Below are 118930 nucleotides of genomic sequence, written 5' to 3'. Positions count from 1 at the left end.
TGACGTGGTATGTTTATTTATTTACTTTTTTTTCTTATGGAAACAATAAATAAAGTATGGTACTAAGTAAATAAACATCACTATTTAGTAACTCTGAAACTTCTTTCATCCAACACCCTTCTTTATCGGTGTCGATTCTCAATTATTGATATACCATGAATATGAAAATAAAAAAAAAACCACGGCATGTTTTGTCCTTTTTCATATTTATAATTATAAATTTCATAATATTCTATCAAATTTGACTAGATTTGTAGTTAACCTTGGAACTTATACGTAGGAATGTGCTTAGCTCAACTTATCATAACTTACTTTATTATGATAAGGACTGGACCTAGAATCATACAAAGAAATGTGTATAGATCATGATCACATGATTCAGATATTGTAGCTCCGTTACTGCATGTGCGGCTAGGTCACCCAAATATAGAAGTTATGTATGAATCTGCTATGTACGGATCATCAACTAAGGCTTACTTCGATGAATTTGATTTAGACTACTTAATCGATGACTAAAGCTACATGATCTACCTAATCCGCTTAAGCTAAGTCCTTTTTCCACATGAGTATGAGTTTTTCACCTTTTCTAAAATTGAAGACGTTGAATAAAATTTGTGCAGTGAATAAGATCGGAGATTCAAATCTCTCGAAATTAAAAAAAAAAAAAAACCTTTGAACCTATAAATGGAAGAACAAATGTAAGCAAGTACCCATCAATGCCCAACGATATGATTTATGAGGGCTTCATGCAAATGTAATGTAAGTTGGGCCTACCACGTGACAAGCACTCAATTCAAAAAGTAGCCCTCAAAAGTATTCAAAATTATCACAAAATCTAATATTATTACCTTATAATTAAGTTCAATCCTTTGATTTATGGAGCTGGAAGTGACCTTAATGAATAAATTATTAATATCATAATATCATTACTAATTTAGTCCCACGAAATATAGTTGAATTGATTTAGACACCTATCTCTAACTATATAATCGTGAGTTTGAATTTCCACTCTTTTATATTGTATTAAAATTTCATGATAAGAATTACATTGTTACAAATTTCAAATATACTAACTAAATTATTACCCACTAAAATTTAAGAATTAATAAATTATTACACACTAATTAATTTATTTTCAATTTAAAAATATAAAGACGGAATGGATATTATTGGAGCGAATGTTTTCTTTTTAAACCTATAGTCGGTTCAAGTCCAAGCTCCATAAATTCCCAAGTATTCTATGATTAGTATAAAACGACATCGTTTGAAGATAAAGTTGCAGCAGGGGGCAGAAGAAAAAAAAAAGTGATTAGTTGCCTTAAAATAAGAGAAAATTAAAGTTAAGGAAGAAAAGCCCGCGTCTGATACCCAAAATTTGTCATCTTTTTTTTCTTTCTTCACTTCATTGAAAAACTTCCTTTTGCTCTCTCTCTCTCTCTCTCTCTGAGCTCTGCAATGTTATCGAGCAGTTTATGCGCACTTCCCTCTGTTTCTGCCATTTTGTACCTCCATCTGACGCTCTTCTCATTCCTCATCCCCTTTTCCGTCGCTTGCTTTAATGGAAATTGCCAGGTTCTCCCCCTATTCCTGCTCTCTGTTCCCAACATTTTGTTCCTCTCAATCTCGATGGTGGGGTTGTTTTTTTCCCCCTTTGAGTCTAATTTCGAGAGTCTGCAGGTTCTGGAAGCTTGTACGGCTGCCACGGATTGTGGGTCGGGTCTCTATTGTGGGAATTGCCCTGCTTCTGGCAGGAATCAACCCGTCTGTACCAGAGGCCAGGCCACCATTCCCACTTCTGTGGTGTGTGATTTTGAAGATTTCTTGAGTAGTTCTTTTGTTGTTTGCTGTGATTTTGAAGTGAATTTTGATTTGGGTTTCGTCTTTGTCTGGGATTTAGATTAATGGGTTGCCCTTCAACAAGTACACTTGGCTGGTGACTCATAACTCGTTCAGTATTGTTGATGCGCCTCCTGTGGCTGGTGTTCAGAGATTGACGTTTTATAATCAAGAGGATACTGTTACTAACCAGTTAAGAGTATGTGCAAGAAGATAAAGAGAATGAGTGTTTCATGTGCCCCTTGTGATTGGATTTTAGATATGCCTTGTCTAATTTCCATCGTAAATTTGTTCTACTGTTCTAGAGATGTCTCATCTTGTACTCTGTTTGTTGCATTTCAATTATTTTATTAGGATTGAGAAACATTGTTGATCTTGTGTTTTCTTTCTTTTAAATTTTGCCTTTTTTCAGAATGGAGTGAGGGGACTGATGCTGGATATGTATGATTTCGAAAACGATATCTGGCTCTGCCATTCATTCCGGGGGCAATGTTTCAACTTCACTGCCTTTGTAATCAATCCTTTTCCTTCTTCCATTTTTCCAGTTTATGATGTTGAAAATGTTCGTTGGCATTTTGGTTTTGTATGCATGATTCTGACTGTTGTTGACCTTTGGATTGTTCTCAGCAACCAGCTATTAACACTTTAAGAGAAGTGGAAGCATTCTTAAGTGCGAACCCAACTGAAATTGTGACCATTATAATTGAGGACTATGTGCATACCTCAAAGGGGCTGACAAATCTATTCACCAGTGCTGGGCTGGACAAATACTGGTTTCCTGTGTCCAAAATGCCAAAGAAAGGAGAAGATTGGCCAACAGTGACCGACATGGTGCAACAGAATCACAGGCTTCTTGTTTTCACATCTGTTGCATCGAAGGAAGCGGAGGAAGGAATCGCTTACCAGTGGAAGTACATGTTGGAAAATGAGCGTAAGCATTACATGAAGTGAATGCAATGTTTATTATTCATGACTTTGAATTATGTCTCAGATGAATGACCTCTTTAACATTTGGATTTCAGCTGGTGATCCTGGAGTCGTACCTGGTTCATGCCCAAACCGAAGAGAATCGAGAGCACTGAAATCAAGAAGTTCGTCTCTTTTCTTGCAGAATTACTTCCCAACATATCCAGTGGAAGCTGAGACTTGCAAGGAGCATTCAGCTCCACTTTTTAATATGATCTCCACATGTTATAAGGCATCCGGGAATATGATGCCAAACTTTTTGGCTGTTAACTTTTACATGGTACTGAGTTTAATACACATAACAACGAACATTCACTGAAATTTATAATGAGTAACATATCATGATGAAAAACCATGCAGAGAAGTGAAGGAGGAGGTATCTTTGATGCTTTGGATAAGATAAATGGCCAGACGCTATGCGGGTGTAGCACACTTGCTGCTTGCCAGGTTCGTGTAGACTATTTTCTAATCAGTGACCACTGACCATGATGAGCTTTATTTACATGAACTTGTTGGAGTTTGGGCATCACCCTTGTATTTTTTATTTCTCAAAATTCTTGATTTTGTCTGGACATTTGAGTTTCTTCTTTCAAGTTGGCATTTTATTTATCTAACAGAAAGTTTCTTGTTTGAGTTTGTAAGATAATGGGTTTCTGGCTATTTTTCTTGTAAGCTTCTCAATGACCTAAAATTTTAGAGAAACTGATGACAAACTGATGACTAGTGGTCACCAAATTCAGAAACATTCATTGCCCCTCATAGTCTGCTAGGAAAAGCTTCTATTGGGTCAAATAAAATAATTAGATTTTTGTACATTGGATTCTTGGACAAAAAATTGCAAATGAATGGTTAAGATATTGTCTCAATGCAAGATTGGTATCTCTCAACTTAATTGAAATTTAAGTAACTGTTTAGGTATGTTTGCTGACAGTGTTTTTCATTGCTTACTTCTAAACATTATTTGAAAATATATTTGTGATCCTGTTTTCCTTTTCTTTTATATGAATATTATAAATTCAAGACATTATTATTTGAACGACTGTGAAAGTTATGTTTTGAGAACATCTAAAACATAAAAAATCGGTTCTTTTGCTTCTGGTATAAAAACCATTTTCAGAAAAGATTTTGCCAAGTGATTCTTGAAAGACAAAATTATGTTTTATTTTCAACAACGCAAGGCAGTTCTCCTGTAATAATGTTTAGTTTCAAATATGTTTTAAGCAGTTTTAAGTCGGCAGTTATTTTGTGCTTGCCGCAGCATCTTGTCCACACGTAATTGAACTAATTTAGATTTGTCTACCCTTCCATTTGAGGAATTATTTCAGATGTTTAGTCTTGTTGATGGCTTGGCACAGTGAATTTTAAAATCGACGTCCTTTTACTTTTTTATTTCATCTTGAATACTCATTGCCCAGAATATATTGTTGATGGCATTTTGCAGGCTGGAGCTCCTTCTGGTACTTGCAAGAGTGTGCCAGCACCTAACACTGGCCCACTGAGCAGTAACTCAGGTAGCTTTACCGGGTCCGTTCAGTTCACCAAATCATCTGCTTCGACAGTCCTTTCGCCGAGTCTTTTGGTTCTCTGGTTATTCCACTTACCACTGTTGGCATTCTTAAAAACTACAAGCAACACTGATCTAATTGGATTTTGAGCACCTATTCATGGAGGTTAATCTAGTATATTGTATGTAAAGATTGAGTCATACCCGGTGTACTGCATCCCAGCCATCTTATAGCGATTTCCAGAATTGGTCATTAGAGTAATAGACTCTAACATTAAAGGAAAGACATTTTGAGATTTTAATGCAGAGAAATAGTTGCAGAGGTACATGAGGATTGGAAACCGAGATAGACCTGGCATACGACATAAGCTAGTTCAGGTACGCAAAATGCTTTACCGTTTGCATTTGCTTTGTCATTGTTATAGAAATATATATATATATATATATATATATATATATTTGATACCTTAGAATATCTCTCTCTAATTTTCTTTCAAAATGATAAGCTTTGTTCCCTCAGCTGAAATTTGTTACTGTAATTTCTGTTGGCTTTTCTAATGGTTTCACAAAATATTTGAGCTTTCTCAAGTATTGTTTGTCATGATCTGACAATGTTTGTAGAACAGGAGAAACTTTACTGAAATTCAAATTATACGTTTTGCATTAACATCCTATAGTTTTCTGGCTATTAGATATTTGAATCAAATATCAGAGAGAGTGGCTTTGTCCTCTTTAATGTTGAATTTCAGAGTAAGGATTGGGTTCTGTTTTTAGTTTGAAGTTTGATAATTGCTGTGAGCCCTCAGTGTTGTGGGCACTGAAATGCTATAGAAATTGCTATAGGCTGGACAGAAAGGAACTGAATTCATTCACATATTTCGTTTTCGAATTCAGTGATTTTGTGGCTAACTGGAAGGTTTTTTTTCTTTTTTCTTTTTCTTGCTAAATTACTGGATTTTGCCCCTTGTACTCTCGAAAATTTCAATACTACTCTTGACCTTTCATAAACGTTTCAAAAATACGTTTTGAGCACATTAAAATTTTGAACAAAAAGTTGACATGACAAAATCTGAAACAATGTGATACTTGACGTGGAAGTTTTCCAGGATTGTCTACCCAATTTTGTCCTGAAAGTCTTCTTCTTCCATTGTCAAAGAGTTTGCTTCTCCATTGTGTACCCAATTTTGTCCTGATCTCCCGATTGCTTCTTCTACATTTCCTTTCTTTCAAACTTAATCTATACAAGCTTCCACGTTAATTGTCACGTTAGTCCAAATTTTGTTACGTCAACTTTACGTTTGAAATATTAACGAAAGGTCAAAAATAATATTGAAACTTTTAAAAGGATAGGGGTATGCTTTAAAAAAAGGGCAAAGTTCAAGGCTGCTCTTTTTTTTTTTTTTTTTTTTTTGTAATTTAGCCTTTTTCTTTTTCATCCCTTTGAAGCTTTTTGGCTTCGCCATTGTCATTTGTATATTTCATCTCATCAATGAAATATCATTTCCAATAAAAGAAAATAACTGTAATCATAATTAATTGTCTCCTCAGCCATAGTTTCTTTTTCCATGTAAAATGTGCATGTTCTTTGTATTCTGTTCGTTTTACGATCTACGATTATCAAGTTTCATCTCTCTCTATTCCAGGTTTGATTGGAGGAAAGTGAAAGGGTGTTGGCATGAGTGGCTGTAAATGCAAGGATTATGTTGATGAATACTTAATATCCTTCTGTTTGTCCTAGTTTGCTTCCCAATCTTATTTGTTATATTGTGTCAGTCAGTTCATTTTAGCATCAAAATGCAGCTTGCTAGTAAAGCCATCTCATTAAAGAAGCTCCTTTGAGAGATTCAAAATACCAACATATTCACAAACTTTATATACCTGTTAATGCCAACGATTCCTCGTCGATATCGATTTCGGGGTTCAGGCACTAGAAAAAGGTGGTTCTGTTTAAATTGATGGAAAAAGTTTCATTTACTTTTTATATATGTGCATATATATGAAAGTAAAATATTATTTGATCGAAGAAACTCATCAGAGTTTAAATACATAAATGCTACAATAAGATGCACTAAAAGAACAAAATATGAAATTTTGTTATGTAAACTCTATTTGTTAATGTTTAGTTTCTTATTTCTCATTTTTAGATTTTTAGAAATATAAGCTTCATTTTTTATTTTTTAGAAATGTTTTTAAAATTGTGTTGAAATTTCAAAAACAACAAAATCAAAATTTTTCCTGTTTCCAGTTTTTCTCAAACATAAATAAAAGTATTATTTAATTATTTTTTACTTATAAAATGCTTATAAGATAAAGAATTTGAATATTTAATTTTAAAAATTACTTTTTTAATATTTAAGACTTTAGAAAATAAGAAATAAGAAAAGATTACAAATACATGTTTTTTTCAATAAAAAAAAGTACAAAAAATAGCTATCAAACTCCTCAATTAAAAAAAGATGAAAAAAAATTAAATATGAATGAAAACATTATTGAACTAGTCTTCGTCCTAATTAAATAATACATTTAATAAGTACGTGTACACTTTGGATGATATATTTACTGACAATAATAATTAGTGGCCAAATCTTTTGAAGTTAAGGAACCAAGAAAATTTATTTATGAGAATGAGACCATGGCAATAAAATGATATCTATTCCAAAAATAAACAAGCTTGTTCTTACATACCTTTATATTTACACCAGGAGAATGCAGTTTTATAAATGAACTGTAACTGCTATAATACAGCTTATTGGAGGAACAATGACAAATCCATATTTTAGTGGAATGAGATGTAATTACAAAGATAGAAACTTACATACAAAAGAAGCTTTACAGGATGCGTAGATTTGAGCATTGTCTCACACAACAGGCCACCTAGAATTCAGAAGCAGGCCTCTTGATTTTATTTGGAGTGCTGGACTTATAGCAACCAAACCAATGAAGCAGTCTACAGGAACCCTCATTCCCCAAACGTTTATTGACTGGAGTTTGCGACATTTGCTTACGAGAACAAGAAGCCCGCTCTCTGTTACATGGCGACAGCTCCAGAGGACAATGGTCTGCAGAAGAAAGAAAGAAATGCACGGGTTGAAGATTGTGCAGGATGTATGTGTATAATTCTATTCGTAATTTTCACCAGATTTGGTAATGGAAGTGAAGGAGGTTCTTGGAAAAATCACCTTTAAATTTGGACAGTTATCTGCTATTGCAAATAGGGAGATATCCGTAACAAAGGTACCGCCGATGTTCAGGTTTAGCAAGGAATTCGCTCGGGAAATCTGGGAATACAGCACAACCAAATGAAATGTTGAAAAAATGGAGTGAAATATGAGAGGCAGAGCTAAGGAGGTGTTTCAAAAACAGCTTTCCAGTTTTCTGATTTTTAGAACAAAAATGAAGTAAGAACATTTATGAAAGAACTACTTTTGAGAACAAGTGGAGCAGTATTTCCAAAATCATGTACAAACCTTGACCTTGAGGAAAATTTTGAAACAGAAAATCGATGTTCAAAAAGAGCTCCTAAATTCCTTGAAGAACATGAACTTCAGGACCAGAAGATGTCTTAACCTAGTATACATTGGTGCAAACCAACAATGAAGATACAAACAGGATTGCCAAATTTCAACTATTTATCATCATCATCGACATTAACGGTATGAATACTAACGCCGCACACCAGAATCCTAGCCCAAGTAAAATTTACAGAAACTCACTCGTCCAATTTCAACCTAAACTCAAACTTTAAATTCAGACATTAAGACCGGTTTCAACAGCTCTTTTCTTTAGGCATATTCAGTCTGAGAAAAGATTAGCATACCAGCTGCACAACGCCCTTGTCAGTGATCCCCGCCATACCCCATAGCGAAACGGACGTGAGGTTGGGAATGCACTTTGCAAGAGAAATTTTGCACAATCCAGCGTCAGTTATTTGGCAACCCCAGCGGCTTCTTGAGCTGAAAAACACACATTACAAATTACAAGAGAATGATGAATTAGCCAATTCAAGCCAGAGCTAGGAATTTTGCTCGAGTGAACATAGTAATAACAAAGGCATTCATGGCCGTGCAGTTTGGAAATGGTGCTCAAATATTGGTCACGATTTCAGAAACTAAAATTTATTTTTAACACAATTTTGTTCTCGATTGAGTTACTCTGATAATGGTAATGGCCCTTAATTTAAGAATAAGATTAAGCGTCGTTAAGATCAACCAAAAACACGAACCAATACCATTAAGAATATAACAGAACTTCATCGTACAAGTTTAAAGAACTTTCACCAGAGAATATGCCCAAACAACATCCTATCAATCTTAAAAGAAACCTCTAACCGAATTGCCTGAATAATGATAGACAGGAAATGAGAATTGAAATCCAATTCAATCGTTAATCCTTGTGATTTCGCAAAACTCACTTCATGAGACCGCTCGCAACACCAGTATCAAATTTAACCCTCTGTAATCAGAAGCTACTAAAAGAAAAGTAACCTGAAGAAAATTTCTTAAGCAAACAGAAATTCTAGAGATTACATGTCGAGCTCTCGAAGACTGTAGGCATGGCGAATGAGGCGAGCAGTGGAGTCATCATCCATCTTCCAACCAGCAAAGCTCAAACTCTCCCTGCTACCTAGAGACAGTTTGACTCCCTCCTTCCATTTCCTGCACACGCCGCTGGCCCTGCGCTTCCTCAATCAGGAACAGGAACAAACAACAACCAAAGAAATCGAACTAAAAAGCGGAAAAAATTGACATCAATTACTGGGCCAAATCAGTGAAGGACTTGATCATCGCAAAAATATGAGCCAGAAGGTCAATCGGCAAGCGATCAATCTCTGCCTCGAACTCCATCCAGTCGAATTCGTTCCTCTGCTCCTCTTGAATAAGACTATGAATTTGGATGAAGCTATGCGTTGAAAAACCAGAGCGCGCGGAGGAAAATCGGGAGTTCAATTCGTTACTTTTGGTACAAGAGAACCATCAAAAAGCAGCCAGAAGATTCCATGGAATACAGAGAGAGAGAGAGAGAGAGGATGTGGACATAGTATCGTCACCATTTCTAAGAATCTTAAACTCCGAAAATCGAAAATCTCCAATTTTCATGAATAATATTTTTATTTTTGGATTTTTTTTAATGGCCATAAAGTGAGAATCCTCGAGCTCCCTGGTAGGAATTGTAATAGGAAAAAATAAAAAATAAATAAAATAAATGAACTAAAATAAATTGTTCGAAATATCTAGATAAAAATGAATATTTTAAACTACATCAAGTAAAATAAACTCAATAACTAAAATAACATTTCAGCATAAATTTCTTTTAGTTTAATAATTATGAAGGTTGAGGATTCAACTATCCTAATGATCTTACAACTACGCTCATATTAACATGTGCAATTAAATTATTTCTGGAAAATTTATCCTTTTAGTTACAGAATTTTCACTAATATATCATTTTGATTTGCAAACTTAAGCATAACTCAACTGGTTAATACATATATCATCGACCACAACGTTGTGGATTGGATTTCCACCCCACATGTTGTTATACTGAAAAAGTACATAGGTAACTTTTATTTTTTAGTTTTTTAAAGTTTCACTTCAACCTCGTGAGAAATAGATTTAAAAGGTGGATGAAATCATTTTTTGTAATGATAAAAAGGTGTCTGGGTACCGATGGAAAATTTAATTTTTAGACCTTTTAAATCTATTTCTCAAAAACTTATGAGTTAAAGTGAACTTTTAGAGGTAACTTTTCCATTATTCTTTTATTAACCTATTTAGATGTGTAGACATATTATTTAGATCCATAACTTATCATTAGGCAAAATTTAATTTTCTCATAAGTAAAATCAATTTCTTTCTAGTGGCATGTTCATGGTGTGTTCAAATATGTTAACCATTCAATAATTTAAAAATTCAATCATTTTATATTCTTATGAAATGATTTAATTGAATTTTTTTTGTTAGAATATTATTTTGATCCTTGTAGTTTTATTTTTTATTTTTTATTTTATTTTTTTGTTCGTTTTAATCTTTATACTTCCAGAATATTCATTTTGGTACTTGTACTCCCAAGTTTAGTTTATTTTAGTTCTGTAGTTTTAAAATGTTCGTTTTGGTTCCTGTAATTTTGAAAAATAATCATTTTTTGTCCCCACATTTACAAAATTTTAACACAAATTCTACACATATAAGAAACTCTTTAATACAAAATTATTGTTACATTTCAAAAAAATATATGAGTTTAGTGTCGTGTTGAAGTTGTGATAGAAAAAAATATATTATAACCATAATTGAAAAACCAAAATGGTACCTACTTCAAAGTACACAACCAAAACAAATATTTTAAAAGTACGGAGAGTAAAATCATCCAAATAAACATTTTAACGAAAATTTTAAATAAATGAAAAGTTGAAAGTATCAATCAACTTAAATACCAAATTGAGAATTAAAACACTAAATATCATTTAATATACTTAGCCTAAATAAACTTATTTTAATAAAATGATGTTTTTAAAATTATTATAGGACAAAATCAAATAATATAGTCCCTTTGAATATCTGACGTGTCTAATAAGTCTCTTTAAAGAAACAATTTCTCAGACTACAATATTTTTCAATTAAATTTATTTGTATTTTGATAAATTTGACACTAAAATATTATTGTTTATTTTTATATTCCCATCAAGTTTCTTGTATGGGTCATCCTCATCCATTGAATTTGGCCGACCAGTTCAATTACCAATTTGATTATCCATTAATCAAACTACAATCCAATTCAACTAAAACAATAATAAAATGGGGTGACTCAAAATTTCAAAAATTATCAAAAAGAAATAATAATTTATTAAGAATTTATTATCGATTTTCACTTGGCTAAAGATATATATCTTATATCTTGATTAGTCAAGTTAAAGTTTAAGTTGGTATTCAAAATTACATTTTAGAGACTTAATCAATTAACTTTACAAAATTATTTGAAGAGAAAAATGTAAAAGAATAATCAAATGATATAAAATTGAAACATATATTTATAAATAATTTTAGGTCAAAATGCTATTCCAGTTCTTTTCTAACCTAATATTATTCAGGGTAGATAAAAAGTTATATGTCAGATAACTCAAATTGAATTAAATATAATTTTAATGGTATTAATGTAAAATATACCTTTAAGTGCATTCTATTTCTAGTTGGTAATTTTGATTCAGTTGCTTTCAATTAAAAAAAAAAGTTTATATATACACTTAGGAAAAATGAAATAAATTTTTTTAAATAATATTGAGTACAACCAGCTTCAACACTTTCATCCATCAAAGTTCAATCATTCTAGCTGGTCTTTGTACTTTTTATAGTACAATAAATAGAGATAATGTTTTGGATAAATTATTTTACAAATTTATTTTCACAAATGGTTCAATGTTTACAAATTTTACAGTCTTAGATTTTTAGATCTAAAACTTTTTTCAAATGTCAAATTTACCTTTATTTATGATATTTATATTTATTACAATTTGCCTTTTATTTAAATGTAAATTATTAATATTCCAAATTTTATTTTGTAAACATTAAATGATTGTGGGACCTAAAGCAATCATTCTCATAATTCTCTGATTTACTCCTTAATCTATTCTATTAAAGAATGAAATTTATTACAAAATATTCGATTATTATCATAATCTCCAAATTTACTTCTTAATATATTTTACTAAATAATGAAATTTATTATAAATAATTTTTCATTTTATTACATTTTTTTGCCTATATATATATTTATTTATTTATTTATTTAGAGTATATCCGACTTTTTCAGTTATATAGAAATATAAACTATATCCAAAACTTAAGCAACATATACTTAACAATGGTGATATAAATTATAGCCATTATAATATATATTTATACGAAGATATAACCTATATTTGGCTATAAAGTAAATACAACTATATCTCTCTACAATTAACAAACAAAGCAAATAACCTACAAACCTTCCGGTGACTAGACAATGGCCGGGATAAATGGAGGGCTGGAATGATCGACAGGCGACTGGCGACAAAAAGAAACCTCGGGATAAATGGACGGAAACAATGGACAGGTGGTCGGAGACGAAGGATAAGTTAGACGAATTGTTTCGACGATGAAGAAGAACAGAGACAGTGACCGGAGACGAAAGAATGGACAGAAACATAACGATATAAGAAGAAGAAAAGTCGGAGGAATGAGATTTTCGAATTTTTTCAATAATGGAGGATTTTGGAGATTTGATATTTTCACTTTTGGAAAGTTTAATTAGACAAATTTCAAGGGATTTAAAATCTAACGTCGTAGTCAATTTTGAATTTTTAAAATTAATTAATATTGGGGTGAGATACAAAAGCATGTGTTAGTAAATTGGGTGATGGGTACCATCATAAAATGAGGTTATTTCATGACAAAAGGGTAAATTTTATATAATTTAATTCATTTATGTAATTATAGTCTCTAAATAGGCTATAAATATGAAGTAGAAATTTCAACCTCAAATCTCAAACCAATGAAATTATATGTCTTTACTGTTGAATTACGCTTATCAGTCGGCAGCGGGCTCGGAGATTCTCCATCTCCCGCCAGTCTCCACAATTTGAAAGCAACAAGGGCGGAGATTCCTACAAAGGAGACGAGTTCAATGTAGTGGGAAATCTCCGTAGGAATTTTCCTTTTCTTTTTCTTCTTAAAACAAAAATTAATATGTATTTGGGCTTCGGCTGAACTTACTAAAAAATATGGGCTTCTTTCACAAAAATATATATATGGGCTGAACTTATATGTGTATATTTACTCCATATTTAATATGCTTTTCATTTTCTAACAAGTATATATCAAACTTCTCTTGTCTCAAAAAAAAAAATTATAATATAAATATATTTCAAACTTCTCCATACACCTATCTTGTACTAATGTATTTTGTAGAAAATTATGACTCAAATTTGTATAATGCTTTCTTTCTATCGTTACTTTTTTAATTTTAAATTAATTAACCTCATTATAGGTACAAAAACTAAGGGATAAAATTAAAATCATATTATAAAAGTAGACTTAATTTTTTTTTTAACTTTTTACGATTTATGTGAACCATATTCAACCCATTAAGATATTTATCTCTCGCTTAAAGGTGGTGGGTGCAAACTTCCACACCCATATATTGTATTAAAAAAACTTTTTAAAATTTATTTAACCAATATTAATATTAATTTAATTTAAATTATAGGAAGGTATCCTAACTCAAAGTCTTTTTTTTTCTTTTATCCACTGAACAAACAACAAAGTACACAAACTAAATAATATTTAAAAGTATATATATAAAACATTATTTTCAAAATAAATTTAAATAGATCCACGAATTTTCATCCCACGGAGTAAAACCATTACTTGGACAAATTCAAAGATTCCAAAATCAAATTCAAAAAATAGATTTTTTCTTGGTAATTTCCTCAAATAAAAAGGGCTGTTGATAAAAGAGTATTCCAGTTGAAGAGGTCTGACCAGATTTAACATAAATGGAATATCCGTTGAATAAAAATATTATTTTCATAGTCCACTAATAAAGTTGAAAATTTAAGAGAAAAAAAAATATATCTATTGGAGTTTATGAAATCTCTTTTGTAATAATTTAGATAAATAAATGAAAAAGTTTATCTGGCATAATGTAATTTTTTTTTTCAATATCATAATCAGTTTCTCTAAATTATTTAGTAATTAAAATGGTGAAGTTACTCAAAAGAAAAGAAAAAAAATTATATAGTTATTATGAATTTTTAAATAGATGTCCACCAACCCTTGCTTAGTGTCCAATTTTGAGGTGTCTCAAAATCCATGCTCCATATGTCCTCTATGTGTCTAAATCATAATGCCCTATGTGTCTCAATTTTAGACATTATTAGTGTCATGTAAATCACAGCTTATCCGTGGCCTATAAATAAGGTCAATGTGGTGTTCAATTAGTAGTGAGATTTTGTGAGAAATTAGTGGTGAGAATTTGTGAGAAATTAATGAGAAATTTGGTGGGAAATCAAGTTTGAAAATTGGTGGGAAATGTCATTTTGAATTTTGAATTTTCTTTATTATTTAAATTTTTTTGTTTATTTTGTTTCGCCGACGTTGCCTCATTTCGTTCCTCAATTTTACAACACGTTATCAGCACGAGCCTCTGTCATTTCCCCTGTTGAAGGTAGGTTCCGAAGGTAGGTAATTTAATTTTATTTTTCAAGTAATATGTTGTTTTCATATGTTAAATCCCTAATTTGAGTTTTTTTTGTGATAGTGTCATCATGACAATTTTGACCAAATTAGAATTTGCCGCTCTTGATATCAATGGCAATAATTATTTGTCATGGGTACTAGATGCTAAAATCCATCTTGATGCCATGAACCTGGGAGAAACCATCAAAGAAGGAAATACATCCACATGTCAGGAAAAGGCAAAAGCCATGATTTTCCTCCGTCACCATCTTCACAAGGGGTTGAAAATGGAGTATCTGATAATAAAAGACCCCCTTGCCTTGTGGCAAAATTTGAAAGAAATATATGATCATCAAAAAACAGTTATTCTTCCTAAAGCTCATTATAAATGGATGCATTCGAGGCTCCAAGACTTCAAATCAGTAAGTGATTATAATTCTGCACTATTCAAAATCAGTTCGAAATTGAAGTTATGTGGAGAACAAATTACTGATAGTGATATGCTAGAAAAGACATACTCAACCTTCCATGTCTCGAATATACTCTTGCAACAACAATATCGAGAGAAAGGTTTTAAAAAATATTCTGAGCTCATATCATATCTTATGGTTGCTGAGCAAAATAATGAGCTATTGATGAAAAATCATGAATCTCGACCAACAGGAGCAACACCATTCCCAGAGGCAAATGCTGTAAATTTCAATAATCGTGGTCGAGGTCGAGGTCGTGGTCGAGGGCGTGACCGTGGCAGATGAAGAAATAATTTTTCATTTCGTGGTGGGCACTATAATCGTCCAAATTTTAAAAGAACCACACTAAATATTGATCATAAAGAAAAAGCTCCACAAGATCAGAATTCCAGAAGTGTTGAAAATAAGTGCTTCCGATGCGGTATGACTGGGCATTGGGCACATATTTGTCGTACATCGAAACACTTAGTGAATCTTTATCAAGCTTCCTTGAAAGAAAAAGGAAAAAATGTGGAAGCAAATCTTGCCTACCAGGATGGTGATATCTTTGACACTGCCAATATTACAAGTTTGGATGTGGCTGACTTTCTTGAATCTCCTGGAGAACAAATTGGCACAGTGAGCACAATGGATGGAATAGCAAGTGCTTCTTTTGATTTTGAGAATATTCAGAACTAATATTTTTTTTATCTTTTATGTATGTTTTGTATTTCAAGTTTTTCTTCTTCTTCCTTCTTCTTATTGTAATTATTTTGTTTAATGAAGAAACATGGACAGTTTTCATATATTGGATGACTCGAAAATGAGCAATGGTGATCTATGTCTGGCAGACAGTGCGACTATGCACACAATACTGAAAAGTAGACAATATTTTTCTAAATTGACAATGCTGAAAGCAAAAGTCAATACTACATCAGGTTCTGCAAGCTTGATTGAAGGTTTTGGAAAAGCAGACATAATTTTGCCTAGAGGAACAAAATTTACAATTGACAATGCATTGTTCTCTAGTCAATCAAAGAGAAATCTACTGAGTTTTAAAGATATATGTTGCAATGGTTATCATATTGAGACTGATAACAAGAATAACATAGAATATCTCTATATTATATCTATTGTCTCACATAACAAACGTATACTTGAAAAGTTGTCTGCTTTATCTTCTGGATTATATTATACTCATATACGAGTAATGGAAACATATGCAACTACGAACTTAAAGTTCATAAATCCAGATATATTTACCATTTGGCATGACCGATTAGGTCATCCTGGGTCCATAGTGATGAGAAGAATCATTGAAAATTCACATGGACATCCATTAAAGAACCAAAAGATTCTTCAATCTAATGAATTATCATCTGATGCTTGCTCTCAAGGCAAATTGATCATTAGACCATCACCATTTAAAGTAGAGACTGAATCACCTACATTTTTAGAACGAATTCATGGTGATATATGTGGACCTATTAATCCACCAAGCGGTCCTTTTAGATATTTTATGGTGTTAATAGACGCATCAAGTAGATGGTCACATGTATGCTTATTATCAAGTCGAAACCTTGCATTTGCAAGACTACTTGCTCTAATAATATAGTTACGAGCATAATTTCCTGATTATACAATTAAAAGTATTCGTCTTGATAATGCTGGTGAATTTACATCCCAATCATTTAATAATTACTGTATGGCAATTGGGATAAATGTTGAACATCCTGTAGCTCATGTTCATACACAAAATGGTTTAGCAGAATCATTTATAAAACGATTGCAGTTAATTACTAGACCATTACTTATGAGAGCTAAGCTCCTTACATCTGTATGGGGACATGCTATTTTACATGCAGCGTCGCTCGTACGCATTAGACCAACATCTTATCATAAATATTCCCCGTTACAATTAGCTTATGGCCAAGAGTTAAATATTTCCCATCTGAGAATTTTTGGATGTGCAGTATATGTTCCAATTGCTCCACCACAACGTACTAAGATGGGTCCTCAAAGGAGGCTAGGAATATATGTTGGATTTGATTCCCCATCAATTATTAAATATCTTGAACTCTTGACGGGTGATGTATTTACTGCACGATTTGCTGATTGTCATTTTAATGAGACAAATTTTCCAACATTAGGGGGAGGAATAATGAAGTTGGAAAAAGAAATTACATGGAATACATCGTTATTGTCTCATTTTGATCCCCGTACAGATCAATGTGAACTTGAAGTTCAAAAAATAATTCATTTGCAAAATATAGCAAATCAATTACCAGATGCATTTATTGATGCCAAGAAAGTGACCAAGTCACATATACCAACTGCGAATGTTCCATCAAAAATTGACATCTCAATGCAAAAAGTTGTCATTAACGAATCTGCAACACGCCATAAGCGTGGTAGACCAATGGGTTCCAAAGATAAAAATCCTCGGAAAAGAAAAATAGTCAATAATCAAAATGACACAATTGAGAATGAGGATATTCCAGAAGAAATCCTAAACATGACTACTCATAAAGATATTGAGGAAAGTCAAGTACCTGAAGATAATAATGAGATTTTAATGAATTACGTTATGACTGGAAAAAGATGAAACCGAACTAATGTAGTTATTGATGATATTTTTGCTTATAATGTTGCTATTGACATTTTATTTGAAAGTGACGATTGTGAACCAAAATCTATGAAAGAATGTCAACAGAGAAAAGATTGGCTTAAATGAAAAGAAACAATCCAGGCAGAACTTAACTCACTTTCAAAACGTCAAGTTTTTGGACCAGTAGTCCGAACATCGGAAAATGTTAAGCCTGTGGGATACAAATGGGTATTCGTAAGGAAAAGAAATGAAAACAATGAAATCACAAGATATAAGGCAAGATTGGTTGCACACGATTTTTCACAAAGACCCGGTATTGATTATGAGGAGACATATTCTCCTATGGTGGATGCGATTACACTGAGATATTTAATTGGCATGACTGTGTTTGAAAGTCTTGACATGCATCTTATGGATGTAGTCACTGTATATTTATAGGGATCTCTTGATAATGATATTTATATGAGAATTCCTGAAGGATTTAAAGTACCCAATTCTAATACTCGGGAATTGTATTCCATAAAGTTACAGAGATCATTATATGGATTAAAACAATCAGGACGGATGTGGTACAATCGTCTAAGTGGAAATTTGTTGGAAGAAGGATATAAGAATAATCTAATATGTCCTTGTGTTTTTATAAAGAAATCACAGTCGAGATTTGCCATTATAACTGTATATGTTGATGATTTGAATCTAATTGGAACTCCTGAAGAACTTTCAAAGGCAAAAGAGTATCTTAAGAAAGAATTTGAGATGAAAGATCTCGGGAAAACAAAATTTTGTCTTGGCCTACAAATTGAGCATTTAGCAGATGAGATATTTGTACATCAGTCAACTTATACAGAGAAAATTTTGAAAAGATTTTATATGGATAAAGCACACCCATTAAATATTCCAATGAAAGTTCGCTCACTTGATGTGAAAAAAAGATATATTTAGACCTCGAGAAGATAATGAAGAGCTTCTTGGTCCTGAAGTATCATATCTTAGTGCAATTGGTGCGCTTATGTATCTGGTTAATAACACAATACCAGATATAGCATTTTCAGTTAATTTATTAGCTAGATATAGTGCTTATCCTACAAAAAGACATTGAAATGGGATTAAGCATATATTTCGCTATCTTCGAGGAACGACTGATATGGGTTTGTTTTATTCAAACAAATCAAATTTTGATCTAGTTGGATATGTAGATTCTGGATATTTATCTGATCCACATAAAGCTAGATCTCAAACCGGTTACTTGTTCACATGTGGAGGAACTGCTATATCATGGCGATCAGTAAAACAAACCATAACAGTCACCTCCTCAAATCATGCTGAAATTCTTGCAATTCATGAAGCTAGTAGAGAATGTGTATGGTTAAGATCAATGACTCAACACATTCGTGAAACATGTGGTCTATCATCTAGTAAAAATCTTCCAACGATACTTTACGAAGATAACACATCATGTATAGCTCAAATCAAAGGAGGATATATTAAAGGAGATAGAACAAAACATATTTCACCAAAATTTTTCTATAGTCATGATTTTGAAAAGAATGGTACTATCACTGTTCAACAAATTTGTTCGAAAGATAACTTGGCAGATATATTCACAAAGGAATTACCTACAAAACCCTTTGAAACATTGGTGCGCGACATTGGAATACGACGACTCAAAGATCTCAAGTGATGTTTCCATGGGAGGGAGTTAAATATATTGTATTATTTTGGGTTTATTAGATTATATGAAATATGTACTCTTTTTCCTTCACTAGGATTTTTTTCCCACTGGGTTTTTCCCTAGTAAGGTTTTAACGAGGCATATTTCATATATACAATGGGCATCTAAGGGGGAGTATTATGAATTTTTAAATAGATGTCCACTAACCCTTGCTTAGTGTCCAATTTTGAGGTGTCTCAAAATCCATGCTCCATATGTCCTCTATGTGTCTTTTATTTATAAACCTCATATGTTCCATTATCCTTGCACCATGTGTTGAAATCATAATGCCCTATGTGTCTCAATTTTAGACATTATTAGTGTCATGTAAATCACATGACATGTTTATCCATGGCCTATAAATAAGGTCAATGTGGTGCTCAATTAGTAGTGAGATTTTGTGAGAAATTAGTGGTGAGAATTTGTGAGAAATTAATGAGAAATTTGGTGGAAATCAAGTTTGAAAATTGGTGGGAAATGTCATTTTGAATTTTGAATTTTCTTTATTATTTAAATTGTTTTGTTTATTTTATTGCCCCAACGTTGTCTCGTTTCGTCCTCAATTTTACAACAATAGTGTTATTTTCTAAAATTTATACCTTACATTATACTTTTTCTAGACATGTGATATCTTAACAAAATTAATGTCTTTCATATTTTCATCCTCTATAAGATCCATCACCATAGCACATTCTAAGAATGTTGATATATTTTTCCGACCAACTTCTAGTACCAGATTTCAAAGCCTTCCATCGTAGTCATGTAGTTTTACAGTCAGATTGCAACGCTTTTTGCAGTTAAGACGTATTCAACTCATTTTCTTGATGATAATTACGAACCTAACTTCCTCATCTCCAACATGCATAATGTATCAACAAATATCTTTACAATCTCTTCAATCTTAGATCCCGAAGAATTTGGTTGAAGCGTCAAATAAGTAGGCATTTTACTTGGGTATCACCATCCACCTTTAATTCAAGCACAGTATCGAGATAGATGAGTGATGGTCTCCATTGATCTTTTCTTACCCCGAACAATATTTAAAGTTTTTAATGGGTTAGTGAATATTATGAAAAGACTTTCATGTAAAGAGTTTAATCTCATAAGGAATCTTAAAATTAGCTTAGGATTTTGACAAGCAACTTTATAGCCTCATCTTATGTAACCTTTTGTTGTCAAAATGTCAAATTTCAACATCCTCTTTTTCATAATGGCATTATGGGATGCCCAAATATGGCATTTTGGTAAATGATTTAAGAATAAGGTTCCTTTTCACCCAAGACCAATTTAGCTTCAAATTGTATGAGCTATGTCTCTTTTTAAGTATTTTAATTGTAATTCAAATCTTTAAATCTTTTAAGTTGTTGCTCGTTGAAAATAATTTGGTTCATAATTTCGAAGTCATTGACTAAACATTAATAAATAGTTATAAGAAGAGTTATATTTCGAGAATTGTGAAGTAGTTTCTTTTTTCAAGATATGGCATAGAAGTTATTATTTTCTCCATGTATATCGATCCAACTCGAAGATTGAAGCCCCATAATTATAGAAGAGAATTCATAATATATTTTGCCTCTCTAGGGCACGTGAAACGTATTCAAGATAAAACTCTAATGCAATTGCAAGATATGGTAATTTCATATGCATTTTATGGCCCATGTTTCGTATTATATGCTCGCTAATTTACATTTCCATTTCCATACGTCTCTCACACATGGCCCATGTGCCTGCCTAATTGTGCTTTTAATTACAAAAACATATTCCTGTTATTCCAAAAATAAAATAAAATAACACTTACTTAAGTGATAATTGGTATCTGATAAGGACTTTTTTTAGTACAACATGTAGGATGGAGATCGAACTCACAACCTCATTGTTGGAGGTATATACCACTTACCGTTGAGCTATGCTCGTTTTGGTTTGCGTGAAATTGAAACTATCAAATTTTAGGAATAATATAATAGATATTTTATCCACTAATCTATGCTCGAATGGACCATATTTGATACTTTGCTGCAGTAATGGTTTAATTCACGAATTATTTGTTGTGGTTACTGTAATTTAAAAGTTATAATAACAATTTAGTCCATAAAATTTAATAAGTGTAGTCAATTTAGTATTTATTATAAAAAACAAAAATCTTTTCAAGTGTGATGCTGTGATCTCCCGAGAGCAAGCCTTTTAGTATTAATTAAATGGAACACCATTTGTTAATGATATGGTTGCTTGGTTTTAATTTATTGATTTCATTAAACACATCAATAAAATCGTTTAAAGTAACGTGTTTTGTTACCTCAAAATCGTTCGGTTAAATATGTTACCTTTTCTGACGAGGACCCACTAAATAGTAAATAGCAAAACATCTAATCCCGTTTAAGTGGTCATAGGGAAGTTTTCTCCGTCTCCTTGCCTAAGTTCCTTGTCCCTCACACCATTTATTTATTTATTTATTTATATATATAAAAGACTTCTAAACCTATAAATATTTGTATGTGAAATTTATGAGATATTGTTGGCTTACAAGACATTGTTAATATCTACGACTTGTATTGATAATTTGAATGGTGAAATTTAAATTTTTTGATGTGTTGTTTTATGAATTCTGATACTCATACCCGCCCAAAATAACACTCCTAATTCCCTCCCACTCTAACACCCTATAATATATTTCGATTGTCTCTCTTTCGAGTGCCCTCCCTAATAATGTATCCTCTCTCTTTAATTTGCACACTCTCCACCTCTAAAAAGAAATGTTCTTCACCTTCCAAATATTTACATCACAATCGAAAATTCAAACGTAAGGAGTTAGAGATACCTTAATTGTACCACCATTAAATTATGCTCAAATTGACATATAACATTGTTAAAATGTTATTTATCGACATGAACATAACTCAAGTGGTTAAGATATAAATTCTCGAAAAAAGATCAAAGGTTAGAATCCTCACCTCCACACAGACGGATGTACGTTGCGCCTATGGGGCTCCAGTTCGGCCCTTTGAACTTTTGAATAAATATAATTAGTATATAAAAATCTAGCCTAAATTATCAAATTTAACTTTAGAGATACTAATCTAAGAAGTAGAATTGTTGATCATAATTGTAATATTTGAAACCAGGTTCGGAGAATATATTTACACAAAAGGATATTGCTGCCTCAAAATCATACTTACGAATTCTTCAAATTACTTGTAAGTAAATTAGTATGGAGTTCCCTTGACAAAATTTATGAATCCGCCACGACCCCACACGTATTGTTAAATTAAAAAAAAAACTACTATAATTGAATCATACATACGAGTGTATATGCATATTAACATCACAAATAGGGGCGGGAATTTTCCAACTTAGGACTTTAAAAAAAAAAAAAGTAATGATCACTCAATCACGTCCAAGCTACGCACGTAATTGAACAAGTTTTAATTTTATATCATTTAAAGCTTCCTTGAAAATATTGTTTTTTGTTTGAATTTTTAAAGGCAGAATTCAATTTTACCCCAACTTAGCAATGTTAATTAAGTTTTATTCTAAAATTTTAATTTCATTAAATGGAACATTAAATATTAATATGACTTTTGTTACATCCACCTAAAAGTATAAATAATAAATGTTGCCATTTTTTATTCTACACAATTTACAAAACTTATCCAAGTCTAAAGGACCAACTTTAAATTTTAGGGTAGAAATTGATATATAATTAACAAATTGAACTTTCTCCATTCTTAAATTAGTTTTTTAATTCAATGAACTAATCATTCTATTAATTAAAATACCATTTTGTCACCTATACTTTAGAATTGGTTCAAATTTAATATTTATACTTTCAAATGCTCAAATTTAGTACATTTAACCTTAAAATTAGTTTCCACCGTAAGTTCAAAGTTGACTTTTGCAAAAAAATTAAGTCTCTATTACTGAACACCTTCCTTCTAGAAATTTGAGAAATATATTCACCTTAGGTCTTTTCTTAAATATAATTTTTTTTATCAAATAAGATAAAGAGTAACTACAAAATAATGATGAAGCTTCGTTTTAAAATTTCTTGATAGTACTAAATTAGAAATTTGAAACTACAAGAACTAAAATAGATAAGTCGAAGTATAGAGACTGAAATATTAATCTATCATATTTGTAAATGAATAAGAACTATGTTTAAGTACATGATCTAAATGTTGAGAAAACTTGACAGGGACCTGCATAAGAAAAGGAACGAGCTTCAACATTCAAGTCAATAAAATTCGAGGTGTTTTCAAGACAAGCAATTAAATTTGCGTACCTGCACATAGAGAACATTCATGCAATAGTGAATCTAGACACGAGTTATATAATAGTGAGCGAGCGAGTAGTCAGAGAACGATTTTACTCCTTGACACCTCGACTTGACCTTGTTTGAGACCAAGCTTTGGGTGAGGTTTCGAAGCATGGTTCCCAAGAACAGACATTTTTTACTCCTCAAACACTCAACAAACTCACATGGTAAGAGTCGAATATTTTGTGCACCTTTTCATGCTCAGCCTAAGGCCATGTGTATTACATAGAGTGGTCTATATCTCTACATGTCGTTGTCCATTTTATCCCATAAACAAACAAAGTCGTTATAAATAAGAAACATTATAAGAACCAAAATATAAATATGAATAATTATATATACAATTTTAGAGTATCTATCTTAGATCTATCTTAGTCGGCAACTCACTCACGACACTATATTATATAAATATTTGAATGAATTAAATATTACATGATAATATGATTGAAAAATTTGTGAATCACAATTGAGAAAAAAGACAGAAAAGAAGAGAGGAAAAACAAATATATTTTTTCTTTTTTCCTTTGAAAAAAGTAAGAAAAACAAATATTTTTAAACACAGTAAATTCAAATTCATGACTATGACTTTTTAATTAAAGGTATTGTCTAAATCAATAGAGCTAGATTTAAATTAATAAAAAAAAGAAAAAAACAAATCTTTGCCTGGTCTTCTCGTGCCAACCACTTAAATATATAAATATATTATCTCATCAAAATCCAAATAACCTCTCTATTTAAATATTGCAAAAAAATAATGGCCAACAACTTTTTCGTGACAATGATATCATGAAAAATATATATTTTATTCAGAATGGAATTTTTTTCCTTACGTATAAATTAGTAGCCAAAACGAATATAACGATAATTAATATGATTAAGAGATCATGAGTTCGAAATCCTACCCCATATGTTGTACTAAAAAAAATGTATAAATTAGTACATTGAACACATAAAAGAAAGAGATTATAGACAAATCCGTGGCCCACAAAAGAAAAAAATACTTTTATCTTTATTACGTTTTTGTGTTTCATAGAACGGTTGGTATATATGAACGCTCATAGAAAGTTAATATTCTGAACGAATACTTAAAAAGTTTAATTATTTAAGTAATTAATGATATAGCAAAGTTTGTCCACTAAAATAAAATGTTTGAAAGTTTGAAAATTAAAGTAAAAAGTTCAAAAACTAAAATAGTGTTAAAATATATTATTGATGACGAGTATGATGCCTCGCTTAAAAGATTCCGACGCTCAAGTTAGTAATCGAAGTAAAGATAGTAGGGAGCACCTTAAGAGATGAGTGATATATTTGTCACTTACTTGATAATGGTTATGGTTTTCCCCTTTTACAAGTATTCTTGACCGACCAGGGAGGACATTTCGTACACGGCAAAATGGTACTGCTCACAATACGGGATGTAGACTGTCAGGCGATGACATTATTGGTGTGCAGCAAGTGTTCTACTACCTACCAATATGTCTTTTATGCAGACTGCTATCTGCACCCTGTAACACGTCGCTTTTACCATCTAGTAGACATGATAGTCTTCGTTCCTCTACCCCAATGGTCTCACTTCCAACTGTCACTTCTTGATCGTCTTTTAGTTGGATTTCTTCTCCAACATATTTTTCTCTCTTTTTTTAGAAAAATATTAAAATATATCTTATGTATTTATGATTTTAAAATACTTATGGTTTTCTACAATATCATATTACAAGTAAAGAACCAATCCTGGATCTTAACTAATTAATATTTTTCATTTATAAAAAAATTTTGAAAAATTGCCTCGAGTTTGCCGAGGAGATTCCATGAAAAATTCCAGTCGATAAAATCGTTAAGATCACTGTATGAGGGGCGTGCAGAAAACCGTCAAAACTGAGGAATCGAACCGGATGGTTCGGTCCGGTTTTGGGTGCCTTCGGTCCATCGGTATTTGGTCTGAAAAGAAAAACACATTTGAAATTTTGTTTTGGATTTCGTCAGTATTTTAAATTAAAGTTGACCTCCTCCTAATTTTACCCCTATTTTAAAAGTTAGGATTTAGGTTCTCTTTTTGAAACTGGGATTTAGGTTTATATGTCTATATAATTATAAGAATATAATTGCAAAATAGTTATTTTCTTTTAGGTTTTTTTAGCATCCAAACAAAAAGTATTATTTTTACTGATTTGAAATTGATTAAAAGAAATTTACGAAAATCAAAACAAATTTGTATTTTATAAAAATATCATTATTTTTTTGTTTTTTTTAATATTACAAACATCTATAAATTTGCTATATACATAAAAATACATATCACTTATGTGTTATATTTGTAATTTCCTAAAAACATCTATTAGGTTCCAAATAAGATTAGAAATTTAAAATAATTTTCATTTCTTAAATCCTTAAATTTAAAATAAATTTATGAGCACAAACCTCTCATCTTCTCCACTCGTGTCATCTCTTAATTTTGTCATCGTGGACCACCCTCTTCTTCGCTCCACTCTTTAATATTCACGATATTAAATATCTATCAACATGTCGATATTTGTATGTATACATAGATTCGAGGAATAAATCGACGTTTCTTTAGAATGCGAGAAAAATAGATAAAATATGAAAAACATCAACAAAATACCAGTATTAATATTAATTATTTTAAACTCATTTTTAAAATATTGAAATGTTTATATGTTATTTTAAATATTTTTTATGATTTTTTATTTTTATAATATTTCTAAAAATTGAGATCTCGACATTTTTATTATAACGTGTAAAACTTCATGAATATGAGAGTAAAAAATCGATTTGGAAACAAGATCTCAAGGCTCGAGACAAGACAAGGGCAACTCTTTCCTCTCTTTCACTTAAGACTTGAGTTCCCCCTTTCTTTCTTTCTTAAACATTCTTCTTCTAAATTAACAGAAAAATTTACAAACAAATTCCAAACTCTGATTTGTTGCTCAGCTTCTCTCTTCCTTTTCGTTCTCCATTAACGGTCTCCTCTGCAACTGAATACTGAATACTTCTTGTTCGCTTTTATAAGCTTTGCTGTGTGTAATTTCCATACGAGCTTCAATTGATTCTGTGGAGTTTTTCTTTTTCTTTCTGAGCGATGGAGGCGAAGGCGAAGGCGAACGGGCCTAGATATGGAGATTCTTCGGCTCGGGTGGTGGACGGACCCACCAATCCAATGGTTTCCCCTTTGCTTACGGATCTTTATCAGTTCACTATGGCTTATGCTTATTGGAAAGCCGGCAAGCATAAAGAACGCGCCGTGTAAGTTCTTTCTTGTATCTTTACACAATGCGTCGTTTCTGTTGCTTAGATTTCGTACTTGATACGGAAATGAAAAGAAGTGTGTATAGAGCTGTGGTTTGAAATGAAAATTGTGCATTCCTTGGCTTTTAGTAACCAGTCTTTGCTGGCTTGTTTTATCTTGACTTTCTTTCTTTCTTTCTTTCTTTCTTTTCTTTTTGTTCTCTAATTTAGTTGTCTTTTTTGGTTTGCTGATTACATGCTAAGCTGCAACAGAGTTGGAAACTTGTAATATTGAATTGAGGGGAAATTTTGTTTGGATTTTTATTTATTTCCTGTATTAAGAACACATCAATGAACCCACTGGAGCCCGGGGCATGGTGTTTAATGGAGAAAGTGCGAAATTGTGAAGAATTTAGGATTCTGACCTGGTGGGGTTGAATGAAGTGTGACAAAAAGAACAATTCAGTACAGAATGGTTAATCAATCACTTAGATGCTATTTTTCTAAACAAACAAAAAATGCTTTAATTAGAATGACCACCTTCAATCTTCTTGGGCCGCAGAGTTAAAAAATTTTGGTGGAGCGTTTGCCCAAGCTTTATTTTTTGACTTTATGCTGTAGATGATACACTAGTCTGGGTTGGAAATTGCTATTTTCGACTTTTGAAGTGTCTTTGTAATGTTAATCTGGAAAATCATTTTAAACTTAAAAAACTATTCACAAAATCCATATTTTTGAGTTTGGAAATTCATCTCGGTATTTAACCAGCTATTCGAGTATGTACGGCCTCCTAGAACTGATTTCAGCCTTTACTGGGCTATTAAATTTATTGCAATATCTAGAAGTTGAAAATCCACTTTTTCCAATCTGGTTGACTCATCCAAAGCTATAAGGACCCCCAGTCCCCCCAGTCCCTTCTAAATCAATAAAATATATTGAAGCCATTGTTTGGAGATGTCTTTAAGGGAAAATATGCTTATGTTTATTTAGAACGATAATTGTGTGAATTTTTTGTGGTTCAGGTTTGATTTATATTTTCGGAAGAATCCTTTTGGTGGTGAATATACAATTTTTGCTGGTTTAGAGGAGTGCATAAGACTTATTGCTAATTTCAAATTCACAGAGGAAGAAATCTCTTTTATCAAGAAGTCTCTACCTTCATCCTGTGAGGTAACCGAATTTACTGATTATGTGGTTCGTAGACGTCAACTTCTGCTTTGGTTTATGTGGTAGACCACTTCATGTTTAAATTAATCAGATGTTGCATTCTACAAGTAAAGCTGCTAAATTAATTTAAAACTTAATAAAGATTGGCCACATGTCACCTCCTTTGTCCCACACAACATAGAAAGACATGCTCTATTGCCTCTTAATGATTACAAGAATAATGCATGCCAAATTTCATGTTTTAGTCCACGCAAATAGAAATACTAAAATGAAGATTTGGATGTACCTAAGAAGCATAGGAATCTCAACTGACATAATAAAGAACTCCTATATTTTAGCTCTTTGAACGAACATTTATCTTTTGGCTGGGTGGTTATCAAATGTAGATCCTTTGTTACTATTAACATATTTGGGCTTGTTATTAACTAAAAGTAATTGGTTTATATGATCTTACGGCCTTAAACCTATAGATTGTACCTCTGTGTCCAGGAGTTCTAAAAGAACTGGTTTGTATGGTCTTCCTTATAGTAGGTAAAGTACTCACATTTAGTTACATATCAAAACCATATTAGTTATATCTCCCAATACCTTTGAATTTCAATTTTGATATCTGGTGATGCAAGCTTTATTATAAGAGGTTCTTGTCTGGCAAGCTAACTTTTATTGATTAAATATAGGATGTGTTACTGTTGATTATTAATTTATTATAGAGGAATTGACTGTTCTGATGCTGAAGAACTTTTATTGATTAAATATAGGATGCGTTCTACGATTATCTTAGAGGAATCAACTGTTCTGATGTTGAAGTCTATGCTATTTCAGAGGGATCAGCTGTTTTCCCAAAGGTGCCCCTAGTGAGGGTTGAAGGGCCTGTTGCTGTAAGTATCCAGAAAATTTTCCTCTAATGAAATAGTTGACATCGGATTCAGGAACCAAATTTATATCTCTTTTATTCGTCCAAGCAATGTTTTAAAAGGCTTGATAGGCTCGAGGCTTACACGCCCATGAAAACGCCCTAAGGCTTAAAGTCTAAGCCTTGTGTAATGATTAGAAGAATAATATCAATTTGCCCCATCCTGCAAAAATATAAAGGTTTTTTTGTGCATGGAATGCTACCATTGAGCAGTAACAATTCAATCTATTACTACTTTTACTACTTAGACTTGACAAAAATTTATACAGTAAGTCAATTCTATTAATGATAATAGTTGTGATGTCAGGGATATCCCTTTAGAATTTTTATTTGAGAGTCAATTGAAAGGGGTGATTATTTTTTATATTCTTATATAACTATTACGTCTAGCAATGTTTTAAAAGGTTTGATTACCTCGAAGGCTTAAAGTCTTTATGCCTTAAGTAATTATTTGAAGAATATTATCAAATTGTCACATTCTTAAAAAATATAAAGGTTTTTTTGTGTATGAAATGCTAATACGTGAGTCGTGGCAATTTAATTTATTAATACTTTTACTACTTAAACTTGATAAAAAAAATTATAGAATAAGTCAATCCTATTAATGATAATAGTTGTTGATATAAAAGATATCCTTTTAGAATTTTTATTTGAGTGACAATTGAAAGGGTTGATTATTTTTTATGAATGGAAAGAGAGGAAGCAAGAAGGAGCAGTGTTCAAACTTTACCTATAGAAAGCCTTTGACATGGTCGACTCAGGATTTCTTAGATACAGTACTACACCACAAGGGCTTTGGGGCAAAATGGAGGAAATGGATCCAAGCATGCATCTCCACAACTAGTTTTTTCTATCATCATCAATGGAAAATCGAGAGGCAAGTTTTCTGCCATTAGAGGTTTGAGAGGAGACCCCTTGTCTTCTTTTATCTTCATCATGGTGACGGGATGCTCTTAGCTGGCTGCTGCTTATTCTTCTTTTTGGACAAGAAACTAAATTTTCATGGATGAATGAAAAAAACACTAGTGTTCAAGGACACAAACCTCAAAATGGGGTGAAAGAGGAGCATAATAAAGTAAAGAACATAGAATTAAAGTGAAACAAGAGCTTCCCAAATGATGTTGGAAGAGTAACCCAAAAAGAGATCTGATAAGGCACACTATTGGGAAGCTTTAAATTTAGCAAGCTCAAAACATTTGGATTATTCAAGGAGAAAATTGAGGCCATCTCACGGGTTATTGTCCAAGTGTGGCTCTATTAAGATTAGTCAACTACTTTTTGCTAACAATACTCTGTTATTCTCTAGCAAGGACCCGACTAGCATAAAAAATCTCCACAGAATCATCAAGACCTTTGAGGATGCTTCAGGCCTCAACATCAACTACAGCGATCTGAAATCTTAGGCATCTCGATAGATTCTTTGAAAACGGCAGCTATTGCCAAAGCATGGGGATCTAAAATGGGCTCTTGGCCTACCATCTATTTGGGAATACCTTTGAATGGCAGCCTCAGAAAGGATGATTTCTGGCTGCTCATCATTGAAAAACTAGAGCACCGTCTCAACAAGTGGAGCAATCTTTTCATCTCCAATGGGGGAGACCCACCATTGTCCAATCAGTACTTGCTAATTTACCTACCTATTATTTATCAATTTTCAAAATTTCAGGTCAGCGGCCAAAAGGGTGGAAAAATTTTTCAGGGATTTTCTTGGGAAGGATGGAGCACCAGAGGAAAGCAACATTGTCAATTGGAATAGGGTGTGTGGCGAGGGTAGTCTCATGGCACATTTGGAGAGAAAGGAAGAGTAGGTTTTTTGAAGATAAAAAGTCTTTGTTGGATAGTTTTTGTAGCAATGTACAGCATATTGCATCGTGGTGGTCTATAAACCATAAGAAATTCTTTTGTAACTACAGCCTACAATTTGATAGTTAGAAATTGGAAGGCCGCAATTGTTTAGTTCTTTGGGGGAGGGTTTCTCAACCCTCTGCACTTAGGTTGTCTCTTTTGTTTTGGGTTTTTGAATACATTGTCTCTTATCCAAAAAAAGAATAGGGTTCAACTCCCTCTTCTCGATGGTGGCATGGGCACAGGTAACATACAGAAAAGAACCTCTCCTTTGCTATCTAAATGGATTTGGTGTTTCTTAACAGAGACCAACCAGCTTTGAAGGAAATTCATTTTGGCTAAGTATGATGGGACATCCTTGGCAATTTAGCTTACCAGTCGATACAGCTCCTACAAAGGCCCTTAGTGCGCTATCTTGACACAAACCAACCTCATCAAGAAAAATGCCCTTTATCAGGTGGGAGAAAATAGCCACAACTTTTTCTGGAAAGACAAATGGCTGGAACATGAGACTTTGGCTTTCCTTTTTCCTAGGCTTTATTCCATAACATCGAACAAGAGATGCCAAAATCACAGAGCTCTGGTCCAAAACCAGCAAATCTTGGGATTATAGCTTCCATAGACCACTTAAGGAAGAAGAAGTTGAAGAATGTATGTGCCTATCACACATCTTAAACAAGACTATGCTCACCCCTATTGGCTGACAAGTGGACTTGGTCACTCGACCACTCAAAAAATTCTCCGCAAAATCGCTGCCATCTATGTTATAGGGCATCAGAAACACAAGGCCACCTCATCATCACTTGAGTTTGCTACCAGGTTTTCGGAAAGGAACCTCTCGGCTCTTGGGTGGTAAACAGATCTACAGAACAGCCCCAATTTCTTCCTTAACACTCTACTGGTTGGTCATCCATTTAAGAAAGAGGGAGCAAGAGTTTATGGTTGGAGAAGAATAATAGGATCTTCAATGCCACAACTCTCTCTTTTGAGATTTTTTTTTAATTTTTTATTTATTTTTATAATAGAGTCATCGTATTAGCTCTAAGTTGGTGCAATGCTTCTACTTTTCCTTAATAGTTACAATCTAAATGACCTAGTCTATAATTGGAAGACATTATTGTAACTTTTCCATGTGGCTTTTTGTATATGAACTTGTTTCTTACTAAAATAAAAATTGAACAAAAAAGGGTGATTATTTTTTATATTTTTATATAAATATTATGTTTAGCAATACTTGGTCACACAAATTTAGCATTTGTATAAATTTTTAATTAATTTTGAGGCTTACATCTCATACTACCTTGAGACTTACGCCTCACAAATTCAAGAGGAAAAGTCTCGAGACAGCCTTTAGCTTTCTAAAACATTCATCCTAGAATATCTTCATAACTATTATAACATTTGTACTTAACTTTTTTTTTCCAGGTAGTTCAGTTACTAGAAACTCCATTTGTAAATCTTATCAATTATGCATCGTTAGTTGCTACAAATGCCGCAAGACATCGATTTGTTGCTGGGAAATCTAAAATTCTTCTCGAGTTTGGACTTCGGCGAGCTCAGGTTTCTATTTCTTTCATTGCGTCCTTTCTTTTAAGTGCTGAATTTAGCTTATCCTCATGAAGAAGACATCGTTACTTGGTCCTAGGGACCTGATGGTGGAATTAGTGCATCAAAGTACTGCTATATTGGAGGGTTTGATGCAACAAGGTAAACTTTCATCTCTGCCAATAATCTTGCAGTAATTCCATTTCATATATTTCCTCCAATCTATTTAATAGTACTATTCCTATAGGATACATACTTCAAATTTAGAATCGGCATTCACACGTTATTTTAGTTTATTATTTCAGAAATATTTTTTGTAATAAAATATTCTACAATGGTTGAAGCCAATTCCAGCAGCTAGTATTTGCGGAAACACAAGATATTAATGAGTTTCCAAAACTTGAATTGGAGTCTTGTATTAAACTCCACTGTTTTTTATGGGAAAAGGAGAACTTCTCATGGTATTGATATGAGTTTTTGGGATGTTATTAGAATGTTGACTTTCAACTTGAGTGTTCTATTAGTTTGACAATATATGTACTGTGAGATTAGTTAGCTAGCTCGAACACTCACGATTACTTGAAAAAAAAAATTTTGGAATGGTGAAAGTTCAAAAGGTGGCTGCAATCACCTTGTGAATTGAGGGAAGAATTCTCTCCGATTTCTTTTTTTATAAGAAACTGCACTTTCATTGAGATAAATGAATAAAAACAACAAAAGAGGGCATACAAAAAACAGCCCAGAAACAGGAAACCCCTAAAGAAACGGGCTCCAATCCAAAAGAATGATATCTAACTGATAATTACAAAAAGCCTTAGTGACCGAACCTCATAAAGAAGTGTTAAATCTAATGAGGTCCCACACATAATCCACAAATCTCTCCACTCCCCTAAAAATTCTATTGTTTCTCTCCCGCCAAATACCCCAAAGAGTAGCCAGAAAGCACGCTTGCCAAAGAAAACACCCTTTGTCACGAAATGGGGGGAATAACAGCACTTCTTCCATCATCGCCCTACAATCTCTGGGAATTCTATTGTTTCTCTCCCGCCAAATACCCCAAAGAGTAGCCAGAAAGCACGCTTGCCAAAGAAAACACCCTTTGTCACGAAATGGGGGGAATAACAGCACTTCTTCCATCATCGCCCTACAATCTCTGGAACAGGCCCAAACAATCCCAAAACATCTAAAGAAACGAAGCCATAGAGGAGGTTTGGGCGTAGGCGCTTTCCAACAAAAGAAATGGGTTTGGGGATTCCTTCAAGAGGAGGCCCTATGAAAAAGATTGACAAGGAGTATCTATGATGATAGTCCCAATGAGTGGTCCATTATTATACGTAAAGGTAAAGCGAGGGGGAGACCTTGGTTCGACATTGCAAAAAATAGTGGTTTTTTCTTCCAGTTCTTAGACTTCAAAGCGCAAATTGGGGTAAAAATCAGATTTTGTTTTGATAAATGGATAGGGGATGATACTCTTCAAGCTTCTTTTCCGGACATTTACAACACCTCTTTGAAAAAAGAAGTGTCTATTGCTGATTGTTGGCATGAGAACTCAAGAGATTGGGATTTAGGCCTTTGCAGAGGTCTCTTTGATAGGGAAATGGAAAGTTGGGTGGGTCTCATTCCATTACTGGATGTGGTAAGGCTTGGAGAGGGTGATGACAAGGTCTATTGGTCTTTAGGAAAAGGGGGAGCTTTCGCCACAGAGGATCCCCCCTTAATTGAAGACATCTCTTATTGCTCCCGTTTGAAATTTTAGAATTCCTAAGAAAATCAAGGTTTCCCTTTTGTCTTTGGCCTATAGAAGCTTAAATATCCAAGAGGTTCTTCAAAAGAAGTGCAAAAGCTGAACTATTTCCCCCTATATTTGTAGTTTGTGTAATAGTTACGGTGAATCCTTAGACCACTTATTCATCTATTGCTCTTTTGCGGCCTGGGGTTGGTACTTTCTACTGGATATTTTTGGCATTTCGATCTGTGTTCACAGACATATCGATGGTTAGTTATCTGAAGCCTTGACAGGCTGGTTTTTACCTCGAAAGGCTAATTCCTTTGGAATTATGCGGTGAGAGCTCTTCTTTGGCACATTTGGCTAGAAAGGAATCAGCGCACATTTGAAGATAAAGTTTTACTTTTGACACCTTTTGTAGGAATGTATAGCACACATCTTCTTGGTGGTGTCTTACAAATTGGAAATTCTTTTGTAATTACAGCTTCTCCATGTTTTTGAGCGACTCAAAAGCCATCTTTTAGCGTTTTGTTAGGTGGTGGTTCTCTCAACCCCAGCCCTTAGGCTGTTTTGTCTTTTATGTTTATAAGTTTATAATACATATTTCTCAGGTTTCTTATAAAAAAGAAGAAAAATGAAAAAAGTGTACTGTCAATCTCTAGCAGTTTCAATTATTAATTTAAGCTAACATCCATTCTCCTTTTCTCCTTTACACAGCAATGTTGCAGCTGGGAGGTTATTTGGCATACCACTTCGTGGAACACATTCCCATGCATTTGTTAGCTCATTTATGGTTTGTTATTCTCTAATTATACTCTCTAGCTTCTTTGTCAAGTTTTATAATGAAGTGAAAATTAATACAAAGAATAGTCAGATTTGTTTGCCCAAACACGCATTTATATTTTAGATAAAAAAAATGTTTCATGAAAGGTAGTGGAAACACAAAACACATGCCAATTGGCATATATAGACAAAAGGGAATTATTGCAAAAGAACTTATGACTGAAGACATCAAGAAGAAACTAAAACTAGAATAGATTTTCAAATGCAATAGACAGTCTCTACTCTCTTCCTCATAAAAAAAACTATTACACCATTGCACAGAGCATTAATGCACTGGGTTCCATCATAACTCTCCCGTAAAGCATGCTTGGGTGAGAATAGCACTAAATTGGCTGACCACTTGAGAAGTCCTCGCAATCAAAATATTCGTTGGCATAGTGGTTTCCGTGCATCCAAGCCCCCTTGATGGCTCTGACGTCCTTGTTTTGATCCCAGCTTCGTCCACTTGGGAAGTCCTTGCATTGCACCCTCACCTTTTAAAAACTCTCATATTGCGTTCCAGCTATTGTGATAGGAGAGCACCACAGCCAATCATGAATCCTTCCCTACATTAAATAAAAATGTTTCTGTTGAAAAAAACAGTAATAAACCTAATGGACGATCTAAATAAATTAAGAGGAAGGAAGGCTGAGAAATTTGTAGAAGATCTGGAGTCAAGAGATTTTATCGCCTGTTTGATTGGGTCAATCTTCAATGGGCCTCTAAGCCCAATAAGTCCAGGACTTCAACACGCTCAATTTTGAAATCATATCTCAATTTTTGTTTTCATTTTTATTTGGCTATTAAAAGTGCTTGAGAAATGCCTCTAATTGTCGACTTCTTTGTTGAAATGCTGACTTGTTAGCGTAATGATGTTAATTTCATTGGCATGTGAACTGTGATCATGATGTGATTATTTATGCTAGTAGCACATCAGTTTTTTCCATTTTATTAATCAATGGCCAATGATAATATAGATTCACATTAGGAATGAAATAAAATGAATTATTTTTAAAACGTAAGAATATGAATAAAACCTGGTAATATTTTATATTGAAAACATATTTTAGCCTAAAAGTATCAATATTGTCCATTAAAGTTCAATGCAGTGTTCTAAACAAACTCCTCAAGTAGGTCAGACCAATTATTATATTTCTTTTCAGTTGAAATGTTTTGGCCTTTTCACTTGTCACATAAACACTATTATGTAAGAAGAATTTATCAGTTCGAATTTATTGCTATATAATATAATGTGTGGTTTGCAGAGCCCAGATGAGATCATAGACAAGTCACTTCGTAGCAGTGATGGCTCACGCACGTGTGAAGATTTTCTTAGTGTAGTTCAAATGTGGTTAAGCAAGATTCAGGTATTAGATCACTATGTTCATGAGGTTTTATTATCTCCTATATTCAGATATAAGTAGAGGGAGTTGACGTTGATAGGCAGTTTTTCGGAAACAGTTTGTGGAGAATCCAATCTCCCGAAGTGCCTGGATTATTATAATTGTACTTCTATCAATACTATTTTCCTAGTAATTTTCATCTCAATATCTGTTTCCTATCAAGTAGCTGTTAATTTGTTAATTAACTTTTCAAGGTTGTTTCGTTATTAAGCTTGGTTGATTTCCTCTACAAATAGAGGGGGTAAGCTCTTCTGTTCACAACTTTTTTGTTACGGAGAGTTAAATGCTAGGCTGCATCATGAGGAAATGTTTTCGGCTTTTTAGTTATGTGGTAAAGTTTCGTAGCAGTTAATAATAAGAGAAGAGTGAGCTGGAAAGGGAGGTTTTGCCATGAATCAAATGCATAATGAACTGTCAATTTAAAAGAATTCGGGATCATATAGTTTTGCAGCATTGTGTCAGGCTCACGAATATATTTATGATTTTCCCATGCATACGATCTCTAATTGTTTTATGTTTTCTATCATAATTTCTGCTAAATCAGAGGTCATGATCACACAAAACTCTGCACGTGTTTGCAGTGGTTGCCTTCATTACATGGCACTTTTGGTGATACCAATCAAAGTGAGCTGGCTGCGTTCACATCCTATGCTTTGGCATTTCCTACCGACTTCCTTGCTCTTGTGGATACATATGATGTGAGTTAAATAGACTTACTAAAACGCCTACTATGATTAAATAATTTATTTTACTTGTTATACTTCTTTCACTTTCCGACTAAGATGTCTTATCCAGTTAATTTCCCTTTAACTAGAACTTTTACCATTTTATAGAACTTTTATTTGCTTTTATAGAATAGGGATGCAATTGAATTATAGGAGACATAATCATGGAGGAAAACTTGTCAATATAAAAATTAAGTACTGCTTAAACTTTTATTAAATCTGAATCCAATTTTCAATTTATTCTTGATGTTCTATGAAACACTTTTTTTTTCCTTTTTAATAATGAGAAGTTAAGCTTCATTGAAGGAATACAAATGGGGCTGACAAAACCACAGCCTAGATAAGGGAGCCAAAACAACAACCATTGACCTAACAAGGTAAGAATAATTACAGAAGTCCTTAAAAATAGATGTCGAGAGATGCATTAGACTTACCAAGAGCCCACACCTCTTTCCAAGACCCCTCTCTAAAGTATAACCCTTTAAAAGTTTTCTCATTCCTCGCAAGTCAAATACTCCGTTAAACAACAAACGAAACTAAAAAAAGAACACATTCCTATTATTCAAATTAGTAATTTTACTACTACATCAGGAAGGTAAGTATGCTCTGTTCTCTCTCCTCTTCTCCTCCCCCTTCCTATCTCCTAGTTGATTCTATCCGATTCCCCTGTTGTTAGATTGTTCTTAGTTCCTTTTTTTAGCAAGTTGATACTGATTTCTTTGTGAAGTGCCGTTAAGTTTGAAGATGGAAGTTAGTAGTTGTCATATTAATGGAAACTTCTTCTATATTTGGGTTGAGAACGATCTATTCATGCTGGAAATGTTACGAGGGTGGTGGACCAAATGAGAGCTAGGCTTGGATAGCATTTAAAACTTCTCAGACCAAAGTTAGCCTCCCCACCTTTGATAGCTGGAAATTCCTCCATTTGTTAAGCCTAACTCTCATTTTGTCCACCACCGGTTCCCAAAAGCTTACAGATTTTTGGTTGCCAAGATAAGAGAAAAGAAGGCTTTCCATCCTGCAGCCAAACTACTGAGCCCACGAATCCACTTCATAAGCACTGCAATTTAAGCCTATCAATGAAGATATAGTCACATTAAGGGCATGACCAGAGGCGAGTAAGAAAAAATCGAAAACCCCCCACCAATTAGCAAGCATATCCGAAGATTGGGGACAAAAAAGAAGGACATCATCAGCATAGTGAAGGTGGGACACCTCTGCTTCATTTTCCCCCAAAATGAATCCCCTCAGAATGTTAACAAAATTTGATTACTCAGGAGTATATTGTGAGTAGGGATGGTGACAAAGTGAGGAAGATGGGGAGGAGTTTTTCGATTTATGTCCCATCTCCATTCTCCATATTTTATGAATTTGGTTTCAAGAAATCCCTTAATCGAGATCAAGTTTCTCTAGAAAAATTACCTCATTTATAATTGTTAGAGTATAGATATTAGTATATTTTATATTCTTGTATTAATATTAATTTGTCATTTACCTTCTCCTTATAGGATTAGGTCAACCTTGTATATTTGTCTATATATAGACTTTAATAACGAGAATATATGACATTGGATTCTCTCCAACCTTAGTCTCTACATGGTATCAGAGCCAGGTTTAGGGTTCTGTGCCCATTAGGGTTTTGTCCCTTGAGGTTTAGTTCATTGCTATCCAACACAACTCACTACCGCCGCCGCCGCCGCTGACCGCGGCCGTTTGCTGATTCGCCAGCGCTGCTGTTTTCCGATTGCTGTTCGTAGGTTTCGTCTCGCTGCCAATCGCCTTCGCCCCTCTGGTTGTCGTAGGGTAGCAGTTAGGGTTTCTGGTTTCAGAAAACACCTAATCCGGTTTGGTTCCAGCAGTTTAATTCATCTGTTTTGTTTGGTTCGGGTGGTTTAGTCTGGTTTTGTCGTTTTGTTCAAATAAGTTCATTTGTTTATTATGGCTGAGAAGAAATCAATCGTAACTTCTGAGGTGATCCCAATGACATCAAAAAATCACAGAACACAAGTTGAATAGATTGTTTGTCTAATAAGTTGGGCATGATTAATATATATGCACCAACTTGAGGGGGAGTGTTAGAGTATAGATATTAGTATATTTTATATTCTTGTATTAATATTAATTTGTCCTTTACCTTCTCCTTATAGGATTAGGTCAATCTTGTATATTTGTCTATATATATAGACTTTAATAATGAGAATACATGACATTGGATCCTCTCCAACCTTAGTCTCTACAATAATTACATGGGTACTACACGTTATAGTAATAAACTAGATGTTAATAATTCTATTTGTGATCATTTAACAAATCTGTATATATATTTGTTTGCGTGTAATCAGTTTTCTTCATTTGAGTACAGTTCATGTTTCTGGTTGATGCCTACATTTATAACAAATGCTATATTGACATTTCTCTGCCAGGTTATACGGAGTGGAATTCCTAATTTCTGTGCAGTTGCTCTGGCACTCAATGATTTGGGGTATGACTGAACTGAAGTACAATTGACATTTACAATTATGAGTGCTAATATAATGGCTTTTCTGAATCAAAACTTGATTGGTGAGGAAGGTTTCTAATTTTTTTGGTTATCCTTTAAGTTGGCGCTTAGTTGTCCTCATTTCTTTTACTTCTACGTACATTTATGATTCGACTAGAAATGCAATGTTTGGTTCCTAGCCTATTTTACTTTTGCTATAATTGGCCTATTTTACTGCTTTGTTCGACTGATTGCTCAGTTAGTTGGCTGAGCTGTGGGTACGTGGTTTTGTTAACATTTTGTTTAGCTTCATTTAGTTGTATGTCTTTATCTGCACTTATCTTATAAAATTTTGATTCCATGACTTAATACTCCAATCTTTTGAGTAATGTGAGGAATTATTGAACTATGAGTACTAAGTTGTGATGCTATTTAGTGTAGGTACCAAGCTAAAGGGATTAGGTTGGACTCTGGTGATTTAGCATATTTGTCTTGTGAGGCACGGAAATTTTTCATGGCCATTGAAAAGGAGTTTGGGGTGCCTGGATTTGGAAAAATAAGTATTTCTGCCAGTAATGATCTCAATGAGGAAACTTTAGATGCTCTAAACAAGCAGGTAATCATTTCTATTGAAGGGTCTTGATTTTCTTATGTGGAGTTGTGTTTGTTGAGAGGTATTCCTCTGTTAGGAAAGTTTTGTATTCGTTTTACTGAAATATGAAACCCCTCCCCTCAGTTTGAGCTAAGAGCTTGAGTGATTTTGAATAGGAACTGAATCATTCTGTGAGAGTACTAATAGGGATATACTAGGAGGGGCATTATGGTAATTAGTTAGGGATAGGGATATACTAGGAGTAGCGTTATGGTAATTAGTTAGGGATGAATTGGTTATAAATAGAGGTATAGGGAGAGAAAGGGGACATGTTTTGGAATAGGAGGAACTTGGGAGAGAGATAGCCCTCTTGAAAGGCTATTGATATTGTAATTTCTCTTTGATAGTGCAATATAGTTATATTGTTAGTGTTACTTTCTTATATAATAGGATCCTAACACGTGCTTCTCAGTAAAGTAGTTTGAATCTATCACTTTATTGGAATCTGATAAATTCTCTTGAGAAGAATTAGTACATACTCTACGTTAGAAATTAAAATTTAGTCTGTAATGCATTTTGGACTAATCATTTGGAAACTCAGCCTTACAAGTGACATGTTCCAATACTATTCAGCAAAACATTTCTTGCCCTACGTATTAGTATTACTCACTCGTATGAAACTTTCCATACCTAATTCAGCTTCTTGTCCCTTTGCATAAGTATACCTGATATGGGGTTCAATCACTTTGAGAAAGAACCAAGACTTTGGCGTGCAAGTCAACATTCAATCGATGAAATACTCAGAAGTAGTATTAATTGTCTCTTGATTCTCACTCACAAACCAGCTGCACTTGTGATTCTAAAGCATAACTCAGTCAAGAGTTGATATGTCCACTTTGCTTCACATAGACTATACCATTGCCCCATATCTATTCCCTTGGTGGTGTATAGCAGTAGTTATTTGCTCACGGGAAGGAAGTTTCCCTCAGATGTCACATTTTTCAACCAAGAACCAATGGAAACCTTTCCTTCACAGTCTAAAATTTTTGTTACTTTGAAAATTGATGCTATATATCGAGTAGCTAGGACATTATTTATAGGGGAGGGTGGCAAAATAGTTTTTCGATATTTGCGAATATAGTACGAGGGATAAGATTTTACAAATATGGCAATTTTGTAAGGAGACTAATAGAGACAAATGTCTACCACTGATAGACTTGTGGAATTGAAATATGCTTATGGGCCTTATCAAAAATTGTGCCACATCTACAAAAAATTTTAACTTGTAATAGATTTGCTATTATTTCGGAACAAATTGCAATATTTGAACAAGCTTATCAGCTAACATATGTTTCAAAGGTTGGTGTGCAGTGTAATTAGCTGCTAGCCAATTGACTAACTTGTTAATAACTAACAAGCTTATCAGAACCAGTTACAACGGAAAATATATAAGCTAGACTAGTGATATGTCCCAAATTAGGAAGGTATATTCTAGCAAGAGAGAAATATGGGATGAGCGGCTGATGAAATGGGAGAGGTGAAGTTCTGTTACGAGTGTGAGGCCCTAAGTTAGTTAGAGGGGCATAGATGGTTTTAGTAGTTAGGGGTATATCTCGATTGAGGAGAGGCGGATATTATTTTTTTTTTTTTTTTGCTTGTTTCTTGTTGAGAATCCATATAAATGAATTAAATTTACCCGACCTATTAGCTTAAGCTTTTGGGTTGAGTGATGGTTTATTCATCCTTAACATGGTATCAGAACGGGAGGTCCTGTGTTCAAACCCCTGCATTGTTATTTCCTCTCCATTTATATTGATTTCCACTTGTTGGGTTTTGTCAATTATCCAAATCCACAAGTGAGGGGGAGTGTGAAAATCCATATAAATGAATTAAATTTACACATCCATTAACTTAAGCTTTTGGGTTGAGTTGTGGTTTATTCATTCTTAACATTTCTTAAGGAATAGTATTTGGATAGAGAGCAGGAAACTCTCGAATTCTCCCATGGTTTGTAACTTCTTATGAACATAAATAATAGAATCGAGATTCTATCAACCGGTTACAACAGAACATGCAGATTGAGCAAGTTTTTCTTAATTTGTTTATCCTATGCAGGGTCATGAGGTTGATGCATTCGGAATTGGAACCTATTTGGTTACATGTTATGCTCAGGCTGCTTTAGGATGTGTCTTCAAGCTAGTTGAAATAAATAATCAGCCCCGAATTAAACTTTCTGAAGACGTTTCAAAGGTTGTGATGTTTAAGTAATTTCTTGTTAAAATTGTGAAGTAAATTCTTTTCGGTTTGTGCTTGTATATTATAATGTTTATTTACTTATTTCTTCATTGTTTTAGGTCTCCATTCCATGCAAGAAGCGGATTTTTAGATTATATGGGAAAGAAGGCTATCCACTGGTAGATATAATGTCAGGCGAGAATGAACCGGCTCCTAAGGTATTTATTAACTTATATTAGTGCTGATACCACTCTTTTCTTTCCTCTTTTTATTTTTTCTGTTTGCTACTATTTTATCGCATTTTTCTTTCCCTTTTTAGTAAGAGATTTTTCATGACAAAAAATATTTGATAGGCGATAATCTTTGCTCTCCCATTTAGTCAAGAGGATGATACAAAGCTCCTCAAAGAACTTAGAATTGGAAGGAAAATAGTCACAGAATTCTCTATAGCGCCATATATAATAAAAATATGGTTGCTGGAAAAGAAATTTCACTTTGTATATCTCACCATATACATAAGGTTCCCTATAATTTAGATACGTGTTTTTCAACAAATCATTAAGTTATGTTTAAGTAGGTTGAGCTAGATTTAGCGGCTGACACAACTGAACCTATATTGTCTTTTAAAAGATCTATTGGGCATACAGTTGGTAACTATTGTGACAAAAGTCTAACTATTTCATCGTGAAAATGCAGGTGGGTGAACGGATTCTATGTCGTCACCCGTTTAATGAATCGAAAAGAGCATATGTGGTGCCACAGCAAGTGGAGGAGCTCCTCAAGTGTTACTGGACTGGAAAATCAGGTGACAAAGCTTGCACAGGCAGAACTGATAGGGGGCGGGGGGATTTTACTTTCAATTCTGAAAACTTAGGGGGAAATTACAGAGATAAGATAACTTTAAAATCTTAACTTTGTTTTATATAATATTTTTCAAGCTAAAATAAACCAAGAGGCGCAAATTCGTACTTTGCTCCGCCCCTAACACTTGCATAGATTCCACTAGAAATTCATGCAATTAATGGTTTAACTCAATTCTTTTCCTTTTTTTTTGCTGAAGGTAAAGCAGCAGAACGTTTACCAGCTCTGAAGGACATAAGGAATCGATGCATTAAACAACTCGAGAAAATGCGTCCCGACCACATGAGAAGACTTAATCCGACACCGTACAAAGTACTATCAATACATCGCATTGGTATTTCTTTCACCATATTGATCGGATTCATTGGGTTTGACATTGACAAATTTACAATGTTCAATGCAGGTGAGTGTGAGTGCTAAACTATATGACTTCATTCATTTCTTGTGGCTAAATGAGGCACCAGTTGGGGAGTTGCAGTGAAGCTGTAATTGGACTTGCTACACCCCAAAGTAAGCTTCCTTTTCATCACAGTACAGATAAAAAGACCAAAAAATAAAAATAAAAAATAAAAAAAATACCCACTTTCTAGCTCCAAGGATTTGCTTCTTTGTTTTCTACTTTGAATAAAAATATGACAATTGCTTGCCTTCATTGTATGTAATAAAGTTTTCTTTTTCAATGTCAATAGTTTGAATGTGAACCATAATCCTGACTTTGCTGCAGTTGCAATTCGCTTTTTGGGGCTTAAAACCTTTCATAAAAATGCTTTATCCATAAAATTTTATCGGGTTATATTGAGAATTTAGTCTCTGATTTCTGGCTAGTTGTTAGTTGTTATTTGGTCTCTATGGTTTAAAAGTTTCAATTTTGATTTATATAATTCAGGTTTAGTTTCAATTATATCTCTATAGTTTAAAATTTTTAATTTAGTTCTTATAGTTCAGGTAAACCTCACAAATTGTCCCCATACGGTCTTTTACCTACCCAAAAATCCTTAGTTTTTCATATTTTTTACTTAGCTCGTCGATTAACATAGTCAACTAAATATGACCGGAAACATCAACTAATTGCCATGTAGAAAAAAATGCCATTCAACCATAGAGACTAAAATAAAATTCTAAATTTGGTATCAAATTGAGAAATTTGTAATGGAAAATTTTAAGATTATAAAGACTACATTGTAACTAAATTTGTAATTTAACCAATTTGTAATTCGAATCTCCATCGTACTAAAAAACAAGAATAAAATAAAACTTTAAAATACGAATGGGTTAGAAATAAAAAAATTTAAAATTAATTATAAATATGATAAAGATTAAAAGTAAAGAGTACTTATACTTATCCAAGTTTAAGATTCAATGGGAAGAAATTGAAAATATGGTATAGCTACCCAAGTTTATGGATATTTTCCCCTTTATTAATTTTTACCAAACAATTTTTACAAAATCTCAAAAAACAAAACAATTTGAAAATCTTTAAAACAAGTTTATGTTTGAAATGCATCTCAAATATAGTTTTACAATCTTTTGCAAATTCTACCTTCTTATAAGTTCTCAGTTGAAGAATCATTAAAAAATGTTTAATGTATTCAATGAATGGTAAAACATTCGTGGAACGAAATTGATAAGATTTCAAAGAAAAACGATATTAGAGCTGGTATGTTTTAATTAAAATTTGTGAATTTTTAAAACATCATTTAATAATCAATTTTTTGTATTAATCAAACTTAATCTTTGTGTAAAATTTAATCTTATTGAAATTAGTGAATATTTGAAGATTTTTACATTTTTTTTTTTTTAATTAGTGGGTCAATCAGTAAAAATTGTACCGAGCCTAAAATTTGCAAACACCTATTTCAGTCTATGGTCCAAATTTGATGATATTGCAAATTTATGGTGAAAATTAATATACATCACCAAATTCAGGGACAAAATTAGATTCTTTTTCCCTATATTATATCATAATTATTACCATATATACTTGGCTTGAAAATATCGAAATCAACCACACATTAATTTTGCTTTAATTGGCACTTTTAAGTGATAAATAAATCATTACCATTTTAATTACGTACCTTTATGAACTATCAAATTTGTTTAATTAAGGGAAAAAAACGATATAATTTGAGTGCAAATATTCTTACCCTAATTTAACGGGAAATTGAAGATTTCTTTTTAGTATCAAAATATCTTAAGCCAACCGTAAAATTAAATTTAAATTTTGAGAGGGGAAAAAATGTACATAGATTCTAAAGTTCAGTTGCATTAGAAATTAGAAGCAAAAAAATGGCGACAAATAAAACCCTAGACCATCGAAAAATCAAAACGACGAGATCTCGATTTTGTTTCATCTCATCAGAAACCACACCGTGGGTTCTAATTTTTCTTATTTTCATGTCTCATGAAAACTTACCTATATAATTTGGGTAAATTCAAAGGGGTTAGGGTAAAATAAGAGAGAATGAGTTTAAATCTCATCTACCTTAAGAATTAATTTCTATGTGTTTCCTGACACTAAATATTGTAGTATCAAATGACTGCTCCATGAGATTAGTCAAGATGAATGTAAACTGGTTCGGATACTCACGAATATTAAAAAATAAAATAAATTGATAGTACAGTGTAGTCGTGAAGTGATTGATTTATATCCCTACATATTTTTGTTATGTATCTATAAAATCTGTTCAATCTATTTGTGATGTAAGAAATTTATCAGTTATCACATTGAATTTGTTGATGATTTGGATCTCGATCCTCCATTGGTTAAAATATTATACATTTATATATTTGAATTATCACACCTACCGTTAAAACTTAGAAATATATATTATATACAATAAGTTGGTTTGCATGAACTAAATCACTACTTCAATTAAAATATAATAGAAGAATAGGAATATTTAAGTATCTCTTACCGATCCAACAAGAGAGAAAGGTAGTTGCCAAAGAGAGATTTTTTATCTTTAAGAGGTCGTTTGGTTGGGAGGTTTTGGGTAGGAATGGACATGGGCAAGTAAAGTCTTGTTTGTTACTCATATATCTTTTCATTTAAATAATTTTTTTAATGTAATTATTTATTTTATTTTATTCAAATTAATTCATTAAAATTAGTTAAAATATTTAAATTAAATTTATAATTAATAAAACAACATTAAAATTTTACAAGTAATGTATTAAATTAATAATTTTTTTAATGTAATTATTTATTTTATTTTATTCAAATTAATTCATTAAAATTAGTTAAAATATTTAAATTAAATTTATAATTAATAAAACAACATTAAAATTTTACAAATAATGTATTAAATTAATTATTATATTGTAATAAATTAATTTATTAAAGTGTATACTTAATTTTTTTTTAAATGTAATTAATTGATGCAATTAATAAGATGAAAATGATCAATTTTGTTAAACACATAAAATGATAATTATTAAGATTGATTGCTAAATAAAATCAACTACATGAATTTAGATATATTATTTATAATAGATTTATTAAAAAGGGAAAGCTTTATACAAATATATCATTTTGCTAAACATGTATATATTGAATTTTAGTTAAATAACATTTAATATTAATTATTCAATTGATTATTTAAAATTTAGAAGGCTTAATATAAAATAATTTATTTTTTATTATTTATTTTTTATTTAAATTTGATTTGTTATTAATCAATGTTTACAATGAGATAAAATGTATATTTCTAGAGTAATCACACAAAATAAATTTAAATTTATATATAATTCATTTTCAGACATCTTAATCTCAGACATATATACAACCAAACACGGAAGTTCTGCAACCACAGAGCATACTCAAAAATGGAAAAAATCTAGCTCCGTTTATCGTAGGAATAAGCAGGAAATAAGTGAGAAATTAAAAAAAACAATAAAATAAAGAAACACAAATTAATGTGGAAAAACTCCAAAATCCACTATGTGAAAAATTATTATAATCACAGATTTATTAACTAGAGCTACAGGCTTAAAGTATTTCAATTTAGATGATTAAAACTCAAGCCTATGAGGGACGACTTCTAGCACATGGAGACGACGACTTCTAGCACATGGAGACTATCCTTTATTCTTCCAATGTGAGACAACTTTTATTCCAATATTTTACCAAAACCCAACACTTTATATTACTGATATGGACCTGTCTCGTTCTGTATCTGGGTATTGATCTACATCAATATGTAAATCTGTTGCGTCTTTTTATCTCGGGTGATCTTGGATCATCTACTAACTAATCCGCTATAATAAAGATTGGATCTAGAGCCATACGAAAATGAGTGTATAGGTCTCGATTACATGGTTGGACCATCGATCTACAACTACTGTATATACGACTGTGTCACCAAGATATACAAACTACGTATAGTAAACTGGTTTAGATGAGCTTTCTTGGGAAAATTTACGTACCAATAATATTTTCCTCTACTACAGTTCGTCAGTTGAAATAAGCCAATAGAAAAATATTGGGAAGCACAGAAACGACACAAACAAATTTATACTGGTTCACCCAACTATGGGCTACATCTAGTGTTCCGCGACAACGGATTCTACTATAATTTTGGGATAAATAATGGGCAACACACATCTCTCAAATTAAACCTCAACAAAAGGCACCTAGCTTTTAAGAACTACAACAATATGATCTTAGAAAATACAAGAATAGAAAAAAAATATATCTTTCAATACTCACGAGATTTGGTTACCAACGATGCACTGCAACTTCGGGATCTCGTCTTCTTCTTTTGCTAATTGCCTGCTACCATGCTACCCCTGAAAGTATTCATGCAACAACACCTAAGAAATACTTTCCCACGATTGCCAATTTAAATAACCTTATAATGACACCAGACTAAGGTGAAATTGAGCCTTGTGATTTCTTGGCCCAATAACTTAGCAAAGTTTTTTTTTTTTTTCTTCTCATTTATTTTGGCTCCAAATAATCACAACAACCTTAACTTAGATTGTTAAATATATGGTTTCATAAAATTTTCACCAAACCGAAATTTCCACATTTCAATAGAATTGAAAGTACAGTGAATGTGTTTGAAAAATATTCTTCCTTCGTTTGTAGGTAAGGTAAGGATTGGATTTGTTAGTTATATAATAAAAGCATTGGAAGTAGTGCAAAAGCCGACGCCGGTCTGTCACCGCCAGTGGAGCTTATCAATATCGGGCCAAGAGATTCTTCGTATTCAATTAATATTCTTTTTCTCCTCTTGCGGCCCCCCAAAGTTAAATATTTCACTTTGCGGCCCTAACTTTTTTATTATTATCCTTACTATTTAATTTTCTAGGCTTTCTCAAATTCAACTATACCTTTCATTATATTTCATCCATATTTTCATATATATCTACAGATTACAAAAATATCAACAAAATAGGAAAAATAGTTTTCACTTATTTAGAAATATGAAACAATCCTTATGTTAATTTAAATTTTTTTAAAATTTTTTTTATGTTTTTAACTTTTTTGAAAATATCTATTTGATTATTGATATTTTATCGATATTTTTATCAAATATTTTCATGAAATTGAGACCTTGATATTTTCATCGATGTTTAAAACTTTGGTTACGTTAACATTTCTATTTACCACCATCATATAATAATATTATTATTTAATAGTAGGAGATATTTCATGTATGAAATTATTTTTAAATGATCGACTATTTTGTTTTATTATTATTATTTTTTTTATATTTTTTTAGAGTTGTAAAATGTTGTCTCCACGTATTTATTTAAGTTTAAGTAAATTATAAATATTTGTTTTTTCTAATTCAACTTTAGTATTGTCACGAACATATATTTTTCTATGAAATTTTGATATTAATGCTGGAGGAAAAAAAAGGCAAAAAGAAAAAGGTTGAACGAATGATTTAAGTACTCTACTTATTATTATTATTATTATTATTATTATTATTATTATTATTATTATTATTACTACTACTAAAGATCGGCCTAGAATTAATTGTCATTATTTAATTACTAATTAAGAGGTAGAGATTTATTAATATTTTTAGTTGAACTTATACAATACACCAATGAAATACTAGCCCAAAATTTATTTTATTGTCTCTATACTTTAATTGATTTTATCTTTATATTTTAAAAAATTTATGCTTGATCCTACTTTTCATTCATGGACCTTAGTTTGTTAATCTTAATCGTCCCATAAACGTAGTGGAATATACAACATCAAAATTAGATAGGGTGCTTATTATTTATACAAATTGACATGATTCTAAATATCAACTAATAGAATGTTACACCGATTACTCCTAATATAATGTGTAACAATTACGCTCTTTGCTAATATGAGCATAGCTCAGTGCGCGGTAATCGACATCTACTCCTTTACACGTATCCTAAATTAATTTTTAAATCAACAAATTAAGTTGTGTCACGTGTCTCTCTTATGGCCGTCCGATGAAATCAACTAATTGGATCAAAATTTATGAAGAGACTGGGTCCAAGTCCATGGCTATTAAGCCCATGGCCCATAAAAGACCCACCAAAACTCTATAAATAGAGGGGTCACCCCTCGTTTGAAAAGAAGAAAGAAGAAGAAAAAAGAAAAAAGAAGTCAGAAGAAGCTAGAAGAATTGGATTCAGAGTCAAGCGAAGCATCGAGACTTGAAGAGTACGAGATTTCAAGAACATTGGATCTTCTCTTCCCAAGCAACAATACTTGAAGACTCCATCAAACTGCAAAGTCTTCATCAAATTGATTGAAGAACTTCAATAAGCTGCAAATCTGAAGCACTTCACAAGCTGCAAAGTCGAAGAACTTTCACAAGCTGCAAAGCTGAAGAACTTCAACACGCTGCAAAGCCGAAGAACTTCACGAGCACAAAGTCGAAGACTTCAAAGATTCTTCAATAAGCTCAAAGCCGAAGACCTCACAAAGTCTTCATCAAGCTACAATCCAAAGAACTTCATCAACAAGTCAAAGCCTTCAAAAGCAGAAGACTTCAAAGATCTTTCGACGAGCAAGAAGCTGAAGGCATCAACTATTGATTCAAGAACAAGCTCACAAACTCTTAAATTAAAGTTCACGTCTGAGAGAATTAATCAGAAGATTATACATTAGAGATTGTAACACTCACATACATAAAATACAAATACAAGTTCATTAATTCGAATTCTCTCTTATTGAATTTCTCGTCCAACACACATATCCAAATATCAATGACTCTACATTGGATTGACCCACTTAAAAATAAATAAATAAATATAGATTTAATTGTTTATGAATTTGAGAGATTATATAATTAAATAGAATTTATGAGGGAAAGAGAGGAAGCATGGCCCACAACAATGACGATCCATTGAATTCAATCCATATTGTTGTAAGTGGAGCTTGGCAATGGCAACGGCAATGGCAGCTCCACATTGCCAAGCTCCAAGTTGTGTGCAATTTTTTATTTTTTTTTAAATTTATCTTATTATTTAACGTCACCTGATTCATAACCAAACCGAAGGCTTCGGTACCTTGGAAGTTGGAAATACAACTCTCTCTCTCTACTTTATATCTTCTTTGATAACTTTTTTCATTTGCATTTTTTTAAGAAACAAATAATAAAAAATAAAAAACATTTATCGAGCTGAATTTTATCTCAAAACCAATTAACAATGAGAGCCACTTATATCATAAACTATTTGTTAGATCTCTTATCTTTTTTTAGATCCTTAAAAAAAACATAAATTAAGAAAAAACATATAAGAAAATAATAAATGGAAATATTACGGCTGGATTTTGGATTTATTGTTAATTGATGTTTGTGCTGTGATTTATTGAAACATTGCAATTAACTCTTGTAGTTCTGATGATTTTTGTAATTTTTTTGTTAATGAAATGTAATTTAACGAAAAGATGTAGAAATTGAGTCTTTGGACTTCCTAACACTATATCTAATAGATCCACTAAGCTAAGTCATTGAACATTCAAATTTGTAAAATCTCACAATTTTATTTAGATTTTTATTTTTTTTACAATTTTGTATTTTATAGATTTGCAAATCGAGTACTTGTTCACACTTTTGAGGTTAAACTTAGGTTAAAAACACTTTTGATCCATGTACTTTTATTGAAGTAACGACTTAGTCCATTAATTTTGATCTATATCCCTGTACTTTCAACAAATTGATATAGTTTAATCCTTGTAGCTTAAAGTTTGAAACAATGTTGTCTATATTTTTATTAGACCGATAAATCAACGAGGGGCCAAACGTGATTATAAATTACAAAAACCAAATTGTTATCTGATAAAAATCAACGTGTAAATTTTGATGAGATTGTTCAGTGTATGAACTAAATTATTACAAAATAAAAAATTACTAAATTGTTAAGTATTAAAACTCAATAACTAAATTGTTATCGATTTAAAAAATACAAAGACTAAAGTACTGTCAATTAAATCGGTTGAATTAAAAAATAAAAAGTTGGAAGGCCAAATTGGTGCGAGGTAACAGGTAGAAGGTGACCAATTGGATGACTGACTGTGACTGACAGTCAAGTATTGGCAGTGACGCAGCGTGCGTCTGTCTGTCACCAACTTGCATCTCTCCATTCTTCTTCTTGTATCCATTGTACTGCTTACCTCACCATATATTATTTTTATTCCTTTCCCAATACTTACACTTTTTTTTTTAAGTTCAATTCCTTTTTTAATGTTTCAAAATTTCAGGTTTTTTTTTTCCAATATTTGAAAGTCATTTGTTAAGAAAAATATTTATTTGCATTAACATCAACTTCTAAGTCATCCGTTCAGATATCTTATACATGTGATTTAAAACACAAATTTTTGTAATTAATTTTAGTAGAAGGTATATTAGTAAATTAATTTTATATTTTGATTCTATAAAGATTCTCTCTCTTCCTAATTTTAGTAAATGAGAGAATCCATCATAAAAAAGAAAAAAAAATAGAGTTAATGAGAGAATCTTCTCCAATATTCTTGAATTCCGACAAGAGGCTTTTATTCAAATGTTTTTGGAATAGAATTCCCTTCCCATTGTTTTTTTGTAGGTTAATAGTTTTTTTTTTCCTTTTCTTTTTTTTCATGGAAATTTGGAAAATAAAACTAAGAATAAAAATCATTTTTTCTCTAAAATTTGTATATAATTTTTAAGAAGATAAAAAAAAAAACAAGGAATAAGTTTGTTCCCAAAAAATAAATAATCATAATAATAATAAATTATAAAAAGAGAGCCAAAATTATCAAATGTGGTTGAGGTGGATAGGAGGACGTTGCCATTAGAAGTGAATTGATACTTTGAAGAGAAGATTTAATTTATTTTGATTAAGTCGACCTATTCATCTTTTTGGACATTATATAGGAATCCACAAATCTATAAAATTTGTCACTCTTTTTCAATCAATAACTTAAGTTAGATTCTTATAGAATATGATTCAGTGTTGCATCATTTCAAAGTATCTTTTTTAAAGTCTATCCACAATAGTATTATCAATTCAATTTCATTATAGTTAATGGTGGAGGTAAGAGATTAAGTACAAAAAATAGTAACTCATCTATCAGGGTTTACTCCATTTTTAGGCTCTATTTAATTATCAGAAATCGAAATAATAAGAACTCAAAATAAAATCATTTCACATTTTATGGAATCGGAATCAAAAACAAAACATATTTTGATGTTAGTTTACTAAAATACTCCTTCTTTTATTTCTAGCTAATTATAAATACATTAACTTAAAATTGTATTAATATTTTTTACTCAAAGTAATTTTTTTACTATTTCATTGATAGTAAATATTCTTTCTAATAATAATTTATTTAATATTAACAAATAATAAATAATTAAAATAAAATGACATCAAATATACAGATTAATATAATTTTTATTAGCATCATTGTTATAATATTTAATAATAATAAAATTTATTTTAACAATTTTATTCATATTAATTAATAACAACGGAGTAAAATTAAGATAAATTAAATATAATTTTATAATATTTTATAATAAAACCTCAACTAATCAATGTTGCATAATTTTATATTAAAAGAAAATTTATTAGTATTACAAACAAAAAAGAGAGTAAATTTGTGAAATAATTAATTAAAAAATTATGAAAGTAAAATTGTAAAATAATTAATTAAAAAGTTATGAATGCTATTACGAGAGAAATAATAAAAGTGGAAAGGTTGTGAGACTGAAATTTCAAGAGAGGGATGAGATTATCCGTTTTTAGGAGAATCGAGATGATCCTACTAATTGATTCCATCTATACATTTTAGTAATTTAGACATGATCTAGATAAAAGGAATAAAAATTCTATCCATACAATTAATTTAGACAACTTCTAAAATGAAGAGCTCAAAAAATAAAAAATATATATAGAAAAACTTAATCTCTACCTAATTAATTTAGGTATTTCTTAGCTATGTAATAGACTGATGGCACAAGAATAAACGATGTCAATTCAACACAACCTAGTCACGTTGAGTTATTAAAATACCCTAACTCACAACTTTATAAACCTAATTTTGATGGAACATTTGATCATCTTTTTAAAAATCTAGATAACTTACCCATGTAATTTTAAAATTGAAATGAAAAATATGTGAAAATAGAAAAAAGAAAAGTGTCTTCCATCGCAATTTTATTAGGATTATGGCCGATAGGAGATCCATAATATATAAGTAAAAAATACAACATCTCTATTGACATGAAGTATTTTGAGTGAAATTAAAAAAATAAATTGACGTGATTAATTTAATGTAGGAATTAATTTAATAATTAGTTCGTATGTGAGTAAGAAATTAAAGAGCAGTTATACTTTGGTGGGTATATCGAGTGGTGTTAATTGTGGACTCACGACTTTGATGTGACCTGTTGAGTAAAAACTAGTTTGTTAATCTTACGAGATTATGGAAAATCCTAGGATTAACATATAACTATGCCGCTTTAGTCTCCTATTTTCCATCACATAGAGAGAATTGTTCATATTCGATTCGAATTACATAGTTTAGGAAGACTACCAACCACAAATTTCTTGTAACTTATAATCAATCTACATGTGGTTCCAAATAATTATAATCTCTTGAATTGTCCCTTCAATCTAGAATAAAAATAACGAGGAATTTTTTATTCTCCAACATTTCAATTCCAAAATAGACATTATCATGTCATTATAAAAATTCGAGACTTGTGGTTGAGAAGTTTGCTTAATGCAATGTAAAATGTGTTCTCTTTCTTACAAGAGACATTCATTAGGGAGTGTTGGTGGATTGAGTTAAAAGGTAATTTTTAGACCAAACTCAATTGTTCCAAACAACACCCTTATTAAATAATAAACTAAACCCAACCTAAATATGGTTTTAATTATCCGGGTCATCCATTCAAAGTATTGTACAATAAAAAAAGTAAATAATAATATCTTAAATATTTATTTATATATCAAGAAATACACACCAAAAACTTAAAAAATTGTTTTTTTTAAAAGCCGTGGTAGAATAAATAATCTATAAAAAAAATTATTGAATGGAATAAAATTAAAATAAAATATAACTATATATAATTTTTATAGCGAATAAGATAAATAGTTTTAAAATTAATCATAAGTTCACGTTGATGAAATTCAATCTAAATTTACTTTGAATAAACTTTAAACCGACTTAACCTAAGCCAAACTGAATGAATTGAGTTGGATCGATCGATTTTTTCAGATTATGGTGTTTTTTTTTTTTTACATTCCTAAAATTCACCATCTTTTGATGTTTACAGAGAGAGAATATTATGGAGAGGGTGAAGGGTATGAAAATGAGAAAACAGGTTGGTTTGGTTGATTATTTATAAAGAAAGGAATAAAAAAAAAAAAAAAAGGCTGAAACTGAAATTGAAACTGAAACCAGTGGGCAGTGTAGATGGTGAGTGTCCCTTTTCTTGGGACATGGGCTCTGGATTTCTGACAATTGCTTAAAATTAAATGAATGTTTATCCAAAATAACATTTTCTAGATAAATGGGATTACCTAAATTTTGCCAACATATTTCCACATATTAGGGTGCAATTGCCCAACTAGTTTTCACTTCTTTTTTTCTTTTTCTCAAAAAAGTGACCTCCAATCATTTTTTTAAAAAAATTGTTTTTCATATATAAGATTGAATATGGTTGTCAATCAAAATTCCATTCGCAAATATTTTAAATGAAAAATAGGTCAAAAATCAAAATATTATTTTATTTTTTTATGTGTTCGTACTTCCAACTTTAGTTCGTTTTGATTTATGTATATTTATCTTTGATTCATTTTAGTCCATGTGATTTTAAAATTGGTTCATTTTGGTTCCTGTACTTTTAAGAAAGCAACCATTTTGGTCCCTGTTTATGAAGTTTTAACACAAATTTTAGGTACCATTTAATATAAAGTTATGACTACATTTTAATAAATATATTGAATATAATGTCATGTTGAAATTGTGATTAAAAAACGAGATAAAAAATCCAAATGAAAGGCCAAAATAGTCACTTTTTAAAAATGCAGGAACCAAAACAAACGTCTAAAAAATACATGAAGTAAAATAGATAGAAGTTGAAAATATGAGTGTTGGGTAACAAATTAAAGAGCAATTATATTTGGGCTATTTAATAGGCATGTGATCTTGGCCCATGACTTCCCATTTAGTGGTGTGGCTTGTTGAGTAGAAACCAGCCCATTAATTCTAAGGGATTATGAGAAACCCTAGGATTAACCTATAAATATATGGTTATGGTCCCCAATACACCTCTTGAGCTTCCCTATTGCCCATATGGGTTGCATAGTTGAGGAAGACCACAAACCACAACTTCTTACAGATCGTGGTCAATATATCTAATGGTTTCAGGTAATTCTAATCTCTTTATAGATTTTGGTTTATCCTTGGCCTTGATTGTTCTAGAATTTTATGGCTTTTGTTTTAGAATAATCATGAATTAGGGTTTATTTAATATTTCCAACAATGAGAACTAAAATTAATATTTTAAAAGTACAGATAAATAAAAGTTGTAAGCGTAGAAACCAAAACATCACTTTATCGTAAAGAATATTAATGTTACAAATGTGGGAGGTGGGATTCCAACATTTTAAGTATACAATTGGTCTAATGCAATTTTATTTTAAATAGAAATTATGGACCACTTCTCAAGATCTTTACAAGTAATAGGGCATGGTTTAATTACTATTTGAATTGCATAAATAATGACTCACAAATAAATGAGGATTCACATCTGTTGGTCCAATCTCTGACTTTTCTAATATTGTTAATCAATTGATGATTATAAAATTTGTTACTTTTAAATATTTTGAAATTATTAAAAAGATATAGACACATTTTTATTCATGATGTGCATAAAATAAAATAATATATTTTTTAAAAAGATTAAAAACGTGAGGTGCATAAAATAAAAAATAAAAAAGCATACATAATTCCTATTATGAACCAATCTATATTTATTTCTAGGTTTTCAAATGTTTTATTTTGAATTTTGTAATTTTTGATGTTTTCTTAGTCAAATGTAACCTAAAATAGGAATTTTCTTTTTTTTCTTTTTTTCTTTTTTTTTTTAATCTCACCCACAACATAAAAGAAATATTATAATTGTTTACCACGAGACCCATTAAAAATATTAATTTCATGCACCAAAATCTTTTTACACAAATACAATGTTATGGGAACTTTAAATGTGAATTGAATAAAAAAAATTGAAAATGAAGACAATATTAGGAAACTTAAACCGCGTGTGAACTGTGAATTTCAGACAATTAAATTCAGGGAAAAAAAGCCAAATCGCGACCAAAAATTTCGCTTGCTCATCATGTGCTTTAATTATTGCACAAAATACTTTCCATTTTGCAAAACCCAAATGGAAAAAGTAATTTAAAAATGAAAAAATCCCCATCTTGTTTCCTCTATAAAAGCAAATTTTAGAACTCGGGAATCAATTCAACTTCGAACTCTGTTTCTTTTCTTCTTCCCAGTTACCAAATTAAACAGAGAAATCGAATTCGCCGGAGGAATTTCAGACTTGGGGATTGTGAGATTGGAGCTTCGAATTTCCATCAATGGAGTGGATCAGAGGAGATCAATTGGGCTCCGGCAACTTCGCAACAATCAATTTAGCGATTCTCACAAAGGAGTTCGATCAATTTCCGCCATTAATGGCGGTGAAGACCTCGCCGGCCAGCTCCTCTGTTTCGCTGAAGAACGAGAAGCAAATTTTTGATCAAATTGGAAGTTGCCCACAAATTCTTACCTGTTTTGGCGATGGCTACACCATTGAAAGGGACGGGCAGAAGCATTACAATCTGTTCTTGGAGTACGCCAATGGCGGAAGCCTTGCAGATAAAGTCAAAGCCCACGGCGGCGGGTTGCCGGAATTCGATGTTCAGAGCTACATGGCGGCGGTTCTTAATGGCCTGAGATTTATCCACGAAAATGGGTTTGTTCACTGCGATATAAAGCTTGCGAATATATTGACGTTTAGCAATGGCGGCGCGAAGATCGCTGATTTCGGGCTGGCGAAGAAGGCGGCGGCGGAAACAGAGCAGAAATTTGAGTGGAGAGGGACTCCTCTGTATATGTCGCCGGAATCTGTGAACAGCGGCGTGTATGAGCCGCCGTGTGATATCTGGGCGCTGGGTTGCGCCGTCGTGGAGATGGTGGCCGGAAAGCCGGCGTGGAATTGTAAGCCGGAAACGGACATCTTCGGGCTAATGATGCGAATCGGAGCCGGAGACGAAGTGCCCGACCCGCCGGAGAATTTGTCGGACGACGGGAAAGATTTTCTCCGAAAGTGTTTCATCAAGGATCCGACGAAGAGATGGACGGCGGAGATGCTTTTGAATCACCCGTTCGTCGTCGGAGGCGGCGATACTGTTACATTGAAGGAGACAGAACCGCCGGCGGCGTCCCCTCGTGGTCCGTTCGATTTCCCGGAATTTGGTTCGCTGCCGTTAAGCTCCGACGAGCGGTGTTTCACGCCGGCGATTGATTCGGGGTTGGATTTTGCACCGGCGATGAGTACGATCCGGCGGCTGGTGACGGAGAAGCCACTGGATTGGTCGGTTTCGGATAGTTGGGTGACAGTGAGGTGAGGTGATCAAATTTTGTGGCAGAGCAGAGGGAGCAGTCAGAAGGTGAAAGTTGAAGAAGTTTTTGGAAGATCTTCAACGCATCGGACGGTCCTGATTCAATTGATAATTTCTTTTTTTTAATTCACAATTGGGCTCTGTTTTATTTTGTTTTAATTTCTGTAAATGAGTAGTCAGCTGATTCGACGGTGCTGATTTAAAGCATCAGAGTCAGATATTACTTAGTGGTGTAGGAATTTGTACAATATAGTTTATAATTTATAAATATATATATACACACACTTTTGTTACAATAAGGTTCATGGGTTTTTGGATTCAAGAATAAAGAATTTTCACAAAGAATAAATAGTTGCTAACACATTTTGGTCAAAACAGAACATAGCTGAGTGATAATTGACATATATCTCAAATTAAGAAATTGTAAATTTGATCCCCCACCTCATATGCTATACTAAAAAAGAAGTTACTAACATATTCTATTGGATCACATTCAATATGGTCTAAGATTAGGTTATTAAGATTATGGACCTTCATTTTTTAAAAGAATATCTAAGAGAAACTCGTAAAAATGAGCGGAAAATATAAAGCAATACATACACGAGTTGTTACATTATATGAGATTTTTTATTTATTTTAATGATGTAACTTGTGAAAAATATTGAATTAGTATATATGTTTTTTTTGGATAAAATAATTAGTATATAGGTCGTGCTTGTGCAGTCGATAAAGAAATTATATAATAGCAACTTGTACTAGAGCCCCTCTGCTATGATCCACAGGTCTAAACATCAAATTGCAGTATTATAATTTAAATTTAATATAAAATATATGTAATATTTTTTTTAGTTTTTTCTTTAATTTTATTATTTTTTATTGGTGTTAAAAATAAGTAGAAATTAATAAAAAAATATTTTAACTTTTAGTAAATTATTTCTAAATCAATTTCTTGCACAAACAAATTCTATAAGACAGGAGAAATTTTGATTTATTATTTCAAGCTTAGGCTTAAATAAAAGATAAGATAGATAGGACATGTTAAGAACCCTTGAGAGTTGGATCTAAGAACCTTGTTAATGAACAAGATCCATAGAATACAATCCCAAAAACCCCGAAACCGATTAAGGAATCAACCCAAAGAAAGTAAAAATCGGATTACCTTGATCATCAAATATCTCAAGGCAAAAAAACCCGCTCCTTGTTTGAGATCCGAATCACTCCACAAGCAAGATAGATCAAGTGTCACTTGAATAATCCTAAACATGCAAACTATCACTATATTACAAAATACATTAGCTCTTGGCTAAAAGAAAGGGTCAAAAGCTCATTTCATTTCATTACATCTCAATTCTATATTCTATAACATGACATACATGGCTATATATAGCCACCAAAACAGACCTAAAGTAACATATGGGCATTTGAAGGATTGGAACACTTAAGTTCATCGATTGACATAAACAACCATTAACTAATTGTAACCTAAAAAGTAAATGAAAAGTCTTAAACCTGAAAATACTTAAAAATACACCATAAATCTGAAAATTAAAGATCAAATAAGCAAATCAAGAGTTTTGTAACCATAAAGGATCAAATGAAGCCTCATTTAATGTAGCATGAACTTGAAATCCATAATTGATGCCTTTGTCTTGAATGAAGCTTGAGTTGACTTGTATTTGATTTGAATATGTAGAAGATTCATATCATTCTCCCCCGCTTGGAAAGGATTCGTCATCGAATCTAAAGGATCTCCTTGTAAGGCAAATTTGAAGTCATGTGCATCCCATGATCTTACTCTTTTGGATCACCCTTTACTTTGGAGTTCTGGTCATGGATGTATTTGGAAGTGAAGTTGAAACAATGTTTCTTATATAGCCCCCTGGTCTCGTACTTCACATGTGAACGGTATTTCCTCATTTGAGAAGCAATCTTTAGATCTAGCTTTTCAATAAGCATCTTAACACCCTGCAAAAACTCAAAAGAAAAACTTGGCACAATTGGTTTAAGTGCACCCATTAGAAAGCAAGTCCTTGCATTTAGAAGTTCTTGTATGTGTCGTTTTGAAAGCACAACGATTCAATCCGCACAAATTCTTGTAACCGAACTATTTGCAATATAAATCTCCATATGTTCCTCTATTATGTTTGTCTCATACTTCTCACTTTTGTCACTTTCGGTCTCTAATTAACATGGATCAATAGAGATTTCCACACTTTCTTTGCTGGTTTCCACAACTTGTGTAATGACCTCACAATTGGAAACTTCAACGTGGAGCGTAGGATGATCTTCCTCATGTTGAATTGGTTGGTCATCCTCATGAGGCATAGTACAATCTTCTTCTATTTGAACGAATTGAAAAAAGAAAGATGATGAAATGAATTTTTTTTTCATTATTCTTATAGTTTATTGGTCTAAAGGGACTAGGATTAATTAAGAGATAATGATTTCAAATTTCACGATGTCCACCATATTAGGAATTAGTAATTCCTATCCTATGTGTTCCGACACCAAATGTTATAGGGTTAGGCAGTTGCCAGTAAGATTAGTCGAGGTTTGCGTAAGCTGATTCGAAAACTCACATATATAAAAAAATGAAAAGAAATTTTAAAGTCTTTTCTCGTTTACCATTCAAATGATGGATTGTATTTTAAATATTTTGATTTTTAATAGTTTAAGTTATAGATGTTTTTTTTCTTTTTGACACCGATGTAGTTCTAATTTTAAAAGTTTCAATTTAGTCCTTACGTATTGGTTTTGGTATCTATAGTTTGATTAGACCCATAAACTTTTATTTCGTATCCATAGTTTGGTTAGACCTCATATATCATTCCTAAACTATCTTTTATCAACCTAAAAAAGCTCACTCCTTTCATTATATTTTTTCACTCCAACATAAAACCTTAATTTAGTCGGCTAACACAATGAACTACCTAGAGAACATTAGCTCATTGTCGTGTAAAGATAATTTTTGAAATTTAATTAAACTCCATGAATTAAATTAAAAATTTTAAAATCATGGAAATGAAATTAAAATCATGCCGAATAATTTGTAATTCAATATTTTTTAAACTTTAAAGATAGAAACAAAAGGATAGAATGATAAAATTTAAAATAAAAAATTTCTAATCTATTAAAAGATATAGATAGATGGGTAGAAATTAGAATTCGTTTAGAATATGAAATCATATTAAAAAATTTAATCCCAATTTAAATTCGTATATTTCATAAAAGATAAGGAAACTTAAATGGCAACGGCCTAAAATCTCGCTTGACGATCATCTGCCATGATTATTTCTCAAAATCCTTTCCATATATTAAAACGATCTTCGGCTTAAGCTTTGTTTTATCTATGGAAGCAATTTTCTGAACACTAATAATTTCCAGAACTCCTTCCCAATTTTACCTTGTTCGCCAAGAAACCCAAAACAGAACAGAAAAAGAAGAAGAAAACATCACTCTTCGAGTTTCATCCATGGAGTTGGAATGGGTTCGAGGGGAAGAACTGGGCCGCGGCAATTTCGCGACGATCAATTTAGCAATACCCACAAAGGGGTTCGATCAGTTTCCCCCATTAATGGCGGTCAAGTCCTCTGTAGCTGCATCCTCTGTTTCCGTTTCGCTGAAGAACGAGAAGCAAATTTTGGACCGAATTGGGAATTGCCCACAAATCGTTTCTTGTTTTGGCGATGGATTCACCATTGAAAGAGATGGGGAGAAGTATTATAATGTGTTGTTGGAGTACGCCAATGGCGGAAGTCTTGCTGATTCTGTCAAAATCCACGGCGGCGGGCTGCCGGAATTCGATGTTAGAAGATACACGGCGGCGATTCTTCGGGGGCTCCGGCATGTTCACGGCAATGGGTTTGTTCACTGCGATTTGAAGCTTGCGAATGTGTTGAATTTTGGCAATGGCGATGTGAAGATTGCTGATTTTGGGCTTGCCAAAGTGGCCGGAAAGAAGACGGCAGCGGAAACAGAGCAGAGGTTTGAATGGAGAGGGACTCCGATGTCTATGTCGCCGGAGACTGTGACCGGCGGCGAGTATGAACCGCCGTGTGATATTTGGGCGCTGGGTTGCGCGGTCGTGGAGATGGTGGCCGGGAAACCGGCGTGGAATGTTCGGCCGGAAACCGACATTTTCGGGCTGATGATGAGAATAGGAGTTGGAGACGAAGTTCCGGAACTGCCGGAAAATTTGTCCGACGAGGGGAGAGATTTTCTCCGGCGGTGTTTCGTAAAGGATCCGAGGAAGAGATGGACGGCGGAGATGCTTCTGAATCACCCATTTGTCGCCGGCATTACTGTTACATTAAAGGAGGCCGAACCACCGATGGAGTCGCCGACCGGTCCTTTCGATTTCCCGGAATCGTTGCCGACGTGTTCCGATCAACCTTCCGATGATTCCTATTTTTGTTCTTCTACTGTCTCGCCGGAGACGATGAGTAGGCTGCGGCGGCTGGTGACCGAGAAGCCTTTGGATTGGTCTGTTTCGGATAGTTGGGTCACAGTTAGGTGAGGTGAGGTCTAGAGACTAATTTTTTGTGGTAGAGCAGAGGGAAAAATAGTTTTTAGGAAAAGTTTTGGAGATGGTGAAATTTTAGTTACTGTAGATGAAAGTGAGAAGCTGATCATGGTTTGTTCCACAGTTCCATGTCATGTATATAATTTAACTGTTCAGTTTTAGTGTTCAACTATAAGTTCGTTTGGTCCATAGGTTTCAAAATCGTATATTTTTTGCCATTGAGTTCTAACAAATAGGTTTTAATAGTCTATCTACTAACAATTTTGCTAAATCTCTAAGGAAAAGATGGACTAGGTTTGTATGGTGGTTGGTGTGGCAAATACGAGAGTTGGAAAATAAATAATGTTACACAGATATTAGATCAATTTGACTTAAATCCTATTATGTGAGTGAAACCGACCCATCATTTTTTTAGATTTAATTGTTTTTAGCATAAACAAAGATCATTTTTGCACATTATGAGAGAATGAATCGACTCATACAACTGAACACAGGTTGTGTTTAGTGTTTATGGATTAATGAAATATTGGACGGTCATTATCGCGATAGAGTTTCATATCACAGTAATCATGATGTAACATGATATGAGGACGAACACCGTGATATAAACCCTATCGTGATTATACTAAAAAAATAAAGATCGCGATATTCATAATGTGATCGTATTACCAAATGAGTTCTTGCTTAAAGTTATCGAAAGAATTAAAACACCATAATCTTAAACCATATCATGGTTTTGTCCAAAGATACTGATGCACTATTGCGATCGAATGGAAGAAAACTTCAATATTGTGTTAAGATCACGAGATGATCCATAAATAGTTTGTTAATATAAACTTATGTGTTATATATTATTATTTTATTAACATATTTGAGTATGTGGACATGTTATGTTACTCCCAAGAAATAAAAATATTTGAATTTTGCTGATGGATAAGTTGAATTTCCTAAGTCAAGTTGAATTTTGAATAACACGTTCATGTGTTCAAATATATTTATATAGTAATAATTTAATAATTGATAAGTGGGGCTCGATATTTTCATTAGTACGAGAGGACTTAATTTATGGTTGAATGGTAGTTAAAATTTAATATATAATCACAGTGGTAAAATAGAGTTTTAACTTAGTTGTAATTTGAAGGGTGAATTACACTTGAGGATTATATCTATTAATATATAACATATATTAAGAAATTCGAACAAAGAATCCTATCGTATAAAAATTTAATATATAAAATATTAAAAGATTCACCTTCTATAAATAAACCACCAATTCTCTCTAACTTTTTAAAAAAATTTCATCTCTTTCTTTCAAAAGTTATCAGCAGAGGCAGCGGTTTTCAGAGAGTGAAGAATTTCCCGCCACATTTTCCCAAATCAAACGGTCTCAGATTCTGCAAACTTATTCGCACCAACAAAATCCAAGTTAACATCATCGCCGTCGAGGTCAATGATGGGGAAACGAAAGCTTTCTTCGATGTTCACTTCGTCGATCTTCAGGAAAACGAGTAGAGACGATAAGGCTAAAGGTTCAGCTTGTGACAGTATCGTCGATGATGTAATTGCCGAATTTGCGCCGGATGAGACTGACAGAGAGAAGCGTAGAAAGGGAAGAATCGGAGCTATGCCGAGGACTTGTGCGCCTATTCCTGCTGTGAAGTGCGAGGGATTAACTGCGCCGAGTCTTAATTTGATCGGTGGATATGAATTGATTAAGGATACTGCAAATGGGAACTTTGAGGACATGCAGGATTTAGATTTTCAAATAAGTCTGGATCCGATTGTGAAATCACATAGTTTTTCGATTAAGGAAGATGTAATTGAAGATAATATGCCTATTATGGTTGAAACATAGGCGGAATCATTATTGAAGAAGGAGCCGGTTTGTGCGCTGAATGCTAAGATTAATGAAGAAAACAACCCGGCTTTGAGTGCTGCTGCGGGTTGGCGAGCAGTGAGGAGCGAAGGGAGCGAAAATGTTGATTCTGCTGGAGAAATTTCTGAAGAGAAATTCAATATTGATATTGACACAGACGGCTCTCTTCCTTTCTATATAATCGATGCGTATGAGGAGCTCTTCGGTGCGAATTCGGGCACTGTATATCTATTTGGCAAGGTGTTACTAATCATTTCCCCATCAATTGCGCTATAATTATTCGAACATTTGCAAAATCACACTATTTGATGTTGTATGGATCAATGAAAAAAATTAACTGATCATTCTTTTTATAACAATGCTCTTTGTTCTATTTTACTAGGCAAGCACGCTGCTTAGCTAGATTTGGTGCTTTGGTATTATGCTAAACTTGTTTGTATTCTGGCTGTTCTATAATGTCCCGTGCAATCCCAATGAATGTTTGAAGGGAAGGTGGTGGAATTTCAAGACTTTTAGATTGTCATTCATAACTATTAAATTGTTAAATTCTTATTAGTTCATAAAACATATAATTTGTGACATCCCTCTATTTGATCTCTTGTGCTGCTGAACATTCACATCTTTTTATCATTGAAACCTTTGAAGTCAATATACAGTCTACCTCTAGGTACTTAGACATTTTTCTTTCCCTTTTTTTCTTTCTTCCACTCTCTATTATCTTTGATACCAATTAGAACTAAATCCAGATAAAAGGAGTGATCTTCTTGGTTGACTTTGGTCACGTATCATCTTGTAATTAGGTCAAAGCTGGAGATACGTACCATAGTTGTTGTGTGGTGGTAAAAAACATGCAAAGATGTGTATATGCTATTCCAATTGCCTCTTTTCTTCATTCGGATGAGGTGTTGAACCTTCAAAATGATGCTGAACACTCCCATCTTTCTCCTGCAGATCTGCATACAAAGTTGCAAGTAAGTTTATCCACTCTTGTACCTGAGTATGTTGTGCTTGTTATGCTTGTCATCCTTTCTTTTCTCTAAAAGCATCATTTATCTTGCATGCTTCTATTAATGTGTTTTTATGTACTTTCTTCTCTTAGGAAGTGACCACTAGACTAAAAAACGAAATAGCTAAGCAGTTACTAGATCTCAATGTTTCAACATTTAGCATGACTCCAGTTAAGGTTTGCAAATTACCTTTTTGTTTATTTTGTATTAGTCTTAATGCAGCTGTACCATGTCAAATATTATTTATATTTAAACTACCAGTTTATTATGTATACTTGAGTACATCAGTATTCTTCTTAAATTCTCATCACAGAGGAAATATGCATTTGAGCGTCGTGACATACCTGCGAGAGAAAATTATGTGATTAAGATCAGTTACCCATTTAAGGTATAATACTTGACACACGAATGATATTTGCAATTTGAATTATGATTTTCACTTTTCTGTTTTTTAGTACAATGAGATCTTGAACACCAAAATTTTCAGATCATACTTCTTAGGAGGTTAAAGTTCTTAAAGTTGCCTTATGGAGGCACACGTCTCTTAGTTTTGTTTTTATTCTTTATTTATATATTTATTGTTACCCCATTTTGAAATTATTGACGATGGTTGGTTAAACTTGTGATAGCATCCCCCACTTCCTACTGATCTAAAAGGAGAATCATTTTGTGCCCTCTTAGGAACGCATCGCAGGTATAAATATCTTGGAATGGTCCTTTCACCTTTCCTGGCATATTACACATCTTTTTTTACATTCTACTTTTAGTTTTCCTGTCCTCCATTCAAATATCAAAGCATTTAAACTTTCTGCAATATGCAAAGCAAATGCCAAACAGGAAAATCTTCTTGCTTATAGCCTATGTTAGATATGTTTTGCATGTTTTCTTAATATTTAGATCTTGACACCTGACTGACTTTGGTGATGGGGTGTAACTTGTACTTCATAAATAGAATGAGAACTTGGAACTGGCTGGCAAAAGCCAGTGCACTTTGTGTTTCTCCTTATGGGAATTTTCCAGTTCTTATCCAAACATTCTTGGATTTTATTGCCTAACTTATTCTAAAAGCTAAAGTTCTTTCGAAGAAGCCTAAGAATTTAATAAAGAAAGACATTGAGGTTAATATCCTAAATTGTTACTCTTAGTTGTAGTGTTTTTAAGTAATATGTTTTCTATCAACTATATGATCATGTGCGTTCAGAATACTTTTTTTGATGAAGCAGTGATAATTTAACATGTTAATGCATACAGTGCCTTGGAGCTTCTCCTCATTAAAAGGAAAATAAAGGGCCCCTCCTGGTTGTCAATTTCAAAATTTTCTTCCTGTCCTGATTCTCAACAAGTAAGATTGCTTAATCCTATCGCAGTTTATTTGACTCATAGGAAGCTTTTATTTTCACACTGTTATAAATGCTAATACTATGGTAATATTCTTATGAAGGTGAGCTGGTGCAAGTTTGAGGTGACAGTTTACTCTCCAAAAAATGTTCAAATTTCAACTTCGTCAAGTAAAACTTTGGAGGTTCCTTCTATGATTGTCAGTGCAATAAATATAAAGACCATCATTAATGAAAATCAGAATGTCAATGAAATTGTGTCTGCATCTGTTATATGCTGTCAAAGAGCAAAGGTTAGTTATTAACTTTTGTCAATGCTGTTAACTCTTTTTTTCATGTTTCTGCTGATGTGACAATCATTTTTTTTGTTTTATTTGAAAATGTGAGTCAGAATTTCCAATCAGCTTACAAGAATGTTGACCACTGATGGGTAATTTACTCGATACGAGTTACAATATTTATATGTCCTAGAGGATCATGGTCTACTTGATAGGAAGTATACTTTTAGTTCAATTGCTAAATCTTTACAATTTTTTTTATAATTATCTTTATGCCAGAGTAAGGATTATGGTATGAATTTGATACTTGGATGCGTACAATCGAGCTTTGTTAGTGAAGTCAATTTAAGAATGAATGAGATGAGGAATTGTAGCTAGGCGACTGCTCATATGCTTGGAAGTCTATCTTCTGTAGTTAAAACTGTAGCTAAAGTATTGGTCATTTTTAAAAACAATTATTAGCTTGTTTTAACTCTTAAGTATACAGAGATTTAACAAAGTAAAGAGAGATTATTTTGCTTTATTAATTTTTCTAACATCAGCTACTGCTTGACATTTCAGATTGACGGTCCCATGCCGGCCACAGAATGGAAAAAACCTGGTATGCTTAGACATTTTACTATCATCCGTAAGCTTGATGGAGGCATATTTCCTATGGGATTTAAGAAGGCTGGATCAAATGTTTTAATCTGCGAGAGGTTATTCATTAGTACTGTCCTGAAATTGTATTCTGTTCCTTGTAGAAAACCTCTGTTTTTATTGAAAAATTATAATATTAATAGTGTTATTAAGGTTTAATTACAACTGTCCTCTTGCAGTGAAAGGGCCTTGTTGGATGAATTAATGAGTAAATTATACAAATTGGATAGTGATGTGCTGGTTGGACACAATATCTCTGGATTTGACATAGATGTTCTTCTCCATCGAGCCCAGGTAGAATTATCAAGTAATTGATATGATCAAAGTAACAAGTAAATCTCTCTCTCTCTTTTTTTCAAAACAAATCTTTTCAATGAAATTGTTAAAAGTTAGAACCATCATTACGTAGCCACAACCCCTTGATGTGTAAAGAAACGTCTCCAAGACCCCACAAGTAAGAATGTGAACATAACATGCAATCCCCATCCCAACAAACTTAACACTCCAACCACGATGAAGAAAAAAAGTAAAAAAGCAGAAGTAGAAAAGAAGAAGAAAAGAAAAGATGGCAACCATGATCCATGACACGATTTAAAACATTAGATGTTCCTTTTTGAAGAACTCTTTTGCCTTTCGACGTGAGCTTCCTGATCAATAAACCCCTAAAGAAAGCTTCAACAACCTCAAGAAATGAAAGGTTCTTGCCTTTGCTACCACAAAAAGGGGTATTCACTTCACTTGCTCGACGAATCTTTGAAAACCAAGCAAGAACTATGTAATAGTCACTTTTACACCTTGCTAAGAATCTTTCAAGCTTCCTTTTATTGTTATTTACTCCAGAAATTACATTGTCTAACTCTCTGTTTCCATTGGTGTTTTCCTTTTCTTTTCACTTTGATTAATACTAATCTATTAACCTTAATTTCTTCAAGTAGTCTATGAAACTACTCCAAAGTGAGTGTTTCACCCCCAAACTATTTCAAAGTAAATGCTTTTCATTATGCATCTAATTTTAGTACGTGGATTATTCATACATAATAATTGTCATACACTGCTCCTTAGATGATCTCATGGAAGTATGCTACTTCTTAGATGTGGTTCCTTGTTGCCTTGGTGACTAAATGACTAATGAAAAGATATGCAATTTTACTTAGAAGTTTCTCTATTATATTACAGTTTTGCCGAGTACCAAGCAGCACGTGGTCCAAAATAGGTCACCTTAAGCGGTCTGTTATGCCTAAACTTGGAAAAGGAGGGAGCATTTTTGGGTCTGGAGCAAGTTCAGGAGTCATGGCTTGCATTGCTGGTCGACTTTTATGTGATACATACTTATCTTCCCGTGACCTATTGAAAGAGGTATACTATTTGTGTTGAAAATATATTAGTGTCACTTAATCATTTGGGTTTTGAAGTCTTACTTCTCTTCTTCCAGATTAGCTATTCTTTGATAGAGCTATCAAAGACTCAGCTTAATAAGGACCGTAAGGAGGTTACTCCACATGATATTCCAAGAATGTTCCAAGCATCAGAGTCTCTCATGGACCTGGTGTGTTGACGATTCTATATCCTACATTTTGGTGCTAAAAGTATCGTACTTTTTCTCACTTATTACAATTTGAATAAAATAGTAGTAAATATTTTGTTCTGAAGAGGTGATAGGTTATATGGTCTCGAAGTGATGATAGTGTTATAGTTCTCTTGCATTATGTTTAAAAATATTAGTGAAGTCATCAGGGATATGCTAGCTAGTCTGTCAATGATTGTGGCCTCATACCTTCTTCCATATAAGTACTTCAGTTATTTTTATTAATCAATGGCTTGAACATGGTAGAATATTCCATAGCCTAAAATATTATCAGCAGAGGATTTTTAACCCCTTAACTCAGACTCATAGACACGAGTTCAAATTTACCTATGCTGCAGAAACATTATTAATGCTCAAAGTCTTGACACTGTGAACTTGTGCCTGAAATAGATGAAAGTGGAGAAAACATTCTCGTTTTGTATCTTATGGTTTTCTTCAATATCTGCAATAGTTAACTTTTTATTATTATATGTGTACCCTCATGTAATTAGATAAAAGATTACAACAATGAATAAAGATTGCAACAATGAATGTCAGCTACAAAAAGGATGTTAGGTCAAGTTTCTTAAACTATTTAACTTTTTGCACCAATGGTAAACTAAAAGTTGAAGTCTGTCACACTATTTGGATCTTCAAATTTTATTTTAACTGCATTATTCTCAAGATGTTTTAACCTCTCAGATTTAATATGGTGAGACAAATGCATAGTTATCATTGGAACCCATTCTTTTATTTAAGTATTGACTACATTATTCTCGTGATGATTTAATATATCAGATTGAATATGGCGAGACAGATGCATGGTTGTCATTGGAACTCATGTTTCATCTAAATGTTCTTCCTCTAACTCGTCAGCTGACTAATATCAGTGGTAATCTCTGGGGAAGAAGTCTACAGGTAAGCCTCATTGGCATATTTCATCTTAATCTCATCCCACAATTCAACTATGAAGTTATAAGGAGAGTTTTACCTGTCTAAATGTGATATACGTACTTTTTCAGGGTGCTAGAGCCCAGAGAGTAGAGTATCTCTTACTTCATGCATTCCATGCCAAAAAGTATATTGTTCCCGACAAGACTTCATCTTATATGAAGGAAAAAAAGATGGTAAAAAAGAGAAGGGTTCATGGTTATGAGGAAAAACATGTTTATGAATTTGATTTAGATTATGTAAATGTAGAATTTGCTCCCAATACTGAAAGTGGAAAAGGCAAAAAGGGATCCTCCTATGCAGGTGGGCTAGTCTTGGAGCCAAAACGAGGTTTATATGATAAATATATATTACTTCTGGACTTCAATAGTCTGTACCCTTCCATCATTCAGGTTAGTCTGTTATTCCAGTTAAATGTTTGTCAACTCCTTTAGTTATATTTTAAGCATGGACAAAGTATTCTAATTTTAATCCGTGTGCCACACTTGTGAACGCTGCTGTCCCCAAACAAGCAGGAATATAATATTTGCTTCACCACTGTAGAAAGATCTCCAGATGGTCTTTTTCCTCGTCTGCCATCTAGTAAAATGACTGGAGTTCTTCCCGAGGTAAGAAAATATCCTCAAGCCTTGGGGCGTTATTCTAACCGTCTCAAATGATTTTGTTCCTTTTTCTTTTCTTCTCTCTTCTGTTATTTCCATGGGTTACTGGTTTTTATTTTTATGCTTGAAATAGTGGGTAATGGGTAGGAACTGGAAATGTTGTAATCTCTATGGCGATCAAAATTAGGTTATTGCCATAAACTACCAATAAATATGTTGGACAAATTCTAAATCATGGCCACCACCATATTGGCTATTGATATGGATTATGACAACAACTTCTCAGTCCTCGTATCAACTGGGGTTGAAGGTTGTTTTAACGTATCCTCCACAAGCATCTCCAATGATTCTTAGGGTCGCATTGTCCCATTTGTCCAGGGGAAGATTCCAAATTTTTAACCAACCCCCATGGGAAGGGATCATGGGGCAAGCATTGTAGTAATGTTGGTTAAGGTTCTTAAATTTCAAGTGGAAACTTCCGACCCTAAACCCTAAACTCTCTCCCGCCTTGATCTGATGGAAGCTTCAATTAAAGTCAAACCAAATCCTTTTGGACTTGTCCGAGCAGAAATTGGAATTTCCCTATCACCCACTAGAAACATAAAGATCCAAATCGACCCTTTTCCAAATCTGAGATCTTTTTGTGGTACTCTACCGGAATCCATGGAATTATCCCCGTCGGAAAACTCACTGACCAGACTCAGATGTCCTCCAATGAAGGGATTTTGGGTGCTGCCCCAAATGTTACACTCATTGGGATAAACACTCCCCCGATCCATCTTTGTCTAAACAAAAATCCTTTGCTGAACCTTGTGACCCATCAACATCTAAACACTACCCTTCCCCATCGAGTTTAGTACTACCTAATCTGTCCACTGACCTTATACCCTTTTGTCCATCACCCTATGAAACCACATCCCCCAAAGCAATCATCCCACTTGCCTAAAAGCCTTCTGACATCTACCCACCCCTCGGATACAACACATCCCTGCACTTTGGACCATTTCCCTCCAACACCTCCCTTCTGCCTCCCACCCCTGACTATACCGCAACCTACTCCTCATCCTTCCCCTCTCCCAAACCCATCTCTCCTCCTAGATGGGCCAAAAATAGCCGTTAACATCACTGAAAAGGAAACCTTCCTTATCCCTGGTACAAAGCACCCCACCAACCCCATGTTCTCCTCTCTGAATCTGACCAATGCCTCTCTAGACCCTATCCTTTTTCTTCAGAACCCCCCTCCTCTACTACCTTTGATCAACCCCGTGGACAGCTTTGTCCCTACTACCTCTGAGCCCCTCGAAATTCAGCCCCCTCACTTGTTTGATCCCACCATACACCCTTCGGAGTATCTACAGGTGGTCATCCCTTGGCTCTGTACTATGGGTATGGGCATTTACCCTATTCCCCAAAAAGTCACAAAGAAAATGCTCTCTAACAGAAAAGAGAACCGGGGAAAAAAAGAACTTGCTGGCCTCGTATCAACCATCAACTATGACTTTCACCAAACCAAGAATTTATCTAGCGGGTCTACCACTTCTCGATGATTATTGTCTCTTGGAATGTAAGGGATCTTGGCTCATGGGACAAACGGGCCTTGATTAAAAGCCTCATCAACAAGCACAACCCTACCATAGTCATTCTCCAAGAGACAAAGCTGGAAAAGATTGACCGCCTCACTATTAAATCTCTTTGGAGCTCTCGGGATATCGGATGGACAGCTCTTGATGCATCTGGCACATCATAGAACATCACCATGGGTCTACACACAATAACCATCCTTATTAATCTTTCTGATGGCTTCAATTTTTGGCTTATAGGGGTCTACGGGCCCACAAGAACAGAAGAGAAAGCTGGTTTCTGGAACGAACTGATGGACCTCTCGTTTCTTAGCTCGAAATTTTGGCTATTGGGGGGTGATTTTAACACCATCCGATGGTCACAAGAAAAATCTTCTTATTGCCGACCGAATGGAAATATGAATGGCTTCAATTCCTTCATTGAGAGAGCAGAGCTACAGGATCTTCCACTTACAAACGACCTTTACACTTGGTCGGATTTTGATTGACAGGTTCCTTGCCACAAGAGATTTCCTTTCAAAGTTTCAAAATGTCGCAGTTAAGCGACTTAACTGTTCGACATCAGATCATTATCCCATCCATCTCTCTTTTGGATTAGCAAAATGGGCCCAACCCCATTTTGGTTTGAGAATGTTTGGTTACAGCACCAAACCTTTAAACCTCTTGTTGAATATTGGTGGCAAAATACCCCCTTACGAGGTTGGCCAGGGCATGACTTTATTCAAAAACTAAAGGAGCTAAGATCAGTTACTAAATTGTGGAACAAATCCACTTTTGGTAGCAAACCAAAAAGGAACCGATCTTTATAAGGCTATTTGGAAAACAAAGAGCCCGAATAAGGTCGGGTTTTTTGTTTGGATCATCATTAATGGAAGATTGAATACGGATGAAGTTCTTCAAAGAAGGCTCTCGGTTTTGTGTCTACAGCCATCAATATGTATGTTTTGTCAAGAAAGCAGGGAGAATCTGATCCATATATTATTCCAATGTCCTTATGCATTGCACTGTTGGTTCTTGTTATTTAAAGAGTTCAATCTCTCCTGGGTTTTTAGCAACATAACAGTGGATAATATCCTTCAACTACTCCTAGGCCCAATCCTATCTTCTCAAAGTAGCTTGCTGTAGTCAAATGGTGTCAAAGCCTTGCTCTATGAGATTTGGTATGAAAGAAATCTCAGAATTTTCAAGGATCGTCGCAAATCTCCATTGGATCATTTCAGTTTGGCTAAATTCAAATCTTCACAGTGGAGCTCTTTGTCACCTTTGTTCGAAAACTTTTCTCCCTCATTTATTTGTTACAATTGGGGAGCTTTTACTTTATCTCTTAATGTTTGAGCTTATCTTGTTTTTTCCATTTACTTGTAATTCTCTTTTCTTTTCACTCTTTCGAGAGTTTGTATCTTTGAACATTTTCATTACTTTTCATTAATTCAATGAGAAGCTTGTTTCTTGTTAAAAAAAAAAAAAATCCACTTTTGGTAGCATCAACCAGCAAAAGAACCTCCTACTATCTGAGCTCGCTATCTTGGATAATATAGAATAAGAAAAGGTTTACTACACCCTACACAACTCACACAGAGGAGATCCATCAAAGCAATATTGCTTTCTACCGTGGCCAAAGAAGAGATTCTATAGAGACAAAGATGCAAAGCCAATTGGTTATAAGAGGGAGATCTAAACACTTCCTTTTTCCACAAAATTGTGGCGGCAAAGAGGAGGAAAAGCACCATTATAGAAGTTCTTTCTTCAAAAGGCACCAGCCTCCTGGGGGAGGATGAAATTGTTAATGAATTTCTTTCTTTTTTTGACAAGTTATACACAAAGAAGGAAGGCACTCGTTTCCTCCCCTCCCCCCTCAATTGGAACCCGATAAATGCACAACAAAGTACTGATTTAGAGAGACCTTTCACTGAGGAGGAAATCTAGAAAGCTGTGAATGAATTGGGAACAAACGAGACGCCTGGATCGAATGGCTACACGGCCGAATTCTATAAAATTTTTTGGAACACTGTCAAACCCGACATCATGAGAGTGTTCCAAGATTTTTTTAAGAATGACATTATTAATGCAAGCCTCAATGAAACATACATTTGTCTCATCCCAAAAAAGGTTGATGCAAGGAAGGTTGGAGATTTCCGCCTCAACAGTCTCATTTCGTGCCTCTACAAGATTATTGCTAGAGTGCTCTCTGAAAGACTTAAAGGTTTGCGGCCCCACACTATTACAAGAGAGCAATATGCTTTTCTAGCCGGAAGACAAATCCTAGATGCTTCTCTAATAGCCAAAGAGCTCATTGAAGAATGAGATAGGAAAAAGAGAAAGGGAGTGGTCATCAAACTCGATATTGAAAAAGCTTTCGACAAAGTTGATTGGGATTTCCTCGATGAGGTCTTTACTGCCAAAGGTTTTGGCCACACATGGAGACGGTGGATTCGGGGTTGTCTCTCCTCTGCAAATTACTCCATCATTATTAATGGTCGTCCCCAAGAAAAATTACTAGAATCTAGGGGTCTTAGACAAGGTGACCCACTCTCTCCCTTTCTCTTTTATCATGATTGTTGATGCTTTTCGTAGACTAATGACCCATGCTGCAAGCAACAACCTCATAAAAGAGTTTGACATTGGAAATCACTCCTTGGCCATCCATCACCTACAATTTGCTGATAATACCATTCTCTTCTCACCATTTGATGATTCCTCCCTTATCAATATGTTTAACATCATTAGACTTTTTGAGGAAGCATCCAGACTCAACGTAAACCACCAGAAATCAGAGATCTTGGGGATAATCTTGAGGAAGCTGATCTTAATACACTAGCCACCAAGTTTGCTTGCAAAATTGGCTCCTGGCCAAACACATACCTTGGCTTACCCCTACATGGAAAGCATGGATCTATCTCCTTTTGGGATCCATTGATTGACTTCAATCATGGAAGAATTCCTATCTCTCCAAGGGAGGCAAACACACTCTCATCCAAGCCAGCCTAACAAACCTCCCCACCTATTTCCTTCACTCTTCCCATTGCCAACAAAGGTAGCACTCTCCTTGGACAGCATCTTATCTAGCTTTCTTTGGAAGGGTAATAGAGAGACAAAGGGACTACACCTAGTCAAGAGAGACATTATGCAAAAACCAATTCATGAAGGAGGCCTCGGTATCACTAAAATGAAAACTAAAAATCGTATCCTTCTCGCTAAATGGATTTGGAGGTATTTAAAAGAGGAATCAGCTCTTTGGAAGGATATATTGAAGCCAAATATGGCAAAGCCTCTTGGAACCAGCAACCAAATTCTATATCCAATCCCACTGCAAAAGGACCATGGAAAACCATATTAAAAACACAGAATCTGATCTATGAGCGGCTGGCATTTATTATTGGTGATGGTAAGTCTATATCCTTTTGGAGGCAACCTTGGCTGTCTGATGAGCCCCTACAACATACCTATCCTCTCCTATTCTTTCTATCTTCGAAAAAAGATGCTCCCATATCGGACCTGTGGACAGCAGAAACATCATGTTGGAATCTGAGTTTAAGAAGGAACCTCAAGGATACTGAAATCACGGAATGGGTAGCCCTTTGTCATCAGCTCACAGATGCTCACTTGTTTACATAAATAGATTCTATCAGATGGAGACTAGAGCCAAATGGATCCTTTTCCACCATATCACTCACTAGAGACCTCACCCAACACCGTCCAGCAGCCCCAAACAGTCTCTACAAAGCAATCTGGAAAGATAGTTGTCCAAAGAAAGTGAGATTCTTCCTTTGGGAACTTAGCCACCGAGCCATCAACACTAACGACAAGCTTCAAAGACGGCTCCCCTACCTGATTATCTCCCCACAATGGTGCTCCATCTGCAAAGCTAACTTGGAATCACAACAACACCTCTTTGTCACTTGCACCTTTGCAGCAAATTTTTGGAGATCCATCCTCAACACCTTTGATGGTCCACAGCCCTACCAATTGACCCCCCTCTTCTCATAGAATACACTCTCGTCGGGCACCCCTTCAAAACTAAAAAGGCTATCCTATGGATGAATTTTGTTCGAGCTTTCCTATGGACTATTTGGGGAGAACGGAACCAAAGAACCTTCAATGATAAACCACAACCTTATGAGAGGTTTTTTGAAACTATTGTTTACAAAGTTGTCACTTGGTGTAAGAACACTCCTTTTTTTCATCATGATAGTTACACTTCTCTATTAGTTAATTGGAAGTGCTTCATGTAACCCTTCTTAAGGGCCTTTTGTAATTTCATACATCAATGAAATTGTTTCTTTCACAAAAAAAAAAAAAAAAAACTGGGGTTGAAGGTTGATCACGTACAATCATAATGATTCTTTTTCAAAATATGATGTATGCACTTTTGAGATATGTTAAATCCTTTGCATCAAGGGAAGTTTTGTATTTGTATTGTATTATGTAGTGGGTGTTTGAATGGAGGTTAGAAAGGAGTCAAAAGAAAGGGGTACTATCTGAGCTTTTATGGAGGATGTTGTTTTTAAGGGCAGGGGTGTTACCAAATTGTGATTTGGTTTCGGGTTTTAAGCTTTTAATTATATCTCCAAATAGGAATTTGCACTTTTTTCTTTTATCAATGAAAGGTATTGTTTCCTTGTGAAAAAAAAATCGTGGGCACAATTGGGTTTTAAGTATGGTAGTTGTTACAATTGCACTCATAGACTTTCAATTATAAAAATTCAACTCTCAAACTTTATAAATGAAAAAATTAGACCCCTAAACTTTCAATGGTAAAAAATAAACCTTTAAACTTTCATTAATATGACAATTGCACCACCTAAACTATCAATTGTAAAAATTAACTAGCTTTGAACGATAATGGAAAGCCTTTTGTAATTACTAGGAACTAGTAACTATACTCACCAGCATGTCTTCAATATGTCTTGCATTCATGAGGGGCTGCATGTCTAACTGAACCACAGAGCAGATGTAGGATAAAGAAATGTACCTTACCTGCATTTATGTTGTAGAATATTGACTCATAAGTAGTGCTTCATTTGCTATTTTGCTTTACTGTATCGACATTGTTAGTTGCAAAAACTCCTGGATTCTTCCATGTGATGATTTAATAAAATTTTATTATGCATAGGAGTTTCAATCATGTGCAATTGCCATTATATGAGGTTAAAATTGTCTTTCTGTAGCAATCTCAGATTCCAATATTATCTTTCCTTTTTTTCTTTCTCTTAAGACAGAGTTTGCCCCAAGAAATGGTTAATGCATGCCATGTAACTCATGTCCATTTCTTATATTTTTTTGCTTCTTGGTAGAAAGATGGCAATGATGCACATTTTCTTTCTACAGTTGCTAAAAAATCTGGTTCAAAGGAGAAAAACGGTAAAGTCATGGATGAAAAAAGCATCTGGTCTCAAGCTCCAGCAACTTAACATTCAGCAACAGGCACTGAAGCTTACTGCAAACAGGTATTTTTCTGTTATGTTTATTTTTAAACCTTCCACTCCATACATCTTATACACTAATCATCTATTTCATTGTACACTTACATGATCTTGTGACGGTGATGCAGTATGTATGGATGTCTAGGGTTTCCTAATTCAAGGTTTTATGCAAAACCACTAGCAGAGCTTATTACTTCACAAGTAAGGGAATTAGGTTGCTTATGCTGCAGTTCTAATTTTTGCCAATTATGCAAAAGAGCAACCTCCCATCTTCAGTCTTCCAGCCAAAAAAAAAAAAAAGAGACTGCATAAACTTGCATGTAACTTACTATTTTACAGGGAAGAGAAATACTGCAGAGCACCGTTGATCTTGTTCAGAATAAGTTTAACCTAGAGGTCATAGTTGAACACTGAAATTCACAAACTATATAGATTTCCCAACGTATGTGCATAATCTTAGAGCACATCCAAGTACTTTGGTCTCATGAATAGATTATCTTCCACATGACAGGTAATTTATGGCGATACTGATTCAATAATGATCCATAGTGGACTGGATGATATTGGCAACGCGAAAGCAATTGCAGCGAAAGTTATACATGAGGTGGGGTTGTGCGATCTGATTGAATTTTTCAAAATATTTATCGTATAAATTATGTTGGAAACTCCCATGATTTAAGATCTAAGCCTAATAAACTGCTCTTTCATTTTTGTATCGAATTTAGCTATCTAATGTATAAGAATGTATAGTAATTAAAAAAATGTTCAACACCTTATCTGGGTTTTGAAAATTTCTCTCGTGCAATACTAGAAAATAGTTTTAAGTTCCATCTAAACCATTCGTAATATACTGGAACGCTTGTATGTCACAACACTAACAAGTGCCTATGGTGTTGATCAGACAACTGAAGAATTTTGATCCATATAAAATATCCTTTGCAAATCTTTCCTCATCGTCTCAAGTCACAATGCGAGGTATTTTTTCCTGTTTTGCTTTTCCTAGGTCAACAAAAAATACAAGTGTTTAGAAATTGATCACGATGGTCTGTACAAGAGAATGCTACTTCTGAAGAAAAAGAAATATGCAGCTGTAAAGTTGCAGTTGAAGGATGGAATGCCATATGAGGTGACTATGCTTTACTTCCATTTGCTCTATTGGTTCTTTAAGGAAATAAATGGGAGCTAGAGCACTGTCAAAGTTGACTTCATATGTACAGGTTATTGAGCGAAAGGGTCTTGATATGGTTCATCGTGATTGGAGTTTATTATCAAAGGAATTAGGTGATTTCTGCTTGAGTCAAATATTGTCTGGAGGGTATGTAACGTTTCCGATAGAGAATTTTATTTGTTATTCTAAATGGTACATCATCATTTAGAAACTGCATTAATTTTTCTCTTAACTCCCCTTTTTCCTCATGCTTATAGGTCATGTGATGATGTTATTGAGTCAATACACGACTCTCTTAGGAAGGTAAAAATTGTACCTTTCATGTTGCAACTTGTGAATACTTTATTCTTACAATCAAGAAAGAGTTTAGCTTGATGCTCAGAGAGTTCCTACAATTTAAACCAGGCCGCGGGCTAAAATTGGCAATGATCGTCAAACGACTCTGCAAAATGTGGACACGTAAACAAATGACATCCCGCATGTGCACACACTAAAAACTGAAAGAAATAAAATAACCAACACTGCTCAGTACAGGGGAAAAATAATAGAAAAATGAGCCTTTTGAGGTATGTAATTATAGATAATTATTTGGGATTAAAGGTGTGCAAATTTTACACAGATACAAGATGATATGAGGAAAGGGCAAGTAGCACTTGAGAAATATATCATCACGAAGACATTAACCAAGCCACCTGAAGCCTATCCTGATGCCAGAAACCAACCACATGTTCAAGTAAGCAAATGCTTAAACCACTGCCAAATTATTTTATCTACCATTACTTTTGTTTTGAAGATGATGTCTGTGTAATGGACAGGTTGCACAAAGGTTAAAACAAATGGGTTATTCTACTGGCTGTTCTGTTGGTGATACGATCCCATATATAATTTTCTGTGAGCAGGTTTGTACAAGTGGTTTTTATATTTATTTCCTAGATATGATACTATAGCTGTGATTATAACTATTTTATTTGGTGAACTCTGAAAGTTGGAAGAATATTGTTACTGAGATTATTCTCCTCTTCATTTTTTTCTTTGCGCTGCTTTTCTGGCCAGGGATCTACTTCTGGTGGTTTTACAGGCATTGCTCAGCGGGCTAGACATCCTGATGAACTTAAAAGAGAAGATGGAAAATGGATGATTGACATCGATTACTACCTGTCGCAGCAGGTCTTTTTTTTTTTTCTTTTTCTTTTTCATGTTTTACAACTTTTAATTGCTTTGCCACGAATAATCATGGTCTGTTGTTACTGTCATTCTAATGGTTTGATATTTTCGACCTATGAACGAACAGATTCATCCTGTGGTCTCTCGTCTGTGTGCCTCAATTCAGGGCACAAGTCCAGAACGATTGGCTGACTGTCTGGGGCTTGATTCATCAAAGGTAAAACATAGATCCTACTAACTAGAGGAAAAAAGAAAAAAAAGGAAAAGGAAATAAAAAGTTGAGGGTTTCCTCACTTTCTAATATTACATTCACACTTCTGAGGTACTGTGTACTTAATTATGTTCAGTTCCTAATCAAATCAAGTGAAGTTTCCAACAGTGATGTCTCCTCTTCCCTCCTGTTTTCCGTTAGTGCTGAGGAAAGGTAATGATTTGAATTGCTAAAACTTCACACAACTTCAAACCAATCCTTGCATTTCCCTTGGAAAGTTATTAAATAAGTTTTATTTGGATTCTAAAATAACAACGTTGCTTCACCATTTACAGGTATCAGAGCTGTAAACCACTGGTACTAACTTGCCCCAAGTGTTATGGTATTTTTGAAGTTCCTACTATATTCAGTTCTATATACAAGTCAACATATGGAAAGCAAGAAAGTCCAATGGTTGATGAACCTACAAGAAATTTTTGAAATGTCCAAAATGCGAGGATTTGTTATGGGTTCCTGACGAAGCTAATGAGGGTAGGGGTGGAATGACTCCTGAAATGATTTCCAGCCAGGTAAGTGCCTTATGAGCTGAAATTTGATGCTATCTTTTCCAAACAACAATTAATCATGTTGCTCTTTTTAGAAAACTTTATATTAGGACAGCTTAAATAATTCTGGGTCAAATTTGGTGTTACCTCGTAGGGTGGGATCTCAAAATTTGACTGTATTGTTATGCGCCTCTTTGGCAATCTCGTAACAATATCCAAATTCATGTTACAGGTAAAAATGCAAACAGACAAGTTCATTGCAAAGTATTATCATGGCTTAATGATGGTAATTTACCTCATAGAAAACATTTTTTGGGGCTCATATATAGTTAGTGAAATGATGTAAATCTCACAAATGTTTTGAATATTATAGTGTGACAAGGAAACCTGCAAATACACCACTCGTGCTGTCAATCTTCGACGTGTGAGCGACTCCCAGAGAGGAATTCTCTGCCCAAAATATCCTCAGTGCGATGGGCGTCTCATAAGAACGGTATTACATTGTCTATTTCTAAATGAGTATGGATATAGTGATCCTTTTACATATTTTGATCCCTCCCTAGAGTTATGCCTCTAATCATGAATGCCCCTCTGTATATCAGTATACTGAAGCGGATTTGTGGAAGCAGATTTGTTATTTTTATTATGTGTTGGATACTGAATGCTGTATGGAAAAGGTTATTCGCTTCTTTCCATTCATTTCACATTCTTTAGTTGAGACAAAGCAGCCTCTATTCACTAGTTAAACAATGTATGAAGATGTTAATATTTTGTTGGCTTTGTACAACAGTTGGAGATTCGTACAAGGGTAACTTTAGAAAAAGAAATGGCAAAAATTCGGCCATTGGTCGAATCAGCTGCATCAACAATTAAAAGGATTCGAGATCTCAATGCATATGGTCGGGTGAAGTTGGAAGATATTGCGGTTAGTTTGCATATAGCACCAAATTATGCATGCCCTTCTCTACATTGTGTATAAATGTCATATGGATGAATACTCTTAATAGGAAATCAGGTGGAGTTTTTTTTTTTTTTTTTATTGTTGCCTTCCACCATTTGAGATGTTACATTATATGTAACTTTGGTTATTAATATAAGTAATTAATTTATCAAAAGTGTAACTAATTTAGATTTTGAATGTTGCCCTTCTAGGAGATTGAAATTTGATTTTTTTTTCTTTTTTAATATTTATGACTAGCTATAGTTGTCTTTATTCTTAGATGAGATTCTTTTTCGATTCATTTAGTTGTGTTGTATGCTTTCAATTAGTTGGATTGGAACAATTTATTACCAAGTTAGAGTGTTTTTTGTACACTCGATTTTGTGGTTAGATTTGAGTACTTTTGTCATTGGGCAAGAGTATTTCTTTGACGTTATTTTAAGTATTTTATTAGTTGAATCTTGTATGATTTTTTGGTTGGGTGAGATATTAATTGCAACACTTACTCAAATTTAGGAATTTTTTTAATATTTAAAGTAGTAAACTTTGTTGATGCGTAGATATACTAAATCATCCATGATCTTTTAGATAACTATTAATTTAGTTATGAATCTTTTAAAATTATGAATTTGGCCTTTAATGTATTAAAATTTTCAATTAGTTTTTTTAGTATAATACGTGGGATAGAAATTCGAATCACAACCTTTTTTTTTGGTTAGTTTATTTCTATTATTTTGAAGAGTGTCAATTTAAAATTTTCAACTAAGTTATTCCATAATTTTTTTTACATATCCATAAAACAGCTTTTTTTTTCCTTTCAAAAAGGCATAAAATAGTTTGTTAACATAAAACTTATTGTTTTATTAACACATTTGGATATGTGGGTATGTTATTTTACTTGCAAGAAACATATTTTAGATCAGATGGTCGAATTTTGCTAATGGATATGTTAAGTTTCGTGAGTCAAATAACATTTGAGTGATCCGTTCATGTGTTCAAATATGTCAATACATAAAAAATTTTAACAATTTTTTTACAGTTAATTTAAAAATTAACATATTTAAATTAAATAAGAATTCTGACCGTTGCCAAATTGAGAATTACTTAAAAGATTAGACATGAGGCATATTTTGAACAAAAAATCAATAAATTCGTTGGCAATGATAAAATATTGTATAATAATTTTAAGTTTAGTCTCCATGGTGTGTCCTATAGATTTATAAATTTTTAATTTTGTGTCTAAATAGACCCGTGAGTCGTCCTTAAAATTTTAATTTTGTATATAATAAGTCCTTCAATTTTTTATTTTGTGTGTTGTAGGCTTCTAAAATTTTCAACATTATTTAAAATTTATAGTTATGAAACTATAAGACATATTAAAATTGAAACATTTGACTTTTAATTTTATATCTAATAAGTTCATGAAATCTAAAAAATGCTTAAAAGATCATGGAACTATTGGATATAAAATTGAAAATTGAGGACCTACTACTATAGATATTTTTTAGGTTAAAAAACACATTTTGTCCCTATGCTTTCGCTAAAATAATGATTTAGTCTCTATATTTTCAATTAGTAACAATTTAGTCCATAAACTTTATTATGTAATAATTTAGTTCCTACTTTGAAAATTCGTCAAAATTAAGTGTTGATTTTTATTATATAATGATTTAGTTTTTGTAATTCATAAACACATTTAGTCCCTTATTGATTTATAGATCTACATATATAAAAAACTTTAAAAAAATAATTCAAAATATATAGTGACTAAATCATTACAAACTTTAAACTACGTTACTAAATTGTTAGATACTGCCCATAGACTAAATTGTCACCAAATATTAAGTAGATGAATAACTCGTTACAGACTAAAGTTGAGAGACTAAAGTACGAGTACCGATATTTTGTAACCTATTTTTTTTAATTTCTTAACAGGGGTGTAATGAAATGAACCACCCGAACGGGTCGAGTCTAGAAAACTGAGTTTTGTTGGCTTTAACCTTTCACCACACCCGTGGAGTCGACGACCCATACCTATTGGCTATAAGTCTCAACCAAGGTTTTAAATGTCGATGTTGATGAAAATGTCGAGTCTCAAATTCATGGAAATATCAATAAAATGTGAATGAATATTTATATAAAAGTTAGAAAAATTAGAAAATTGTAAAAAATATTTAAACTAACAAATAAATATTTTCCTATTTATAAATTAGTTAAAAATAATTAATATTAATATCATGTAATATATCACTGACATTTGATTGATATTTTATATATTTTGTCGATTTTTTTGAACTAGGATAAAAATGTCGATTTATTTCTCATGTCGATGTCGAACCATAGAAACATGGATATGTGGATGAAAATATCGACGTGTCGATGGATATTTAGAACCAGGTTCTCAACTCGGTTCGGTTTTATTCCCAACTTAACAAAAAGATTTATCATCTCTCTTTTTAGAGTACGACTAAGAATATTCTTTTTCCCCGTTTTGAGAGAGTGAAGAATTTCCCGCCAAAACACGAGTTCTTCCCGCCATTTTCGACCCCAAAACAAAATGGCCTCAGATTCTGAAATCCCAAATTCGCACCAACAAAATCGGAGTTAAACATCGCCGCCGTCGAGGTCAATATCTTTTCACTTTTCAATTTTCAGTCAATGGCGGACGAGCAGCCGTCGGCAAGTAGTCGGCGGAGGAGCCGAGGATCTGAGGCAGCTACTCGCCTTCAGGCTCTGGAACGTCTAAGAGCCATCCGCAGCGGCGGCCGTCGATCGGAAGCTGGTGGTTTCCAAGTTAAGTTAGAGAACCCCATATACGATACGATTCCCGAAGATGAGTATGAATCTCTCGTTGCAAAACGCCGAGAAGAAGCCCGAGGGTTCATTGTTGACGACGACGGTCTTGGGTATGGAGACGAAGGCGAGGAAGAGGATTGGTCCAAAGCTGGAGTCCATTCCTCCGATGAGTCCGACGGCGAGCTCGAGAAACCTAAAAAGAGGAAAACAGAGAAGAAAGAGGCGCAGCCGAAGAAGCCCTCTTCTTCATTATCGGCGGCGGCGGCTATGATGGGGAAACAAAAGCTTTCTTCGATGTTCACTTCGTCGATCTTCAGGAAAGCGAATAGAGACGATAAGGCTAAAGGGTCGGCTTGTGACAGTATCGTCGATGATGTAATTGCCGAATTTGCGCCGGATGAGACTGACAGAGAGAGGCGTAGAAAGGGGCAGATTGGAGCTATGCCGATTTCGAGGACTTTTGCGCCTATTCCTGCTGTGAAGTGCGAGGGATTAACTGCCCCAAGTCTTAATTTAATCGGTGGATCTGAATTGATTAAGGATACTGAAAATGGGAACTTTGGAATGACCAGGGTTATTACAGATACTGATATGGAGCCTGTGCGAGCTGGTATAGAGGTCCAGGGGAATGGTGAAAGTAGTAAGGGAATTGAGGAAAAGGAGGAGTTAAATGCTCAAATCAGTCAGGATCCGATTGTGCAATCACATAATTCTTTGAAGGAAGATGTAATTGAAGATAATATGCCTATTATGGTTGAAACAAAGGCAGAACCACTATCGAAGCAGGAGCCGGTCTGTACTCTCAATGCTAAGATTAATGAAGAAAACAACCCGGCTTTGAGTGCTACTGTGGGTTGGCAAGCAGTGAGGAGCGAAGGTAGCGAAAATGCTGATTCTGCTGCAGAAATTTCTGAAGAGAAATCAGATTTTGATATTGACACAGATGGCTCTCTGCCTTTCTATATAATCGAGGCGCATGAGGAGCTCTTTGGTGCAAATTCGGGTACTGTATATCTATTTGGCAAGGTATTACTAATTTTCCCTCATCAATTCTGCAATTTAATGTTGTATGGATGGATGAAAGTTAACCGATCATTTCTTTTTACAAAAATGCCCTTGTTCTGTTTTACTAGGCAAGCACGCTGCTTAGCAAAGTTTGGTGCTTTGTTGTTATGATAAACTTGTTTCTATTCTTGCTGTTCTATAATGTCCCGTGCAATCCCAATGAATGTTTGAAGGGAAGGTGGTGGAACTTCAAGACTTTTAGATTGTCACTCATAACTGTTAAATTGTTACACTCTTATTGCTGACCATTCACATCTTTTTATCATTAAACCTTTGAAGTCAATTGACAGTCTACCTCTAGGTACTTAGGGTTTTTCTCTTTCCCTTTTTTTCTTTCTTCCACCCTCTATTCAAGCTTTGATACGGATTATTACTAAACTAATCCAGATAAAAAGCGTGATCTTCTTGGTTCACTTTGGTCACATATCTTCTTGTAATTAGGTCAAAGCTGGAGATATGTACCATAGTTGTTGTGTGGTGGTAAAAAACATGCAAAGATGCGTATATGCTATTCCAAGTGCCTCTTTACTTCATTCGGACGAGATGTTGAACCTTCGAAACGATGCTAAGCAGTCTCAGTTTTCTCCTGCAGATCTGCGTACAAAGTTGCAAGTAAGTTTATCCACTCTTGTAACTGAGTATGTTGTGCTTGTCATCCTTTGTTTTCTCTGAAAACATCATTTATCTTGCATGCTTCTATTAATGTGCTTTTATTACTTTCTACTCTTAGGGAGTGACTTCAGGACTAAAAAACGAAATAGCCAATCAGTTATTAGATCTCAATGTTTCAACATTTAGCATGACTCCGGTTAAGGTTTGCAAATTATCTTTTTCTTTATTTTGTATTTGTCTTATTGCATTTGTACCATGTCAAATATTATTTATAGTTAAACTACCCAGTTTATTATGTATTCTTCTTAAATTCTCATCACAGAGGAAATATGCATTTGAGCGTTGTGACATACCTGCGGGAGAAAATTATGTGATTAAGATCAATTACCCATTTAAGGTATAATACTTGACACACGAATGATATTTGCAATTTGAATTAAAGATTTTAACTTTTCTGTTTTTTTTAGTACAATCCTATCTTGAACACCTTTTTTCAAAAAATAAAAATAAAAATCTTGAACACAAAAATTTTTTAGATCTTAGTAGGTTAAAGTTCTTAAGTTTCCTTCCAAGGCACATGTCTCTTAATTTTGTTTCTATTCTTTATTCACATATTAAAGTTTTTATTGATGATGGTTGGTTAAACTTGTGATAGCACCCCCCACTTCCTGCTGATCTGAAAGGAGAATCATTCTGTGCCCTCTTAGGAACGCATCGCAGGTATAAATATATTGGAATATTCATTTCACCCTTTCCTGGCATATTACACATCTTTCTTTACACTCTCCTTTTGGTTTTCCTGCCATCCATTCAAATATCAAAGCATTTTTGGTTTTCCTGACCTCCATTCAAATATCAAAGCATTTAAACTGTCTGTAATATGCAAAACAAATGCCAAACAGGAAGATCTTCTTGCTTATAGCCAATGATAGATCTTGACACCTGATGACTTTGGTGATGGGATGTAACTTGTAATTCATAATTAGAATGAGAGCTTGGAACTGGAATGCAAAAGCCAGTTAACTTTGTATTTCTCGTTACGGGAATTTTCCAGTTCTTATCCAAACATTCTTGGACATTATTGGCTGACATATCCGAAAAGTTAAAGTTCTTTCAAAGAAGCCTAGGAATTTAATAAAGAAAGACATTGAGGTTAATATCTTAAATTATTACACTATGTTGTAGTGTTTGTAAGTAATATATTTTCTATCAACTATTTGATCATGTGCGTTCGGAATAGTTTTTTTGATGAAGCACTGATAATTTAACATGTTAATGCATACAGTGCCTTAGAGCTCCTCCTCATTAAAAGGAAAATAAAGGGCCCCTCCTGGCTGTCAATTTCAAAATTTTCTTCCTGTACTGGTTCTCAACGAGTAAGATTACTTAATCCTATCATAGTTTATTTGATTAATAGGGAGCTTTGATTTTCACACTGTTATAAATGCTAAAACTACGGCGATATTCTTATGAAGGTGAGCTGGTGCAAGTTTGAGGTGACAGTTGACTCTCCAAAAGATGTTCAACTTTCAACTTCGTCAAGTGTCAAAACTTTGGAGATTCCTTCTCTGATTGTCAGTGCAATAAATATAAAAACCATCATTAATGAAAAGCAGAATGTCAATGAAATTGTGTCTGCATCTGTTATATGCTGTCAAAGAGCAAAGGTTAGCTATGAACTTTTGTCAGTGCTGTTGACTTCTTTTTGAATATTTCTTCTGATGTGACAATCATTTTTTGTTTTATTTGAAAATGTGAATCAGATTTTCAAATCAGCTTACAAGAATGTTGGCCACTGATGGCTAATTTACTTGATACGAGTTACAATATTTATAGGCCCTAGAGGATCATTGTCTACTTGATAGGAAGTATACAACATTTAGTTGAACTGCTAAATCTTTACAATTTTTTATTTTATTATTTTGTTTTTTTATCAATTTATCTTTATGTTGGAGTAAGGGTTATGGTATGAATGTGATACATGATGTGTACAATCGAGCTTTGTGGGTGAATTCAATTTAAGAATGAATGAGATGAGGAATTGGTATTAGGTCACTGCTCATAAGCTTGGAAGTCACTATCTTCTGTAGTTAAAATTCTAGCTAGTATTGTCATTTTTAAAAACAATTATTAGCTTGTTTTGACATTTAAGTATACAGAGATTTAACAAATTAAAGAGAGATTATTTTACTTTATTAAATATTTTTAACATGAGCTACTACTTGACACTTCAGATTGACGGTCCCATGTTGGCCACAGAATGGAAAAAACCTGGTATGCTTAAACATTTTACTATCATCCGTAAGCTTGATGGAGGCATATTTCCTATGGGATTTAATAAGGCTGCATCAAATGTTTTAATCTGCGAGAGCAGGTAGGTTACTTATTACTATTGTCCTGAAATTGTATTCTGTTCCCTGTAGAAAACTTCAATTTTGCTAGAAAATTTATAATATTAATAGTTGTATTAAGGTTTAACTACAATTGTTCTATTGCAGTGAAAGGGCCTTGTTGAATCGATTAATGGTTGAATTATTCAAATTGGATAGTGATGTGCTGGTTGGACACAACATCTCTGGATTTGACCTAGATGTTCTTCTCCATCGAGCCCAGGTAGAATTATCAAGTAATGATATGAACATAGTAACAAAGTAAAATGTCTCTTTTTTTTTTTAAAAGGAAACAAATCATTTCACTTAGAACCATCTTTACGTAGCCACAACCCCCTTGAGGTGTAAAGAAACCTCCCCAAGACCTCACAAGTAAGAATTTGAACATAACATGCAATCCCCATCCCAAAAAACTACCCCCACCACTACCAAGAAAAAATGTAAAAAAACAGAAGAAGTAGAAAAGAAAAAGAAAAGAAAAGATGGCAACCATGATCCATGACACGAAATAAAACATTGGATGTTCCTTTCTGAAGAACTATTTTCCCTTCAAAGTGAGCTTCCTGATCATAAACCCCTAAAAAAAGCTTTAACTTCAATGGAAGGTTCTTCGCCTTTGCTGCCACAAAAAGGGTCTTCACTTCACTTGCTCGACAAATCTTTGAAAACTAAGCAAGAACTATTTACTAGTGACTTTTACACCTTACTGAGAATCTTGCAAGTTTCCTTTTATCGTAATTTACTCCAGAAACTAGATTTGCTAACTCTCTGTCTCCATTGGATGCTTTTCCTTTTATTTTCACTTCGATTAGAAGTAAGCTGCTTCTTAGATGATCTCATGGAAGTATGCTACTTCTTAGATGTGGTTCCTTTGTGCCTTGATGACTAAACGACTAATGAAAAGATATGCAATTTTAATAAGAAATTTCTCTATTATATTACAGTTTTGCCGAGTACCAAGCAGCATGTGGTCCAGAATAGGTCGCCTTAAGCGATCTGTTATGCCTAAACTTGGAAAAGGAGGGAGCATTTTTGGGTCTGGAGCAAGTCCAGGAGTCATGTCTTGCATTGCTGGTCGACTATTATGTGATACATACTTGTCTTCCCGTGACCTACTGAAAGAGGTATACTATTTGTGTTGAAAAATATTGGTGTCAACTGTCACTTAATCATTTGGGTTTTTTTGAAGCCTTACTTTTATTCTTCCAGATTAGTTATTCTTTGACAGAACTAGCAAAGACTCAGCTTAATAAGGATCGCAAGGAGGTTACTCCACATGAGATTCCAAGAATGTTCCAAGCATCAGAGTCTCTCATGGAGCTGGTGTGTTGACATTCTATATCCTGTATTTTTCTCCTAAAATAATCTGTCTTTTTCCTCACTTATTACAATTTGGATAAAGTAGTAGTGAATGTTTTGTTCCGAAGAGGTGATAGGTTATATTGTCTTGAAGCGACGATAGTGTTATGGTTCTCTTTAATTATGTTTAAAAATGTTAGTCATGATTAGTGAAGCCATTAGAGATATACTGGGTAGCCTATCAATGGTCGTGGCTTCATACCTTCTTCCCTATAAGTACTTCAATTCTTTTTATTAATTAATGGCTTGAACATGCTAGAATATTCTATAGCTTGAAATATGGTCAGCCAGAGGATTTTGTATGACTCAGAGACAAGTTCAATTTTACCTATGTTGCAAAAACTCCATTATTGCTCAAAGTCTTGACACTGTGAACTTGTGCCTGAAATAGATGAAAGAGGAGAAAACATTTTTGTTTTGTATCTTATGGTTTATTTTTAGTATATGCAACAGTTAACTTTTCATTATTATTGTGTGGTACCCTCCTATTATCAGTTAAGATTACAAAAATGAATGTCTGCTACAAAAAGGATGGTGGGTCGAGTTTCTTAAACTATTTAACTTTTTTCACCAACGGTCAACGAAAAGTTGAAGTCTGTCACACTATTTGGATCTTCAAATTTTATTTCAACTGCATTATTATCAAGATGTTTAACCTCTCAGATTTAATATGGTGAGACAAATGCGTAGTTATCATGGAACTCATTTTTTATTGAAGTATTCCTCATTTTTTATTGAAGTATTCTAACTACATTATTCTCGTGATGATTTAATATATCAGATTGAATATGGAGAGACAGATGCATGGTTGTCATTGGAACTCATGTTTCATCTCAGTGTTCTTCCTCTTACTCGTCAGCTAACTAATATCAGTGGTAATCTCTGGGGAAGAAGTCTACAGGTACGCCCTATTGGCATATTTCATCTTTATTTCATTCCACAATTCAACTATGAAATTATAATGAGAGTTTTACCGGTCTAAATTTGATATACGTACTTTTTCAGGGTGCTAGAGCCCAAAGAGTAGAGTATCTCTTACTTCATGCATTCCATGCCAAAAAGTATATTGTCCCCGACAAGACTTTATCTTATATGAAGGAAAAAAAGATCGTAAAAAAGAGAATGACTCGTGGTTCTGAGGAAAAGCATACTGATGAATTTGATTTAGATGATGCAAATGTAGAATTTGCTCCCAATACTGAAAGTGGAAAAGGCAAAAAGGGATCCTCCTATGCAGGTGGGTTAGTCTTGGAGCCAAAACGAGGTTTATATGATAAATATATATTACTCTTGGACTTCAACAGTCTGTACCCTTCCATCATTCAGGTTAGTATGTTATTTCAGTTAAATATTTGTCAACTCCTTCCAGTTATATTTTAATCATGGACAAAGTGATCTAATTTTAATCTGTGTGCCACATGTGATCACTGGTGTCCCTTGCAGGAATATAATATTTGCTTCACCACCGTAGAAAGACCTCCAGATGGTGTTTTTCCTCGTCTGCCATCTAGTAACATGACTGGAGTTCTTCCCGAGGTACAACCATTAAAGGCATAATAGGATGATAACTAAATTTACTTGTTTATTAAACATAAGAAAATATCATCAAGCCTTACGGCGTTATTCTAACGGTCTCAAATGATTTTGTTCTTTTTTCTTGTCTTCTCTTTTCTGTTATTTTCCATGGGTTACTTGTTTTTTATTTTTATGCTTGAAATAGTGGGTAATGGGTGGGAACTGGACATGTTGTAATCTCTTTGGTGATCAAAATTAGGTTATTGCCATAAACTGCCAATAATATGTTGGACAAATTCTAAACCATGGCCATCACCATATCGGCTATTGATATGGATTATGACAACAACTTCTCAGTCCTCATATCAACTCGGGTTGAAGGTTTGATCATGAACAATCATAATGATTCTGTTTCAAAATATGATTTATGCACTTATGAAATATGTTAAGTCCTTTGCAACAGGGGAAGTTTTGTATTTGTATTGTATTATGTGGTGGGTATTTGAAAGGTTAGAAAGGAGTCAAAAGAAAGGGGTACTATCTGGGCTTTCTGGGAGGATGTTGTTTTTAGGGGCAGGGCTACCAAATTCTAATTTGGTTTTGGGTTTCAAGCTGTTCAGGTATCTCCAATTAGGAATTTGTAGTTCTTTTTATCAATAACAGGTATTGTTTCCTTGTGAAAAAAAAAGGTCGTGCGCACAATTGGGTGGCATCTTTAAAATTTAGGGCAAATTGTTTTCAATTGTAAAAATAAAACCTCAAAACTTTATAAATGAAAAAATTGGACCCCTAAACTTTCAATAGTAAAAATTAAACCCTTAAACTTCCATTAATTAAAAAATTGCACCACTTAAACTATCAATGGTAAATTTTAACTAGCTTTGAAAGATAATGGAAAGCCTTATCTAATTAGTTATTTATTATTATTATTTTTTTTTAACAAGAAACAAACTTTGCATTGATATATGAAAAGGAAGAAAATGTTCAAGAATACAAACTCCCTCAGGGGCATAGAAAGAAAGGAAAAATAGCAAATGAAGAACAAAAATCCAAAAGATACAATAGAATAAAACATTGATGAACAAAGCAACTATAAGCTCAACGAAAACATGCGCCAAAAGAATCATAAACACTCCTTTCAAGCTTGAATTATGAGGCTCATTCTCAAAAGAACATCTTGGCGACAGACTAGGAAAAAAGAGGATGAGGCTTTCTGATAAAATCTGCAAATAACTTTGAAAAGACTTGTACATACTTTCCAGCATGTCTTCAATATACTTTCCAGCATATCATCAATATGACTTGCATTCCTGACGGGCTGCATGTTTAACTGGACCATAGAGCAGATGTAGGATAAAGAAATGTACTTTACCTGCATTCATGATGCTGCTATTTTGCTTTATTGTATCGACATTGTTATTTGCAAAAACTTATGGATTCTTCCATGTGATGATGTAATAAAATTTTAGTATGCATGGGAGTTTCAATCACGTGAAATTGCCTTTATATAACGTTAAAAGTGTCTCTTTGTAGCAATCTCAGATTCCAATATTATCTTTCCTTTTGTCATCCTCTTAAGACACGAGTTTTGCCCAAAAAATGGTTAATGCATGCCATGTAACTCATGTCCATTTCTTATATTTTTTTGCTTCTTGGTAGAAAGATGGCAATGATGCACATTTTCTTTATACAGTTGCTAAAAAATTTGGTTCAACGGAGAAGAATGGTAAAGTCATGGATGAAAAATGCATCTGGTCTCAAGCTCCAGCAACTTGACATTCAACAGCAGGCACTAAAGCTTACTGCAAACAGGTATTTTTCTGTTTATGTTTATTTTTCAACCTTTCACTCCATACATCTTATACACTAATAATCTATTTCATTGTACACTTACATGATCTGGTGACTGTGATGCAGTATGTATGGATGTTTAGGCTTTTCTAATTCAAGGTTTTACGCAAAACCACTAGCAGAGCTCATTACTTCACAAGTAAGGGAATTAGGTTGCTTGTGCTGCAGTTCTAATATATGCCAATTACGTAAAAGACCGATCTTCCATCTTCAGTTTTCTAGCCCAAAAAAAAAAAAAAAAAAGAAAAGAGACTGCAGAAACTTGCATGTAACTTACTTATGTACTTATTTTGCAGGGAAGAGAAATACTGCAGAGCACTGTTGATTTTGTACAGAATAATTTGAACCTAGAGGTCATAGTTAAACACTAAAATTCAAAAATTATATAGATTTCCCAACGTATGTGCATAATCTTACAGCACATCCAAGTAATTTGGTCTCATGAATGGATTATTTTCCACATGACAGGTAATTTACGGGGATACTGATTCAATAATGATCTATAGTGGACTGGATGATATCAGCAAAGCGAAAGCAATTGCAGCAAAAGTTATACAAGAGGTGGGGTTGTACGCTCTGATTGAATTTTTCAAAGTATTTATCGTATCAATTATGTTGGAAACTCCCATGATTTAAGATCTAAGCCTAATAAACTGCTCTTTCGTTTTAGTATCGGATTTAGCTATCTAATGTATAAGAATGTATAGTAATTAAAAAAAAAAGTTCAACACCTTATCTGGGTATTCAAAATTTCTCTCGCAAAATACTAGAAAATAGTTTTAAGGTCCATCTAAATCATTCGTAATATACCGGAATGCTTGTATGTCACAATGCCAACAAGTGCCTATGGTGTGGATCAGACAAGAGAAGAATTTTGATCCATATAAAATATCATTTGCAAATCTTTCCTCATCTTCTCAAGTCACAATGTGAGGTATTATTTCCTGTTTTGCTTTTCCTAGGTCAACAAAAAATACAAGTGTTTAGAAATTGATCTCGATGGTCTGTACAAGAGAATGCTGCTTCTGAAGAAAAAGAAATATGCAGCTGTAAAGTTGCAGTTCAAGGATGGAATGCCATATGAGGTAACTATGATTTACTTCCATTTGCTCTATTGGTTCTTTAAGGAAATAAATGGGAGCTAGAGCAGTGTCAAAGTTGACTTCATATGTACAGGTTATTGAGCGCAAGGGTCTTGATATGGTTCGCCGTGACTGGAGTTTATTATCGAAGGAATTAGGTGATTTCTGCTTGAGTCAAATATTGTCTGGAGGGTATGTAACGTTGCCCATAGAGAATTTTATTTGTTATTCTAAATGGTACATCATCATTTAGAAACTGCATTAATTTTACTCTTAACTCTCTTTTTTCCTCATGCTTATAGGTCATGTGATGATGTTGTTGAGTCAATACACGACTCTCTTAGGAAGGTAAAAATTGTACGTTTCATGTTGCAACTTGTGAATATTTTATTCTTACAATCAAGAAAGATAGAGTTCAGCTTGATGCTCAGAGAGTTCCTACAATTTAAACCGAGCGTGTGCTAAAATTGGCAATGATCGTCAAACAATTCTGCAAAATGTGGACACGTAAAAAATGACATCCTGCACTTGCAAGCACTAAGAAGCGAAAGAAATAAAAAAACCAACACTGCTCAGTACAGGGGAAAAATAAAAGAAAATTGAGCCTTTGGAGGTATGTAATTATCGAGAATTATTTGGGATTAAAGGTACAGATTTTACACAGATACAAGATGATATGAGGAAAGGGCAAGTAGCACTTGAGAAATATATCATCACGAAGACATTGACTAAGCCACCTGAAGCCTATCCTGATGCCAGAAACCAACCACATGTTCAAGTAAGCAAATGCTTAAACCACTGCCAAACTATTTATCTACCATTACTTTTGTTTTGGAAGATGATGTCTGTGTAATGTACAGGTTGCACAAAGGTTAAAACAAATGGGTTATTCTACTGGCTGTTCTGTTGGTGATACGATCCCATATGTAATTTGCTGTGAGCAGGTTTGTACAAGTGGTTTTTATATTTATTTCCTAGATATTTAAAGCGAACATAGTTAAGCGGTAATTGGCATATAACTCACACCAAGAGGTTGTAAGTTCGAATCCACACCCCAACATGTTGTACTTAATTTTTTTTTTTTCCCTAGATATGATACTATAGCTGTGCTTATAACTATTTTATTTGGTGAACTCTGAAAGTTGGAAGAATATTGTTACTGAGGTTATTCTCCTTTTCATTTTTTTCTTTGCCTTGCTTTCTCGGACAGGGATCTACTTCTGGTGGTTCTACAGGCATTGCTCAGCGGGCTAGACATCCTGATGAACTTAAAAGAGAAGATGGAAAATGGATGATTGACATCGATTACTACCTATCACAGCAGGTTTTTTTTTTTTTTTTTTTTCATGTTTTACAACTTTTGATTGTTTTGCCACGAATAATCATGATCTGTTGTAACTATCATTCTAATGGTTTGATGTTTTTGACATATGAACGAACAGATACACCCTGTGGTCTCTCGTCTATGTGCCTCGATTCAGGGCACAAGTCCAGAACGATTGGCTGACTGTCTGGGGCTTGATTCATCAAAGGTAAAACATAGATCCTGCTAACTGTTGGGAAAAAAGAAGGAAAGAAAAAGTTGAGGGTTTCCGCACTTTCTAATATTGTATTCACACTTCTGAGGTACTGTGTACTTAATTATGTTCAGTTCCAAATCAAATCAAGTGAAGTTTCCAGCAGTGATGTCTCCTCTTCCCTCGTGTTTTCCGTTAGTGCGGAGGAAAGGTAACGATTTGAATTGCTAAAGCTTTACACAACTTCAAACCAATCCTTGCATTTCCCTTGGAAAGCTATTAAATAAGTTTTATGTGGATTCTAAATAACAACGTTGCTTTTATTTGACTACTTACAGGTATCAGGGTTGTAAACCACTGGTATTAACTTGCCCCAAGTGTTATTGTATTTTTGAAGTTCCTACTATATTCAGTTCTATATACAAGTCAACATATGGAAAGCAAGAAAGTCCAATTGTTGATGAACCTACAAGAAATTTTTGGAGTAATTTGAAATGTCCAAAATGCGAGGATTTGTTATGGGTCCCTGACGAAGCTAATGCGAGTAGGGGTGGAATGACTCCTGGAATGATTTCCAACCAGGTAGGTGCCTTATGAGTTATGAGTTGAAATTTGATGCTATTTTTTCCAAACAACAATTAATCATATTGCTCTTTTTATAAAACTTTATAGTACCTGAATCAACAAATAGTTTTAAATGGTACAAGATTAGGACAACGTAAATAATTCTAGTTTAAATTTGGTATTACCCCGTAGGGTTGGGTCTCAAAATTTGACTGCATTGTTATCCGTCCCTTGCAACTTCGTAACAAAATCCAAATTTTTATTTTTCAGGTAAAAATACAAACAGACAAGTTCATTGCAAAGTATTATCATGGCTTAATGATGGTAATTTACCTCGTAAAAAACCTTTTTTGGGCCCATTATATAGTTAGTCAAATAATTTAAATCTCACAAATCTTTTGAATATTTAGTGCGACGAGGAAACATGCAAATACTCCACACGTACTGTCAATCTTCGACGTGTGGGCGACTCCCAGAGAGGAATTCCCTGCCCAAAATATCCTCAGTGCGACGGGCGTCTCATAAGAACGGTATTACGTTATCCATTTTTGAAGGAATATGAATATAGTCCTTTTACATATTTTGATTCCTCCCTAGAGTTATGGCTCTAATTGTGAATGCCCTTGTATATCAGTACACTGAAGCGGATTTGTGGAAGCAGATTTGTTATTTTTGTGACGTGTTGGATACTGAACGCTGTATGGAAAAGGTTATTTGCTTATCTTCCTTCTCGTCATATTCTTTAGTTGAGACAATGCAACTGTTTTTCACTAGTTAAACTATGTATGAAGCTGTTAATATCTTGTTGGCTTTGTGCAACAGCTGGAGATTCATACCAGGGTAACTTTAGAAAAAGAAATGGCAAAAATTCGACAATTGGTCGAGTTAGCTGTATCAACAGTTAAAACGATTCGAGATCGTAGCGCATATGGTCATTTGAAGTTGGAGGATATTGCAGTTACAGTTTGAGTTTGCATATGGCACCAAGTTAGGCATCCTAGATACTCATTCTTTTACCTTCTCTCCATTGTATATATTTGTCATATGGATGAATACTGTAATAGGAAATCAGGTGGAATTTTCATTCTTGTCTTCCACCATTTGAGTTGTTATATTATATGTAACTTTGGTTATTATACAAGTAATTAATTTACCTATGTTTCCACAAATTGGTGGGAAAATGATGTAAAATTGAATGTCTTAAATAAATAAGGCATTTATTACCATATCGGTAGTAAGATATTTGAGTCCTCTGCTCTTCAAATTAAAAAAAATTAAAAAGTTACGTAACTTAGTCTAGATTTTGAATGTTGCCCTTATTGGAGATTGAAATTTTTGGATGTGTAACAACAAATTCTTTCATTGGAAGTGTAATATATACCTTTCCATGTCTTCGGATACAACCCATAAGGCTTTGTCTGTTCTTCATGCATAAACCAATCATTATTAACTTAAAAGTTTTAAATTTCATTAATGTAAGGGCTACAATTCAAAATGTATACTTGAGTAAGGGATGCATTTGCCAAATTGAGTATAATTTAGTAGTAATTGACATATATCTCCAACCAAGAGATTGTGAGTTCGATTTTTCATCTTGCATGTTTTCTTTTTAAAAAGCAAGTGATGCATTTAATACCTTCAATTGATTTTTTTTTTTAATATTTATGATAGTTAGAGGTGTCTTTATAGTTAGGTGAGATTATTTTGCAAGTATTGTTTTATTTAGATGTGTTTGATGCTTTCAATTAGTTAGATTTGAACACTTTATTAGTAAGAGTGTTCTTGCCTGCTCGATTTTGTGGCTAGGTTCGAGTGTTTCCTTGATTTGGCATGGGTAATTCTTTAACATTATATTAGTTGAATTTTGTATGATTTATTGGTTGGGGTATAAATAAATTTTAAATTTTAGTTTTGGGAGGTATTAATTGCCAGACTTATTCGGATTTTTTTACTTGAAGAAATTAAACTTTATTAAAAGTCTAACACTATTTTAGTTACATTGGTTGGACAATTTTGGCTGTCTACTTTAAAAAAATGGTTTATTTTTTTAATGCAGTATAATAATTGTAATCTCGTTATGAATCTAACGTAAAAGATCATAGTTAGTTGAAGTAGATATATATTATCTCAAATTGTTCTTGACTTTTGTATCTGCCTTGAAAAAAAACATTCATATCACTTTCTTCGACTCCTTTTTTCCTCTCCCCCATTGTGTAAAAAAAAAAACATTGCAGACACAATCAAAACACAGTTTGAAAGAACAAAAAGGAAGAAAAAAAAGGACCTTGAATAGTATGTCATAGTTGGTAATAAATAAAAAAAAGATAGCATTGGCATTGGCATTTGGGCATTGAGTTGGGTCATTTTGGATTCGCATGACTCTAAAAGCAAACCCATGTGGGATGGGGACAATTTGGTTGCTTTTGGGAGATGTTCATTTCCATTTGTGGCTCTAATTTTTCCATACAGACATCACCATTTTGAAGTGACACCTCCCAGGTCATCTTATACGACAATTCTCATGGGCATCCTTAGACAATTATTATTATTTTTTTTTTGGTTAACCATGAGGATAAATTTGAGATGGTAAATTTTAGATTTTTCTAGATATTATATATTTTTAACTTAGAAATAGTTTTCTAATAATAAGTTTGGTTAAATTACAATTTAGTCTTTGAACTTTTGAAATTGTCTAATATGTTCCATGAACTTCAAAAAGTGTCTAACGTGCTTCCAAACTTCTAATCTTGTACTTAATAAATCTACGGCAACATACATTTTTAGTCATGAGGTTTGGCGTTAGTGTCTATTTGTTCCTTCAAATTTCAAAAGAGACATTTTTAGTAACTTAACTCTGGAAAGTGGTTCTAAATAATCTCAGGCCTTATTTTAACAGTTAATGGATTACGTGACATTTGGAAAAAGGGGAAGAAGTTGTTTATCTATTTATTTGACTTTTCATATTAATTGATAATATGAAAAATCAATTAAGAAAAGCCAATCTAAGTTCATGTAATTTATTTTTATTATTATTTTTTGATGATTTAATTTCTCTGTTTTCCTTTTAGGGAAAAAAAACAAACAAAAAACCTTCTCTCTCCTTCGTATTAAAAAAAAAACTTTTTTTTTAGAACATCTTCTTCTCTCTTAGTCGTCATCTACCTCCTCAACCTCCGCCATTACATTCCTCGAAGGATGGTAGCGTAAGCAGATGAGGGCGAGAAAATTATCCGTACGAAAATTTGATGAAATTCGCTCTTTGTCAACACCCGAATTTTCTTCACGTCTCCTAGAAACAGGCAAGATGAATGCAAACAAAGTCACATATTGATTCAGAAAGAGTATCATCCATCCATGATATATAGATAGATATTTTTTATAAAGGTTATGCCCAGATATTATGTCTGTCTCGTTCAAATCTGGAACAAGGAAAACAAACCCTCGTGGTACAATTTAGAACAATTTTTCAAACTTTGTTGACTAAAAGTGTCTTTTTAAATCTTAAGAACCAAATAGACATCAACCGAGAGACCAAAATTGAATTTTACCTATAAGTCTATGAGCTTTTAATAAGTCTCAAACTTACTTGATTTAAGAAAAAAATTCATGGACCTATTATATACTCGAGAAAGATTAAGATCTTTTCACTTTTCTATCGGTTAAGCTCATGAATTTTAAATAATACAAATAGGTCCAAGACCTATGAGACGTTTTTAATTATTTTAGTTTATTATCACAAAGTACATTTTATTTTCGTTGTACTATAGGTAAGAGTTTATATTCACGATATTTTTTTTAGTACAATATATAGAGGTAGGAATTGAACTCATAATCTGTTGGAGATATATGTCACTTACCGCTGAGTTATGCTCGCTTTGGCCACCACCTTTTGATTCGAGATAAATAATTTTTTTGATTAGAGATAAAAACCTTAACCAATTAAACTATATTCACGTTGACTCAAAAATTATAATTTTTAAATACTATTTCAACTTATGTACCACTACATTAAATTTTACAAACAACCCATAATTAAAATATATATTGTTAAGGGTAAAACCTGAGCAGGACACGCGTCCGTTTCCCTTATAGGCTAGGATCACTAATGACTATCTTCCTAATACGGACATTGCTGAGCAGGACACATGTTTTCCCTAGAAGGAATGGGGGGACCACAGGCGATTACGCCTTGTACGTGGCTGGGAATGCATGCTATCGGTAGAACGAACACGTTCCTCAGTCACGGGCGACATGCCCAGAGCCGCAGGTGGTGGTGCTACTCTGCACTTGCTGGAAGCGCGTTCCCTTCTAACCGAACGAACAACATGCGATGTCCCTGCCACCCCTAACCGTCATCTTTCCTAGTCGGTCCTAAAGACTATAAAAGGAGGGACCTTCATCTTCACCAAAAACCTGTCACTAATACCTCTGGTGTCTTATTCATATTTACATTCCGATTGCTAACTTGATCGTCGGAATGTTTTAGGCAGGACACCGCACCGACGTTGAATATTCTGGTTTCAGGTCCGTTGGGTGTCAAGTCGGACTGCTCGTTTGTGTTCCACGTGGTCCTCTATCACCGTCGACATATATATCAAAAAGTCTTTCAAACAACTGGATGCTTCTCCCATTAGATCTGTGATGATATAGGAAGAAGACAAAACAAGAAGAGAAAAATTAGAGGCCAACCATTGAAAAACATGTAAACCAAAATTTGAAGTGATTAGAGGTTGGGAAAATAATAAGAATATATGGCCCATCAAAGGGATTTAGGCATTGTATTATTAGTTTTGGATTTCAAACCAAATTGGATACTAAGAAAATGAGAGATTGAGAATGATTTATCACTATTTTATTATTATCATTATTATTTTTTTTGTTTCCTTAGATTTTAGACATACTATTGGCCTAAATGACCAAACAACAATCCAAAATTGACCCTTTTTTTTCAACTTCATGAAATGAAACTCATCATCATAATAACATTAACAACCTTTCTTATCAATTCCACCCCAATTGGCCCCTCATTTATTGAACACCAAACTCCCATCACCCTCATACTCCCATCCACTCTCTTTTACTTTTTTTTTTCCTTCTTTTCCTTCTCATTTAGGGCTTTTTTTTTCACATGCATTCATATCCATGAAAATGTTTGTTCAATTCATTTCCATTTCAAATATATAATTTGGGACCGTTTAAATGTTAGCGACAACGAGTACAGTATTCGTGTTCATTGATTGGGTTGAGATTTTTTTAAAAACTCACATTGACAATGGACTCGAGCTAACTCAGTGCTGAAATATTTGAGTTTGAGTTTTTTTTTTTAATCAGCACGAGACTATATTCACAATCCGGCGAATTAAAAGCTCACATGCTTCACAGTTGTGTGAAGTTCAATGATCTGTTTTTTATTTTTTATTTTTGTTCTTTTCTGTTTTTTGTTTCTAAACTTTGGAAGGTAAGATTTTTGAGCTTCTTAAGCTTTGAGATAAGACTAAACCCTCTTCTATTTTGTAGAAAATTAAGATGTTTACATCTGTGGATGGGAAAGATTCCAATGTTAGAGACTTTCCTCTGTTTGCCTCCACCCAACATCTCCCCCATCTCATCTTCCCCAAGCCCACACCACATGCTCTTAACCCCATCCCTACTCTTCCCAATTTACCCTCTTCTTTCCCCTTTATTACCCCAATTGCCACTCCCTCATCTCCATTTCTCCATGCCCTTTTCTGGTATTTCACATGGGGTGTTGCTGATAATGATGATGATTTGGGAGGGAGGCTCAATTTTGGGATATGTTGGTGTTATTAGACAAGTAAATGAGGAATCTTTGAGGTGCAGTTTCTAGTTTTTCTCATTCTCAGTTTATGAATCTGAATTAGTAGAAAGAAACAAGAAAAAGAGCCAAAGAGAGGAGAAAAAAGAACAGCCAATTGGGGGAAATGACATGATAACTCGCCAATTTGTTTTGCTCTCTTCTTAATGCTGATGAAACCATCATGAGCTGTGAGGTTCTTCTTCAATCTCTCCCATGGCGGATCCTGAACCAGAGAAAGCTGGAATCTCTTCTCTTAACATGTCTTCTAAGAAAGAGCTTCTATCCACAGCCATGAAGAGAACCAGTGAATGGTATGCTTTTTTTCCTTCTTCTTCTTCTTCAATGAAGCTTCTTTAAACTAGCTCCAATGGAGTGTTTGACAGTTCCCCTGTTGGGTGTGTTCTGTTTTTGGTTTAGGATTTTTTCCCAAGAAATTCCAAGTGATGTCACAGTTCATGTTGGAGAAGCCTCCTTCTCCTTGCATAAGGTAGAACAACAACAACAACAATATTGAATTTTAGATGTTTTTTTAAAATTTTTGCAAGTGAATTGAAGTTGGTTTTTTGAATGATTCTGTTGTTTTCTTTTGCAGTTCCCACTCGTTTCAAAATGTGGTCACATAAGGAAACTTGTCTCAGAATCAAGTGATGCTGATCTCGCAACCGTCGAGCTCCCGGATTGTCCCGGGGGAGCGGAGGCTTTCGAGCTAGCTGCCATGTTTTGCTATGGGATAAACTTCGAGATTGGCACCGAGAACATTGCGATGCTCCGGTGTGCAGCGGAGTATCTCGAGATGACGGAGGAATACGCCGTGGGAAACCTGGTGGGGAGAACTGAGGCTTACATCAATGAAGTTGCACTCAAAAGCCTTGGAGGGGCAGTGTCTGTTCTGCATATGTCTCAAAGCCTTCTTCCAACTGCAGAGAAGGTCAAATTGGTGAGCCGCTGCATTGATTCTATTGCCTTTGTGGCTTGCAAAGACAGCCATTTTAGTATGTTAGGAGGGGGCAGAAATTCTGAGGGTGCCCTTCCTAAGGGCTTTGTTTCTTCCCTTCCTACTACTACTACTCACCCAAGGCCTCTTGTTGATTGGTGGGCTGAGGACTTGACTGTTCTCAGAATTGACATCTTCCAAAGAGTTCTTGTTGCTATGATGTCCAGAGGCTACAAACATTATGCTCTCGGTCCCGTTCTCATGCTCTATGCGCAGAAATCGCTTCGTGGTTTGGTGAGATCTCGATCCGAAAACGACTCGATTAGTATAAGAATGTTTTGATTTCCTTACTTTTTGTTGTTCTTGTATAAACAAACGTTGTTGCATCAGGAGGTGTTTGGGAAGGGGAGGAAGAGAATTGAGCCACAACAAGAGCATGAGAAGAGAGTTGTACTGGAGACTATAGTGAGCCTTCTGCCGAGGGAGAGGAACACGTTGTCGGTTAGCTTTCTTTCGATGCTCCTGCGTGCAGCTATATATCTCGAGACGACGGTCGCTTGTCGGTTAGATTTGGAGAAGAGAATGGCTGTACAACTGGGGCAGGCTGTTTTGGATGACCTTTTGATCCCTTCATATGCCTTTACTGGAGACACATTGTTCGACGTCGAGGCCGTGCAGCGGATCATGATGAATTATCTTGAATTCGAAGTTGAAGGGAACCAATTCAGGTACAACGGGAATGAGGAACATGTCTCCCCTTCATCAGGCGACCTGGAAAAAGTGGGAAAACTAATGGAGAATTATCTCGCTGAAATTGCCTCGGACCGCAACTTATCCATCTCGAAATTCATTAATCTTGCTGAACTTATCCCTGAACAAGCAAGAGTTACAGAAGATGGGATGTACAGGGCCATAGATATCTACTTAAAGGTGAAAGGAATTATCTGTTGAGTCTAAAGTTCTCATTTAAAACTCCAAAATTGAAGATAGCTTTAACTGAGTAAATTATACATGGAAAATTTGGCAGGCTCATCCTTCATTGAGTGATATGGAAAGGAAGAAAGTGTGCAGTTTAATGGACTGCCAAAAGCTATCTAGAGAGGCCTGCGCTCACGCCGCCCAAAACGATCGGCTTCCCGTTCAGACGGTGGTGCAGGTGCTTTACTACGAGCAGCAACGGCTACGAGACGTGATGAATGGCGGTGCGACCGGAGTCGAGTTGCCTACAGTTCCTGCTAAAATGAGCATATATTCCACTGATGTAGCAGCAGTTGCTGCACACCCAGTTTCAGATGAGCTCTCCATTTTGAGAAGAGAGAATGAGGATCTAAAACTGGAGCTGGTGAAAATGAAGATCAAAATGAGAGAATTTGAGAAGCCATCCATAAGGAGTCCACAACCAAACACTCAGCTGTTGCAGCCTGCTTCTGCTGCTTCAGCTGAGAAGCCTCCACTGCCCAAGAAGTCATTCATAAACTCGGTGTCAAAAAAGCTCGGTCGGCTCTATCCCTTCGTCCGCACCGATGGAGTCCCGTCCAACTCGAAAGGCCGAGTAAGGCCTGCCAAGGACCGGCGACATTCAATATCCTGAGAGGCCAGGCAGCTTTCAAAACCTCTCTACACAGCTTTTGTGAAGAGTCTGGTTTTTGTTTTGTTTCTTTGTTTTGTTTCTTTGTTTTGCTTTCAAGGATTTGAAACCTTAAAAAAATCTCTGCCATTTGGTCCCTTTTGTAATCTCTCTTATGTTGTAAATAATATTGACATTTCTCAGTGTTTGTAATAATGATAAAAGCATATTCATTTTGAGAGATCAGAACCCAGAAAGAATAAAACTCAAGGAGAGGGAGGGAAGGACTTGAATTCTGAAGAAGAACAGTCACAAGTGGGGTCTCAATCTGAATTATTATTGAATCTCTCTTTCCAAAATATAAAAAAACACAAAGCTTTTGGACCAAAAAAGCAAAGAGAATAGCCAACTCAATGCCCAACAGAGACAGAGCAGCAGAAAGAGCACATTTTGGTCGGTTTTCTGAGGTAAATCTTCATGCCATTGCTGCCTAAAAGAATATGTTTCAAAATGAACTGTTCTTTTTTTTTTTTCTTTTCCTTTTGAGTTTGGTACCATATGTTATACCTTAATTGAAGCCTTTTTTTAAAAAATTTGTTTCTTCAAATGGGAATCTTCTGTTGTTGCAGTGGCAGACACCCACTGAATAATACCCCCCTTCATTTGGCCAAAATTTGGGCCTTAAATGAGCAGCTGCAGTTGCTTATGAATCATACAAGTTTTGGGCTCAACCAAAGAGAACATTTCAAAATAGGATCTTTTCATGTTTGTTTCCGAGTACCATGATTGAATGACTTGTAAAAGTTGATGTTTTTTTAGTAGAATCATCATTCTAAAACGACGATTCTACTAAGAACCAATGAAAACGCGACACGAGGTTCGAGATAACTAGAGAAACAGTCCCAGATTGGAACTGCCAAACAGCAACAGCATTGCCATTACCAAGTAAAAGAAAAGACAAGAGCCTAGTGACAAAAGTAATATATTAACTTGGTTATAATTATAAACTTGTACACAGAAGAAGAAGAAGAAGAAGAAGAAGACTCTCAAATCAGCCCCCATTGACAAGGGAAAAAACTAAGCTAAAAACAGAGAACCCAAATGGAAAAAAAGACACAAAATCAAGTAAGATTAAGGCTTACAACTTGATAAAGCCAAGGATGGTGCTGAGTTAGCCTAATCTCATCATCAACCTGAACACGACTAGTACTATTGGCCTCAAGAAACCCACCAAGAAACTGCACATTTCTGTAACAATTTGAGTTTCTGGACACTATTTGAGCAGATCCAGTGGTGGAAGAAGAAGAAGAAGAGAAGCTAGTGGCAGCAGAATCAGAACCCAGTTTTTTGTTCCTCCTCCTCCTCCCTCTGATTTGAGAAGAAGGCCCCAAAGTCAATTCAATCTCACTTTCCTCAATAACATCAGTTTCTTCTTCTTCTGCTTCTTCTTCTTCTTCCTCTGTTTTCGCTCTGTTTTGCTGCGAAATGTTGCTCATCAACAGCTTCTGAATTCTGTACAGCCGGTGGAGTTCATAGACCTGGAAAACAAGAAATCGGGGTCATTCTTGAGAAACCCAGAAGAGAAAATTCTTGAGAAGTTGGGATTTTAACGACCGTACTTGGTGTCGAAAGGTGTGTTCGTGGTTTAACATGGCGATCTTCATATTTTCCTTGTTGTAAGATTCTTCCACCAGCTTTTCCATTCAGATCTATTGTGGTGGCAGAGAGAGAGAGAGAGAGAGCGAGGGGAGATTTTGAATGCTGAGAAAATTTTTTGTACCTGTTTTTTTTCCCGAGAAGGTTGGGGGTTTCTCGCAGATGGATCAGGGGAAATGTAGATCTTGATCTTCCCTAAGAACCCACCAAAAGAGGGAAAAAGAAAAGGGAAATGAAAGGATTCAAAACGACTGTGGATTGGGTTGGAACAGAACTCTGAGTATTAAAGAAGGAATATTATTACCATTCATTTTATTCCCATTCATTCGTTCCGATACCAATTTCACAAAATTTCTGATAAACATCGCAAACAGATAATATTTCGATCTCGATTCATTCATCGCTAATAAATATCACCTTAAATACTATTTTGATTTCTATACCCAAAATATTTATTTTAGTCCCTATCTTTAATTCTTTTTACCTTTAAAAATGGACTATTTTAATTTCTATTTATAAAATTTTAACACATATTTTATATAAATGAAAAATTTTTAATAGAAATTTATTCCTATATTTCCAAAACTCAATAAGTGATGTCAGGTTGAAATTTCGATAAAAATAAAAATAAAAAAACTAAAATAATTACTTTTTAAAATATAAATAAAAATATATTAATTAAAATAAATAATAGTTGAAATATAGAAATCAAAACGACTGTTTAGTCGTTTTAAAATTCCAAGAGTAAATTATTATTATTATTATTATTTTCCAAAACCCATATAATTATTCTGATGTCATGTGGGGATGGGGCTGCTTTTTGTGTATTTTGTCAGCTTCCTTCTTTTTTTTCTTTTTTCTTTTTTTCTCTTTCCTTATCGCTTCGGTCTTTTTGGTCCACAACGTAAAACAATTTTCTCGTACAAAAATATCTCCTCAAATAATAGTGTTCGCAATAATAAAAGAAAAGAAATATACATATATAGGTCTGTTTTAGTTTTAGATATTTATTATTTATTATTATTATTTTTTAATTAAGCGTAAAATATAATCAACTAAAAGTTAATAGGTTCAAATTTCCACGTTAAAAGAAGAAGAAAATTATTAATTCTTTATCCAAACTTCTAAAAAATTACTATAAATTTTAACTTTTTCTTTTTAGGTGATTTATTTTTTCTCTACATTTCTGCGGACTCATTTATACAGTAATTAAAAAAATATTAAAACGTAAAAGACCAAGTATGAAACATTTTACAAAAACCTAAAATAAATATGCGTCTATAAATATAGTACAAAAAGGGAAATTATTATTACCATAATCCAAAGCAGGCTCACATATAATATAAAAATACTTCGAAGAAAAGTAGTGAAATTTGTATTTATCCAGAATTACAGACAGGGAAGTGAAAAAGAAAAAAGAAAACTTTCTCAGCTTCCAAACACGACTTAGACCAAAAAATTTTCCGGGAAAATCAGCAAGAAAAAAAAGTAGAGAGAGAGAGAAACCTGGAGGAGAGAGAATTAAAAGTTGAAGAAGAATCAGGTCCAGTAGAGAGATAAAGACATAGCCTCCTCAAATCTCACCAGATGATCCAATATATATATATATATATATATATATATATATATATAATATATATAATTTTTATAATTTATTTTATTTTTTTGAGTAATTTAAGATTTGGGAAATGTGAAGAACGGGGCACGCCAAACAAATTCCCCAGAGAGGCATTGGCAAACCCAATCTTAAAACTATTTCTGTCAAAGTTTATGACACCCACACACTCCCACTATTAGCTCAACTATAATATTATTTAATTTCAATTTCTTTTAATTAATCTCCACTTAATTTTTTATTCCTATATTTCTAAAGCTAAAACACTTGATTGATTACTCTACCTTAATTTATATCTGGGATGAATCACATGCCTAGCGACGCTGTTGCATATTTACGGTTCGTTTGGTAATGTTTCGGTTTCTTGTTTTTCGTTTCTAATTTTATTAAAAAATATGAACACTGTTTTTAGTTTTTGGGAAATATTCTTGGAATTGTATAGAAATTTTGGGAATAGCAAAAATATGTTTTTTTTTCCAGTTTGGTGATGTTCGTGTTTTTTTGTTTATGGTTTAATTTTATTCATTTCCTCTTTTTCAATCCAGAAAAAACGAAACTACGATTTGTGATTGTTTCTTTTTTCTTGTTGTTTCTTTTCTATTGAAAAAAGAAATGGAAAACGTGTTTGGTAAATGATCCTTTCTTGTTTTTTGTTCTCTCTAATTTTAGATTAGAAAAAGTAAAACCTTTACGTGAAATTTTATTTTTCAAATTAAATATTTTAAATTTTTATGTTATATTTATTTTTTTATATATATTATTCATTTTAAAATAAAAATGATAAAATTATGCTTTTGTCCATGTTTTGGAAAACAATAGGAATTTGAAGCAAAAAACGTTTCTATAATTCTACACGATTATGGAAACATTTCTTAAAAAACAAGGGACGAGAAAAAGGAACAGTTGTCGAATGCTTCTATTTCCAAAAAAATGGAATGAGAAACGAGAAACGAGAAACAGAAAACAAGAAGTAAGATTGTTACTAAACGATCCCATATTTAATTATTAAGTTCTTGTTTATATGTTATTTTTTCTTTTAATGTTTTTGAAATTTAAATGAGGGTTTAAAATGGTGGAATTATAAGTATGTTTTGGTCTGATTCCTATGCTTTACAAATTTTCAATTTAGTTTATGTGTAGTTTCTTTTTAAAAGGTTTAATAAGAGGTGAAATTTTTGAATTAGTATCTTATTAGTACATTGACCAATTGAGTCATGTTAAAATATTTTATTTTAGTACGTAATTTGGTTAAATCTCATCACTTATAGTCTTTGTTAATTAGTTAAAGGTATTGATTTTGATGATTCAACACCAATGAGATATATGCTTGAAAGACTCGTTAATTATATATATAATTTTGAAATTAAAAAACACATAAGTCTATGAAATCCAACTTTCAACCTTGAAAAATATAATAGGTGTCTTATATATTAAATTATACTCAAATTTACCATTAATTTTTATATTTATGTTAAGTTTTTCATCAAAATTAAAATTAATCTCTAGTGCTAGAAACCTTCATCAAATAATCTTTTACCTTTAAAATAAAAAGTAAAAAATTCACAAGAAAAAAAGATAGTAATGAATTTTTTTAGGCAAATATTTTCCTATATTATTTAATCCTAAGACAATATAGATGTCAGGATGATTTGACCATTATTTTAAATGGCTAGAATGAGAGTAGTATTAATATTCATGAATTCTGTCTCAAAATAAATTGACAATGAGAGGAGTAGTCCATGTCTTACTAACGATGAAAGATTTGGCAACGACGTCAAAGTTCGTCGTCGAAGGGTACTTTCGACAACGAAAATTGGTTTCGTCGCCGATAACACCACTTTTGGCGACGAAAGTCTATCGTAAGGTCCCTTTTTTTTCAATGTAGGATTAGCTAGAAATTGAACCTACGTATTTTTTTCTATTAATAGGTTTTTGGTTCATACCATATCAATATTCATGAGATTACATTAAAAATCAATTGACAAGTAACATGCTTAATAAATCTTTATTAGGTCTGTCATTTTCAACGTGGGATCCTTTAACAAACTTTAAAATTTTTTAAATCATTTTTTATTACCTAATTAGAAAAATGATTTTAATAAATTATAAACACTTTACTGTCTTAAAAATTGTCATAAACTCATCCTTAGCTTCTATATTTTAAAAATATAATAATTAATCAGTCAATGGCATTACAAATCTAGTTAGAGGAAGGAAAAAATAAAAAATAAAAAAAAACCAAGTTATATGAATAGACTAAAACAATTATCTCCCGTTTGATTTTGAATTTTGCAAAATCTATTTACTCTTTATTATTATTATTATTATTATTGTGTGTGTAAAAGTTATTGTTTTTTTAATAGAAAAAAAATACCTAATGTTACGGGTATTAAAGTAAAAGATTGAATCATTACAAATAAAAGAGAAAGTATATTTAACTTAAAAATAACTAAAAAAATTGACATGTTATATAAGAATAATATTGAATAACAAAAAAAAGTAATATACGGAAGTTATATGATAACTACGATGATACAAGATTTATATCCAGACCCCAACATTGAACGTTTCGACAAACACCTATACATACATCAGTGTTGAGCTACACGTTCGATCTAAGTTAGCAAAAGATTCCATTGAGAGCAGCAAATAGTAGAGTTTACCTCTTATTTATAGAGGAAGTTTCCTCATATTGATTTGAGTGGATCGATTCAATGTGCAAAAAATGTTTAGGTCTAGTAGAGTCAGGAAGTCCGATCATGATCGAATGACGATGTGATTTGGACGACTTGTCGTTTCTTTTGACTTCATTTCATGCATTATTTAGTTGGATACTTTCACTTCTAACAAAGTAGATATAAGATAAAATATAAGTAGCAAGAATGAATAAAAGAATGATATGGAGAATGCGTGGGATATTAAAAAGGAATGTTTGGCTAAAAAGAAAGTAGGAAAAATAGGAAAATAGGAAAATTAGGAAGAGATGGGAAGTGGAATACAGGTGGTGCGCCGACAAATGGATGATGAATTTGTGTACCTCTTGGATTACCTCAAGAGCTCAGAAAACAAAAACAAAAACAAATAATAATAATAATAAAAAAGAAATCTAACCAACCACATTTTAACTACTTCTCCGATCTAAAAAAAAAAAAAAAAACCTGATTTTGTATTTTCGTCTTCTTTTTCTTCCATTTCCTTTTTTACGTTCCAAAACTTTCCTAATTGATAATATAACACCGAATTAAAATTTTAAAATTTGGACCAAATTATTGTCATTAAGATGTTTATTTTCTCTACGAGAAAGAAGTCCTGCACTACTTAGGGGTGGGGATGTCTGTCTCCTTTCCGGCCCGACCCCATTCATATATATAACCCTAAGTATTTAATTTTTTTTCCATTTAAACGAAGATAATTTAACAAGCAAAATTTAAGATTAATCGATTAAACATTTAATTAAAATTTTCTTCCAAAAAATTTATTTAATCAATGAATTATTTTTAAATAATAATAATAAGTGAAAGAATTATTTTTCACGAAGAATTTGATCTCTAAGACCAGAGGTACGCTGGCTTATAAAAATGGAAATTGTATGATAGCTTATCTCTCTCCACTCTATTTTGTCTTGATCTTCCTGGACACCCTTAATTGTCATTATTTCTAGTTAATAGAGAAGAAAATTCTTCGATTAAAAAGTTTTTATTCTCAAATCAGACCATTATTAATTGAGTTAAATATTGTAAATGAGGTATTGAATTTTCAAACATGTTCAAGTTAGGTTAAATGATTAATTATAGATTAAGGGTAAACAAGAACCGAGCAAAAATTTTTGCCTTCATCCTTTTCCACTATGCTCCCAACAAAAAAAAAAGACATAATCTTTCTTAATATAAGGTTTAGGAATTAGGATTAAAATATAATATTTAAAAATTTTGATGAAAAAAAAAGCTTGTTTTTATTTGGTTAAAGAAATTAATTTTGAAAAAAATATGAAAAAGTGGAGGTGAGATGTGGGTGTGTGGTGTTGGGGGATTAGAGCCTGGAGATAGAAAGGAAAATAATTTCCATAAGAATCAAAGTGGTGTCAGGATAAGTGGGACCCACGGGTGCACTTACAAATCAGATCCTTGTTTGTTGGGGTGGGGCCGGGGAATATGGAGTTGGATTTTCCAAAACCAAAACCACATTTAAAAAGAAAATAAATAAATAAATAATGGGGTATGACGGATAATAAGGATTCACGGACGTGTATAGTTCAACGGTGCTTTCAAATTTGGTGTATTTTAATTCACGTGCTTTCAAAATGTTTGTTTCAGTCCATGTATTTTTAAAAAGGATCATTTTGATCATTAATTTTATTTTTTTAATCTTATTTTCTCTATCACAATTTTAACACTATATTATATGTTTTGAGTTGTAACTAAAAGTAGATAAAAATGGTTAAATTTTAAAAGTACGGTGACCAAAACAAATGTTTTAGAAGTACAAAAGACTACAATAAATCAAAGTTGATTGAAAGTACAAGCACTAAAATAAATATTTTGAAAGTACTATAGGGCCGAAATTGTATTTTAACCTAATTTATTCTATTTAAACGTGTTCTTACTTTGAAAACAAACAACTATTTTAATTATTGAACTTTCAAAATATCTATTAGAGTTATTTAAGCTTCGTTTCATAACTATTTTATTTTTGGTTCTATGCATTTGAAAATTGAACTTGTAAAAGATTACTTTTATACATGTATTTCTTTTATCCTTCATATGATTTTTGAAACTATTTTCAAAATTGAAGCCAAATTTTAAAAATTAAGAAAAGTAGTATTTAAATTTCAAAACTTCAAGAACAAAAATGGAAAAATGCTAAAAGCTAAGGGACTAAAATGACATTTAAACCACAACAAAATAATAATTAAATTACAAGTTTATGTTAAATAGATCTTTGAACTCTAAAAAGTCTCTAGCAGGTCGCTTGTTGAACTTTTAATTTTGTATCTAATATAGTGTTTGACATTTCATTTTCGTGTCTAACAGGTCCATGAATTGTAAAAGTGTTTAATAAGTCTCTGATTAGACATTTTTAGAAAATTGAGACTAACCTTCTAATTAATTTATAGGCAAAATATATTTTTTGTACCTGATGTTTGAGCTTAGTGTCTATTTCGAATTTAAAGTTTCAAACGGTACACTTATTCCTTGAGGGTTAGAAAAAAGGTACTAAATGACCCTTGGAGAAGAAGAAAGGAAGAATAAGAGAGAAGAAAGAAGTTGTTTGAGCTTAGTATCAATTTTATCTCTAAAATTCCAAAATGTACACTTTTAATACCTAAAGTTTTAAAAATAGTTCTAAATAATATCTGAAGAAGAAGAAATAAAAAATATGGGAGAAGAAGAAGAAACCAAGTTATATGGCTTAGTCACGAAAATAATATAATATTAATATAATTTACCAAGTTAACAAGCTAATCAACAAGTAACTGCCATATCATTCTTTCCATCAGTCAACTAACGATTCAATGACTCTAGACATCAACTAGAACCATTTTCCAAACCTCAAAGACTAAAATTGTACTTTTCAAAACTTCAGGTACCAAATAGATACTAAACTCAGAACCCAATAATCAAACTATATCCCACCCTTAATTTAATGTAATATAATAAAGCAAATAATTGTAATTAGGAACTCAATGAAATGGAGTGTGTGTGGATGTAATTATAAGCATCACATGCATTCTCCCATAATAATAATAATAGTGAGAATAAGAAATAGAAGAAAAGAAAAAAAAATGTGTGGTTGATAGGTGTAGGGTAAGGGAAAAGGAGAGGGAGGAATCTGTCATTGGAGAGAGATGGCCACGGGGAGCACGCGTTGCCGGCGGAGGGAGGAGCAGCCGTATGGGGCGGTGGGCCCATCGGGTTTGCCGTTAAAAAATTCTTTAAAAAGAATTTAAGTATTTGGAGAATATAAATCATTTGTTTACTTTACACACTCCATCACATTTGTATTCCCAATCACAACTTTTTGTTCTCCAAATTCTATACTCATTCTCCTCAAATTTCACCCACGCCCACACGCCTATCTATATATTTTATTCATTTACTTAAATCTAACTATTAAATTCACTCGGTTGTGAGGAGCGGGACACAAGTTGGTTAAGGAAAAGACTGATCAATCGTACATAGGTGAAGACAATTATCTCTATTAGTATGAGATATTTTGATTGAATTCCAAAAATAAAGTCGTGATGGTTATGCCAGAAACGGACAATATCATATCATCGTGGAGATACTTGGGAGGTATGAAGGTAGATTTGTCCTTAATTAGATTTTTGTTTACCTATCGACATTTGTATATGTTCATAGCTTCGATACTGATACGTGGTAAATCGACAATTTTATAGTGTAGCAAGAAAATGGACAAAATATAAATAAAATATGATCACTAGCGTGAATATAAAATTAGTATTGATAATTTTTAACTTATTTTAAAAATGATAGAATGTTTATTTGTTAATTTAAATATTTGTTATGAATTTTTTTTTTATAAATATCAGTCGACATCGATATTTTATCGATATTTCCATCGGTATTGACATTTGAAACTTTGGCTTCAATTAAGTGTGTGATTGATCCATTGCCTATTAGACATTCTAAAGAATTCATGGATGTAGTTGATACAAAATTGAAAGTTTAGAGTTATACTAGATACAAAATTTAATTTTGTGTCTATTAAATTTATGAATTTTTTATCTAAAAAAAATTTCATGAATTTTGAAAATTCTGTGTAATAACCTTTCAAACCGTACAAAATAAAAAATTTAGAAATCTATTAGATATTTTTTAAAGTTAAAAAATATGTGAGAGAAGCTAACCTGAACCACATCCTAAAAAGGAAACATATATGTGAGACACGAGAGTCCATATCTAACCTTGTTATTTAACCTTATTTATTTCTATTTTTTTTAGTACAACATATAGAGTTGGGGGATCGAACTCACAATTTTTATGGTTGAAGATATATGTCAATTACGGTTGAGCTATGCTCGATTTGACTATTTTTTAATGTTTAAATTATAAAGTTTTTGGACTCAAATAACCTTACTTAAAACTAGATAAGGGATCCAACTCAATTCCACCACGAAAATATTTAGGTTAACTAAGTAGATAAATGTCAAATTTTTTTTTAAAAGAAAAAATTTAATAGGCGACTGCAAATATGTATTTTTTTTAATACAACATGTGGGTGTAGGATCGAATTCACAATCTTTTTGGTTGGAGATATATGTCAATTACCACTGAGTTATGTTTACTTTGGTAAATCATTTATTAACTTAAATAATAAATAATAGTAATAAAAGTAAAATTTATTTTTTGTGATAGTCATTCATCTATGTAAAATTGATGATTAACATAGATATTGATTAACTAGAGTTATAACCATCACTTAACTTAGTAACATATAGCGAATTTGAGCATAGTTAGATATCTATGCCAAACTAGAAGGTCGTGAGTTCAAATCTTCACCTCCACATGATGTACTAAAAAAATATTATATATATATTTATATATATATATTTTGATTGTCATTGTCATTTTTTTTATTATTCATTTTATTAGTAAAAAATTAAAACAATACTTTTATCAAAATTATTTAAGAATAGAAAAAACCATATTAGTTTCTGAAGATAAGAAACATATGTTTCAAAAAGAGGGAAAAAAACAACAAACACAAATTGTACCAAAAAAAACTTTTAACAACTCAAGCTTGAACACGATTTTTTCCCTAAGAGACAATGATGTTCACTGCAAAAAGAGTGGAGTAAAGTAATACACAAATTTGGAACCCATCATACGTTGATGCAGAAATTTAAGCTCATGAGATTTCACCAAATTCACACAAATATTCTAGAATAAAGGGGTAGATGAGACCTACAAAACAGAAGAGCACTAAAGACCGATGTGGATCTTGCCACACAGGTTCCGATGCTTAAGTCAGAATCAGAGTAGTTGAGTAGGGGTTTTGGCGTAGCAAATAGTAGGGACTTACCTTACTAGTACATTTTATCTGAATCTAGGGAGAATCCTGAGGCACTATGATAAGACTTGATTAAAGGCTAAAAAATGTAGGTTTACATGCTTAGTTGATGGTTATTTTGGATGAGAAATGTATGTTCATGCATATAATTTTGGAAAAATGTGCATAATTTGTGGTTAGAGACTTTGGAATTCAGTTATAGGCAGATGAAGACTAATTTGGATAAATATGCTTATTTTGTAAGGAAAAGTGAAGATTTATTATCACAATGCGTCAGACACATCGCAAGACCAGAAATTCTAGCTTATTAGAGGAATGAGCCATCTAAGTTATTTTGAAATTCCAACTTCACAATGCTTCAGCCACTTTAGATTATCAAAACGAGAATAACAACTTTTGACCAAGTAATTAGTCCATGATTTGTTATTAGTTCATAAAATCTCTACAACCTCATTTGATTCCAACCTCCGATGCATTTCTCAATATCTTGTTGCCTCCATGGTCTATAAAAGGAGCTCCCAAACATCACTTCAAGGCATCTCATATTCTTTCTATGTTTTAGTTCTTCCTTTCCAATTGTTATCAACTTTTGTTTTTGAGTTTTTATTTTAGCATTTCAGTTATGTTCTTGTTTATCCTTTGTTTATTTTATTTCAATTCTATTTGTTCTAATTTTGCACTTTCCAAGAGTAGCTAAATTATTTCTTCAACCCTCCTACGAATGGTTTGGTTCATATATTTTAAATTACATCTATCAATGAACACGACGTATTACGCTATCTTTTGCTTATCTTGATTGATCTAATTCATCCAGTTGATTTCTTGTTGGTCACTTGTTTAAATCACATTAGTTTGAATTTAATTCTGAAAAGGTTAGAGTCAAATGGATCTCATCAAGGTAAAACAGGAAGTTACTTAGAAGTAAGAACTAAAACAAGATCTTAGACATAGACTCTCTTACCTGTTAAACGTAAGTTGGAACTTGATTTATTTAGGATTCTAGAGTTGCATAGACATATGTAAACATTAACCTAAGCTTCTAAACAAACCAAAAGTGGTATGAAATATGAGTTGAACTAGTTTACATAAATTGAGTTTCATTACGGACACATTTGATAGGTGTAATTCATCTTTTAGAACTAAATCTTGGTAGAGGGATTGACTTTTTAATCTTTGTGTTTTTAATTCGTATTCCCAACAATTTCACCAATTTTTATCCCAAGCCCAATTGCTCACTCAAGCAATTTACAAATCAATTTTAAAAGAAAACTAGTTGCTGTGGAGACGAACTTGGAATATTTCCAGATTATTACTTGTGATGTGCACTTACACTCACCCTCTAGCTATTAAGCTGAAGCGTAACACAATATCTTCTCCTTTTGAATATAGACATATTCTCCTAAATTTAGGGAAAATCTAAAGTCATTACGATAGCTTCTCTTTTAAATTTAGGTGAAATTCCAATGGTAGAAAATATGATTTTCTCATCCATAACACAATACAGTATCACTAAAGTTTTCACAAGATTCTAGATCTATATCTTTAAATTTTATTTTATTCATTTCAACCTTAAAATAGTGATGTTTGACAACCGTGTATAACTTATTTTGGAAAAATTCAAATCCATTTTAGTGATTTCGATCAATCACTAATTTAGCAATTCCTTAACTTTAAACACATTGTGGAAGACTCATGACTTATGCAACCAGTGTATCATATTTCTATTGATGTGTCAGCATCTTCATGTCTATGAATTCAACATCGACATAAGAGGCAAATGACATTTGTATAGTATTATAAAAGAATCGACAAATATAAAAAAAAAACAACAAAATATCACTAATGCGGGCATAATAATAATTTTTTAACTTATTTAAAATGATGAAACGCTTATTCGTTAATTTAAATATCTTTTTTAGAAATATCTATCGAAATTGATATTTTCTTGATAAGATCCTCGTATCCGGACCTCAAAGTTTAAACTTTGACATGATCTAAGATACATATGGGCCCAATCTTATCTTGAGCATCAACTATTCATATTGGGCTTATGCAAACTTATCAAGCCTTGAAACCAGTAATTCTTTGAGCTAGTACAAGCTTGGTATGGGAAAAGAAAAAGAAGAAAAATAAAAGGGAAAAATAAAAAAAAAAACTCCACCCAATAAGCTTGGGAGAAGGATTTGGCTTAAGATTGTTTGCATATGAACTTGTTGTTTGGAGTTTATCACGCAAACTTATGAGTACTCCCAACCTACTTCTTACAAACTCGCTCATTCGCTATGCTTTTTAGACCTCTACTTAAACCTCTAAATCTAACATTGTCAAACTTACACCCGAGATACCTTCTAAAATACTTTTCATGATTAAGCAAAAACACGTGTCTTTTTAGTACCTGCAACAACATGTCTTCAAATGGTTAATTAACTTATGTCGTTCCAAACAAATGTGTGACATGACAGGGGTAGGAACAACCCCATGTCTAAGTACTTTTAAACA

General features: G+C 33.3%; 8 protein-coding genes and 2 pseudogenes across 10 annotated transcripts; 8 read left to right on the top strand and 2 right to left on the bottom strand.

The window, feature by feature from the left end:
* The first annotated feature begins 1337 nt into the window (after positions 1-1337).
* On the top strand, positions 1338-6287 carry LOC111017944 (PLC-like phosphodiesterases superfamily protein). 2 transcript variants are annotated; one of them, XM_022293842.2, is made up of 9 exons: positions 1340-1572; positions 1678-1800; positions 1898-2035; positions 2249-2347; positions 2464-2767; positions 2859-3082; positions 3163-3249; positions 4244-4684; positions 5950-6287. In XM_022293842.2, the coding sequence occupies exons 1-8, from the start codon at positions 1456-1458 to the stop codon at positions 4454-4456; spliced, it is 1305 nt and encodes a 434-aa protein (XP_022149534.1). In that variant the 5' UTR covers positions 1340-1455; the 3' UTR covers positions 4457-4684; positions 5950-6287. The 2 variants fall into 2 exon arrangements, with proteins under 2 accessions (XP_087977353.1, XP_022149534.1); XM_088121227.1 differs by lacking the exon at positions 1898-2035 and having other exon boundaries at positions 1338-1572.
* Positions 6288-6939: 652 nt separating this feature from the next.
* On the bottom strand, positions 6940-9374 carry LOC111017864 (F-box/RNI-like superfamily protein). The gene is made up of 5 exons (XM_022293744.2): positions 9062-9374; positions 8833-8979; positions 8124-8259; positions 7486-7584; positions 6940-7365 (listed from the first exon to the last, which is right to left on the bottom strand). The coding sequence occupies exons 1-5, from the start codon at positions 9148-9150 to the stop codon at positions 7165-7167; spliced, it is 672 nt and encodes a 223-aa protein (XP_022149436.1). The 5' UTR covers positions 9151-9374; the 3' UTR covers positions 6940-7164.
* A 5229-nt stretch (positions 9375-14603) lies between these two features.
* On the top strand, positions 14604-15269 carry LOC148212773 (uncharacterized). The gene has a single exon (XM_088120910.1). The coding sequence runs from the start codon at positions 14604-14606 to the stop codon at positions 15267-15269; it is 666 nt and encodes a 221-aa protein (XP_087977036.1).
* Positions 15270-26391: 11122 nt separating this feature from the next.
* On the top strand, positions 26392-43854 carry NAPRT2 (nicotinate phosphoribosyltransferase 2). Its single transcript, XM_022293802.2, has 15 exons — positions 26392-26852; positions 27857-28004; positions 28760-28879; positions 32185-32319; positions 32405-32466; positions 34748-34823; positions 36118-36219; positions 36837-36953; positions 39404-39462; positions 39901-40075; positions 42167-42301; positions 42406-42504; positions 42983-43091; positions 43347-43459; positions 43551-43854. The coding sequence occupies exons 1-15, from the start codon at positions 26689-26691 to the stop codon at positions 43626-43628; spliced, it is 1692 nt and encodes a 563-aa protein (XP_022149494.1). The 5' UTR covers positions 26392-26688; the 3' UTR covers positions 43629-43854.
* A 13187-nt stretch (positions 43855-57041) lies between these two features.
* Positions 57042-58545, top strand: LOC111017937 (mitogen-activated protein kinase kinase kinase 20 pseudogene; annotated as a pseudogene).
* Positions 58546-61724: 3179 nt separating this feature from the next.
* Positions 61725-62768, top strand: LOC111017899 (mitogen-activated protein kinase kinase kinase 20 pseudogene; annotated as a pseudogene).
* Positions 62769-64125: 1357 nt separating this feature from the next.
* On the top strand, positions 64126-82246 carry LOC111017898 (DNA polymerase alpha catalytic subunit-like; the record flags this gene model as incomplete). The annotated part of the gene is given in 32 exon segments (XM_022293787.2): positions 64126-64890; positions 65451-65621; positions 65750-65833; positions 65971-66045; positions 66287-66351; positions 66909-66999; positions 67099-67287; positions 67834-67970; positions 68091-68205; positions 69088-69267; positions 69344-69457; positions 70274-70393; positions 70498-70818; positions 70942-71034; positions 77937-78055; positions 78160-78232; positions 78371-78427; positions 78543-78635; positions 79035-79157; positions 79249-79346; positions 79457-79502; positions 79819-79932; positions 80015-80098; positions 80253-80366; positions 80491-80580; positions 80711-80787; positions 80910-81040; positions 81043-81143; positions 81352-81405; positions 81493-81612; positions 81722-81796; positions 81910-82246. Coding segments are annotated over 32 exon segments (4278 nt in total), but the record flags the coding sequence as incomplete, so codon positions are not given.
* A 2337-nt stretch (positions 82247-84583) lies between these two features.
* LOC111017886 (DNA polymerase alpha catalytic subunit) lies at positions 84584-98036 on the top strand. Its single transcript, XM_022293771.2, has 31 exons — positions 84584-85881; positions 86362-86532; positions 86651-86734; positions 86855-86929; positions 87188-87252; positions 87818-87908; positions 88008-88199; positions 88767-88906; positions 89031-89145; positions 89867-90046; positions 90132-90245; positions 91063-91182; positions 91287-91607; positions 91725-91817; positions 93490-93608; positions 93714-93786; positions 93944-94000; positions 94116-94208; positions 94610-94732; positions 94824-94921; positions 95032-95077; positions 95394-95507; positions 95590-95673; positions 95940-96053; positions 96172-96261; positions 96381-96457; positions 96585-96828; positions 97081-97134; positions 97221-97340; positions 97445-97519; positions 97633-98036. The coding sequence occupies exons 1-31, from the start codon at positions 84718-84720 to the stop codon at positions 97777-97779; spliced, it is 4653 nt and encodes a 1550-aa protein (XP_022149463.1). The 5' UTR covers positions 84584-84717; the 3' UTR covers positions 97780-98036.
* A 4321-nt stretch (positions 98037-102357) lies between these two features.
* LOC111017956 (Phototropic-responsive NPH3 family protein) lies at positions 102358-105370 on the top strand. The gene is made up of 5 exons (XM_022293858.2): positions 102358-102939; positions 103046-103115; positions 103221-103856; positions 103953-104492; positions 104590-105370. Exons 1-5 carry the CDS (start codon positions 102842-102844, stop codon positions 105151-105153), a joined length of 1908 nt encoding a protein of 635 aa, XP_022149550.1. The 5' UTR covers positions 102358-102841; the 3' UTR covers positions 105154-105370.
* A 725-nt stretch (positions 105371-106095) lies between these two features.
* LOC111017925 (glycosyltransferase-like protein) lies at positions 106096-108435 on the bottom strand. 2 transcript variants are annotated; one of them, XM_022293821.2, is made up of 3 exons: positions 108292-108435; positions 106749-106980; positions 106096-106667 (listed from the first exon to the last, which is right to left on the bottom strand). In XM_022293821.2, the coding sequence occupies exons 2-3, from the start codon at positions 106830-106832 to the stop codon at positions 106251-106253; spliced, it is 501 nt and encodes a 166-aa protein (XP_022149513.1). In that variant the 5' UTR covers positions 106833-106980; positions 108292-108435; the 3' UTR covers positions 106096-106250. The 2 variants fall into 2 exon arrangements, with proteins under 2 accessions (XP_022149513.1, XP_022149512.1); XM_022293820.2 differs by lacking the exon at positions 108292-108435 and having other exon boundaries at positions 106749-107213.
* Positions 108436-118930: the final 10495 nt, after the last annotated feature.

This window comes from Momordica charantia (assembly GCF_013281855.1).
Source record: "Momordica charantia cultivar OHB3-1 chromosome 2 unlocalized genomic scaffold, Mcharantia_2.0 BLBB01000002.1, whole genome shotgun sequence".
Classification (NCBI taxonomy): domain Eukaryota; kingdom Viridiplantae; phylum Streptophyta; class Magnoliopsida; order Cucurbitales; family Cucurbitaceae; genus Momordica; species Momordica charantia.
This window is presented reverse-complemented; position numbering and strand designations above follow the sequence as displayed.

Excerpts from the sequence above, each read along its gene's own strand:
- LOC111017944 (XM_022293842.2), top strand. The coding sequence starts at position 1,456 with ATGTTATCGAGCAGTTTATGCGCACTTCCCTCTGTTTCTGCCATTTTG. Across the intron at positions 2,348-2,463 it reads GTTTCAACTTCACTGCCTTT|CAACCAGCTATTAACACTTT; the intron begins GTAATCAATCCT and ends GATTGTTCTCAG. Across the intron at positions 3,250-4,243 it reads GCACACTTGCTGCTTGCCAG|GCTGGAGCTCCTTCTGGTAC; the intron begins GTTCGTGTAGAC and ends GGCATTTTGCAG.
- LOC148212773 (XM_088120910.1), top strand. The coding sequence starts at position 14,604 with ATGACAATTTTGACCAAATTAGAATTTGCCGCTCTTGATATCAATGGC.
- LOC111017864 (XM_022293744.2), bottom strand. The coding sequence starts at position 9,150 with ATGGAGTTCGAGGCAGAGATTGATCGCTTGCCGATTGACCTTCTGGCT. Across the intron at positions 8,260-8,832 it reads AGTCTTCGAGAGCTCGACAT|CTCAAGAAGCCGCTGGGGTT; the intron begins GTAATCTCTAGA and ends TGTGTTTTTCAG. Across the intron at positions 7,366-7,485 it reads ATAACTGTCCAAATTTAAAG|ACCATTGTCCTCTGGAGCTG; the intron begins GTGATTTTTCCA and ends TTTCTTCTGCAG.
- LOC111017956 (XM_022293858.2), top strand. The coding sequence starts at position 102,842 with ATGGCGGATCCTGAACCAGAGAAAGCTGGAATCTCTTCTCTTAACATG. Across the intron at positions 102,940-103,045 it reads ATGAAGAGAACCAGTGAATG|GATTTTTTCCCAAGAAATTC; the intron begins GTATGCTTTTTT and ends TTTTTGGTTTAG. Across the intron at positions 103,116-103,220 it reads CCTCCTTCTCCTTGCATAAG|TTCCCACTCGTTTCAAAATG; the intron begins GTAGAACAACAA and ends TTTCTTTTGCAG.
- NAPRT2 (XM_022293802.2), top strand. The coding sequence starts at position 26,689 with ATGGAGGCGAAGGCGAAGGCGAACGGGCCTAGATATGGAGATTCTTCG. Across the intron at positions 28,880-32,184 it reads GGGTTGAAGGGCCTGTTGCT|GTAGTTCAGTTACTAGAAAC; the intron begins GTAAGTATCCAG and ends TTTTTTTTCCAG. Across the intron at positions 34,824-36,117 it reads CATTTGTTAGCTCATTTATG|AGCCCAGATGAGATCATAGA; the intron begins GTTTGTTATTCT and ends TGTGGTTTGCAG.
- LOC111017925 (XM_022293821.2), bottom strand. The coding sequence starts at position 106,832 with ATGGAAAAGCTGGTGGAAGAATCTTACAACAAGGAAAATATGAAGATC. Across the intron at positions 106,668-106,748 it reads AACACACCTTTCGACACCAA|GTCTATGAACTCCACCGGCT; the intron begins GTACGGTCGTTA and ends CTTGTTTTCCAG.
- LOC111017886 (XM_022293771.2), top strand. The coding sequence starts at position 84,718 with ATGGCGGACGAGCAGCCGTCGGCAAGTAGTCGGCGGAGGAGCCGAGGA. Across the intron at positions 90,047-90,131 it reads CCCGTGACCTACTGAAAGAG|ATTAGTTATTCTTTGACAGA; the intron begins GTATACTATTTG and ends TTATTCTTCCAG. Across the intron at positions 91,183-91,286 it reads TCTGGGGAAGAAGTCTACAG|GGTGCTAGAGCCCAAAGAGT; the intron begins GTACGCCCTATT and ends GTACTTTTTCAG.